This window comes from Lynx rufus, unplaced genomic scaffold (genome assembly GCF_022079265.1).
Source record: "Lynx rufus isolate CCGP_SWC_20201006 ecotype Redwood Valley unplaced genomic scaffold, mLynRuf1.p SCAF_28, whole genome shotgun sequence".
NCBI lineage: Eukaryota > Metazoa > Chordata > Mammalia > Carnivora > Felidae > Lynx > Lynx rufus.
Window position 1 is genome coordinate 3687710 of NW_025814843.1, and position 101729 is coordinate 3789438.

Sequence of the window (101729 nt, forward strand, 5' to 3'; positions counted from 1 at the left end):
ATCTCGCGGTCCGTGAGTTCGAGCCCCGCGTCGGGCTCTGGGCTGATGGCTCAGAGCCTGGAGCCTGTTTCCGATTCTGTGTCTCCCTCTCTCTCTGCCCCTCCCCCGTTCATGCTCTGTCTCTCTCTGTCCCAAAAATAAATAAACGTTGAAAAAAAAAATTAAAAAAAAAAATAGTTGAGATGGTAAATTTTATGTTGTGTGCATTTCACAATTTTTTTAATTAAAAAAAAATCAATCCATATAACTCAAGCACATTAACAGAATGAGAAAACCATATATCATCTCAATAGATGCAAAATATGTATTTAGTGAAATTTAACCCCTCCCCATGATAACAAATCTCAGTAAACTAAGATTGGAGGAAAGTTTTCTTAATCTGATAGAAATTATCTACAAATTTACACCTCATGTCACACCTAATGGTAAAACGTCTAGGGTTTTCTTTTAGATTCTGGGAAAAACGCAGAGATGCCCACAATCACTACTTCTGGAGGCCTTGGCCAGTGCAAAAAAGCAAGAAAAAAAAATGGTATAAAAATTGGAGGGATGAAGTAAAAAATTTTACTTTATTGCAGATGACATTTTGTATACAAAGTCCAATAAAATAAACTTAATTATAATTAACAAGTGAATTTATCAAGGTCACTGGATAGAAGGTCAGTTTGTAATATAATGTTATAATAATTATAATTATTACGTAGCTTTGTTCATTCCTTTGGGTATAATATGAATCTATTACATGTTATATATAATATTATAATACATATAATATACTATAACATGTAATATACAAAATATTTATATCATTTATACAGTTGAACTGTGAACAATGTGGATGTTAAGGGTATTGCCCCCCCAATCAAAAATCCACATATAACTTTTGACCTCCCAAGAACTTAACTAGTAATAGCCTACTGTTGACCAGAAGCCTTACTGATAACATTAACAGTTGATGAACACATATTTTGTATATTATACTATATACTATATCCTTAAAATAAAGTAAGCTAGAGAAAATTAAGTGTTAAGAAAATCAGAAGAGAAAATACCTTTACGGAACTAAAATTACTGATACTGTAAGTTTACATGGTCTGTTTACAAGATAAATCATTTGTCAGTACCTGTCAATATTGTCTTATAGGATACAAAACACTGTGATGCTATATGCTTTACTAACATATCTCAAAAACGAAATGTGAAAAAAAATGTACATTTATTTACAGGTATTACAAATCCTGCACTGAAAACAAAAAAGCAGCAATATGATCGCTTTATTGGTAGCCCAGCATGATGTTTCATGGTAGCTTAGCCTGTATATTACTGAACAAATTGTTATAAAATTCTTATGACATAGAGTATTACAGTCATATCCATGATACAGTATTGGAAACATTGTTACATTTTTTGGAAAATTACTTCCCTGTGATGATAGGCTGATACACAGGTTCTCCAGCAGGAATGTATTGTTTCCGGATTGATGGTTTTCACAGCTTTTTCTATAACAGCAATGGTATCTTCAGGGGTGTATTCCTTCCAGACTTTTATTCTGTTCTTGGGGGACTCTCCCATAGCTGACAATCCTTTCCATAGAGTACCATGTGCAATGAGCCTTAAAGGCCCTTGTGACCCCCTGATCTAGATGTTGTTGTGTTTGGGGGAAAAAGACCACTTAGACACCTTCAGTGTTGAACTCATGGGGTTCTGGATGGCCAGGGACATTGTCCAGTATCAAAAGAACTTAAGGGGTGCCTGGGTGGCTCAGTCGGTTAAGCGCTGACTTTGATTCACGTCATGATCTCATGGTTCGTGAGCCCTGCGTTGGGCTCTGTGCTGATAGCTAGGAGCCTGGAGCCTGCTTTGGATTCTGTGTCTCCCTCTCTCTGCTCCTTCCCCATTTGTGCTCTGTCTCTCAAAAATAAATAAACATTAAAAAAATTAAAAAAAAAAAGAACTTAAAAAATTTTTTAAATGTTTTTATTTTTGAGAGAGATAGAGACAGAGCATGAGCTGGGGAGGGGCAGAGAGAGAGGGAGACACAGAATCTTGGGACACCTGGGTGGCTCAGTCAGTTGAGCGTCAGGCTTCGGCTCAGGTCAGGATCTCGCATTTCGTGAGTTCAAGCCCCTCCGTCGGGCTCTGTGCTGACTGATTGGAGCCTGGAGCCTGCTTTGGATTCTTGTGTCTCCCTCTCTCTCTCTCTGCGCCTCCCAAGCTTGCACTCTCTCTCTCTCTCTCAAAAATAAACAAACATTAAAAAAAAAAAAAAAAGAATCTGAAAAAGGCTCCAGGGTCCAGCTGTCCGCACAGAGCCCAATGCAGGGCTGGAACTCAGGAGGTGTGAGATCATGACCTGAGCTGAAGTTGGACGCTTCACTGACTGAGCCAGCCAGGTGTCCCTCTAAAGAACTTTAAAAGGAAGTTTCCTTAGTTGCAAGGTGTTTCCTGACTTCAGGGACAAAGTACTGTTGGAACCAATAAAATAAGTTTTTTTTAAAAAAGGGGGAATCCAGACCTTCTTGCTGTACAACCAAAAGAATGGCAGCTGCTAAATAGCTTTTCAAAGGCGAGCAGCTTTGGGGTGTCTGGGTGGCTCAGTTGCTTAAGTATCCGACTTCGGCTCAGGTCATGATCTCGGGTTCGTGAGTTCGAGCCCCCTTTCGGGCTCTGTGCTGACAGCTCAGAGCCTGGAGCCTGCTTTGGATTCTGTGTCTCCTTCTCCCTTTGCCCCTTGCCTGCTCACACTTTCTCTCTCAAAAATAAACAAACATTCAAAAAAAAACAATAAAGGTTAGCAGTCTATAGGTAAGGGCAGTCCTGATCATGAACCCAACTACATTTGCCCATAACATAGTTAGCCTATCCTTTCATGCCTTAAATCCTGGTGCTCGATTCTCTTCCTAATAATGTGGATTCCTGCCCCCGCAGAATGGGGCACTTCTGTATTTATTAAAAAGTTTCACTGACATTCTTTCTTCTCAATGATTTCATTAATGGTGTCTAGGAACTCATCTACTGCCTCTTGGTAGGCAGAAGCCACTTCTGTTGACATTTTAAAAGCCAAACCTCTGGAATGATCAAACCATCCACTGTTGGCATTAAATTCTCCAGCTTTAGATCCTTCACCTTCCTTTTTCTTTGAAAGTTGCCATATGGACTTCGCTTTTTCTCAAATCATAGTACAGTCTATAGGTATGCCTTTCTTTTAACAATTCTACACCCACATAAAAGCTGCATTTTTGGGGTGCCTGGGTGGCTCAGTCGGTTAAGCATCTGACTCTTGATTTTGGCTCAGGTCATGATGTCATGAGTTTAAGCCCTGTATCGGGGTCTGTGCTGATGGCACGGAACTTGCTTGGGATTCTCTCTCTCCCTCTCTCTGCCCCTCCCCTGTGCTCTCTCAAAATATTTTTTGAAAAAAGCTTTATTTTCAGTAGGATAAAAATGTATTTCACAAAAAGTGCAAAGTTCTCACACCGGCTGGCTTAGGGGCAGTGATGGCTTCATGAAAGTTTTTCTTTTCTTTCTTTCTTCCTTCCTCTCCCTCCCTCCCCGCCTTTCTTTTTCTTTTCTCCTTCCTTCCTCCCTCTCTCCCTCCCTCCCTTCCTCCCTTCCTTCCTTCCTCCTGAGGATTATACTGGATTCATTTGTCCTGGAATGGCAGGCAACTGCAACTGTGGACCTTAATCACTGGTACATATCAAGAAATTCAACTTTTTCTTATAATTTCATAATCTTTCTTTGCTTTTGGGGAGCACTGCCACATCATTAGTGGTGCTCCCTATGGCTCCCCTGGTATTACTCCAGGTTTACAGTATTTCACTTAGACATGATGAAAAATATGTGAGAAGTAGGACAGATGACTTTTTACGGTGATATACAACTTATTGGAGATGAACTGCTCAGTGACGATTAGTGTCACAGGCATTTTAAGTGGATACTCACTACACTGGGCTCAATTCAACAGCAACAGGAAGTGACTACGAAATTATTACAGTAGTAAAATATGTACTACAGTTAATTTTACACAGTTCTCATTTGCTGCTGCGTCTTTTTGTTGACATTTGTCTTGAATGCAAATGGTGCTATATATGGTCTGCTTGTGTGCATAAGTTTTGATAAATTTTAACTTTTTACAATAGATTTGTGTATATTTTATGGTAGTGATACAATAGACTATTATCTACATATATTTTGTACACTTGTACCCTTTTCTTAAATTTTCAATTATTTCTAGGCTACATGGTTCATCTGTGAGTTTTTTAAATTGTTGCAAGTCTCTTAAAAATTTTTCCAATACATTTATTGGGAAAAAAAAAAACCCATCTATTACACGGACCTGGACAGTTCAAACCCATATTGTTCAAGGACCAACTGTATGTATTTAGTAAATATTAGCAAAAATCAGAAAACTAAAATAATAGCATTTATAACATCAAAACCCCAAATACATAGGACTAACTTAATAAAAATGTTCAAAACGTCTGCACTGAAAAAATACAAAAATTGCTGAGATTAAAAGACGTATATAAATGAAAAGCATGCTCACAGACTGGATGTCTCAATATTGTTGAAGTATGCATTCTTCCACAATTACGTATTTGATGTAATGCTCATTAAAACCTCAACTTTTTGGTGTGGAACAATTGAAAAAAAATCATTAAAAAATGCATGAAAATGCCAAGGATCTAGAATTGCAACTTTGAACAAGAACAAAATTAGAAGACACACACCACCAGACACCAAGACTTGCTATAAATCTGCTTACACTAAAAACATCTGGTGTTCCTTAGAATGTAACAGAATAATTTAGAAATAGACCCCCATATAATATAATCATTTGATTTATCGTAAGAATACCACTACAACCCAAGGAGGAGGAGAGAATGTCTTTTCAATAAATGATGTTGCATACGTTGTACATTTGTATGGAAAATATTAATTTGACCTCTACCCCAGACCACACATAAAAATTAACTTCAAATGGATTGTAGACCTAAAAATTAAAAGTAAAATAGTAGAAATGTAGAAGAAAATGTAGGAAAATATCTTTTGTGACCTTGGATTACGAAAAGATTTCTTAAACTAGGCACAAAAAGCACGAATAGATTATTTTTTATTAAAATTAAAAACATCTGTTCATTGAAGGACATCATTTGGAGAGTGAAAAGGCAAGCTGGAGATGATGTTTGTGATCTAAGTATCTAAAAAGTACCTTGTGGGGCACCTGCGTGGCTCAGTTGGTTGAGTGTCTGTCTTCGGCTCAGGTCATGACCTTGTGGTTTGCAAGTTTGAAGCCCACATTGGGCTCACTGCTGTCAGTCTGTCAGCGCAGAGCCTGCTTCAGATCCTCTGTCCCCCTCGCTCTACTCCTCCCCCACTTGCACTCCCCCCAAAAAATTATTAAAAAAAAGGTACCTTGCACCCAGAATATAGAAAGAATCCTACAAATGAACAGGGTTCCCAATTTAAAACATGGGCAAAAGTCTTAAAAAAAGTTTTTTTTAACGTTTATTTTTGAGAGACACAGCATACGAACGGGGGTGGGGTAGAAAGAGGGAGACACAGAATCCAAAGCAGGCTCCAGGCTGCACTCCATTGAACTGAGTTGAACTCAGATGCTTAACCAACTGAGCCACCCAGGTGCCTCCCAAAATGGGCAAAAGTCTTGAACAGGCACTTCTCAAAGGAGGATATTCAAAAAGCACCTAAAAGGAGACTCAACATCATTAGCCATAAAGGAAATGCAAATTCAACCTATAATGAGATACTGCCATACATTAGAACCAGGCTTACCTCTCCATTGAAACTGCTCTTGTATTAATTTTTTTTTAACGTTTATTTATTTTTGAGACAGACAGAGACAGAGCATGAACGGGGGAGGTTCAGAGAGAGGGAGACACAGAATCTGAAACAGGCTCCAGGCTCTGAGCTGTCAGCACAGAGCCCGACGCGGGGCTCAAACTCACGGACCGCGAGATCATGACCCCAGCCGAAGTTGGCCGCTTAACCGACTGAGCCACCCAGGCGCCCTGAAACTGCTCTTGTAAAGGTAGCCTGTGCCATCTCCGTCCCCTAACCCTGTGGACACTTTTCAGTTATGTCATTTGAACCTGCTGACGATGCTCCTCTTCTTGAAATGTTTGGCTCTAAAGCAGGGCAGAGGGTTTTATGTGTGGTGAGGGTTAGGAGGTAGAAAGAAGCAGCTGACAGAGTAGGCATCAAGTCATGTCAACTGTTTAACAGCAAGGTTTCTTAAGGATAGTATGTCAGGGTGTAACTCTAAACTTTCCAATCAGAAACCCATATATTACATCCAAAGGAGGTATGTCTCTTGGTAACAATTCATAAATTCCATTATTAAAATTCAATCAGAAATGGTCATTTTAACCAGTTGCAAATTATTTACTTGTAATGGGAGGTAGCTCCTATCATTTATCCAATATCTCCTCCCCAATATTGGATATATACATATTCCAACATTGTGGGAGGAGTACTGGGATTCTTTTTTCTTCAGCCTTCACTGAAGTATAGCTCATCATGTCTTGTCCTTTTTGGGTATCAGGTCCATTGTTTGTTATGGCCTTCTGATATCAGGGCCATAGCCTTTTGGTTCTCATCTTTGTTCCAGGACTCTTAGTATTTCCAGAACTCCCAAGACTTCCTTTTTTATGGACTTGGGTGTCCGGCTGTTTCCCCTCTATTCCATCATGTAATGTTCTATGAGGCTGTACATGGAACTTTTCATCACTGTGGCCTTTTCTTTGGTGCCATGTTGAAGGTGGAGCTTCTCTTGAGGCTTGCAGTTTTCTGGTTTATAGCCTGAACACAAGTTCCAGATATTCTTGGGTATGTTTCTCATTTGTCTGAAATTACTACCTCTTCTAAATGAAACCGAGAGGGTGGGTGTAATGAGGTGCTGGGTAAGTTGTTTGGAATCTATGCAGCATCAGAACAAATTCCCATGCTCTTAGATTCCTGACTGTCCCTACCCTGCCAATATATTAGGGTAATTCTTGGTACATAACAGGTGTCCAGTAAATTACCTTCACAAGTAAAATAGGTGTTTCCTGTTTATGTTAAATATCACATGCTTGTTGGGAAGGAAAGCTTATAAAATACATAGAAGTGCAGTAATCGGACAAAAAGTACTGCATACTCCCCCAACTCTAAAACAATCTAACTTTTTGGAGGCCATCCTTCATTCGTAGTTCTCAAAAGTTCATACAAATACAGTTTTACATAGAATTTTATACCATACATGCTGCACTTACATTAAAAAAAATTTTTTTTTTCTAGTCCTTTCCCCTACTTCTCTTCTCCCTTCTTTCAAGGTAACCAATATTAACAGCCTGGTATATATTCAGCCAAGTATATATACTTGTTTCCATGCTCATCACATACACATATATACATAAATGGGTATGATCATTTAACAAAAAATGAAATCCTGTACACATAAAGCTCTGCAATAAAGCAATTAGTTATTAAAAATTGTGGAAATACCTTGAGATCAACTAGTGTAGATATAACTAACTTTAAAAATTACTCTCATGCTGTTCCATAGAATGGCTATATCACACTTTATTCAACCATTCCCCAATTAATGGGCATTCACTTAGTCTCCACTTGGTTTTCTACTTTGCCTCTACAAACAGTACTTCAACAAAAATCCTGACTTATGTGTATTCTTATGCACTGATGCTGTTATTTCTGTGGGGAAGATCCCCAAAGTGAGAGTGCTAGGTCAAAGTATTTTTATTTTAAAATCTTATTAAAATATTTGAATACATATTGCTTAATTGCTGGTGGAAATAGAAGTTGATATAACCGTTTGTGTTAAGAGTACATGGTTTCCCAAATCCCACTACCAAAAGATCTCTTAATTTTTGCCAACTCCATTTAGTGGAGGTGACATCTCATTGGTTGTTTTAATTTGCATTTCCCTGAGTACTACCTTAGGTTCATAATATTTTCAGAGATTAATGGCAATTTGCTCTTCTATGACTAGCCATCTAGTTCAGACAGATTAAAGACTTTAATATAAAATATAAAATTATCAAAATCTTAGAAACAAATTTAGAACACTATGTATAACCTAGGGATTAAGGAGACTCTTTTAACTAAAAGAGTAAATTAATCTGAAAAGGAAAATAAATATCTATGAAAAATTAAAATGTGGCAACTTCTTTTACCATATAAAAAAGCATAAAAACAAATGCTAGATTAAAAAATTTTCAAACACACATGACAAAGGATTAATATTTCAAGTATATAAAGAGCACCTCCAGATTTGTAAGAAAGACAAACCAATAGAAAAATAGGTAAAAAATTATAGGCAATTCATTGAAGATAATTTAAGTGAACAAAGTATGAAATCTGGGTGAAGGCTTTCATTTGTCCACTATTTTTCTCTACTGTGAATTTGCTTGTAACTTCTAAGATTTAATATGAGTTTTCCACATTTTTATGTTTATAAAGTATCCCTTAAGTGTGTGTTTTCTGGTGAATTGCTCCTGAAAGTTTTCCCACATTCATAAAAGACACAGTTTATAAGATTCTCCTTGTAGAGCTGACATCTGGATGAATGGTTTGTTACTTTTTATATTAACTGAGTTTCTCTCTGATGGGTTCTTTGATGTACAGTAAGGCTTGAGCTACTCCTAAAGGCTTTTCCACATTCGTGACATTTATAGGGTTTTTCTCCAGTATGCATCCTCAAATGTACAGTAAAATCTGAGTTGGTTCTGAAGGCTTTTCCACATTCTTCACATTTGTAGGGCCTTTCCCCAGTATGAATTCTCTGATGAAGAGTTAGCTGTGATAGAGTGATACAACCTTTTCCACATTCCTTACACGTATAGGGTTTTTCTCCAGTATGTGTTCTCCAATGCACTGTAAGGTAGGAACCCCTCCTGAAGGCTTTTCCACAGACATCACATTTATAGGGTTTTTCTCCACTATGGATTTTCTGATGTTCTGTGACGTGTACCATCTGGCTAAATGCTTTCCCACAGTCATTACATTTAAATGGTTTCTCTCCAGTATGTGTTCTCTGATGGGTATTAAAGCCTGAGTTACTTGTGAAAACCTTCCCACACTCATTACATTTATAGGGTTTTTCTCCAGTATGCCTTCTTTGATGTACGGTAAGTTGCGATGTGTTAGTGAAAGCCTTTTCACATTCATTACATTTATATGGTTTTTCCCCAGTATGGGTCCTTTGATGTACGATAAGGTAGGACTTAGTCCTGAAAGATTTCTCACAATCATAGCATTTATAAGGTTTCACTCCAGTATGGATTTTCTGATGCTCCTTGAGATTTACCATTTTGGTAAATGCCCTCTCACAGTCAGTACATTTATACGGTTTCTCTCCAGTATGAATCCTCTGATGCACAGTTAAGTGTGATTTTATTCTGAAAGACTCCCCACATTCATTACATAGATAAGGTTTTTCTTCAGTATGAATCCGCTGATGTATAATTAGGGATGAAGAACGCATGAAGGCCTTTCCACATTCATTACATTTATAAGGTTTCTCTCCTGTATGCATTCTGTGGTGTACGGTAAGGCATGAATAATTAATGAATGCTTTTCCACATTCGTTGCATTTATAGGGTTTTTCTCCTGTATGAATTCTTTGATGTTCTGTGAAATTTGCTATACGATTGAATGCTTTCCCACATTCATTACATTCATAAGGTTTTTCCCCAGTATGAGTTCTTATATGTACAATAAGGCTTGAATTACTTCTATAGGCTTTCCCACATTCATTACATCTAAAGGGTTTCTCTCCAGTATGAATTCTCTGATGAACATTAAAAATTGTGGTATTCTTGAAAGATTTCCCACATTCATTGCATTTATATGGTTTCTCTTCAGTATGGGTCTTCTGATGTACACTAAGATAGGACTTATTCCTAAAGGCTTTCCCACAATCATTGCATTTGTAGGGCTTTTCTCCATTGTGAGTCTCCTGATGTCTTGCGAGTTTTGATTTATCACTGAAAGCTTTCCCACATTCACTACATTTATAGGGCTTCTCTCCGGTTTGAATTCTCTGGTGTTGATTAAGGCGAGCACATTGGCTAAAAGATTTTCCACAGACATTGCACTGATAAGGTTTCTCCTTAGTATGAATTCTCTGATGTACCATAAGTGATGAAGAAGCAATGAAGGCCTTTCCACATTCGTTACACTTATAGGGTTTTTCTCCAGTGTGAATTTTTTTATGTTGACTGAGATATGAAGGCTGGCTGAACATTTTCCCACATTCGTTACATTCATAAGGTTTTTCTTTAGTGTGCGTTCTCTGATGTTGAATGAGTAATGACCTGTAACGAAAGGACTTTTCACAGGTACTACATTTATAGGGTTTTTCTTTATTATTGTATTTTTTTCCTAAAGTAAGTTCTGAAGTAGGCCTTACAGCTTTGCTGCCTTCTGTATCCTTGCAGATTTTCTTTCCTAGATGGGTATCTGTAATCAAATCTAAATTCTCAGTGAAATTTTCACGTGTTTGGCATTTGCTGTGGGGCCCTTCTGTGATAACTCCTGCTTCTGGAAAAAGAATAGATCCAAATCTAAATCCTCTTTGACCAGTGGAAATTTTGTGAGTAACTATTCTTTGACTCAAATGATTTTCCTGACTATTTTGCAATCTCAATATCCTTTCATTCCATTTCCATAATCCTCCCATGCTGGGGTTCCACAGACTGTTCTCTGTGAGTTTATCTATTATGGTCTCTTGTGATACATCTTCAGAAGTATTTTCTGTTGATACAACATTCTTGGCTGCAGGTTTGGTCTCCAGCTCTGGGGGGAAAAAAGATAAAAATCAAATCAAATAACTCCTATTTTCTACATTAGGAAGAACTCAGTAAACAGGATAATAAAAGGGAAACCTGAGCTGATAATGAATACAAAGTTTTAACTGCTTCCAAACTGGCCTTATTTTCTAAGGAGCAGATAGGTTTGAGGGAGACTGGTTGAGCCAAGAACCAAAGTAACAAATTCAGAGTTTTTCCCCTACTAAACAAATTAATTTACGGTAACCCCCTAGAATCTAAGCCTCTCAAATACTTCTTTTCTCATTTCCTTTATAGTCAGCATTTATAGAACATTCTTCATAGTCACGACTACTTCCTTTCTTTCCATTTACTCTACAAACCAGGCAATTGTTTCCAACCATACTTTCTATTTGTTTTCATTCTTTGTTTGCTAGCTTTTTTGTATGACAGCTTTCTCAAATTTTCATGTGAGATCAGCTTATTCAAGTCTTTGTATGTACTTATTAATCAAATGTTTATGGAAAAAGACACTTTGATTCTTCAAAAAGTAGTCTGAACAGTAAGTTAGTAAAAATTAGTATTTATAGCTATTAATATTCCAAATAGTGATAATAATTATCACCGAGGGTAGTTTTGCAACCTTTTTATATCTTAACAACATTCCTGTATGTCTGTCAAAAATTGGATCAAAACTACTTATACCTTGAGTTTTAAAGTAAAAAACTATCCACAAAAGGTTTTGATCCAGTTTGTTTTTTTAAACATTGAGAAAAAATTGCCTGTAAATGAGTTTGCAAATTTATAGAATTTGCAAATTTATAGTTTGCAAATTTATAGAGTTTGCAAATTTATAAATTTTTCTTAAGTTTATTTTGAGAGAGAGCATGAGTGGGGGAGGGGCAGAGAGAAAGAGAGAGAGAGAGCATCCCAAGCAGGTTCTGCACTGTCAGCACAGAGCCCAACGTGGGGCTCAAACTCATGAACTGCAAGTTTATGACCTGAGCTGAAACCAAGAGTATGACGCTTAACTCACTGAGCCATGCAGGCACCCACGTTTAGAAATTGAAAAGAAATATAATAGTAAAATTTTACATTGTATATACAAACAAGTTGTAAAACCACCACCCTGCAGTGTAATCTTTTTCAAAATAGGCCAAGTTTTAAGTTTAGGGCCACCAAAGAGGACAACTCTAGAACCCAGCTCTTTTAAATGTCTAATTGAATTAAGGTAACTGAGGACTGTTAGAACCTTTATCCTGGCAGCCTGCCAAAAGCAAACAGTCCTCTATGAAAAAAGATTACACAATCCAGAACCTCAAATTATTGTTATAGGTTTTCATATCAATGCTTGACAGTGGAAAATAATAGGCATACAAAGAGACAAAAGTCTAATTAGAAAAAAGTCAAGAGAAGAAACAGATCTAGAAGGAATCCAGACAGTTGAGGTCTCAGACATAAACTTACAAAATACTCATGATTAGTATATTCAAGAAAATAAGACCAGTAATTTCACCAAATAATTGGAAAGTATAAAATAAGAACCAAATGGTGATTCTAGAACTGGAAAATAACTCAAAGGATAGGCTGAAAAACACAGATTTGAAACATGAGTGTTAGCAAAATGGGAAACAGGTCAGTAGAAAATATGCATATTGAAGTACAGAATGATGAAAAACTTGAAAACTTAATTTCAAAAGACATTAGAGACACATGGGATAGAGTGATAAGGTCTATCACAGATGTGAAAGAGTCCCAGAAAGCTCGAAAGAGAAGTGAGAGAGAATGGGATGAAATCAAATTCAAAGAAATAATGCTGAAGCATTTTCCAAAACAGAATAAAAAATATCAAGCCATAGATTTTAGAAGCCAAATGAAGTATGGAAACCAATTTGACAATAAACTTCATATATTGAAAAAAAATAAAGAAAAGAAAAGAAAAGAAAAAAAAAAAGAAGCCAAATGAACTCCAAGTGGGAGAAATACAAGGAAAAAATAATGGAAACTAAGAGATTTGGGGGGCACTTGGGTGGCTCAGCCGGTTGAGTGTCTGACTTAGGCTCAGGTCAAGATCTCGCAGTTCCCCGTGTCAGGCTCTGTGCTGACAGCTCAGAGCCTGGAGCCTGCTTTGTATTCTGTGTCTCCCTCTCTCTCTGCCCCTCCCCTGCTCACGCTCTCACGCTCTCTCTCTCTCTCTCTCAAAAATGAATAAACATTAAAAAAAAAAACAACTTTAAGAGTTCTATCAAGGAGCGCCAACAGATCAGAGGTTGCAAACTACAGCAAATCTGTCCCACTACACTTCCGTGTGGCCAGTGAGATAAGAATATACATTCTTAAATGGTTGAAAAATATATTAAAAGGAAAATATATTTTGACACATTAAACTATGAATTTCAAATTTCAGGGTCCCTAAATAAAGTTTTAGTGGAATATAACCACATTCTTTGGTTAACATTTTGTCTCTGGAGGCTTTTGCACTTCCAATGGCTGAATGGAGTAGTTGCAACAGAGGTGTTATGTCTCTACAAAGCCTAAAATATCTACTGTCTTGTCTTTTACAGAAAAAAGTTTACTGACTCCTGAATTAGACAGATGACTGACTTGTCAAGGGAGTCGATGTAAGACAGGAAACAATGGAATGATACCTTCCAAAATGCTGAAAGAATGTAAATGCCAACCTAGAAGTCTATTATCTAAAAATGAAGACTGAAGATATTTTTAGACAAAAAAGAAAATGGAGGGAGTAGGACACTAGAAGATGTGGGTAAAATAAAATATTAAAGGGTACTCTTTAAACAGAAGAAAAATAATCCTAGATACAAGCTCAGAAACGAAGAGAAATAGGAGGAGAAAATATAGGCAAAAACAGGCAAATCTAAATGAACACTGACGGAACAGAACATTAATAATGCTCTTATGAGATCTGACATATAGACACAGTTAAAATACATAATTTCAACAACATATAAATCAGGTTAAATGAAATAAGTGGTTGTAAGATTCTTGTGTTGTTTAGGAAGAAGGACAATTTACATTAGACTGCTGAATGAAGGATGCATGCTTTAATCTCAGAGTTAACCACTACACAACTAATTTTGGAAATTTATAATTACCAAGTAAATAGAAAAATAAGATAATAAATCTAAATGCATGAATGGGGGAAAAAAGAATACAGAACGTGCAAGACACTTGCACAGTTAGATGATAGATTTAAACATTACGTAACTGAATTATATGTATAGGAACTAAACACTCCCAAGAGATACAGACTGTCAGATTGGTTAAAAGAAAAATCTAACAATATGCTACTTATCAGAGAAACAAAATACAAGGATATATAAAAGATGACCGTGAACAGAATTAAAATGATATACGATAAAACAATAACCAGAAGAAAGATGCTATAATAATATTAGGATGAGGCAAAACCAGTACAGAGATAAAGACACTTCATGAGGATAAAAGGTCCATTTTAACAGAAGGATGTAGCAGTTATAACTTTGTATTTACCTAATAGGACAGCTTCAAAATACATAAAGCAAAAATTAAAGCAACTAAAATAAGAAACAGACAAGTTTACAGTCTTACTGGGAGACTTTGAAAAACCTTAATAACTGACAGAATAAGCTGACAATCAGTAAGCACATAGATTTTAGCAACATAATATATTTGGTATAACTAAAACTGCACTTAGTACCAACAGGCTACACATTTTCTCCAAGTGCACATACAACGTTTTCAAAAATTGGCCGTGTGGTAATGCAAATTTTAAGAAACTTATAAAGACTGAAATCATCTATAGCATGTTTTCTGACCACAGGAAAAATTAAGGTAACAAGAATACTCCCTGAACTCCAGAGTTCAGATATCTCAGTGTGTATTCTTTCTTTCATAGCAATTATAGTTCTTTGCATAAGTTCATAACAATCTGTTTTCCTGGGGCACCTGGGTGGTTTCAGTTGGTTGAGTGCCTGATTCTTGATTTTGCCTCCGGTCATGATCTCACGGGTTTGTGGGCTCGAGCCCCGCATTGGGTTCCTCGCTGACAGTGTGGAGCCTGCGCGGGATTCTGTCTCTCTCCCTTCCTCTCTGCCCCTCCCCCACTCATTCTTTCTCTCTCAAAATTATATAAATAAACCTAAAAAAAAAAGAATACTAGAAAATCCCAGATGGTACAAGATTAAGAAAAATGCTTCTAAAGAGCACAAGGGACAAAGACATCACAATGGAAATTATCAAATGTTTTGAACTCAATAGTTATGAAGTTGCTACATTAAAAAAAAAAGTTGTGATGTAGTCTACTTTTCTTTTTTTGGTGTTGTCAAGAAGAATTTTCTCTTGTCTTTTAATGGGGTGTGATGCAGTCTAGATTGCCTTAAATAAGCTATAAAAAAAGAGTGGCTGAGGGGCGCCTGGGTGGCGCAGTCGGTTAAGCGTCCGACTTCAGCCAGGTCACGATCTCGCGGTCCGTGAGTTCGAGCCCCGTGTCAGGCTCTGGGCTGATGGCTCGGAGCCTGGAGCCTGTTTCCGATTCTGTGTCTCCCTCTCTCTCTGCCCCTCCCCCGTTCATGCTCTGTATCTCTCTGTCCCAAAAATAAACGTTGAAAAAAAAAATTAAAAAAAAAAAAAGAGTGGCTGAAAATCAACTATATAAGTACCCAACTCAGGAAGTTTAAAAAAGATCAGCAAATTAAATGCTAAAAAGGTTAAAAGTAATAAAATAAAGAGAAGAAAGTAATAATAGAGAAATCAAACACACAAAAAAGTTATTTTAAAAGCCAAATAAGATTGGGGCACTTTGGCTTAGGTCATGATCTCCTGGTTTGTGGGTTTGAGCCCCACATCAGGCTCCACACAGACTGAATAAGAAAACAGAGAGAAGATTAAAAAAAAAATCAGTATCAGGAATGAAAAGGGAAACATTACTTCAGATCCACATAGACATTTAAAGGAGAGGACAGTATGCCAATAAATTTAAATTTTAGAGTAAATGGATCAATTCCCAGATACATATAATTTACTAAAACAGAAAGAAATAGGAAATGTTAATAGTCCTATAGCTACAGAAGGAATGGAAACTATAATTAAACTCCTTCCCTAATAAAAGCATGAGGTCAATGTGGCTTCCCTAGTGAAATCTATATATCTTTTTGTTTTTAATTTTAAGCTTTTTTATATGTATCTTTCCCTCTCTTACAACTCTTTCTTATCCTCACTATAAGCTGGTGGCCTTGCTTCATATTTTACTGAAAATTCAGAGCCTATTAAAATCGAATGCCTTGATCTTCTCACCACCATTTGACCTTTTATCTACGCCTGCCTTCTCCATCTTTCCTAGTGTTATAACAGAAAAGGTGGCCTCTCTGCCTATCAGTGGTGAAGCCCTCCTTCCTTTTCCTTTCTTGAGTTTATCCTCTTTAACCTCCTCAGACATGTGAACTCTTCAGTGATCCCACTGGTCTTCCAAAGTCAATTTCTCCCTCTCCATCAGGGTATCTTTCTTATTACTCAGTCATGCCATAAATACTCCCATCTTAAATACAAAACAAGAGTTTTTTTCCCTCATTCCACACTTTCCTGTAGCCACTGCCCCATCTCTCTTTCCCTCTTGATGGGGGGAGGGGGAAATCCTTCTCTAAAGAGTCACCTAAAACTGTCTCCAATCTCTACTTTTCATTCACTCTTTTAAAAATATATAGTATTTTCAACAGTCAACGTTAATGAAAGGAACTGAAGATGATACACGGGTTGGAAGAGCCAATATTGTTAAAATGTCTATACTACCCAAAGCAATCTACAGATTCAATGTAATCCCTGTCAAAATACCAACAACGTATTTCACAGAACTAGAATAATCCTAAAATTTGTATGGAACCACAGAAGAACAGAAATAGCCAAAGCAATCCTGAAAAAGAACAGAGCTGGGGGTATCTCAATCTCAGATTTCAAAATATATTACGATACAGCAGTAATCAAAACAGTATGTCACTGGCACATAAACAGACCTAGATCAATGGAACAGGATAGAGTCCAGAAATAAACCCATGGTTGTATGGTCAATGAATCTATAACAACGGAGGCAAGAATATACAATGGGGAAAAGACAGTCTCTTCAACAAACAGTGCTGGGAAAACTGGACAGCTACATGCAAAAGAATGAAATGGGACCACTTTCTTACACCATGCACAAAAAATAAATTCAAAATGGATTAAAGACCTAAATGTGAGGCCTGAAACTGAAACATCCCTAGAAGAAAATACAGGCAGTGATTTCTCTGACATCAGGCATAGAAACATTTTTCTAGATCTGTCTCCTCAGGCAAGGGTATCTAAGCAAAATTAAACTACTGGGAGGGAATACACCAAACTAAAAAGCTTCTGCATAGCAAAGGAAACCACCAACAAAACAGAAAGGCAACTTACTGAATGGAAGAAGATTATTCGCAAATGACATTATCTGATAAGGGGCTACTATCCAAAATACATAAAGAACTTATACAACTCAACACCCAAAAGACAAATAATGTAATTTAAAATGGGCAGAAAACATGAAGAGATATTTTTCTAAAGACATCCAGATGGCCAACAGACACATGAAAAAATGCTCAACACCACTACTCATCAGGGAAATGCAAATTAAAACCACAATGAGATACCACTTTACACCTGTCAGAATAGCTAAAATAAAAAACACAATAAATAGCAAATGTTGGTGAGGATGTAAAGAAAAAGGAACCCTCACATACTGTAGGTGAGAATGCAAACCGGTACAGCTAATATGGAAAACAGTGTGGAGGTTCCTCAAAAAAATTAAAAACAAATACCATATGATCCAGTAATTCAACTACTAGGTATTTACTCACATAAAACAAAAAAACTAATTTGAAAAGATACACGCACCCCTATGTTTATTGCACTACTATTTACAGTAACCAAGATATGGAAGTAGCCCAAGGGTCCATCAATAGATGAATGGATAAAGAAGATGTGGTGTATATATAGAATGCAATATTACTCAGTGATCAAAAAAGTGAAATCTTGCCATTTTCAACAATGCGGATGGACCCAGAGGGTATAATACTAAGTGAAATAAGTCAGAGAAAGACATATACCATATGATTTCACTCATTGTGTGATGTAAGAAACAAATGAATAAAGAAAAAAAGAGGCAAAAGACTCCCAGACTCCCAGAGAACACACTGGTGGTTGCTAGAGGGTAGGTGAGTGGGATGATGGAGGAAATAGATAAAAGGGGTTAAGAGTACACTTATCTTCACGAGCACTAAGAGATGTACAGAATTGCTGAATCATAATACTGTGCACCTGAAATTCATATAAAACTATATGTTGGGGTGCCTAGGTGACTCAGTCGGTTGAGTGTCCGACTTCGGCTCGGGTCATGATCTCGGTTCATGGGTTTGAGCCCCACGTCAGGTTCTGGGCTGACAGCTCAGAGCCTGGAGCCTGCTTCCAATTCTGTGTCTCCCTCTCTCTCTGCCCCTTCCCCATTCATGCTGGCTCTCTCTTCCTCTCAAAAATAAAGAAACGTAATAAAAAAATTAAAAAAAAACTATATATTATAGTTGAACAAAAAATACATAATATTGACATATGAAAAGAATATATGTAACACATATGTGAGTTACGCACGGCATCATGATAAAATGAATGTTCAAGTGAACTAGAATCCATTTCTTTTGTTCCATCTCCACTATTACTTTAATCAAAGTTATCATCTCTGCTCATACCATTGTAACAACCTCTTAACTGATTACCTGATTTAATGCCCTCAAGTTCAGTCTCCGCAGAGTTACTTCCTAAAATCCTTGATTAAAGTCTGTCAATGCCTTCACACTCACTGATTAAAATCCAAACTCATCATCGTCACCTACAAAGCCCTGGATGGGCAAGCTGCTGCCTAGCTCTGATACCAGCCTCCCTCTCACAGCAGCCTCCTTTCGAGTTCTAGAACACATTTCATTCTTTTCTGTGTCAGGTCCTTTGTCTGGAATGCTTCTCCTTTCCTCTTCCTTTGGCCGGTTGTTTCTGAATCTTCAAGGCTCATCTTAAAAGCCCCTCTTCAGAAGCCTTCTGACCACACTCTCTGAGGGAGGTACCCTCATCCCCATCCCAGTCACTCTTTCATATCTCATATCTCACCCAGTTTATCTCATAACTGAAGGTTGTTATATCTGCTATTTAGCTTGTTTTTATTTATATACTTGTCAACTTCTTAAAATATAATCTTCATGACGGCAGGGACCTGGTCCATCTTACTCATTGTTGTAGACCTAGTACCTAACCCAGTACGCAGGAAAGAGATGTCTGGTAAATATCAATTAAATATATGAATAAATACTGTATTTAATTCTCAACTGATACCTAGTTTGTACTTTCAATTAGTTAAGAAACTGGAGGAGAACAGGAGGGTTCCCCCAAAGTTTCGGCAGGCTTGCAGGTTCACCTGCAAGTTAAATAATGAATAAATAGGTTTAGCTTAAAAGAAATCAGCGGTGGGGCATCTGGTTGGCTCCGTCAGTTAAGCATGAGACTCTTGGTTTCAGCTCAGGTCATGATCTCACGGTCTGTGGGATCTAGTCCTTGTGTCAGGCTCTGTGCTGACAGTGCCTGCTTGGGATTCTCTCTCCCTCATTCTCTGCCCCTCCCCGACTCGTTTCTCTCTCTCTCTCTCTCTCTCTCTCTCTCTCTCTCTCTCAAAATAAATAAACTTTTAAAAAATCAGCAGAGGGGTGTCTGAGTGGCTTAGTAGGTTAAATGTCTGAATTTGGCTCAGGCCATGATCTTGCGGTTCGTGGGTTTGAGCCCCACATGGGGCTCTCTGCTATCAGCTCAGAGCTTGAAGCCTGCTTTGGATTCTGTGTCTCCTTCTCTCTCTGCCCTTCCCCCACTTGTGCTTTCTCGCTCTCAAAAATAAATAAATAAACATTAAAATCAGGGGTGACCCTTAACAAAGCATTTTTAGGAAGGAAGATTAATGAAGGAAGAAAGGTCAGATAATAGTTAAACAAATGAGAAAAATGTAAAGTTAACTGAGAGGATAGAACTGAAAGGGAGGTTTCATGCATGTTTGAGTGAAGGAATAATTATGAAAATCATGTCCTCAAGACAGCAACATAGGATGGGACAGGAACCAAAAGTAGAGAACAGAGAGAGAGGCAAAAAGAGAGAGCAGGCAAGGTGGGAGAGATGATACTCCTCCAAGTATTTCAGATGTTCTGCTCCAGCCATAACCTACTAACTTGCAATAAATCCTGGTTCTTTTGAACTCACCTGGATAGGGGGTTCTTGCAATTTCCCTCACTACCACCCACGGTCCTTTGCCATCCTCCAGGTGAGATATCATGTCTGGTTTGGAAACTGCAAGCCCTTGTTAGAGAAGAATGAATAGGATTTGACTGTGTTTAGGAGTAAGAACTATTGCCAAACTCAGTCTCAGCTCTTAATCCTCTGTGCAGAGTGGCTATTATGGTAAGTTCTAGAGACGGACTGTCCAATACACTTTTCAGTACTCTCAGGTGGCTATTTAAATTTGAATTAGTTAAAACTATGTAAAATTTAAAATTCAGTTCTTCAGTTGTACTAGCCAGATTTCAAGCTGTTAGTAGCTTCAAGTGGCTAGTGTGTCCATATTGGAGAGCACAGATACAGAACATTGCCATCACAGCAGAACATTCTATTGTACACTGGAGTTATAGAGAATTACAAACATTATCTCAAAGGAGTTCAACACGATGATCCCAGGTTTTCTGGGATAATAGAACATGGGAGTAATCTGAGTTTAGGAAGAAAATGAATGCATTTGTGTCTTTCTTTCTGGAGGTACTGATAACTATAGCCCTCATTTATAAACGTGATCAGAAAAAACTTTAGTCCTAAATCTGGGGACTGTCAACAATCTCCAAGACTCCAACGAAATGTGTATTTCTTACTTTACCATGGGCAGACCCCTTAGTTAAGCACAAGGGATGGCATGGCTCCCAGCAACATCCCCACAATAGAAGAGTTTAATGCCTAAGCTCTAACCCCAAATTCATTTAAGTACTTTGAAGGTTCTCTATCTTCAGCAAACCCGGTCAAATGGTCAGTAAACGAACAAAGAAGTTATTCTTACCCAGGGAGACAAGATTCCTGTAATTCTCTAGCATCACGTCCTTGTGCAGGTTCCTCTGGGAAAGGTCCATCAACCTCCACTCTTCTAATGAGAAGTCTATAGCCACATCTTTAAATGTCACAGAATCCTAAAATAAATATACTACGATCACCTGGGGACTATATAATAAGACCTGTTGGGCAGAATAACACATACAAAACTGGAGGAAACTTCCGGAACTCATGGCCACTAAATGACCACTGAAGTCAACCAGTGCAGCCCTTAAAGGATGAATCTCTCCAGTGACAAGAACTTAAAACCACAAGAGGAGTTTTACTCCTCCTGTGAAAATGTTCTTTTCACACTAATTCAAATCTGGCTTTCTTTAACTCTGAAATATTGGTCTTACTACATTATCTGGAATCAAACAGCATGGTTTCCTCCTTCTCTAGAAAGTCTTAATATTGGTAACAGCTAGTAGTTTCCACCCAAATAATCTTTTCTCCCTCAAAACCCTGGCTTATCTACAGGTATCTACAATATCAGCTCTTTTTCAGTTCCAAATCTATAGAATATGGCTTCATAAAAGATGCAGTTTATCAATCAGATTGCAGATACAGAATATTGTAAGCTCTCACTTTGAGCATGAAAATGGAGAGGACTGGAATAGAGGCTAGACTCTTTTGAATATTTCTTGTTTTTTACATTTTACTTTTGAACCATGTAAATGTATTATTATAAAAGAAAAATCTTCAATTTAAAAAGTCATTCCTAAAAATTAAAAGTAAAATGCAACCAGTTTGAAGTATATGCATTCATCAAAGAGAAATTATTTTAAGTAACTTTAAAACATAGCAATTTTTCTGTTCATCCTTTGTGAGATATACCCCAAGAAAAAGAACTGCAAAAACTGTATGTTTTCAATAAATAGCCTGATTGTTGGTGGTAATGATGAAAATGGTATTTTGTAACTGCTATGTGTGTAGTGTTTGATAAAACAAATTATTACGTTGCTGTCATTGAGAAGAGAGAAATTTGGCAGGGGAGAAAGAAGATATAAATGTAATACTGATGAGATTATACAGTAATTCCATAGATCCAAATTTGAATTGGAAGTATCAGTATAAACTCATGAATTATTTTATTTTTTAGGAAAGAAAAATATTTTTCCTAGCTTCATCCACTGAAAAGTCCTAAAAATAAAAACAATAGCTAATAAAGTAACATTATGCAAGCTAGACTTTACCTCCCACTAAAAGGAATCAGGGCCTGGAACTTTCTGTGATACCAAAATGCAAACAAGCTATCAAACACTACTTGAAGAGTCTCCCCCTAGCTAATAATGGGACAATTTGTACATCAGTAAGAATAATAAATTACAATGGGTTTCAAAAATATACCTTTAAGCTCATGATTTCATAATAATACTATAAAAATACTCATTGATCATTTTTGGAGGATGCCTTGAAACTGGCAAATAAAGAGAAAGAATTAACCTTTTGCCCTTTTCCCATGTAAAATATAATTTTTATGGTTATCAAGTGTGATCACATTGTTGATGAGGAGAGATTCCTCTTTATGGAAGGATTCCAGCTAATACATGAAAAGAAATAAAAGAATTAGAATATCATCATTTTGTAACCTTTAACGAATTAAAGGGTCATCAATGGCTGCTAATATATCAAAGAGGCCTCTCGACCAGGCATAGGTGCCTTCTGGTAGTATACACCAGATACATGAAATACTATTGTCAAAAACATTTTTAAAACAGTCAAACTGGAATCTGATAAAGCCTCTAGATCTAACTAACAATACAGGGAACAGATGAACATGTTAAATATCCCCATGGAGACACAATAAATAAAATCCAAATTGTGTGGAATTCTAAATCAATGCTGTCCAAAGAAGTATATTGCAAGTCACATATGTAATGTAAGGTTTTCTAGTAGCCCCGTTAAGAAGAAAACAAGTGAGGGGCGCCTGGGTGGCTCAGCTGGTTAAGTGTCTGACTTTTGGTTTCAGCTCAGGTCACGATCTCACAGTTTGTGAGTTCAAGCCATGCACTGGGGACTCTCTCTCTCTCTCCCTCTCTCTGCCCCTCCCCTGCTCACGCTCTCTCTCTCTCTCTCTCTCTCTCTCTCTCAGAATAAAGTAAATAAATAAATAAATAACATAAAAGAAAACAAGTGAAATTATTTTAAATAATATATTCAGACTAGTGCACATATAATTTCAATGTGCAATGTAAAAATTATTAATGAGATTCTATCTTTTGTATTAAGTCTTTGAAGTGATGTGCATCTTAAATTGACAGCATATCTCAGTTTGGGTTAGTTACATTTCATGTGCTCAAAAGCCACATGTGGCTAGTGGCTACTGTATTGGACAACACAGTTCTAAAGTAGAAATAACGTGGTTTTTCAAGGAATTATTACAAGGGGGAAAAGGAGGGGGGGGGACCTCTAGCCTAAAAGTGACCTAAGAGACAACATTAAGTAATCATAACATGTGAATCAATTGGGGAAACAAATACCAACTCCACATTTGATATTAAGGCTTTCTGCTGATTTTTTAGCTGTAACCATGATAGTATATATAACATTAAAACACATCTTTTATAGATATATAATGAGATATTTATAGGTAAATTATATAATGTCTTGTATATGCTTCAAAATAATTAGTGAGAGAGGGTAAGATTACAAATGAAACATGATTATTATCCATGGTCCAATAATTGTTGGGAGGCAGGCAACAGGCGCAAATGGATTCATGTATATGTATAGTGCATAATATTTGTCAGGTACTGATCTAATAAGGGCTTGTTACATAATGACTGAATCCTCACAATAAGGAAGGTGCTAATAAGAAAAGTGAGGCATGAACTAATATAACACTGTATGTTAACTCTACTGGAATTTAAATTAAGAACTTAATAAAAAATTAAATATATACCTTAGGGAACTAAGAAAAGGAAGAGTGAACTAATTTTTTTTTTTAAAGGGACACTTTACCAAGGTAATGACCCTCCTGTTCATTTTTTTAATGTTTCTTCATTTTTGAGAGAGAGAGAGAGAGAGAGAGAAGCAGAGCGTGAGCAGGGGAAGGACAGAGAGAGGAGACACAGAATCCAAAGCAGGCTCCAGGCTCCGAGCTGTAAGCACAGAGCCCGATGTGGGGCTCAAACCCACAAACCGTGAGATCATGACCCACGTTGGCACTCAACCGACTGAGCCACCCAGGTGCCCCAAACTAAATTTTTTTTTTAAAGCAGAAGGAAATAATAAATATTAGAATCGAGATAAACCAAACAGAGAATAGAAAAACAATAGAGAAAATCAACTAATGCAAAAGTCAGTTCTTTGAAAAGTAACAATTACAAAGTCCTTAGGTAGACTGACTAAGAAAAAAGAAGACTCAAATTACTAAAATCAGGAATGAAAAAGGAGACATTACTACTGACCTTACAGAAATAAAAGGATTATAAAAGAATATACTATGAACAACTGTATGCCAACAAATTAGAAAAATCTAGATAAAATGGGCAGATTCCTAGGAAGACACAAACTACCAAAAGTGACCCAAGAAGACATAGAAAATATGAAAATTATAATTAAACTTCCCACGAATAAACACCCAGGTTCAAGTGGCTTCACTGAATTCCACCAGACATTTCAAGAAGAATTAACACCAATCTTTCACTAACTCTTCCAAAAAACACAAGGAAACATTCTCAACTCATTCTGTAAGGCCAGTATTACCAAAATAAGACAAATGTAGAATTTAAGGAAGAGCGAGACAGAATTAATTCAGTCTGATTCAGTTTGAAAACAGCAACAAAGAAAACATAATATATGCCATAGCCAAATGGGATTTATCCCATGTGTACAAAGTTCATTTAATATCTGAAAGTCAATCAAGGTAATACACCATATTAATAGAATAAAGAAAACCCACACAATGATGTTAATAGACCCAACAAAGTATGTGACAAAACCCAACAAACTAGAAATAGAAGCAAACTTCGTCAACATGATAGAGACCATCTATGAAAACCCAAATCAAACATCATACTTAATAGTGAATGGCCATATGCATTCCTTCTGTGATCATAAACCTCACAAAGATGTCCCCTCCCCTCACTTCTATTCAACATTATACTATAAGTTTTAGCAAGAAAAACTAGAGAAGAAAAAGAAATATCAGACTGGAAAGGAAGAAGTAAATTTCTATTTGGAAATGACATAATCTCCACTTACAGATGATATTATGTTGCATATAGAAAACCCAACAAAAATCCACACACATGCCCATGCAAAAACAAAAACAAAAACAAAAACAAAAACCCTTCTAGAACTAAATAAACTTGTTCAGCAAGGTTCAGGACACAAGATCAATATACGTAAGTCAACCATTTCTATACACTAGCAATGAACATTCCAAAAAAGAAATTAAGAAAAAAATCCATTTAAAATAGCAAAAAGAATAAAACACTTAGGAATGAATTTAACAAAAGATATGCAAGACACGTACACTGAAAATGACAAAACATCACTGAAAGAAACTGAAGAATACCTAAATAAATGGGAAAACATTCCATATTCTTATTATAAAACTTAATATTAAGACTTTAATATTGATCAACAGATTCAATACACGTGCTATGAAAATTCTTTTTTTTTTTAATTAAAAAAATTTTTTTTAATGCTTATTTATTTTTGAGACACAGAGAGCAAGTAGGGAGGGGCAGAGAGAGAGGGAGACACAGAATCTGAAGGAGGTTCCAGGCTCTGAGCTGTCAGCACAGAGCCTGATGCGGGGCTCGAACCCACGGACCATCAGTTCATGACCTAAGCTCAGGTCGGACGCCCAACCAATGAAGCCACCCAGGCGCCCCTGAAAATTCTATTTGCACCTTTTGCAGATACGGAAATGTTAAAAATTATCACTGAAAAACTGGTTTTACTAGAATTAAAGTTAAATAAAACTAAGTTAAATAAAACTAAGTTCAGTACTTATCAACAGGATATAGAATTTAAGAAAGAGCCACACAGAATTACTCTTCTGTCAGGGATTTCCTGTCAGAAGAACAAAAATAAACCATATGAATTATTCACCAGGTCAAAAATAATGGCACTTTCCTACAGTTCATGACTCAAAGTCTGAAACTATTAATATTTTTACCTTAAAAATTTTAAGTCTAAACTATCATATGTTAAAGGACAATTTTAAGGATGATTGGCCCAGTACTAAATTAAAAAAAAAACAAAACCTATATAAAAATTATGTGAACAACTGAGTGTCAGAATGTATTTTCTCCTAAAAGCAAAAAGAAAAGCCCAGTTTTACACAAAACATTCTTAGAATAAAACCAACTTTCAAAGTATAATTTAAAAAAACTTCAAAACGTAATTCTAAAAAAAAGGAGCTGAACTTCTACATAATTAAAAAAAAAAACCACAATTATCTATAAGAGAGGAGGCAAGAATGGGAAAAAGACTGTCTCTTCAAAAAAAATGGTGTTGGGAAAACTGGACAGCTACATATAAAATAATGAAACTGGACCACTTTCTTATAGCATACACAAAAATAAAGAAAAACTGAATTAAAGACCTAAATGTAAGACCTGAAACCATAAAACATAGGGCTTAGCAACAGTTTTCTGGATCTGTCTCCGGAGGCAAGAGAAACCAAAGCAAAAATAAACAACTGGGACTACACGAAACTAAAAGTGCTTGCATAGCCAAAGAAACCATCAACACAAAAAGGCAACCTGCTGAGGGGCCCTGGCTGGTTCAGTCAGTGGAGCTTGTAACTCTTGACTTCAGATCGTGAGTTCAAGCCCCAGATTGGGCATAGAGTTTACCTGAAAAAATTAAAAAAAGAAAAAAGGCAACCAAATGAATGGGAGAAGGTATCTGCAAATGATTTATCTGATAAGGGGTTAATATCCAAAATCTAAAAAGAATTCACACAACTCAATAACAAAAAAACAAATAATCTAATTAAAAAGGGCAGGTGACCTGAATGAACATTTTCCCAAAGAGAACATGGGAATGGTCAACAAAAAAAATGCAAATCAAAATCACAATGAGATACAGCTGTCAAAGTGGCTTTAAAATAAAAAAGACAAGAAATAATAAGAATTGGCAAGGGTGTGGAGAAAAGGAGTCACTTGTGTATACTGTTGGTGGGAATGCAAGCTAGTGTAGCTGCTATGGAAAACAGTGTGGAGGTTCCTCAAAAAATTCAAACTAGAATTACTATATGATCCAGTAATTCCACCACTGGGTTGTTGCCCAAAGAAAATAAAAACACTCATTCAAAAAGATAAACGCACCCCTATAATTATTGTAGCGTTAGTTACAATAGCTAAGATATAGAAGCAACACAAGTGTCTACTGATAGATAAATGGATAAAGAAGATGTGGTATGTACACACGTACACACACACACACACACACACACTGAACTACTACTCAGCCATAAGAAAGAAAAAAACAAAAACAAAACCTTGTCATTCCTGACAACATTGATGGACCTAGAGGTTATTATGCTAAGTGAAATAAATCAAAGATAAATATATGATTTCACTTATAAGTGGAATCTAAAAAAGAAAACAAAAGAACAAAAACCAGAAACAGACTCCTAAATACAGAGAACAAAATGGTGGTTGTTGGGGGGTGGTGTGAGAGGATGGGTGAAATAGGTGAAGGGGATTAAGAGGTACAAACTTCCAGTTATAAAATAAACGACAGAGATGAAAAGTATAGCACAGAAAGTATACTCAGTAACATTGTAATAACTTTGTATGGTAACAGACAGTAACTACGCTTATTGCCATGAGCACGGTGTGATGTACAGAGTTATCCAATCACTATGCTGTACAACTGAAACTAATATAATACTGTATGTCAACTATACTTCAAAAAAAATTTTTTTTTTAAAGTTAACCCCTGTAATTCTAAAAGTATTGTCAACATATGCCAAAGATTTACTTAAGTCATTAATGAGAGATCAGCTGCCTGACAAACCTGGTTCAAAGGAGACACAAAAACAGCTGTCTACTGATTGCAGAAAAAAGAATGCTGGAGTAAGACCACAAAATTAGTTAGAAACCTGGTGAATGTTCTACAAGGACAATAAAACCATAAATTTGGGGGTTATTTTTTCTCCAAGGTAAAATAACTTGCAAATTTTCAATGTTCTGGATATTAACCAACAGTAACTAGTACATCAAACAACGTAACTCTCCGGGCTATGTCAGGTGACCCTTACACAGGCTGGTTAGACAATGGTTTAATGCGACACTGAAAGGGCATACATTTACCTTTTGCCTTATTTCTAAGTTTTAGATAACTTTTCTTAACATATTTCATACATTTCTGACTTTGGTATTTTCTGGAAAAATCAGCTGAATTCTATACTTATGAATAAGAACGTCAGCTTAACAATATAATGAAATAAAAAACCTAAACCAATTTAAACACACCTTAAATATCTCCACTGATGTTCATGTATTCTTGATATTTTTAATGGTGTTGAGTCTCACGATGAAAGCAAGAATCAGAGCATGTGATATAGGATACTTTATCATCAGTAGTTACAATGTGACCTGCCACATTAGGGCTGCCACCAAGGGAAATGAAATCCGTCAAACTGATGCGGCCAGCCCTGGGGTTACTACAGCTATCAAGCAAGATGATACTCACTGCAAACTTGCAAGGCACTAGGAACATTAAGAACCAGGCACAGTAAAAGAGGCACTTTATTCCCCTCATGTAACATGTTAGGCATTACCTTTTCCAATTCTGGTTCTTCAGCCTGAAGGTGAAGGTCTTCATCTGGCTTGGAAACTTCAGGATTCTGAAGGGATACAGGATACGATCACTCAGTGATAGGCTGCTGATGACTCACAGCAGAGCCTCAAGTACCAACGGTCCACTGTGGATGTGGCATACATGGGATGATCCCTTTTATTGTTTGATTTAGGGCTGAAATTAACAGGGTGGCCCCTTTTATTGGTTAATTTAGCGCTGAAATTACCGTCCCATAGTAACATCCAATCATCTTCTTCAACTTTGTTTGAGACAATGACAAACACAAGACTGAGAAAGATACAACCGCATAGTTTTTAAAGGAGGCTTCCAACAAAGAACCTATTGTAACAAAAAAATAGATTTATAGTAAGAGACCTTCAGATCCTACATAATTTTCCCTTTTCATATAGAGTTGAAATGTATTTCTCAGAAAGTATCTATCTTAAGAATAGTATTCAAAACCTACTAACACTATGTACTTTGTACAGTTGAAAATCATTTCAGTGTTGTGGGGGGTCAGGGGGGACGTCTTGTAGTTACTCAGGTAGCATTTCAGGGACTTCTCACTACATTATTTTCTTAACCTTATAAGCTGTATCCCTACGAGGGCCTGATTTTATAAATGAGATGGTATTTTACTACCTCTTTCGATTAGTACTTATGATTTTAGGTTTTGTGTGTGCCATTTAAAAAAACTATGGGTAATAAAACTACTGAAAGTCCATTGAGAAAAACTGTTATCTTATTTCTCCCCTTCCAAGTTCTTATCTAAAAAGTAAAAACATTCAGCTTCCAGAAAATTAATAATGTGAACATCAACCTCTGGTAATTAGGGATGGGTCTGATCATGTCAATACTAGACAAATACTTCAGATATGCTGATCAAGTGTAACATTTTGGTTTTTATTTATCTTTTCAAGAGTATGTTTTAAGGACTGTTTACATGTTATACATCCTGGCTATAAAGAGTGAAAGGTCACTACTATAGGTTACCGCAGATCACAACTAGACAAATTGTATTTGTTGGTATTACCTTTCTTTGGAATCTATTTCAAAAAGTCACTGCTAAGACACGGCTTGTACCTCACTGACACCCAGCTCAAACATACACACATACATATATATACTTAAATGTCTTCAGGGAAACATTAAAAGATTCAGCTTACATATCTGATTTCCAGTACTATCTTCCATACTTTCCAGCTGGAATCACTAGCTCACCCCACTGTTCTCTTGCCCTTAAACTCCCTTCTCACCTGAAGTACCCTTATAAATACCTTACGACAACTTAAATCCCACTTGTGAGTACTACTTAAGTCTAACTGTCCTCATGAGCTTTCTGTGACCAGTTTTGCCCATACTAATGCCCATTTCTTTTCTTACATAGCACTCATCATGTTTATCATACAGCTAAGCATCATTAGCAAAATTCCTAGCAACAGATGCAGGAACTATCATTCACCTAAACAAATTATGTAACTATTTCTTTTGTAGGCCTTACCTCAATGAGACTGTAAGCACCCTACAGCCAAGCTCTGTGTCTTAAACATCTTCTTTCTCTCCATGTCATCTATTAAGCTTGGTCACTTCTTAATGGGTAGAAAAGAGGAGATCACTGAGAGTGGGCACAAGGGGAACGGTCCCTCTTAATTAAGAGGGTGTGGGTGTGTCTGTGTGTACATACTTTCCCCAAAATTTCCTAAGCAATATTTCCAATTTAAAATATTCGATTCTTTTACCCCACAAATAACTGAAATTTCCTGGGAACAATACAAATTTAACATCAAAAGTAAATTTCCTAGACTGTTTATAAAAAAATAGCAAAAGTATTTTTTGAAAGATCATGTGTCTTGATATTTGGTTCCATATGTAGAGTGAAACTTCTTACAGATTACAAGCTTCACTATGATAAACCCAATTTTCATGGGTGAAACCATCTGATTCAGTTACCGGAAGGGGTCTGGGTGAGATACAGAAGTCACAGAATTCAGGAAAAATAGACATGCTCTTAAACCAAGATGCAGGTCAGGACTAGAGGAAACCCCAACTTACCAGAGGTCCAACAGAAAAAACCACAGCAGCCATAATCTCTTCCTCTGTGTTCCCCTCTCTGCCGAGAGTGGGGTCCTGCAAAGACATGGCTGAGAAAGAGAAATAAGCAATGAAAATCAATCCTGCCTTGGAAATCTCAGAATTACCTCACTGGAATCCTGACATTACAAGGAAGCATGACTAAAGGACACAAGATTAACCCCCAAGATCAGTGAGAAAAAAAAAGATCCTTGCTCCAGGATATTGTGACATTTTAATACCATTAAATGTAGTCACAACTAGTAGGTCAGACACTGTACAAGGATCTTTTAAAATACAAGCGGGATTCATTTCTGGGCTGCAGGGCTGGTTCAATATTCGCAAATCAATCAATGTGATACAGCACATTAACAGAAGAAAGGATAAAAACCATATGATCCTGTCAATAGATTCAGGAAAAGCATTTGACAAAATACAGCATCCTTTCTTAATAAAAACCCTCAAGAAAGTCAGGAAAGAAGGAAGATACCTTAACATCGTAAAAGCTGTATATGAAAGACCCACAGCTAATATCATCCTTAATGGGGAAAAACTAAGAGCTTTCCCCCTGAGATCACGAACACGAGAGGAATGTCCGCTTTCGCCACTTTTGTTTAACATAGTGTTGGAAGTCCCAGCCTCAGCAATCAGACAACAAAATGAAATAAAAGGCATCCAGATTGGTAAAGGAGTTAAACTTTCACTTTTTGCAGATGACATGATATTCTTCATGCAAAACCCGAAAGACTCCACCCCAAAACTGCTAGAACTAATACATGAATTCAGCAAAGTCACAAGATATAAAATCGATGTACAGAAATCAAGTTGCATTTCTATTTGCCAATAATGAAGCAACAGAAAGAGATATCAAGGAACTGATCTCATTTACAATTGCACCGAGAACCATAAAATACTTAGGAATAAACCTAACCAAAGAGGTAAAAGATCTGTACACTGAAAACTATAGAAAGCTTATGCAAGAAACTGAAGACACAAAGAAATGGGAAAACATTCCATGGTCATGGATTGGAAGAACAAATATTGTTAAAATGTTGACACTACCCAAAGCAATCTACACTTTCAATGCAATCCCAATCAAAATAGCACCAACATTCTTCTCAGAGCTAGAACAAACAATCCTAAAATATGTATGAAACCACAGAAGACCCCAAATAGCCAAAGTAATGTTGAAAAAGAAAACTAAAGCTGGAGGCATCACAATCCTGGCTGGACCTTAGCCTGTACTACAAAGGTGAAATCATCAAGACAGTATGGTATTTAGCACAAAAACAGACACATGGAAAAGAACAGACCAATGGAATAGAACAGAGAACCCAGAATTGGACCCACAAATGTATGGCCAACTAATCTTCGACAAAGCATGAAAGAGTATCCAATAGAAAAAAAGTGTCTCTTTAGCAAATGGTGCTGGGAGAACTGGACAGCAACATGCAGAAGAATGAAACTGGACCACTTTCTTAAAATTCAAAATGGATGAAAGACCTAAATGCGAGACAAGAAACCATCAAAATCCTAGAAAACAGGCAACAATCTCTTTGCCCTCAGCCGCAGCAACTTCTTACTTGACACATCTCCAAAGGTAAGGGAAATAAAAGCAAAATTGAACTACTGGGACCTCATCAAGATAAAAAGCTTCTGCAGAGCAAAGGAAACAATCAATAAAATTAAAGGCAACCAACGGAATGGGAGAAGATACCTGTAAATGACATATCAGATAAAGGGTTAGTATCCAAAATCTATGAAGACTTACCAAACTCAACACCCAAAAAACAAATAATCCAGTGAAGAAATGGGCAAAAGACATGAATAGACACTTCTAAAAAGAAGACATCCAAATGGCCAAGTGACACGTGAAAAAATGCTCAACATCACTCGTCATCAGGGAAATGCAAATCAAAATCACATTGAGATACCACCTCATGCTAATGAGAGTGGCTAAAATTAAAACCTTAGGAAACAACAGACATTGATGAGGATGTGGAGATAGGGGAACCCTCTTGCATTATTGGTGGGAATGCAAACTAGTGCAGCCATTCTGGGAAACAGCATGCAGGTTCCTCAAAAAATTAAAAATAGAATTACCCTACAACCCAGCAATGCACTACTAGGAATTTATCCAAAGGATACAGGAGTGATGATTCATAGGGCCACATGTATCCCAGTGTTTATAGCAGCACTATCAACAATAACCAAATTATGGAAAGAGACCACATGTCCATCAATTGATGAATGGATGAAGATGTGGTATATATATATATATATATATATATATATATATACACACACACACACACACACACACACACACACACACACACATACATACAATAGAATACTACTTGGCAACAAAAAAGAATGAAATCTTGCCATTTGAAACAATGTGGATGAAACTGGAGGGTATTATGCTAAATGAAATAAGTCAGAGAAAGACAGATTTCATATGTTTTCACTCATAGGAGGAGGTTGAGAAACTTAACAGAAGATCATGGGAGAAGGGAAGGAAAAAATAGCTACAAACAGAGAGGGACGTAAACCATTAGAGACTCTTAAATACAGAGAACAACCTGAGGGTTGATGGGGGTTGGGGACCCAGGAGGTGGGGAAAATGGGTGATTGAGGAGGGCATTTTTTGGGATGAGCACTGGGTATTGTAGGTAAATGATGAATCATGGAAATCTACTCCCAAAGCCAAGAGCATGCTGTATACACTGTATGTTAGCTAATTTGACAATAAAAAAAATAATAATAAAATATCTTTTCTTTAAAAAAAATATTTGTTTACTTTTTGAGTAAACTCTACCCCCAACATTGGGCTTGAACTCATGACCCCGAGATCAAGAGTTGCATGCTGTACTGAGCCAGCCAGGTTCCCCTAAAAATACCTTTTTATTCGAACTTCACATCAACCCAATGGTAATTATATTCCCATTCCACTGTGAAGAAAATGAGGCTTAGAAAAACTACACTATTTACCTGAGGCCATATATGACCTCAAATCAGTCTAATTCCAATGCTCACACCTTTTCCACTAAATCAATTTGCTGTGTGATGTGAAAAAAAAAATAATTCAATCTTCCTTTGCCACAATCATCGACTCATCTAAAAATGAACCACTTTGGGGCACCTGGGTGGCTCAATCAGCCTAAGTGTCCAACACTTGATTTCAGCTCAGGTCATAATCTTGTGGCTCATGAGTTTGAGCCCTGTATCAAGCTCTGCACTGATGGCACAGAGCCTGCTTGGGACTCTCTCTCTTCCTCTCTCTCTGCCCCTCTGCCGTTTGCTCTCTTTGTCTCTCTTGAAATGAATAGATACACTTAAAAATTTTTTTAAAAAGAATACGCATCCAAGAGCTTTGTATTCACAAGCGTAGTCTGAAGAACAGCAGCATGAACATTACTGGGGAGGTTGTGAAAGATACAAAATCTGAGGTTCAACTACAGAACCTACTGAATCAGAATGAGCTTTTTCATAAGATCCCTAGTTGATTCATATGCCACACATGAAAGCTGAAGGCAATATGGATCTAAAAAAGATCACGCCAACAAATTAGACAAGCTAGAAGAAACAAGTAATTTCCTGGGGCGCCTGGGTGGCGCAGTCGGTTAAGCGTCCGACTTCAGCCAGGTCACGGTCTCACGGTCCGTGAGTTCGAGCCCCGCATCGGGCTCTGGGCTGATGGCTCAGAGCCTGGAGCCTGTTTCCGATTCTGTGTCTCCCTCTCTCTCTGCCCCTCCCCCGTTCATGCTCTGTCTCTCTCTGTCCCAAAAATAAATAAATGTTGAAAAAAAAAAATTAAAAAAAAAAAAAAAAGAAGAAACAAGTAATTTCCTAAAACATGTGATCTACTAAGACAGAATCGTGAAGACTGAGAAAATCTGACGGCCGATTACTAGTAAGGAGATGGAATCAATAATAAAAAATCTCCCCCAAAAAACAAAGTCCAGGACTAGGTAGGTTCATTGCTGAATTCTATCAAACATTTAAGAAGAATTAATACCAACTGTTCTCAAACTCTTTGAAAAAACAGAGGAAAGAATACTTCCAAACTGATTTTACAAGGCTAGCATTACCTGGATTCCAAATCCAGGCAAGGACACAAGAAAAGAAAATTAGAGGTCAATAACCCTGTTGAACACAGATGCAAAATTCCTCAACAAAATAGTAGCAAACTCAATTCAACAATATAGCAAAAGGATCATACACAATGACCAACTGGGATTTATTCCAGTGATGCAAGGATGGTTCAATATCTGCAAGGCAATCAATGTGATACACCACATTAACAAAATGAAGAATAAAAATCGTATGATCATCTCAACAGACACAGAAAAAGCATTTGGCAAAATTCAACACCATTATGATAAAAACTGTCAACAAAGGGGGTATAGAGAGGACATAATGCAACATAATAAAGGCAATATATGACAAGCCCACAGCTAACACACTTAATGGTGAAATGATAAAACTTTTTCTAAGATCAGGAACAGAGCAAGACAAGGATGTCCATTGTCATCGTTTATACTCAGCATGATATTGGAAGTCTTGGCTAGAGAAATTAGGCAAGAAAAAGATATAAAAAGCATCCAAATTGGAAAAGAACTGTCACTATTTGCAGATGGCATAATATTATATATAGAAAGTCCTAAAGACTCTCCCAAAAAACTGTTGAATAAACAAATCCAGTTAATTTTCAGGACACAAAATCAACTTATAAAAATCAGCTGTGTTTCTACACACTAACAATGAACTGTAAGAAAGAGAAATTAAGTAAATAATCCCATTTACAATTGTATCAAAAAAGAATAAAATACCTAGGAATAAATTTAACCAAGGAGGTGAAAGATCTATACATAAGATTTAACCATAAGACACTAAATGGAAAAATACTCTGTGCTCGTGCATTGGAAGAACCAATATTGTTAAAATGTTCATACTACCCAAAGCAATTTACAGATTTAATGCAATCCCTATAAAAATACCAACATTTTTCACAAAACTAGAATAATACCTAAAATTGCCTTAAATGTTTCTCAAAAATAGTACTGCATTTTCCCAACACACACACACACACACACACACACACACACACACACACACTCACAATAGTACTACATTTCCCAGCAACTTCACTTCTGGGCATTTACATACAGGAAGCAAAAACACTAATTGAAAAAGATATCCACACCCATGGGTTCACTGTAGCATTAATTACAAAAGCCAAGGAATGGAAGTGTTTGTTGACAGATGAATGGGTAATGTGAGACACAGATACACGACTATTATTCATCCATAAAAAAAGAAGGAAATCTTGCCATTTGTGAAAACATGGATGCACCAAGAGAGCATTATGCTAGGTGAAACAAGTCAGACAGATGTAAACAAGTATGACCTCACTCTTATGTGGAATATAACAAAACAAAACCAAACCTAAACTTGAACTCATAGGTTCAGAAAACAGATTGGTGGTTGCCAGAGGCAGGGATCAACAGTGGCAAGAAGGTGGTCAAAAGCTATAAACTTCCACTTATAAAATAAGCAAGTCCTGGAAATGTAATATATATAATGGTGACTAAAGTTCATAATGATACTGTATTGTATATCTTAAGTTGATAAGAGTAAATCTTAAAAGTTCTCATCACAAGAAAAGAATTTGTAACTAGGTGCGGTGATGGACGTTAACTAGATTTGTGGTGATCACTTTGCAATATATACACATATTGAACCACGCTGTATGGATGTTGTATGCCTGAAACTAATATAATGTTATATGTCAATTATATCTCAATTAAAAAATGAATAAGTATATTTGTGGATTAAAAAAAGAACGAAAGAAAGCTCTCACTACAAATACACACACACACTAAAACAGATCATTATGTCAGGATACATTCCAAAATACTCAAGCCACAATTCACAACAACAACAAAAAGAAAATGAAGACACCTAAATTTGGGACTGGCCCTGCAATTTAAACACACTGTTTGGTATGACAACATATAATAGCATTCATCAAAGCTGGTGGAAAGAAGAAAAATAGCACACATATTAGAATATAATAAAAAGAAAAAGAAACAATGAATATGGTTAGCAGAGAAAGGCCACAGGTTTATGATGAGACAGAAAGGTACAAATAATAAAAAGTAAGAGAATACTTATCTACAAATATGACTTAGCTGACCTGTAGCCAGTCAAAAAAACAAATATATGCAACCTGATGGCTAGATATATGACCATCCACTAAGCCAGCAGAGACACCTAGGCACCGTTTCCCTTCCCGGCCCCCTTCTTAAATGAGGATGTGACCTTGCTGATGCTGCGTCTGGTTCAAGAACCAGGTGTGCCTGATAAATGAGATTTCCTTACACCCAATGGTACAGATTGTTAATATAAATTCATCCAACATGGTAATAGCAGTTTCATGTATAAAAAAGGGCAGTGACATACCAAGTTCTGAAACCCTACTTTGTGCAAAATGTGTTACCAGCAGTTGCATGGACCCTCAGTTAGGGACTCTGTTATGATTAATAAGCATGCTCAGTGCCCTCCTGTCCTGAATGAACACCTTACTTCACATAAGATTGAGGAGCTTTGGCTTAATAAACAGCAGGATGTTATTAACCTAATCTTAAAGTTTGTGCCAATCAGCTCATCCGAAATGATACTTGTTATAATTAACCAGTATCTTCTGAAAAACAAGAACTGTATAAAGCATGGCTGTTATAAATTCTAGAGATGAAATTAAAATAAATATGGAGTATACTGGAACATATTCAAAAGTTATTTTCAAGTATTCAAGGAGCATTTGCTAATATTAATCATATACTGCAAAGACTACTGACAATAAAGAAAATCTCAATCAAAAACAAGAAACTGAATACATGACATTCTCTAACCATGATGTAGTAGAATTACAAACATAAGTCTGAAGGGAGGAAGGGAAAAACTCAATCACCAGGGTATGAAAATAAAATAAATCCTCCTGGAATACCTATTAAGTCTAAGAGAGAACTTTAATTGCCAGTGAATTAGAAAGTGAGAGAATAGATTAAAAACTCGTTGATTCCTGCCAAAACTTTAAAAAGATAAAATTTATATCCCTAAAGACATTCAACTAACATTAAAAAATGTTTTTAATGTTTATTTATATTTTGACAGGGAGAGAGACAGAGACAGCACGAGCGGGGGAGGGGCAGAGAGATGGAGACAGAATCTGAAGGAGGCTCCAGGCTCCACATTGTCAGCACAGAACCCAACGTGGGGCTCGAACTCACGAACCTTGAGATCATGACCTGAGCTGAAGCTGGATGCTTAACTGACTGAGTGACCCAGGTGCCCCACAACTAACATGTTTTTAAAGAATAAAAATATTAAACATCTAACTAAATAAGAAAAATAATTTACAAGCAAACCATAAGGAAGAAATAATAAAGAAACTAATAAATTAGAAAACAAAACAGCTGAGAACGGAAGGAGGTGATTCTCTAAATAATGAACATATAAGCCACTGGCTAAAGAAGAAAAAATACCAATAAACCAAAAATAGAAACAAGAAAGGGGCTATAACATATAAATCATCTTAAAATTGTATGTCAATAAAAATAAAATTTTCCAAAGAACAATTTTTGTTAAAAAATATTCTAAGACTGACTCAAGCAGCAGAAAACTTAGGCAGGCCAATGCAGTAGCGACTGCTAATTGCCTTTCAACATCCAGTCTCCCCTTCTCCTTGACAAAGGTTTGAAATCTCAGCTGGCCACAAGGCCACCCAACTACAGACATTTCCCAGCCACCTTGCAGGCAGGTGTGCCCAGGTCAGTAAATTATAACAAATGGGATTTGAATAAAAGGGTTGATATCACATCTTTTTTTTTTTTAAAGGAGTTTTAGTTTATTTTTTTAAAGTTTACTTATCTTGAGAGAGAGAGAGCATACGTGTGTCAGCAGGGGAGGGGCAGAGGGAGAAGGAGAGCGAGAATCCCAAGCAGGCTCTGCACTACCAGCATGGAGCCCAGCAAGGAGCCCAACATGAACCCCAACGCGGAACACAATGAAGGGCTTGAACACCCGAACTGTGAGATCATGACTTGAGCCGAAATCAAGAGTCTGACGCTTAACCAAATGAGCCACCCAAGTGCCCCCGGGTGACATCACATCTTTACCAGGGAGCTGTCTGTCCTCCAGTTCTTTGTTCCCTACCCCCCCACCCCCTGTAAAAGGCTTGCAATGCAACAGTATGAAAGTGAGCCAGCTTCTACCATAGGAAAGACAACAGCCCCTAGGAGGTGCTGAAGCAAAAAGAGGAATGGAACCTGGGTTTCTAGATGACCTAATGCCATAGAGCTGCCTACCCCTACCCACCCTTATCACTGCCAGTCACCTGAAAACTCAGACTTTTATGAGAAAGAAATAGTCTTTCTTGGGGTGCCTGGGTGGCTCAGTCAGTTGAACATCTTACTCTTGATGTAACAAAAAAAAAATTTTTTTTAACATTTATTATTAAGAGACAGAGAGACACAGAGCGTGAGCAGGGGAGGGGTAGAGAGAGGAGGAGACATAGAATCCGAAGCAGGCTCTAGGCTATGAGCTGTCAGCACAGAGCCCGACGTGGGGTTCGAACTCACAAACTGTGAGATCATGACCTGAGCCGACATCGGTCACCTGACCAACTGAGCCACCCAGGCGCCCCTGACTCTTGATTTTTATAGTTAAGTCTCAGAGTTAATAAAAGTGCTTTTCCCATACTTCAGTGTTTCTCTACCTTATTTTAGGTCATGGGTTCCTTTGCAAATCTAATGAAAATGATTTTTTCCCCAGAAAACTCCTACATATCATTAGAAAACTCCCACATCTTAAATCTGAGGATGCAAAAAGCTCATTAAAAAGGAAATTCTGGGGGCACCTGGGTGGCTCAGTTGGTTGAGCATCTGACTCTTGATTTCAGTTCAGGTCATGATCTCAAGATTTGCAGGACTGAGCCCCGAATAAGGCTCTGTGCTCCCAGTGCCTGGGATTCTTGCTCTTCCTCTCTGCCCCTCCCCTGCTCATGCTCTCTCTCAAAGTAAGAAAAGAAAAACAAGGACATTCTGGGATGCCTGGCTGGTTCAGTCGGTAGAGTGTGTGACTCTTGATCACAGGGTCGAGAGTTCAAGCCCCACCTTGGGTGTAGAGATCACTGAAAAAAAATCTTAAAAAAAAAAAAAAAAAAAAAAAAGGAAATTCCTCAGCTCCATCCAAGATCTGATCACCATCTCTAGGTATGAGACACAGAAATCTACATTGTCAACAAGCACCTCAAACATTTACCTTGATAAATATTGTTCTAAAGCAAACTAATTCCTCACCCCAAATTAAATACTCTTCTTTTTAAAAATTTTTTTCAACGTTTGTTTGTTTTTTATTTAGAGACAGAGCATGAGTGGGGAGGCGCAGAGCGAGAGAGAGGGAGACACAGAATTCCAAGCAGGCTCCAGGCTTTGAGTTGTCAGCACAGAGCCCGATGCAGGCCTCTGCGGGGCTCAAATTCACGAATAGTGAGATCATGACCCGAGCCTGAAGTGGGATGCAAAACCGACTGAGCCACCCAGGCATCCTATAAATTTTTAAAGATTAATGAACTCCTCCTTGGCAATATGCCATATAGATAATGCTAGTCAAATACGTTTAATACCAAACTGGGCAATAAGCATCTGTTTAAATTTTATAATCAGAATAGCCAACGCTATTTAATCGAGATCAGCTTGATCTCTATTGTGTAAAAAAGAACGCATAGAGAAAAAGACAGCAAGTCCACAAACGGAAGTCCACTGTGACCTCGGAGACCTGGGCCTGTGATGTTTACACTCCTACTTTTCTACACTTTCCAAGTAGACAATAAGAAGTATTTACATATACATAGGAGTTTGGTGTAGTAATAAAGTTCCAGAGTGTCCACCTCCCCCCGGTTCTAACCTTGGTTTAGCTACTGTAGAAATGTGTCCATTGGCAAAATCATTTGAGCACATGTTATTAGCAAATGAGGCTTACCGCACTGTTTCTCCTTTCACCTCTGCCGTTATGCAGAAGATATCTAATCCAGGCCAACATTTCTCCATAGTCGTAATTGCCTAGATATTTTTTTCTGGATAGTGTCCCTGTCTGTCTTCCCAAGCACTGCGGAAGTATCAAAGACTTGAAAAATGTCCCTTGCTGTGGGTCCTCAGCTAGCTTTGTTATTTTAAAATAACGAAGGGGTCCATGTTCTTGTTGAGAACTTCAGCGCCACGGGCCAATCCAGCACTTCCCAGCCAAAGCAATAATGCCATTATCAGGTCTGGGAGAGACAGGTGATTTGAAAGTGATTCCGTGAAATGCCATAAAATGAGACGGGGCGGGGGGAGGGGGGGAAGCTGCCTCGGTTACCGAAAGGACAGGAGTTCATCCACCTGTCAGGCCATCAGGTGTGAAATCGTTCCATCCCTGCGGGTTCAGAAGCCAGGACGGTGACTGTCCTTCCTCCAGCCTCGCCCTTTTTCCCTAAGTGCCCATCCGGGGTCCCCCCACTTCCTCCATCAAAGGCGCGGGACTGGGAAGAGGCGGAAAGTCAGGTCAGAGGCCAGCAGGCCCTAGTCGAACCCTACTAAGCCTACGGCCGCGCCCCGTGCTCCCCAACCCCAGCGCCGCGCCCGCCGCCGAGGGCACCGCCAGCCCCGGAGCCAAGCCTGGGGGAGACCGCGCCGACAGCCAGGCAGGAGGCCCAGCCCCAGTCGCCTCTCGGGTGGGCGTGTCGGCTCAGGGACAGGGGCTCTGGAGGGAACGGCCCCGCCCCGGACGCCGCCAGGAGCCCAGCGCCGAGGGAGGGGCGGCGGGGAACCGGGGCCCGGCGCCCGGGGCAACGAGTACCTGGCTGCCGAACTGAGGACAACTGAGGGCACTCGCAGAGCAGGGCGGGAACGCTTCCAGCAATGGCGCCGGCTTGGCGGGGCCGGCCGCCAGGCAAGACAATGCGCCTGCGCGGCCGGGGCGCCAGAACTCCAGCGCCCAGAATCCTCAGCGCCAGAGCCTTTTTTTTTTTTTTTTTTTTTTCCTTTTCCCCGCTCTCCCCTTTTCTCTCTTGTCTGCGTTTAAGCGGGAATGGGCTGTGTTTGTCGACAATTTGGGTGACCTAAAAAAAAATCCAATCAAATTGAACAAACTTGTATTGAGAGGCCGCGACTACCTGTCAAGCGCTACCATCAGGTACGAGCGACGCAAAAAAGAATGACGCCAGCTCTTGCCACTGACCATTTCAGTGTGGCTGAAGGCCCAGTCATTGATAGAAGATACGGGCCTTTTGCAAATTAGCGAAAACCTCGGATGCCGGTGGAGTTGGTGAGCGCGTGTGCACTCTTGTGCTTGTCTTTCAAGTTCTTGACTGAAGAAGCGATGATGCCTTCCTTATAATCTCTGGCTCTGTGAACTAGAGCTTCCTTCCTCAGCGCATCCAAATCGTAATAGTAAAATAATAAAAACAAAAGTTTAACTAATATTGAGATTGATATTAATCTAAATAGACATTTATTTTTCTAAGTTTTTATATTGAGGTTATTATATCTTAGATTATAATATATATTATAAGGTGTGTTTTCCTTTGCCTCAATTCCGTGGTGTTAATACTCGGAGGCCATATTTTCTATAGTGAGACAGACTCCGTTGGGGCTGTAGAGCATTTTCCCTCAATGACACCGTTTCCTTCCTAACCCGCCCCTACGCTCTGTGACTTGGATTCTCTGCTGCTTTGTGTGTGAGGCCCACCAGGGTGAGCCCCTGCCTATGGGGATCTGCAGGGAAATATACATCTCCGTGAAGCAACCCTGTAAAGGGGGGCTCTTGGGATCGCAAAGAGCCAATGGATACCTTTGGAGGAAATATGACATAACCCAGGGACTCTTGAACTGTGAAAGGAAAAAAATATAAGCGGGAAATCAAACTACTAGAGATAATAAATATGATAGCTGAAATGGAAAAAAAATTGGATGAAGAGCAGATTCGACACTGCAAAAGAGAAGAATCACGCATTCAAAGGCATAAAAATAGAAACTGCCCAGAATGAAACACAGAGAGAAAATAGAGAATGAATGGAGCACCGGAGAGTTATAGTGTAATTAGAATCCTAGAAGGAAAGGAGAGAGTGAGGGATGACTGAATATGTTTGTTTCCCCCCTTTTTAAAATTTATTTATTTATTTATTTATTTTTCAACGTTTTATTTATTTTTGGGACAGAGAGAGACAGAGCATGAATGGGGGAGGGGCAGAGAGAGAGGGAGACACAGAATCGGAAACAGGCTCCAGGCTCTGAGCCATCAGCCCAGAGCCCGACGCGGGGCTCGAACTCCCGGACCGCGAGATCGTGACCTGGCTGAAGTCAGATGCTTAACCGACTGCACCACCCAGGCGCCCCCCCCTTTTTTAAATTTAAATTTTAGTTAGAATAATGACTAGAAACTTTCAAAGTTTGATGAAAATTATAACCCCACACATCCAAGAAGCTCAGTGAAATTCAAAGATGTGAAAAAATCACACCAAGGCACATCATAATCAAATTGTTACAAACCACTAATAAAGGAAAATCTTAAAAACAGAGGAGAAAAGGTCTGTATTTTACTGGGTTCTAAGATAATTACTTTTCACCAGGAAAAAAAGAAAAGGAAGAAAGAAAAAAAGCAAGCAAGCCAGAGGACAATGGAGCACTTTTAAAGTACTGAAAGAAAGAAGAGGGGTACCTGGGTGGCTCAGTCCGTTAAGCTTCTGACTTCGTGGTTCATGAGTTTGAGCCCTGGGTCAGGCTTGGTGCTGATAGCCTAGAGCCTGGAGCCTCCTTCAGATTCTCTGTCTCTCCCTCTCTCTGCCTCTCCCCAACTCGTTCTCTCTCTCTCTCAAAAATAAATAAAAAAATTAAAAAAAAAGGAAAAAGGAAAAAAAAAAACCCTGTCAGCCCAGAAATTTATACCCATTAAAATAGTGTCATATATGAAGGTGAATAGATAATGGGCTGAGATGGAATAGGCATGCTTCTCCCTGTATCCCCCATTAATTATAGCTAAAAACCCTTGATATTGTATAGATAAAACAAATATAAGAAGACTCTAAAATTTGGACCAAAGGCAGGCCAGCTAGGGATCGTGCAACGTGAAGAAAGACACAGTGATAACTTTTCCACATTTTTGTTTTGCCTCATATACTCTGGCCTGGGTGCTTGGAGAAGCTGGCAACACAATATGCCAGTGGGTGCAGATTAAAAAAAGGCTCCAAGAAGAGCCTGTCTCTCTCCAGCCAAAGGACCAAGAAAAGGATAGTCTAGAATGACAGAAAACCTTTAAGAAAATAACCTCTACTCCAGCCAAACACCACAGAAAAAACTGTAGACCCATCTCATCCCCAACAGCAAAGATTGCTATGAGGGACTCTTCTGTCCCTGCAAGGATAACGTCAGAGAAGACAGTATGGGGAGCTGGGACTTTCATTTGCACGCGGCTGGTAGTATTGAGCCTCCCCACACACAGTGTCAGTGACAGCTATGTGGTAGGTAAGAGAATGCCTCTTCCATCCTCAACGAGGTGGTTTTAGTGGTGGTGGTCTAATAGGGAGCCTGAAATTCGACCTCTGCCCAGCAGTAACAAATTCCCCTCCCCAGAGCTGTCAAAAGAAGCTGAGTATCTTGGACTTCCATTCCCACCTAATGCTAACAGCTCAGTGGTGAACTTCCTTCTCCCACCAGAGTGATGTCAGGAGAAGCCTGCTAAATCACAAGATTCACATAAAAATCCAGAGTATCATAGTACTCAAAAGTGTCTCCAAATTTGACTAAAGACCTACATCTTCAGATTCAAGAATCTAGGAAAATGCCAGCAGGATAAACACAAAGATATGCAGTCTAATAAGACAGCTAATAATCAAACTTCTGAGAACTAAAAAAGATGAAGAAAAATCCTGGGAGCGGCAAGAGAAAAAGGATACCATATCAGCAACAGAAAAATAATTCAAATGATAGTGGACTTCTTATCAGGAAACATGGAGGCCAGAAGTAGGTGAAACAACGTTTCTCAAGTGCTGAAAGAAAATAACTGTAAATCCAGAATCTGAGTTTAATCAGTGAAAATGCAGCAAAAATTCTTCCCATCATGTTTCTCCCCTCGTACTGCAATTTAAAGGTACATTGGAACAAGAAAATATATTGTTAGATATAAAATGTGATAGCATTCTTCCTGAAGATGAACCAAAAACTATTTGATGACGACACGCAATAATTTAAAGCAGAGAAACTGGAAGAGAAGCTAAAAGTGAAAGAATGAGAAACATCATGGGTTAAAATAGATGATCTAGAAAAAAAAAAAAATTCCCAGTATATAGTAGATAGTCAAGCAAGTGCCTTCTGGTCGCAATGGCGACAGACGGTCTTTATTTGAAGATGTGCAGACACTAAGTGCATGAAGAGGTTTGCCAGGCACAGAAGGACCAGAAGGACTGTCCTCTCTTGCACCTTGGCAGTGGCAGAGTTGCTCAGAATATGCATAGCTGAGAAAACCTTGGATGCTCGTTTCAGAGACGACGAGCTGGGTTCCCAGGAGGGGCATTAGTTTTTCATGGTGGAACCCATCAGGGCATGGGGATGCATTTTTTTTCCTGGATTCTGTAGAAAATACATACGTTTCTTGTGCCATACAAATCCATTCCACTTGAAAGTCAAAGCTTTCTCCATCCCAGTTCCAGAAGTACAAATGTCTGCAGTAGCTCAAGATTGGGCATTCAAACGATAGTGAATTATCAGATTCCATTTTCATAAATATTTCATCACATTTTTTGGGTGGTGGTGTCATCATAACCCCAGCGTATTCGTAACTAAAAATATTTCACATAATTAGAGCTATAGAAAAGCAACCTGGTCATCATCTACACGTTCCACCAAAATGGAATTTTTGGCCACTTAAAATAGGTGGTTCTATGATATCAATATTTTTCAAAGGTACATTTTAAAAAGTACTACACATATAAGACTTTACAACCTTAAAGTTCTTTCCAGGTGATTGTTACCAGCATTAAAAAAAAAATCATAGAAATCGTTCTTTGCTTTTGCATTCTAACATGACTCATTGGAAAAAGTGACATGGCAATCGTCAGTCACTGTTCTTTTCTAGGGCATTTCCTTACTTTTGTTAGTGATTTACATATATACATGTTCACCTTCTTTTATGTATATCCAAAGTCTTGTTTCCAAGTCTTTTGTATAGCACCAGGATTTCAAAAATAGAGTGGGAGAAATTTATTCTAAAAATATTGTTCTGTGCTTTGACTGGAATTGGGATTAAAAATTGTGTGTGCTTTTTTAATGTTTTTTTATTATTTATTTATTTTTAAGACAGAGAGAGACAGAGTGTGAGCAGGGGAGGGGCAGAGAGAGGGAGGCACAGAATCTGAGGCAGGCTCCAGGATCCGAGCTGTCAGCACAGAGGCCCATGTGGGGCTTGAACCCACAGACTGTGAGATCATGACCTGAGCCAAAGTCAGATGCTTAACCAACTGAGCCACCCAGGCACCCCTAAAAATTGTGTTTTTAGGAGCGCCTGGGTGGCTCAGATGGCTAAGTGTCAGACTTTTGACTCCAGCTCAGGTCATGATCTCAGGATTGTGAGATTGAGCCCCACGTCAAGCCCCACATTGGGCTCAACACAGAACCTGCTTGAGATTCTCTCTCTCTCTCTCTCCCTCTGCCTCTCTCCCCCACTCTCTCTAAATAAATATATGTTTAAAAATTATATTTATATATATATTTTAAAGTTTATTTTGAGAGAGAGACAGAGCAGGGGAGGGGCAGAGGGAGAGGGAGAGAGAGAATCCCAAGAAGACTCCATGCTGCCAGCATGGAGCCCGACATGGGGCTTGAACCTACAAACTGTGAGACCATGACCTGAGCTAAAGTCAAGAGTCAGACACTTAACTGACTGAGCCACCCAGTCAACCAACCATGTTTTTATATTTTTATTTGAAGATTTTTTTTCTTACTCAGCTTTGTTATTGTCAAACTTAATGAACAAGACTCTTGAACATAATAAAAAATAGTGTCTAACCATTCCACATTTTTGTAGAGGGTTGGAACGAGATCATTTTAAGTTAAATTCTTGGCCAGGGCGCCTGGGTGGCTCAGTCGGTTAAGCGTCCGACTTCAGCTCAGGTCACAATCTCACAGTCCGTGAGTTCGAGCCCCGCGTTGGGCTCTGGGCTGATGGCTCAGAGCCTGGAGCCTGCTTCCGATTCTGTGTCTCCCTCTCTCTCTGCCCCTCCCCCGTTAATGCTCTGTCTCTCTCTGTCTCAAAAATAAACGTTAAAAAAAAATAAATTAGTTCTTGGCCTAATGCAAACTACAGCTGCCTTTAGGCATAATGTAACAAAAAAAATCTTGTATGTGCTGGGCATTACCACGATGTTCAGTTATTGACTTAATATGGTTCCTAAGAGCTTAGAGAAAGCAATACTGAAGATGATTTTATTTATTTATTTTTTTAATGTTTATTTTTGAGAGAGAGAGAAACAGCATGAATGGGGGAGTGGCAGAGAGAGAGGGAAACACAGAATCCGAAGCAGGCTGCAGGCTCTGAGCTGTCAGCACAGAGCCCGATGTGGGGCTCAAACTCACAAACTGCGAGATCACGACCTGAGCTAAAGTCAGATACCTAACCAACTGAGCCACCCAGGTGCCCCAAGATTCACTTATTCTTAACATCTTATTCTTTTTGTGTTATCATGTACGCTCTCTATATATACATATTTTTTTTTCTGAATCATTTGAGAGCAAATTGCATGCATTATGCTTTTTTACCTCTACGTACTTCAATGTGCATTTCCCAATAATAAGGATATTATTTTACATAACCATGGTATAGTTATCAACTTCAATAAATTTAACATGGATGTAATACTTTTATCCACTCTACTGCTTGTATTGCACTTTTGAAAAACGGAACCAATATGTCCTTCGTAGTATTTTTTCTCCTGCGTAGGATCCAGTTAAGGATAATATATTGTATATAGTCATCACGTCTTTAGTTCTTAATCTGGAACAGGGATTCAACCTTTCTTTGTCTTTTATGTCAGTAACATTTTTAAAGAATGCAATCTTTAAAAAATTTTTTTTAACCTTTATTTATTTTTGAGATACAGACAGAGCATGAGTGGGAGAGGGGCAGAGTGGGAGGGAGACAGAATCTGAAGCAGGCTCCAGGCTCTGAGCTGTCACCACAGAGCCCAACATGGGGCTTGAACGCACAAACCATGAGATCATGACCTGAGCTGAAGTCGGGCACTCAACTGGCTAAGCCACCCAGGTGCCCCAATCTTTTGTTCCCAATAGTCCTCATTTTGAGGTTTGTTGAATGTTTCCTCATGATTGGATTCCAGTTATGCATTCTCTAATATTACATAAATTATGTTGTGTCCCCATGGTATCACATCTGAGGCACACAATTGCCATCTGCCACTTGTTCAATATATTAATTTTGATCATGTAATCAGGGTGCTTCCCATATAGTAGTATAAAATTATTAGCATATAATTTTTTTGCTTGCAATTGCCAATTGTAACAAGCAATTTATGGAGAAGATACTTTAATACTATGCAAATATCCTGTTCCTCATCACACTTTCCCCTTTTGGATTTACCATCCATTGATGATTCTTGTCTGACCAATCTTGATTGTCATGGCTGCAAAATGATGATTTTCCAGTTTCACATTTACCAGTTTGCATTGGGCATTCTACTGCAAGCAAGGGCCTCTGCTCTCCCTTGTTTATTTACCTCTTTCTTCCTTCCTCCCTCCCTTCTTTCCTTTCTTCCTTTCTTCCTATCTGAGAGAGAGAGAGAGAGAGAGAGAGAGAGCAAGTGGAGGAGGAGCAGAGACAGAGGGAAAGAGAGAGAATCCCAAGCAGGCTCTACACAGTCAGTCCAGAGCCTGATGCAGGCTCACCAACTGTGAGATCATGACCTGAACCAAAATCAAGAGTCAGATGCTTAACCTATTGAGCCACCCAAGCGCCCCTGTTTACTTACTTCTTATCAATGTGAACGCAAGCACTATTTTTTCCGACGGTTCAATATTTCATTACTGTCTTGTTTTGGTACTCAATTTGTCCCAGACTTGGTTAGTGAGGGCCACGCCAAGCTGGCTCCTTTGCCTTTCTGACCTACTCTCACCATTTTTTGAGTCCTACTTTATTTTCTGGAATAAGATGTTCCAGAATCTTCTTGTAACTACCTTCCTTCAGACTTGGAATCAGCCATTTCTCTGAGGAACCCTGGTTCTTTTTTTTTTTTTTTTCTTTTTTCGTGGAGAATGGTATCAAATCAAGCTCTGAGCTTACTGCAACTTGGGTGTCATTGTTTCTAGCCCCTTTCAGTGGACAGAGCTAAGATATATATGTATGTATACATCCATATATAACGATATATTTTCCCATGTTAAGAAGGTATAAAAGGGATGTGTAGCTAAGGAGGCCAAATATGGATGTTTGTGAATTTTGCTTATCTGATAAGTTGCTTGTGTATAACAGAGAGTTCTCAATCATCTATTTCCTAGGTAATTTGGTTAGCAAAGTTGTGATTAATGTAAGTGGTTAAAAGACTATATTGGAATAATAATGGCAACAAAACTGTGCAGAAAAATAGTTAACATGGCAAGTGCAAGACTGCTGTTTTTAGAAAGTCCTGCTGACAAGGTAGACCCTTGGCTGGCGTCTGGGGCTTCTGACTTGGGGATGGTTCCCACCGTTCCCAGAGCTGATAAGAGTGGTCGCTGTGCCTAAACTATGTGTATAAACACTGTGGTTTATGCTGAACACCTGTTTTCCTTCTAGGAGTCTGTAGTTTTGGTACGTGCTAGACAGAGGGTGCCAATAAAAACGAAGGGTACTGGGGCACCTGGGTCGCTCAGTTGGTTAAGCATCTGACTCCTGATTTCGACTCGGGTCATGATCTCTTGGTTTGTGGGATCAAGCCCCCGTTGGGCTCCATGCTGACAGCACAGAGCCTGCTTGGGACTCTCTTTCTCCCTCTGTTCCTCCCCCACGCACACTCTCACTCTCAAAATATAAATAAACTTTAAAAATATTTTAAAAAACCACCTTGGGTACTGAGATTCTAGTGAACTCTCTTGGTAAACGATATTTCACATGTTATCACGACTCACTGCAGGGGGTATTGGGCATGTCCTGTGTGACTCTAGTGCCAAGAGAACTCTTGGAAGCTTATACCTTGTTTTCTCCAGACTTTGTCCCACGCACCTTTTCCCTTTACCAATTTTGCTTTGTATCCTTTTACTGTAATAAATCACAGCCACGAGTATGGCAATATGCTGAACCCTGTTAATCCTTCTAGCCAATCATTGAGGCTGGGGGTCATGTTGGGGACCCCCCCCCAGACATATATAAAAGAGAATGGGATGTTGCTTCTGTTTTTCAAGAGAAAAAGTTAATTTTTCCTTTTAAAAAATGTTTAATGCTTATTTATTTTTGAGAGAGAGAGAGAGGGAGAGAGAGTGAGTGGGAGAGGGGCAGAGAGGGAGACAGAATCCAAAGCAGGATCCGGGCTCTGACCTGTCAGTACAGAGCCTGACTCGAACCCATGAACCGCAAGAACATGACCTGAGCTGAAGTCAGAAGCTTAAATGACTGAGCCACCCAGCTGCCCCACAAATACTTTTTTCTTAGAGTCTGGTTGTTCTAGGATGTGAAAAGATAGGAAGAGACAAAATTAGAGTGGACACAGTAAGTTTTAGAAGGTCTGAGGAAAAGTGAACTTTGTTGTACTTTATAATGGCTGCAAATACTGAAAAGAAGCAATAAAATGTGTTAAAATTTTGACAAAAACTGGCTTGATTTTGATGGGTTTATTCATTATATGTTTGCAAAATCTTCGATTCTATTTTTTTAAGTAAACTCTACCCTCAATGTGGGACTCAAAGTTATGACCCCGAGATCAAGAGTCACATGCTCCATTGACCGAACCAGCCAGGTGCCCCCAAAATCTTTAACTCTAAATATTATATTTATATAACATCAGAGTTTGGTTATATCCTTGTGTCAGTGATAGTCCGCTCTTAACAAGAGGAGGTGAAAAATCATTCTTAACTTTCTGCATAATCTGTCCACGTACTACAGATTCAGTCTCTCACCAGAATTATGTTTTGTGCTTTGTGCTAACTTTGTCATACTCTTGATTTAAAAAAAATAAACAGGCCCCAAATAGTCCCTTACCTAGGAGCCTGTGATATGGCACCCACAAAAGGAGAAATGCGAGAAATATTTAGGTTTGTTTGGTATGTTTCATAGTTATTAATTAGCTGAGAATTTTTGTTGACAGCTGCTCAGCTTATGGGAAGAGATACCAAATAAAAGAGAATATAAGCCTTCTTGAGACTACCTTGATACAAATATTATTAAGATAAGTATGTTTCAGGGGCGCCTGGGTGGCGCAGTCGGTTGGGCGTCCGACTTCAGCCAGGTCACGATCTCGCGGTCCGTGAGTTCGAGCCCCGCGTCGGGCTCTGGGCTGATGGCTCGGAGCCTGGAGCCTGTTTCCGATTCTGTGTCTCCCTCTCTCTCTGCCCCTCCCCCGTTCATGCTCTGTCTCTCTCTGTCCCAAAAATAAATAAACGTTGAAAAAAAAAAATTTAAAAAAAAAAATAAAAAAAAAAAGATAAGTATGTTTCAGAGGTTGTACACTTTATTTATGGTTGAAATCCCTGGAGATGGTCCTCATGGCCCTTAATATGTTCTTAACCTCTGGGGAAACACTGATCAACTCCTTCTTGAAAGACTCATGTATTATACACCAAGAAAGGATTTTATTCTCCTCTATTGAGATATTGTTGGTTACTGTAATAAATTAAGCAGGGCTAGCCAGTCTGATTCTGAATAAGTGGTTTATGTTTTCCTTTCTTCCTTGTCTGAAGGTTCTTCTATAAGCTACAAGCCAGAAACGGAGTCTTTAAAAAAAGAAGGAAGATGTAAACATTCGGTGGAAATAACCTCACCGGATATCAGCTATTGCTGCTTCAAAGAACAGACTCATGGGTGCACACTTCCAAGCCAAAGCTGACGTTGCTTAGAGAACTGTCAGATTTCCGGGATTCTGTTTTTTTGTTTTTTGTTTTTGTTTTTTTTTTTTTGTCTGGAAGCAGATTACTTCATGAGATCAGACTGTTAACCGACGATTCAGTGGAGGACAAAGAGTTAATTGAGGAGGAATGAACGACCTGTTAGATGAAATATACTTGTGATTATCTGTTTAGAGCATTTTGGTAATTTAAAAAATATTCTATCTGATAGACATATGAGGAAGCCCTTTCTCTTCTTGATCTGTTTCTAACGCTCAATTTAGTAGACTGTGCCTTTGCAAATGGAAATAAAATATCCCTTAAAGTGTGAAAATTTAAAGCTTAAATGGGATTTTGTTCTCATTATCACTCAGAATTAAGGAGCATATACTTTTATGGAGTCTATTTTCTTTTCATAACAATGCAGTTATTTGTATAGAGTTACTACAAAAAGCATTTGTCCTCCTTTTTACCAAGATAAAACTGAACAAATCAATTATGCAAATACAGCATTGGAATTATATTTAAGAATCTATCCTGCTCAGCCATGAGCAGTCCACCATTAAGGAAGAATGTTTTATTTCATATATAGAATCAATACCTAGAGAAGCCGTCTAGGAAATGTCTATGGTACCTATGCTATCGCTTTCAAGATCCCAGCCCTACAAGTCGAAAAGAAGGTCACTCTCCGGTAGAACAGGAGCTGTAACAGATCTGGGGAACCGCAAAAGGAGAGGAATTCATCCATATTTATAGGTATTACAGGTGGAACTTGATAGAGATGAATCCATTGGGTTTAGTTTTCTAGCCCTGGAACAGAAGAACAAATAAAAGCAATCTTAAAAAACATCTCCAGGGGCACCTGGGTGGCTCAGATCTCATGGTTTGCGGGTTCAAGCCCCGCGTTGGGCTCTGTGCTGACAGCTCAGAGCCTGGACCCTGCTTACAATTCTGTCTCCCTCTCTCTCTGCCTCTCCCTTACTCACTCTGTCTCTCTTTCTCTCTCAAAAATAAACAAACATTTAAAAACATTAGAAAAATCTCTAGAGTGATGGAAACCATTGAGGATGGAACCCCAAATTCCTTATAAAGTCTCCAATGAGAAATGTGTTTTCTGGCCTTAGTAGTTGCTCAGAACCAGACGGCCTGAGACTTGCTGGCATCATAACAAAGTGCCCTATATCTGTACCATGTAAATGAAGCCAAGTAACAAAACCACAATGAATCTGTTTTTTTTTTTAATTTTTTTTTTCAACGTTTATTTATTTTTGGGACAGAGAGAGACAGAGCATGAACGGGGGAGGGGCAGAGAGAGAGGGAGACACAGAATCGGAAACAGGCTCCAGGCTCTGAGCCATCAGCCCAGAGCCCGACGCGGGGCTCGAACTCACGGACCGCGAGATCGTGACCTGGCTGAAGTCGGACGCTTAACCGACTGCGCCACCCAGGCGCCCCTGTTTTTTTTTTTAATAAAAAAAAAATCTGTAGAGAACATCTATGAACACAGGGCAGACTGTTAAGAAAATTTTATCCAAAACTTGGAAACAAGGCAAAAGTCTGGTTACATGTGAACATCAAAATGCAACTTTATCTGGGGCGCCTGGATGGCGCAGTCGGTTAAGCGTCCGACTTCAGCCAGGTCACGATCTCGCGGTCCGTGAGTTCGAGCCCCATGTCGGGCTCTGGGCTGATGGCTCAGAGCCTGGAGCCTGTTTCCGATTCTGTGTCTCCCTCTGTCTCTGCCCCTCCCCCGTTCATGCTCTGTCTCTCTCTGTCCCAAAAATAAATAAACGTTGAAAAAAAAAATGCAACTTTATCTGAAAAGCCCATTGAAAGGTGATTTGGCTCTTCAGGGGGCGCCTGGATGGCTCAGTCGGTTGAATGTCTGACTTTGGCTCAGGTCATGATCTTGAGGTTGGTGAGATCAAGCCGCACATTGGGCTCACTGCTGTCAGTGCAGAGCCCGCTTCAGATCCTCTGTCCCCCTTTCTCTCTGTCCCTCACCTGCTCATGCTCTCTCTCTCTCAAAAATATATAAACATTTAAAAAAAGAAAAGGCTATCTGACTCCTTGGGGTAGTATAGCTTTGTTTGACTTACTATTTACTATTGATTAGGGCCTAACTCTGTGAAGCCATTTGCTGCCCTGTTAAAAACAAAAGCAAAACCCTTGATAAGTTGCAAAGGATTTCTACTTGGTAGAAAAGATGACCTCAGAGTTTGTGGTTTTATTGCCCTGTACGACACTGGCCAGTTTTGTATCTCATTTAGCAAGCTTATCCCAACATGCTTTCCTTCACTGACCGTTTATACACCGTCTCTGGTATCCATCTTTGAACCAGCATTATTAGCCAGGTAGTTCCCTCATTAATGAGTCCAATAAATCTTCGTCACAGGCTTACTATAGAACAGTCATACTTTTAACTTAAAAACAAAAATTTAACATATCCTGTCTCCCAGGTGGAAGAAAAGAGCAAAATGTAATGCTTCTGTTTCTGTACTGGATAGCGTACACCAGTTTTGTTCCAAGAGTGGGATAATAAAAATACAAATAATGTCTAAAGGAGTGTGTGTGTATCTGTACCTTTAAGAGCCCTTAATCATAGCTTTGAAACCTAGACGAGCAATGGAAGAACATGAGTAACCCTACTCAGAAGGGTGGGACAGGGAGAAAGGTTAATCTAGAGTCACTGTCTCTTTCCCACATTACCGCTGCACAACCTCTGAACTTGCTCCTGGCCGTCAATTTCACCCCTCTCCAGTGCATTCGCCACACCACAGTCATGGGAACCTCTCACATATGAACTCTCACTTGCTAAACATAGCAACTGAAAGCCTCTTCCCTCCCTTCCATATCCATACTCCAGAATCAACTCCAGATGAACTTACAAGACCCTTCAAGATCTGCCTGTTGATGGTCATTACGTCCTCAATTACCACCAGTGCTACTCTTCATCTCTAAGCTCTAGGCACAACGTGCTAAACCACACATAGTTCCTGAAATACGCCATTCTCTACCTCACACACGGCTCCCTCTGCCTGCAATGTCATGCCTTCCCACTTAACTTCTTCAGCATGTGATTCCCTTTCCTCGAGATTCAGCTACGGTGACATCTTCCTGGCTTTTTGGATGCCAACTTCTCTGACCAAGAAAGGCTGGGTCTCTTACACACGTCTGTATGACAGCTCTTATCACACCACATTGTGATCGCTTGTTGACTTGGCCAAGTCTCTTAGCTAAAAGCAGAGTCTGTGTCTGACTCCTCATTTTATCCCTGACACCTAGCACATACTAGGCCTAGCATATAGTACCTGGCACCTAGAACAGTTGCTCCAAAGTCCTTGCTGAACAATCCTGGGTGTAGATATTGGGAGCAATGGTAAAAGATAGGAGACCAAAGGCTCAATGAACATGGGGAAGTGAGCAGGGAGTCAGAGATGGCAGCAAAAGGTAAGAAATGCTACATAGTCAGAGGCTCAGAGAAGGTGTTTACATATGAGGGGTGATGAGGAAGGCTTAAAACACACAAGGATGCCATGCCACCTTCTACTAATCCTACAACGAGTGGAGAGTAGGAGAGTGGGCTTCCTTTCCAGGAAAGTGTTGCAAAGGAGATAGTTTTTCCTGGTCCTCACTTGAGGTTGGATTGGGGTACATGACCTGTTCAGGGAAATAAAACGTGAGTGGAAATGAAATGTGTCAGTGCAAGACCCTTTAGATCCTTCCTCTCCTTCTAGCATGGCAAAAGCAGTGTTTGAGATGATGGCTGCTTCATCAGCTTGGCTTTCTGAATGATTATAATGAGGAGAACCTTCCTGCCAGCCCACACTGAATAGGTCACACAAGCAAGCATCGAGAATGGGTGTTCTAGTGAGTAGGCGAAAACAATGATACTGCTGTGGTTTGCTAACCTCACAATCCAGTTATGCGATGGGGAGGGGGGGAAATCTGGGAGAGCTTTCTCTGATCTCAATGCAGGGGGACAATATCACATTCCACATCCTCTCTCTCCCTTCTTAGCATTCCTACTGCTTGAGAGTATCTGGAAGTAGATGTAGTCAGTCTCCACCCCCACCAGGTAAACCTTAGATTTCCCTCTCCCTCAGTTGTGCCTGTCACATACGATAGAATGGGACTTAAGCTGAGTTGTTACGTATACATGGCTCTAAATATAAAAGGAGATGTAATTAAGGACTTACAAGCTAAAAGGCTAAAATCCACTTAAATCTGTCCTTTTCTGTGGGGGCATGAAAGATTTTTGTTTCAATATTTATGTCCACGTGTACATGAGGTCCTTTGAAATAAGATCCCTGGAGGTAAAAAGCCAAGTTCTTCCACCCTTCTGAGATGCCATAAATTTGAGGGAAACTACAGATCCCGAAGAGGACAAATCCATGTTCACACTACTTGTTTTCTCGCTCTACCTCCTTCCAGGTCTATAGTAGGCATAATGCCCTCATCCTGTACTTAGTAAGTTAAGCCCATGTCCCTGGATTGGGTGGGCCTAGATCCTGAGATAGTGGATTTTATTTTCTGCTCAGCACACATTCCCTTCTCCCCTTCTGGTAACAGAGACCTTGTGGGAAACCCATGCTACCATTTTGGATAAGGCTAAATTCCACCCTACCTCGCCCCATGTCAGAATACCCAATTCTTTTGGCCATAGTGATTGGTTCAATGGGTTCGTGATCCAAGCCATTCAATCATAATCTACCTTGCAACTTTGAATGGCCCCATAGACAATAAAATATTTTCTTTGGCATCAACAGCTGCCAGGGTAACTCAAGCCAAAAGCTGCCAATGGCCATCTCTGCCATTCTGTCTGCCTGAGAATAAAACGAATCTGGAGCACGATCTGATGACATATTTGAACCCCTGGATGCAGTCATATCTTAAGTTATATCTAGCCCTTAAACTCATTAATCATGGTAGCCCTTTTGTTTATGCTTGCTTGAAATGGGTTTTCACTGATTAGAGTCCTGGATAGTTCAGTAGGTTTAAGTCACTATAACATGAGTTGCATGGGTCAATAAAATTGGGAATTGAGTTCAACTCCACATAAAATAACCACATTTTTGCTTTGGCAAAAGTAACATATCACCTCGGGAACATAACTATTGATGAGCAAAGACTCTTTGCCAACCCACAATAGACAGAACAAGTTAGCATTAAAAATTGGCACTCTGGGGGTGCCTGGGTGGCTCAGGTCCATGCAGACAGCTCGGAGCCTGGAGCCTACTTTGGATTCTCTGTCTTCCTCTGTCTGTCCCTCCCCTGCTTGTGCTCTCTCTCAAAAATAAATAAACATTAAAAAAAAAAAAAAAGAAAGAAAAGAACTGGCACTCTGGGGGCACCTGGGCGGCTCAGTCGGTTAAGCATCTGACTCTTGATTTCAGCTAAGGTCATGATCTCATAGTTCATGGGATCAAGCCCCAAGTAGGTCTCTGTACTGACACCATGGAGCTTGCTTGGGATTCTATCTCAAAATAATAAACTTTTTTTTTTTTTTTTTTTTAAACAGAATTGGCAGGGCACTTGGGTGCCTCAGTTGGTTGGGCATCTGACTTCGGTTCAGGTCACAATCTCACAGTTTGTGGGTTCGAGCCCCGCTTTGGGCTGGGTGCTGACAGCTCAGAGCCTGGAGCCTGCTTCGGATTCTGTGTCTCCCTCTCTCTCTGCTCCTCCTCCACTCATGCTCTGTCTCTGTCTCTCAAAAATAAACAAACATTAAACAAAACAAAACAAAAAACCAGAATTGGCACTCTGGTGAGAAGTCCATGCTTACTGTATATATACCAGAGCCTGACATCAAAGAATAGACCATTTTCATAACAATGTAACTCTGCAACACGTTTATAGCTTACAAAGCATTTTCACATATTCAACACTCACAGAAATCCTATGAAGTCAATGTTGTAAATATTTTTAGGTTTTGGCCTTTTTTTTATCAGTCTGTCACTGATCTTTGAAGAAGAGCTCTTTTGGGGACACAGCTGGAGACTTGTTCATACTGAAGGTTGCTACCAATTGCAGTGGACCTGTTTGTTTTACCATCCTTGGATTTCTCTTAGGGAAGCAGCCCTTTCCCACTGCAGTGCAAGTTGAGTGGGATGGGCCTCACCCTCCCCTGCTCCACGGTTTTACAGGGACTCAGCCTGCTCAATGATAAGATTGCAATTCAAAGCAGCAAATGGCTCGGTGATCAATCAGCGTGATCTCAAGCAAAGCTGAGAAGTAGCCTTGTGGATTTTGCCGGAGCTATTTAGAAAGAAGTATTCCTCTTGGGATTGCAAATGTTTCGAACCATATTAACTTGGGATTTCCACTAGATGTATTTGTCATCACTGGAGAAGATAGAATATAGCCCACACAGAAAAAAAAAAAAAAAAACAGAGCAGAGATGGAAGTCTTTGACCAAGCAATGCCTGAGTCTCTGGTTTCAACCCTTCAATTCCCCAGACACGTGAACTTTTCTGACATGGTAGTAACGTTTATGAGTGAATTGGCAGGAGTGGGGGAGAGTAAAGTATGCACATTTTATGTACAGTCTACTCAATCTAAGGGCAGACTATCTGCTTTATGGACTAACAGAGGCTACCACTGTGAAAAATGTAAAGAACAATTCAATGAAAACATCTGATTTTTTGAGGGCGTTAATTGGAACTAGAAGGTAATCCACAGATGTCATTTTATATGTATTACCAGAGGGGCACACACTTTCCCCCTGCCAATAAAGCCTATGGTGAGAGATAGCTCATGTGGTTCTGGATTCCAAGACTGCCCTGTTGGGGCCTAAAAAGGTAAAGGAAAGGACAAAGCAGGGACAAAGAGCTTCCTGTTGAGTCCTGTTGCAATATTAAAAAGTAAAAACTCACCTAGGAAAACAAAGTTATTAGAAACTTTCAATAGACAATTGAACTGGTTAATTGCCAACGAATTTGAGTACTGTTTGGTGTTCTTATACAGTACTATTGTTTTTATTCTTTGGGTGGTTACACTCTCCTCCCAAAAGCCAGACATAGTTTAAGATTTATGCTAAATCGGTCTACCTGATCTTGTCTAATTGTAACTGTACTTTCTATAGGTACTCTTGCTAAATGAGTGGTCCCTTTTTTCTCCATTACCCCCTGCTAAGGGAGTGGAGCCTGCACTTGGCTTGAGGACTCAACACCAGTTGGTAGAAATGACCTTTCTCTACTCTTTAACCTTCTTGCAGATCCATGGGGCGTGGAGGGAATTTCCCCATCCCCTGTCTGACAAGTGGTGGAGCCCAGATGAACAATTAGAAGCATGATCGGTTTCCTGAAGGATTTTACGGTAGGTCTTTCTTTGCCTCTTAAAATATGCTTAAATTAGGAAAACTTCGAAGCAATTTACAAAAGTTTCTGACAATATATATATATATATAAACAACATCTTTATTGACAGTGGACTGGTAAGAGCAGTCAATTTGGTTTTATACGTAACCAAAAACACTTGAAAAATGGAACATTAAAACATCCAACGATCACACTGGAGTACAAACAACACAGGTCGAACATCGAGCATAAACAGAATACTGAAATGTAAAGGATCAGAGTTCTCAGCAAAACGAACTTAGAGCACGTCTCTCAATGCTGTTGAAACTGTAAATAGATTACAAACTTGAGTCTTTGGAACTGTCAGATAGTTCCCAGTAGAGTGGTATGCAGAAGGGAAAAAAGCAGATTCCCCAAGGTCTCAAGGAGGCTCTGTAGGGAGCAGCACCAGACGGAAGGAAGAATAGAGAAGCCCCTTCTCTATGATGAGCTAGACAGTAGGATGGTCACAGTTCTTGACCGGTAAACAAGAGGTGTCAGATACATTCATTCTTAAGTAATTTCTGCTTGATTGATGCTTAGCCACTTATTATATAGACTGAGTTTTTATCTCCCCAAATTTATCTTGAAACCTAATCCTCAGAGTGATAGTATTAGGAGGTGGGGTCTTTAGAAGGTCATGAGGGCAGAATTCTTCTGAATAGGGTTAGTGCCCGTAGAAAAGAGGCCCCAGAGAGCCCTCTTGCCCTTTTACCAGAAAACACAGCAAAAAGATGGTTGTCCCAGAACCAGGAAGGAGGCCCTCGCTGGACACTGAATGTGCTGAGGCCTTGATCTTGGACTTCCCAGTCTCCAGGACTGTGAGAATGTTGTTTATAAGCCACTCAGTCTACGGCGAGTTATTTGGTTAGCAGCCCAAATGGACTGACATTTCATTAAAAAAAAAAAAAAGTAAATATATATATACACACATATATATACATACGTGTGTATATATATATTTACAAACATACATATACATATAGAGGTTTTGCACATAACTTATCTTGTGCCAGGTCTTTTACATGCATTCTTATCTAATCCTCACAATCTTATGAGAGAAGGATGACTTATTCCCATTTTACAGATAAAGACACTGAGACTCAGTAAGGTCACATAAATGCTAAGTGAAGGTGGCAGAATTCAATCCCAACTTTGAAAATCCCACGTGGGTCTTATTTTGTTAGTCAAATTTGGGCCCCCAAATTATGACCTTATTTTCACTCAAGTGTTGGGCACGCTGAGAAATATTAGGCATTTTAGGCTTGTGGGGGACATACAATCTCTACGGCAACTCCTTGACTCTGCCGTTGTAGCACCAACAAACATACACAAATGAGTGTGGTCAAGATCCAACTAAGCCTTGTGTTTGGAGAAACAGGCAGAAGGCTGGACTTGGTCCATGGGTCCAGGCCACAGTCTGTCAGTTCCTACTTTAGACCATGAATATGGAGCACTGAGGTGGTGAAAGGATTAAGCGCCTTTCCCTTGTTCCTGTGCCAGCCCCCTATTCTGACCTCTCAGACCTTGAGCCTTCCCACCAGCCTCCACCCTTTCAACGTATTTTCGGTTCTTTCCAAAACCTCTTTCCAGCCCTTTTGGCCCCATATCCTATTGTTTTGATTTTCATTGCTGCTGGATTTAACTCCTTCATCCTTAACCATCTTGTTTGCTCTCCACTATCACTTCTTTAAACTCTATTCCTCTACTTTTTTTCAATAATACAACAAAGGTTTACAGAGAAGGAATTACAGTAACAAGGACAGCGTGGAGAAGGCAAGAGCACGGACTGGTTGCTGAAATGTTCATAAAGGATAGACGTCAGAAGAGAAAAGAAATCTGTCACTACTTTCCTTCTACCTTTCCTATAATTTTCTTGTCATACAATAGAGTAACAATAAAAACTGACATTTGCATAGCGTTTGGCTAAATATTTATTTCAACTTTTGCTTTTCCAATCCCACTGCTGGTTTTTGGTCACCCAGGTAACTTATGTTATCACTGTGGTTTCATGTCTTTTCTACCTTCCTTAAAAAAAATTTTTTTTTAAATGTATGTTTATTTTTGAGACAATGCGAGAGACAGAGTGCAAGCAGCAGAGGGGCAGACAGAGGGAGACACAGAATCCGAAGCGGGTTCCAGGCTCTGAGCTGTCAGCCCAGAGCCCGACGCGGGGCTCGAACTCACGAACCGTGAGATCGTGACCTGAGCTGAAGTCGGACGCTTAACCGACTGAGCCACTCAGGCACCCCGCTACCTTCTTTAGGGCTCTGGGATGTAGCAAAGACCAACACACATATAGGGAGAACAGTAATAACAACAAAAAGTGTGGACAGACTTTTAAGAGCCAGAGAAATGGCAACCTCTTCTTCATGGAGGGAGGCTGCTTATCCTCCAATGAGTCACTGCCTTGTGAACTAATTTCCATATCTGACAGGAAGGTGTGTCCTTGTGTCTCACAGTTGCTTCAATTATTCCTCTTGACTGGGACCCTAAATATAATAACACATCGAACTCATCAACTTTTCAGACCCTCAACATCCCAGGGGCCTTTTCTCAATGCGACATAGTTTACAGAAAGCAGAATAATGTAAAGAAATGAAATCTTCACGTGAGTATAAAAACAAACAAACAAACAAACAAACAAACAAACCAGGATTCCTTCAATGCCAAAGATGAGAAAAGAGGCATTTGACTGAAAACTACAGTTAAGAGGTTGACCCATTCTCAACTTCAGGGTAATTCCAAGGAAGTAGAAAAAGAAGATCTACACAGTAGAGGGTAACAATTATCTAAACTGATGACCAGCATAATCTTAAATGAATGTGACTTGGAACCTGCTGTAAATACATTCTATTTATGTGCATCAAATGAGACAGTAGCCTTTGGGGCAAGGAGAGGATCCAAAGCATATTTCAACTTTTAACCTTTAAGTTTTATAGCTAATATAAAAGAAATGACCCTCTCTGGAGAAATGACACTACCTGTATTATCTGGAGATCTACTTTGGATCCAAAGAGGAACAACTCTGTGCCTTCCTGATGATAAAGATATGGGTCCTCTGCCTAAGTTAACAAACAAGAATTTCCGTACAGAATGAGAAGCTATAAACAGGGCTTTGATGTGACAAAGAGAGGGAGGACCCAGATCTCACCACAATGATATTGCTATCCACTCCCAAGGATTTCTTGAATTTCCACGAAAGGGTATTTGGTGGGGGTCGGGGGGAAGGGGATCAAAATTTGAGATCCCTAGCTAGAAGCTTTCATACTGATTCAATCAGTAGATAGAAGGAACATTCTGTTTATGGCTCAAAACTATGTATTATGCAAGTAAAATCAAATGCATACACGATTGGTCCTCCAGCAGCATTTTATGGGTATTCCACCTAAATGCTCAGGTATTTAACACAGTGATAAAACTAACTTACATTTCTTCACATTCAGTAATTTTTCAGAGTTGCTCTTCAGTATGAATTCTTTGATGTCTGATGAGGGATGAACTGCACTTAAAGCTTTTCCCACATTCGTCACATCTGTAAGGCTTCTCTCCAGTATGAGTTCTCTGGTGTTGAATAAGAGCTGATGAATGAATGAAGGCTTTCCCACATTCATTACATTTGTACGGTTTCTTTCCAATATGAATTCTTTGATGTTTAGCAAAATTTGAGCTCCGGCTGAAGGTTTTCCCACATTCGTTACACTCATAGGGTTTCTCTCCAGTATGGATTCTCTGATGCTGAACAAGATGTGTGCTCTGACTAAAGGTTTTTCCACATTCGCTGCATTCATATGGCTTTTCTCCAGTATGAACTCTCTGATGTTTAGTAAGGGATGAGCAGTGGCTAAAGGCTTTCCCACATTCCTGACATTTGTAGGGTTTCTCTCCAGTATGAGTTCTTTGATGTTTAATAAGAGCTGAGGAATGAATGAAAGCTTTATCACATTCATTACATTCATACGGCTTCACTCCAGTATGAATCAACTGATGCTGTACCAGATGTGTACTTCGATTAAAACCTTTTCCGCATTCATTGCATTCATACGGTCTCTCCCCAATGTGAATTCTCTGATGTATCGCGAGGGATGAGCTTTCTGTGAAGGCCTTCTTGCATTCACTGCATTCAAAGAGAATTCTGGTATGAGTTCTCTGATGTTTAGTTAAATTAGCTCTGTGGCTAAAAGATTTCCCACATTCATTACAGCTATAGGGTTTCTCTCCAGTATGGACTCTCTGGTGTCGAATAAGCACTGAATGGTAAGTGAAGAGCTCCCCGCAATCGTTACATTTATGAGGTTTTTTCTCTTTACAGGTTCTTTGCTTTTTCATTAAGTTTGATTTCGGTTTCAACCTTTTTCCAAGTGTATGGAAGGCATAGGATCCTTTGGGAACTCTGTCTTGAGTGAGAAGAACAGACTTCTGACCAAAGTTTTTCCAATATACGTCATGCTCATGAGCTCCTTCTTCGGGGAGTGAATTCACATGGGTGAACATTTCTCTCAAGGGTCTCTCCTGATTTCCTTGCTGATTCTCTAACCAATTTTCACATTCAAGAGTTGTTTCCAAGCTGGAGTCATAGACACCGTTTCCTGTCAGTCTGTCTATTACTGAGGCTTGGCATGATTCTTCTTTGGAAATATCTTGCGCTGAAGTTGAATCTTTGCCCTCGGGTTTAGCCTCCAGGTCTGAAAGAAATTGGAAATGCAAATTTCCTTCGTTTTCAGTGCTCAACAAAAAGCAGTTCTGTAACAGCTAATGAAGATGAAACGCATGCTTTCGAGGAGTAGGTGGATTTGACTTTCATAAGATGATTTGCAAAGAGAAGCAAATGAAAGGAAACAAATGCACAGACGCGGAGAGAATGAGGAGACCTTATCCAGGACAGTCAAAAGGGGATAAAGATGACCAGAAATACAGGAGAAGGAGAGATTCAGATGGAGCAATACATCACTGGATGAGCAGGTACTGAGCACACTAGATCAGCAGAGGGGAGAAACAAATTCTTACTGAACATCGACTTCTGTAATAAATACACGGTTATCACTTTAGTGTAGAGGACGGTCATGACGTCTAGGTTTCCAGACATCCAGTCCCACTCGAGTCCAAATATGCGTCCCATTTCCAGTCTAATCTTCCCTAACAGTGCTTTTATAATACACCTCTGATCAAAAATCTATGATCGCCCAAAGATATAATGGCAAATATATGAAATCATACTTACACAAGACTCCTCATTATAACACTAGTTGACACAGCCAAAGACTGGTAAATCTTAATATCCTACCTATACAACAGAGAACTCATTAAACACATGATGATGTAGACATACAACTGGAAAATCTTAATATTCTACTGTAGAGAACTCATTAAATACGCTATGATGTAGACATAAAATGGGAGTACTAGGCAACTTTTTAAAAAGTCAGAAAGGTTTTCCATATATAGGTATGAAGTTCTCTCCAGGATAGAGTAAATAATTAAAAAAAAAAAAAACCCAGCAGGCTGCAAGTAAGGGTGTATAGTTTGCTACTTTTTGTGTAGGAAAAAAGGGGGGGGGGTAGGGAGATACAAATATACATACATATTTAGTTATATCTTCAAAAACCAAGGACAGATTAATGAAATACTAGTAAAAATGGTTGCCTATGGGGAAAGTATCAGAATAGAAGAGGGCAGGGATGGAAGCTCGATCTCTCTAAATATATTAGAATTTTTATATCCAATATAAAACTACTTCATAAAGCTAAAATAATTTAAAGAGTGTGCGTCAAAGGAATAGATTGGTCAATCAAACAGGAGAGCAACTTCCGAAAGAGTCAAGGATGTGCGGCTAAAAACAATACAAAGGTGATATTTCAGTCAGTCAGTAAAAGGTAATTTGTTTTCCAACAAATGGAGCTATGACAACTGATTAAACATTTAGAAGAAAATTAAGTTAAGGGCGCCTGGGTGGATCAGGTGGTTAATTAAGTGTCCGACTTTGGCTCAGGTCATGATCTCACGACTCGTGGGTTTGAGCCCGGCATCAGGTTCTGTGCTGACAGCTCAGAGCCTGAAGCCTGCTTCAGATTCTGTCTCCCTCTCTCTCTGCCCCTCTTCCCCTGCTTACGCTTTCTCTCTCAAAAAGAAACATTAAAAAAAATTTTTCTAAGTTATGATTTAAAAAATAATTGTATAATGTAATGTCTCAATACTCAGAAGATCTGCATGACTCGATGAACCACTATTTTCGAAAAGATCAGTAGATTTTAACAAGAGTACGAAAAATTCATGGATCTGATTTCAGATACCACATTGTATCTCGTCTTTAAGAAACTACCGCTTGTCCAGTTTCAGTGTGGATCAGAACAGCCACACTTATCTGAAAACACCTATAAAATACTCCTCTCTTTTCCAACTATATATTGGAGTGAGGCTGGATTTCTTTCACACAAATCAACCAGAACAACATATCACAACAAACTGCATTCAGAAGCAGAATACAGATTTACAAAAATGTAAAACAGTGTGTTTTCAGTACTTTTTTTTTTTTGCAGCAAATAGTTGTTTTCATAAAAATTATATCATTTGCATTAACATGTAATGGGTTTATAATTGCTTTTTTACATAAAATTTTTTTTAGTATTTATTTTGGAGAGAGACAGAGCGCAAGTGGGGGAGGGACAGAAAGAGAGGGAGACACAGAATCTGAAGCAGGCTCCAGGCTCCGAGCTGTCAGCACAGAGCCCGACGCGGGGCTCGAACTCACGAACTGTGAGATCATGACCTGAGCTGAGTCGGATTCTTAACCAACAGACCCACCCAGGCGTCCCTTTTTTTTGATTTTAGAGACAGAGACAGAGACAGAGAGAGAGAGAGAGAGAGAAAGAGAGAGTGCACATGAGTGGGGGAGAGGGGCAGAGGGAGAGAGAGAATCTTTAACAGGCTCCACACTCGGCACGGAGCCCGACATGGGGCTCAATCCCATGACCCTGGAAAATCAAGAGCTAGTCAACTGACCGAGCCTCCCAGGTGCCCGTGTAATTGTTATTTTTTTCTATTATTATTTTTTTAATGTTTATTTACTTTTGATAGAGATAGAGTGTGGGGGGGGAGGGGTTGCAGACAGAGAAGGAGATACAGAATCTTAAGCAGGCTCCAGGCTCCAAGCTATCAGCACAGAGCCTGATGTGGGGCTCAAACCCAAAAACCGTGAGATCGTGACCTGAGCCGAAGTCAGACGCTTAACCCACTGAGCCACCGAAGTGCCCCTATTTTTTTTCCCTAAAGTTTATTTATTTTGAGAGAGACAGAGACAGTGTGAGTGGGGGAGGGGCAGAGAGAGAGCGAGCGAAAGAGAGAGAGAATCCCAAGCAGGCTCTGCCCTGCCTGCTGCGCACGGCCTGATGCGGGGCTTGAACTCACGGAACAGTGAGATCATGACCTAAGCCAAAACCAAGAGTCGAACGCTTAACTGACTAAGCCACCCAGGCATCCCCTATTTTTATTTTTAAATGAATAACTTAATAGTTTAAATTGCTTTCAGTTTCATTTCTAATACAGGAAGTATCGGTAAATATAAACCACATAAACAAAAGCTCGTGAGGGTCCTCAATAATCTTAAACTGGATCCTTTCACGCCAGAGTACCCAAGAACTGCTAAGAGTACAGAAATAGGGAGAGTACGTGTGAGATAAGGTTGGAATGATGACGAAAAGCCAGACTTTACAAGACTTTGTCGACCTCAAGGATTTTGATTGTTTTCTAAGAGCAACAGGAAGACACTTCAATGTTCCAAGCAAAAAGATGACACCATCAGATTTGTATTTTGAAAACATCACTCTCACTGTAATATAAAGAATGGTGGAAATCTATGGGGGCAAAGGTAGAACTGAGATTATCTGGGTAGTCCAGGCAAACAAAAGGGAGACGGAGGGAGGCTAAGAATGAAGAAATATTTACAATAAAATTAGATCAATGCAGTGACAAATTGGAAAAGGAGAGAGAGGGAAAGGTAGAAACCGTTCACAGATTTCTGGCTTGTGCAATTTGATAAGACAGCGGGTGTCGTTAAGACAATGATTGGAAAAGGATTCTCCTGGGTGGATGGAGAATTTGGGCATATATCAGGCAACCAGTTTCAAACATGCTGTATTGAGGCGTCTTTAACATAAGCAAATAAAGACATCAAATAGTTACACAAATGTTTAGAACAGTTGGCCCAAGGAGAGGTCTAGGCTGGAAATACAAATTTGGGATTCATCTAGATAGTGATGATCATTTGGTTGTGGGAGAAAATAGAGGTTGCAAACAGGCGACCAGTGGGACAAATCTGACCCTCAGACTTACTGTATTTGGCCCACCCAATTTATACAGATTTTTTTAAGTTTTATGTATTTATTTTTAGAGAGAGAGAAAGAGAGAGTGGGAGGGAGGGGCAGAGAGAAAGACAGAGAGAGAGAATCCCAAGCAAGCTCCAGACTGTCAGCACAGACCCTAACAAGCGGGGATTGAACTCACAAACTGCAAGATCATGACTTGAGTCAAAATCAAGAGTTGGATTGACTTTAAATTCTTTTTAAATGTTTTTATTTATTTTTGAGAGAGAGAGAGCGCACAAGCATGGGAAGGACAGAGAGAGAAAGAGAGGGAGTCACAGAATCTGAAGCAAGCTCCAGGCTCCGAGCTGTCAGCACGGAGCCCAAAATGGGGCTCATACGTGTAAACCACAAGATCATGACCTGAGCTAAAGTCGAACACCTAACCGACTGAGCCACCTAGGCGCCCCAAGAGTTCGATAGACTTTTTTTTTTTAATGTTTTATTTACTTTTGAGAGAGAGACAGTGAGCACAAGTGAGCAGGGGAGGGGCAGAGACAGAGGTAAACACAGAATTCCAAACAGGCTCCAGGCTCTGACCTGTCAGCACAGAGCCCAACATGGGGCTCAAACTCACAAACCCTGAGATCATGACCTGAGCTGAAGTCAGATGTTTAACCAACTGAGCCACCTAGTGCCCCAAGAGTTGGATTGATCTTTTTTTTAAATGTTTTATTTACTTTTGAGAGAGAGAGCAGGGGAGGGGCAGAGAGAGAGAGGGAGACACAGAATCTGAAGAAGGGTCTAGGCTCTGAGCTGTCAGCACAGAGCTTGACTCAGGGCTCGAACTCCCAAATCGCGAGATCATGACCCGAACTGAAGTCGGACGCTTAACCAACTGAGCCACCCAGGTTCCCCAAGAGTTGGATTGATTTTAACCGACTGAGCCACCCAAGCACGCCAGAGAGAGATCTTTCCAAGCACAAATCAAAAATTGGAAAATTTAAGAGCACCTGGGTGGCTCAGTCAGTTAAACATCTGACTTCAGCTCGGGTCGTGATCTCAAGGCTCGTGGGTTCGAGCCCCTCATCAGGCTCTGCGCTGACAGCTCAGAGCCTGGAGCCTGCTTTACATTCTGTGTCTCCCCCCCCTCACTCTGCCCCTCCCCTGCTTATTCCATCTCAAAGATAAATAAACTTAAAAAAACTGGAATATTTAGAAGATTGTAATACATTAAATTTGTACATTAAAAAGCACCCAAAACTGAAGAACAAAACCTAGAAAAAATGTCTGACAAGGATTAAATGCCTCATGTATGAAGAGTTCTTGTAGCTCATTTAGAAAATGGCAAGATCTCCTATAAAAAAAGGGAGAAGGGTTACAAACAAGCAAGGCTCAAAAAGTGATATGCCTACATGGGGAAAAGATGAATCTATAATCACAGGGGAAGATTTTAGAACTCTCAGTATTCCAAAGAATAAGAGGATTTAAAAAAGGATATTAAGACAAGATTTCCTTTTGCAGATATACTATCAAGTATAATTAAAATAATTATTGTGATAATTAAAACATATTATTGCAGCATGGACAGATAAGTAAGACCAGAGAGCCTAGAAACAGACCCAAGTATATATGGGACCAGAGTTTACCAGAGTTAGGGTTACAAATCTGTGACAAAATACAGATTTTTCAATAAAAAGATGCTAAATTATCAGTTTTAAACATGGGAAAAGATAAAAGTGGTTCCTTATTCACACAGTATGCAAACCCCGAGTATCTACCTGCAAGATAAAACTTGAACATTTTAGAATAAAGTATAGATTATCTTCCTGGCGCTGGAATAAGAAGACAATTCAGAAAAAGCATAAAGTATATTAAAAAAAAATAAAAGACAGGGCACCTGGGTGGCTCAGTTGGTTAAGTGCCTGAGGCTTGATTCGGCTTAGGTTATGATCTCGTGGTTTCTGAGTTCGAGCTCCACGGCTGGCTCCGTGCTGACAGCGTGGAGCCTGCTTGGGATTCCCTTTCTCTCCCTCACTCTCTGCACCCCTCCCTCAAAATAAATAAATAAACCTAAAAAAAAGATAAATCTACTAACATTAAAATTTTAAAATTCTGCACGCGTAAGACACCATAAAATAGAATAAGCCGCAGAGAAAAAGAAACAATATTTTTTTTCTCACTGATTCGTAAGGGTACCTGTCATATATTGGTATTTAAAATATGTAAAGAACTCCAACAAATCAAGAAAAAGGTGTGAATGGCCCAATTTCAAAAAAAAAAAAATAAGGCAAAGAATGTAAGTAGGTAATTTACAAAAGAGGAAACCTGAGTAGCTAATGAAATATATGAATAACTAAAACTCATAACCAGAGAACCATAAATTAAAAAACATGAAATTTCATTTCACACCCATCAGACTGACACAAATTACTACATCTGATAGCATCACCTGTTGGCCCGGATGAAGGTAGGACCTTGGCAGTTCCTAACGAAGCCAAACATGTGATACTTGAAGATTCAGTCCATCTTATCCTGGTTACGTACCTAAACCAAATCTCAAGACGAATATAAAGACTCAATAAAAGGATGATCATTGCAACTCTCTTAGTAACAGCAGAGAAATTAAACTGTTCAGTTCACTTACACAATGGACTTACTCCACAGCAGTTAAAATGAACACAATTCACATGTATTAACATAGGTACTATCAAAATACAGTGTGAAGCTGTAAAATAATTGATTACAAAATAAAAAGTACAACATAATACTATGCACACATAATTATTACTATTTTTTTTTTTATCTTAGAGAGAGAGAAAGAGTGTGAGTGGGGGAGAGGGACAGAGTAGGAGAGAGGAAACACTCAACAGAGCCTGACACGGGGCTGGATCCCATGACCCTGGGATCGTGACCTAAACCAAAGTCAAGACTGAGACGCTTAACTGACTGAGCCACCCAGGCACCCCTACAATTGTTCTTTGACGTGTGTATATGTATATGTGTGAGTAACTACACACACACACACACACACACACACACACACACACACACACACTAGAATGATTCACCCCAACTAGTTACTTCTAGGGACAGAGCAAATAAAAGGACTTTAAATCTGTCCCATTTTTTACTTCTTAAAAAGATATCACACACCTGTAAGAATGGCTAAAATGAAGCAGACAGACAATATTAAGTGCTGGTGAGGATGTGGGGCAACTCACATACTCTGCTAGTGGGAGGGTAACTATAATTAAGACAATGACTTTGGAAGCCTATTTGGTGCCATCTACCAAAATACCGGCCCCAGGATCCAACAATTCTACCTGTGTGTTTGTCCAACAGAAATGCATATACCAACATACCTTGTTTCATTCCACTTAATTGTGCTTCGCAGATACTGCCTTGTGTTTTGCTTTTTACAGATGGAAGGTTTGTAGCAACCCTGCATCAAACAAGTACATCAACGCCATTTTTCCAGCAGCATTTGCCCACTTGGTGCCTCTGGGTCACATTTTGGTAATTCTTGCGGTATTTCAAACTTTTTCATTAGTACTGTATTTGTTATGGCGATCTGTGATCAGTGATTATGGTTTGCTGAAGGCTCATATGACAGGAGTTTTAGACAACATTTTTTAATTAAGGTATGCGTGTTGTTTGGTTTTTAGACATAATGCTATTGTACCCTGTAGCATAATATAAACATAGCTTTTACATGCAACGGGAAACCCAAAAATTCATTTCACTTCCTCTACTGCAACACTTGCTTTACTCTGGTGGTCTGGAACCAAACCCACAGTATCTCCAAGGCATGCCTGCATGGGTTCACCAGAAGACATGTAAAAGAATATACAGGGCAGTCTTCTTCATTTAGCCCCAACCTGGAAACTACCCACAAGCCCATCTCAAGAGAACGGATAAACTGGTATATTGACATAATGAAAGATGGCACAACAAAGACAATGAACTATAAGTACATGCGAGAACATGGATGTATCTCACGGTCATGTTCAGTGAAGAAAGCCGGACGCTGGAATATACAATAGGATTCTGTCTAAATGAAGTTCAAGAACAAGTTCTATGGTGTTAGAAGTTGGGATAAGGTCACCCTTGGAAGGAATGAAGGGACAAGGGTGCTTCCGGGCTGGTGAGGTTGCTTCTTGATCTGGGCAGTAGATACATGAACGTGTTCATTTGCGAAAATTCGAAGAACTGTACAGTTATGATATTTTTATTTTGCATTGCAAAATAAAGAAACAAAGGCAAAAGAAGCAAAGTACTGGCATATTATGTTTGGTTTTGACAGTGAACACGTGTTATTTTATTTTCTCAACTTTTATATTATTTAAAAAGCTGTATAATTTAAAATAAGATATTAAAAAATAAAAGCGTGTAGGTATTGCCAGTATTCTTTTTTAATTTTTTTTTTTCAACGTTTATTTATTTTTGGGACAGAGAGAGACAGAGCATGAACGGGGGAGGGGCAGAGAGAGAGGGAGACACAGAATCGGAAACAGGCTCCAGGCTCCGAGCCATCAGCCCAGAGCCGGACGCGGGGCTCGAACTCACGGACCGCGAGATCGTGACCTGGCTGAAGTCGGACGCTTAACCGACTGCGCCACCCAGGCGCCCCGCCAGTATTCTTTTTTAAGCACGGAAAAGTGTCACTTTTTCGCTGTCCTGTGGTGTTACTGTTTCTGAAGACTCCCATACATCTGACTCACCTGAATAGCTGCTTTTGGGGGCTTTTCTCTCAAGCATCAGTGGTTCTTTTCCGCTCTCCAAACTGTAGTTCTCAGATTTGGAAACTGGAAGCCCTGCTCACAGAAAGAAAGAGAGAAAGAGAGAACGAGAGGAAGGAAGGAGGGAAAGGGAAAGGGAAAGGGAAAGAAAGAACAACAACAAAAAGAAACAGGACTTAACTATTTGTGATGGGCACAAAGGTCTATTCTAGAGCACAGTCCCAACCCCTTAATCTACAAAGATAGGATATTAGAAGAAGATCAGAAATAAGGGAGGATGGACCTTGAATGGAACTCAAAATATCTGCAGCAAAAGTCTGGGTCTGGTAAGTTTACATGCACTGGAAAAGGCAACTGTATCTGCCGGTCAAAAAGAAGAGAATTTCTCAGGGCACCTGGCTGGCTGGCTCAGTGGGAGAGCACATGACTCTTGATCTGAGGGTCATGAGTTCAAGCCCCACGTTGGGTGTAGCGCTTACTTAAAAAGGAAGAAGACAATTTCTCTTTATTTTTCTATTGAGGAAGTTCCAGAGAGACACCGCAGGTGAGTCCTTAGCTTAGGGAAGAGGTAGAGAAAGTGGGACCTCAGTGGCAGCACCAAAAAGTTGTGCCCCGTGGCGACTAGAGTTTTTATCTCCTTTTTAATAGTTTTCCCCTTTCTTCCTTCTTCACTTATCAGAACCCACTTTCTTAGGGAATTTATTACACAAGCACAAAATTAATTCAAGGCAAAAAGTATTAAATTAGAAAATGATGGCAGCAAATTACTGATACAAATAGAACTTCTGAATGTTCATGTGTAAATATCACTGGGAGAAGATAACATAGTTCCTTCTACCCCCCAAAGAACACATACATGTGGGAGTACCCATTCGCACATTCCCACACCCACACACCCTTCACGGAAGTGAGCGTAAGATCCACACTGGCCAGAGAGTAATTTCTCTCTCTGAGAGACTTATGCCACCTTAGAGCTGCCGATGGCCACCTTTGCCACATGGGGAGAGCCTAAGAATAAAGCTAATATAGGGCAAAGCAAGCCACATGATTAAAACAAAATAAAGGAGATATCTGACAATATTTATAATTTCCTGAACCAAGATTCTTATGCCCTTTAAGTTGGTGTGAAATAGGTTTCTGTCATTTGAATCCAAAGAATTTTGATATAAAACAAGCACAGACATTTCACCAAGAACCAAGGGCAGAAATAGATTTTCTCTGGGCCCAAAGGGATCAATACTTCATGGTTTCTGAATGCAAAAGTGAATGCTTTGTTAAGCTATTTCACTTTCAATAAAGTAATGACGTCCCCAAAGCAGATTCGAGTCACAATGAGAACCCATCCTTACAAAGCGACACCAGGTTCCTATAGTTCTCCAGCATCACCTCCCTTTGGGCAGGATCCAGCTTCCCCCACTCCTCTGGGGTAAAGTCCATGGCCACATCCTTGAATGTCACTGATGCCTAAGACACAAACATACTTTTGTTCACATCTTTCACTCAACAGACTCAATTTCACCCCCCAATTTCTGATGGCCCTAGAGTAGATGTGTAAAATACATGCATGAGGGGAATGGTTGTGATAAATGACAAGCCTTGTCATGTATTCAAATTCAGAATACTCCAAAGTCACTGGGTATCACCTATGTCCTGGATTCAATATGAGAACCGAAAGAAGACAGACTGTGGTTTTTCCATTGAGACCACAGTTCTTCTGGGAAATGAAGACCTGAAACATGAACCAGTGAGTCAACAATGCAATTTGGCAAAGTAAACAAAAAAAAGAGCAGAGGAAAAATGATGCATGTCTGCATAATTCTCCTGGTGAGTCCTCAATAAAAACTCAAAGAATTAACCTAGCCAATCAGAAGATGAATTGAAATGCAAAACTTGCAAAGGAAGAAGTTATGGAATGAAAAGATTGGCAAAAGGCACCAAATCCAGGTAGGCATGGAATTCAAGGCAAAAAGCATTAAATTGGAAACTACCAGCAACAAACCGAAGGCACAGATAGAACTTATAAACGTTGTAAATATCATAGGATTAAGTTTATATAACACAAAATATATAAAAGCTGTAATGAATTATCATAAGTGAGATAAATGTTAACTTTCAGAGAATCTGAATGGAGAGTATTTGAAAACTCTTTTTACAACATTTCTTTAAGTCTAAAATTACTTCAAAATAACGTTTCCAAAGTGGAAATGATCTGAGATTTAAATAACAAGAATAAAAAAAAAAACAATCGTCCTTGAAAAATAAAATGAAATATAAAAAAATCATTGAGTAGCCACTAAACAGACAAGATATAATGAGTAAAAAATGAACTTGGTCCTATAATCTGCATATCTATAGCTGAAATGACACTCAACGGGAATTAATTTCCAGATTAAAAGAAAAAAAAACCCAGAAAAATGCCAACTATTACACAAAAGGCAAGAAACAATACAAAAGAACAAAGCATAGCAAACAGAATTATAAAAATCATGTGGTAAAAATCTGAAACAAGTAATTAATATGAATAAGTTAATTTACCTTATAAAAAGGTGGGGTTTTTTGTTTTTGTTTTTTTTAAATGCTGCATCCTCTTTACAGAAAGGGCTCTCAAAAAAAAAAAAATCCAAAGTTGGGATGAGAGGGAAATGAAATATACATCACACTGTTATCCTCAGTAGGGAGAAGTGGGGGACTGAATGGGAGGAAGTAATATTACCTTTATCTTTATAAATGTCTGTGCTGTTCACCTGGTTACAGTGAGCAAGAATTAAAACTTTAATGTTTTAAGAAATCTAGTAAGTTAAAGACAAAAAATAGCCCAGGAAAATTCTAGTAAGAAAGTTGCAAAGTTGGCATCAAGCAAAATCTAATGCATTGCAAAAGACAGTTTTTAAAAAAAAAAAATTCCATAAAAGGTTTAATCCACCCGGAAGCGATAACAGTCCTGAATCCATTATCAAAGTGTTGAAATATAGAAAGCGCTCACCTTTCCCTTGGTACCTATACCCCGATTTTCCTCTGGCTGCTATGCTTGGCTACTTTTAGTATAGTTCAGGTGGTATTAATTCCATCCTGACTCATGGGTGGGACATGTATTTATAAGGGTGTGTGCAAGGTATATCCCCTAGGTCTAACCAATTGGAAAATTACCACCAGATCTGGCCAATAATGGTGCCAGAATGTGCCTAGTGCCCATTAAAGAGTTAATTCCAGGACTTGTTGGAATGAGTAGGAGAGAAAATGCCTTTTTTTCCTCTGGTCTTCAACACGGGAAGATGTAAGCCTAAATATGTTAGGAACCAGCATTAGGAAAAAAAAGTCTGCTTGACAGCAAAACCCAATGAGAGAGGGAAAAAAAGGTCACTGAAATGGATAGAGTAAGTTCTAATAATACTGTTTGAACTCCATACCACGCTTGGATGTTTCACTTATGTTAGTCAGTAACTCTTTTTGCTTAAGCCAGCTTTGAGTTTTCATGAGCTGCATCTTAAAACTTCTTGACTAATACACGCTTTGAGATTCATGTAAGGCAGTGGAGAAACCAAGGGAGACAAGCAAGTATATAGAAGGATCGTGAAAAGGGGTGCTCAGCCCAAAGAGCGTGTGACTCTTGATCTCGGGGTAGTGAGTTCGAGACCCATGTTTGGTGTAGAGATTGCTTAAATAAAAAACTAAAAAACTTTAAGAAAAAAAAAAAAAAGGATCCTGAGAAGTCACTTTTCAAACAGTACGAATGTGCCAGTGTCTACTTTTTCGCTTCGGATTACAGTAGCAAAAAGAAAGGCTAATTGAGGTACGCCACGCACATCATGGGGAGCTCTGTCTTCTCCCCAACTTTTCAAAATACAAATAGTTAAGAGACTAATACACTGTTTGCCCACACAGTCCAACCACCACTCGAATTCAACAATTCTTAGTATTTTCCCTCGGGAAGGGGGAGCGGATCGGGAAGTAAGCTGCAGACGTAACACTTCACCTCTAAAATACTTCAACATTCATCAATTTGGAGGGCTGGATTCTAATTCTTTAAATTAAGCCTTCAGGGGCGCTTGGGTGACTCAGTCGGTTAAGCGTCCGACTTCGGCTCAGGTCATGATCTCACGGTCCGTGAGTTCAAGTCCTGCGTCGGGCTCTGTGCTGATGGCTCAGAGCCTGGAGCCTGTTTCAGATTCTGTGTCTCCCTCTCTCTCTGACCCTCCCCCGTTCATGCTCTGTCTCTCTCTGTCTCAAAAATAAATAAACGTTAAAAAAATAAAAAAATTAAATTAAGTCTTCAGGGGGTGCCTGGGTGGCTCAGTCCATTGAGCAACCGACCTTGACTCAGGTCATGATCTCACGGTGGGGCTCTGTGCTGTCAGCTTGGAGCCTGGAGCCTGTTTCGGATTCTCTGTCTCCCTCTCTCTCTCTCTGCCCCTACCCCGCTCACACTTTGTCTCTCTCTCTCTGACATAAATAAACGTTTAAAAATAAAATAAGTTCCCGGGGCGCCTGGGTGGCTCAGTCGGTTAAGTTTCGACTTCAGCTCAGGTAACGATCTCGCAGTCCGTGAGTTCGAGCCCCGTGTCGGGCTCTGGGCTGATGGCTCAGAGCCTGGAGCCTGCTTCCGATTCTGTGTCTCCCTCTCTCTCTGCCCCTCCCCCATTCATGCTCTGTCTCTCTCTGTCTCAAAAATAAATAAAACCTTAAAAAAAAAAAAAAAATAAGTTCCCTAAGTTACCAAGCACAGAAAGAGCATAAACAGTCCAAGAAGGACAATGCTCCTCCTATGCCTGTTGAATGACAATAAATACTAGATGGAGAGGGTACTGGGGGTAAGTAGAAGACATTTTCTACGGAGTGCATTAGATACCCAAGCAGTCTCTTAGAACTGGAACCCAGCTCTCTACTCCAGCTCTAGCGGACAACGAAAGCCCACCCTAAAAACAAGGGGGTACGTGTGTACTCTGAGAAATCAGGCGGCGTTTTCAATAATCGTAGGGACTCCCACTCACCTGGGATCTAGCTGTGAGTCGCAGAGCTGCCACTTCCCCCTCTTCTGTGCTCTGCTCTTGGGAAAGGGGAGCATCCTGGGAAGACAGAGCTAAGGGCAAGAAAGCAGTGATGATGGGACCTGGATCCATCTTGTGACTCGGATCAGCCAACCCCCCCCCCCACCACCATACGAATGAAGCTCCCTACCAGCACCGTAACAGAAGGGAGCCCCAAACAACCCAGGATCCCAGCGTCACGGCCAATGTCCAGAAGCATTGCTACAATTATAACACATTCTGCAAGATGGCACTCTATGATCTCGAAAAGCAAAATAAGTCCGTTTGATCCCTGAGCCGAACGTCCCTATCAGAAAAACAGACTCAACCGGTTTTCAAAAAACATCCTGCAAGCTTACTGAAAACCGGAGACTGCTGTATCCCATCTCCAAATAAGTATCGTTAGTTGAGTCTGCGGTGCGATCTAGAAATCTAACAAGCACCCGGGCATGTAATTCTGATGTAGGAAGCCAAACTTCAACAAAGACTGTTCTAGTAGCACTGGAAGTCAGTCACGGACTTCTAGGCCTGTTTTCTCCTGTATAACACAAAAATCACTTGCTTTTTGAAATCATAGGGCTGTTGTCCAGACAAAAAGGCATAAAAGGTATGGGAAATACTTTTGCCAAGCAAAAAGCTAAGTTCTCAGACCGATGATTGAGGCTAGGATGGCATAATCATCTGGGAACAAGAAGGTGGGAGAAAAAGTAATCGAGGCTATGTTCACGCCTTAGAAGCTAACATTCCGCTCGGACTTTGGGGGTGGCTTTGAAGGGTCCATTGTGCGCCCAGCTGGAGAGGAAAGGGGGATGGATCCCACACCAAGCCCTCCCTGCTCACTCAAAGAGGCCATCCGTCCCCCAGACAAAGGAGACGGACAGCACTCTCAACCAAGAGCCACCTCCTGTGAGGCCAACTGATTTCCCTTCAGGAGGAAGGAATTTGGCCCTTCCACAACACAAGTTCAATACTTATGCAATTCTCACCTCTCTTCTCGTGCACATCGGTCTCCATGATCACCACCTGCTCCCGGTTCCGATCTCCCCCGCCAGTTCAGACTTCTCTGGGCCGAACAGTGAGAAGCCTCCGTGGCCTCGTCGTCCTCCCTCCTGCCTTCCCTCGGGGGGCTCCGCTGAAAGGTTTCGATCTGGTCGGGTCGGGTTTCTTCCTCACTCTCGAGCCTGGCTCGGTGCCGCGAGGCTGGAACCTGGAAACCCGGGGAGAGCATCCCTGAGGCTGGGTGCCAGGTGCCTGTCCCTGCAGCTCGCAGCTGTCCCTGGGGGCACCGAGCGGCTGCACGGGTCCAGCCAAGGTAGCAGGCGCGCAGACAAACCCCGCCGCGCTCCGGCCTCTCCCCGAAGCCCCGCGCCAGCCCCGCGCCCCGCCCGTCGCGCCCCCGCCCGCACCGCGCTCGCACCCGCGTCCCGGGGAGGCGGCACCGCGGGAGGGATTCGGGCCGGAGCGCGAAGGGATGGGGCTCATGATCCTCCCTCGAGGCCCCTTCCAGAAACGCGCACTCCAGCCCCGACTCGGCACGAAAGGATGCCCCAGGGGCCACCATCTAGGCTGGGCGGAGAAGAGCGGCAGGCGAGCGTCCAACTCACCTCCCATCCCGGGCCTGACAAAGGCTACGAACTTCTTGGGCCAGCTCGGAGTCGCGCATGCGTAAGAAGGAGCGGGGCAAGGCTGGCAGGCCTCAGCCAGCCCCGGAACTACGAATCCCAGAAGCCTCTGGGCGCTGCCAGACTCCTTTTCTCAGCAGGTGGGAGCACACGTGGCGCGGCTGGGAGACTCGAAGGAGCTGTGGTCTCCTTTCCTCTCGCGAGAGTATCGGGCCGCAACGCTCGTGTCGGATTCACCCCGGGGAGAGCGCGGACCGCGAGAGACTGAGCCGCGTCGGCGGGTGCCCGCGCTTTGTCTCCTCGTGGGACCGCCGCGCAGTGCTTAGGGCCGCTGAGGACTTCAACCCTGACGACTCAGCTGTCAGATTATATGAGGGCATGTGGCTTTCCCCGTATTTTTGTCCTCCCAAACTCCTCCTTTGCCTTCAAACAATGTGAAAGGTGTATTTTGGGGAACAGCGGGTTGTATCCCCAAACCGCTGTTCGTGCATCCATAGACGGCTTGTGATGCAGAACACTGACTTCTGTGAGATAGATGAGTTGAAAAGACTCAACAACTGGGAGCAGCAGATTCTTTGCAGCCATAACAATTAATTGAAATTTATCAAAAGAGGTTGTTTGCCCAAGGGAGCGTGGTTAGTCTTTGATTGTATTCTTTCACTAACCTCTAACTAACCAAACTCTAAAACCTCTAAACTGCCTTTCCTCATCTCGACGAATGACTTTCATTCGTCGTTTGCCCACAAACCCCTCTGCAAAAGCCAGAACCAGAATATGCTCAACTCTTCTTTTTCACGGTCTATCTCCAAGTCCCTAACTCAAGTTTTCTTTCCCACCAGTGTATTCTGCTCACTTTCTGGTCAGGGATCATTCTAAAGCAAGAATATAACGTTACTTTACTGCCAAAATCTTTTGAAATGGTTTTCAAAAACTTTGGGGAAAAATGATTTTTAGTCCCCACAAGAAGGCACCCCTTCTCTGGCCCCCGTTATCCGGCGTAGCTCCCATCATTCACACCCTTGTGTAATCCGTCTTGAGTGTGGGTAGGACCGGTGACTCACTGTTAAACAATTGCACACGACAAAGGTCACGTGATTCTAATGCTTCTTGCTAGGAGACTCCTTGCTGGCTTTGATATAAAAAGGGTTGGTGTTGGGGGGGGGAACCCACATGACAAGGAACTGTGGGTGGCCAGCAAGAACCCAAACGCTGCCAACAACCCCCTGGTGCTTGGAAGTGGATCATTTCTAGGATAGTCTTCACACGAGAACCTAGCCCTGGCTGACAGCTTAATAGCTGGCTGCTGAGGACCCAGTTAAGCTGTCCTCAGACCTCACCTGAAGACCGTAAGAGATGATAAATGCATGCTGTTTTGAGCCACTAAATGTATAGCAATGTTGTCATGCAAAGAAAAGCTAACTAATATAGCATCCTAACTTAAATGTCTAGCTCCTTTCCCCAAACCCAACCTGGATATCCTGTGGTCGGAGGGAGGTTGTTGGATTGAGGGACTACTGAAAAATTGATTGGAAACCCTCTGGAACACTAATGGCTACGGCTGGTCCTAGGGGTGTGTGTGTGTGTGTGTGTGTGTGTGTGTGTGTGTGTGTGTGTGTGTGTAGGTGGGGACAGAATGGCAGCAGCAGTGGAAGACAGATGCCAAAAGGAGACTGCAGGTAGGTGCTATAGGGAGTGGGGCTGCTTTTTAGTTTTTTTTGTTTTTGTTTTTGTTTTTTTTTTCTGGTCCTTTCCATCTACTCTCACACTGAGCTGGGTAATTCCTTGCCTACTCCTTCACCATTTCACAGGGTAGCCTTAGAGCTGGGCTGGGAGAAGAGTGGATACTGATAGATGCAAGTATATTCATCTCAAAGGATTTTATTCAGCTTTCTCCCACCCCGACACACACACACACACACACACACACACACAGTGAGCCAGCTGATTATTGTAAAAAAAGAGGTAGAGATAGGTCCTCTGAGGGATAAGGTAATCTGTTAGGGAGAGGGTGGTATATGGGGAGTGACCTTGCCCAAATGTTACCGCAATAGATTCTCTGCTTTAAAAATAACTCAAATCCCCCTAAGTGCCCCTTGCCATCTCCACAGACAAACATATGATCTACAGCTTGTGCCCTTCCTGGTAAGTTGAAGAGGATAAAGGAAACACTCCAGGGCTTGGTTCTCTTCCCTCCCTATTATTATCGGCTTATAACCTGTTGGGCCCATAGGGGGAGGGGGGGAGATATCTTAAGAATTTTATTGCTATAAAAAGAAAATAAACTGAACAATTTATAACATATAAAGCAGAAATCAAGAGTTGGATGCTTAACCGACAACCACCCAGGTGCCCCAATAAGCAGCAATTTTAATAAGCAAAGGAAATTATATACCAGCTTGTCTTGAGTGCTGCAAGACAAGTTTATCTCTGCACCCACCCACCAGAATCTTTAAAGTTTATAAAGAGGCTTTAACTGGGTTCAGTCACATATTCAGTCCACATGGTCTCAATAACACATTACTCTCTAAAGGCTGCATCCCCAAAATGACCCTTACTGTGGCAACGGTGGGCAGAATATATATTTCCAAGGACAAGGGATGGGGCAAGGAGCTTCCCATTGTTTGGGTCTAACTCACAGCTCAACTGGCAGTCACTCTTGATTATCTCTTCCACAATAAATAACAAGAAACTCTAAAAACTCCCAAAAACAAAACAGATCACCTACAAAACAAAGTTCAATGCTAAATCCCCACTGTCAAAAACAGCACCTGGAATTGTGTGGCCCTTCAGTAAATAATAATCGCAAAAATAAATCTGATTGTTCAATCGTAGTACTGACTGCAGAAGAAAGTGTAATGGTGTTTTCAAATTGGAAAAGATAAAACTTAGAATTTTAGTTAAGTACCATGTAATTGAGGCAAAATAAAGACGCTCTTATGCATACAAGACCTTGGAAATATTCTTGGACGAAGTATTTCTGCAAGAAGAAAAAATTCAAGAAGATGCTTCAAGATATAAATAAAGAGAAATAATTAGCCAAGAGTTTATCATCATCTTGGAAAGAATTTAGTAAAGAGTTTATCATCATCTTAACGAAGGAACAGAGGTAGTAAGACAGGGTGACACCAACTACGTGTACTCAACGATCCAGTACTAAAATTTTAATACCATTGGGGATGAGGGTGGGAAGTAGAAATGCAAAAGTGAGGTAATTAAGTTACTTGTCTTGATTACAGGGAGAATACACATATTCACAAGCTTAATAAATGGATGGAATTGGGGGAAAAACATAGGTGTGAGTTTTAATAAGTTAGGTACAAGTACCATGAGAGTAAAAGTAGATGTAACATTCAAACCAGAAGAAAATAATTGATTATTTAATGGAAACCCAGACAAGAGGAAAACAAGAAACAACAATAAAGTATGATCAAGGGAAAACATTGAATAAGACTTATTATAGAATTTATCACAATAAATGTAAATGAGTCACACCCATCCGTCAAAAGGCAGAGAATCTCTGAATTAAAAACGAACAAAAAACTAACATGAACCCCAAGATGCAGCAATATATTTTTTACAAAAGATACACTGGAAACTAAACAACAGAGAAGTATTAAAAACAAAGTGATGGCAAAGGATATACCAGGCAAAGAACTAAAAGAATACCCAGATAAAATGTTATTATTAATAAAATTAGACTCAAGATAAAAACAACATAATGGACAAAAGAGGGACCTTATATACTTATAAAGCTCATGAGAAGTATAATCTATTGTATTGGCCTATATTTCTATTCTTTCCATTGTTCTTTCTTCTTTTCTGATGCTCCATGAGTCCTTCCTTTATCATGTCTTTTTTTGTTGTTGTTTTTGTTGTTGTTGTTGTTAGAAATTCTCTTAGCCATTCTTTAAGGGTAGGTCTGCTAAGTGACAAATTCTCATTGTTACCATTCATCTGAGAATGTCTGGAATGCCTCTTCATTCCTGAAGGATAGTTTCTTTGGGTATTCAATTCATGGTCGGCAATTCTTTCCCTTCAAATTGACACACTTGAAAATGTACCATTTCCTTCTGGCTTTTATGGTTTCAAATATGAGAAACCTGCTGTCATTCAGTGGTGTGCCCCTATAGGTAATGTGACATTTCTCTGCTGCTTTCAAGATTTCTTCTGTGCATTTAGTTTGCAGAATTCTAATTATGATGTGTCTTGTTCAAGATTTATTTATGTTTATTTATTTGGGATTTGTTCAGCTCCTTGAATCTGTAAATTTATGTCTTTTACCAAGTTTTGGAACTTATCTGCCATTATTTCCTTAAATACTCTTTCAGCTTCACTCTGTCTTTCCTCTTCTTTTGGGACTCATGTTAACATTGCTTAATCTTTTGTCATTGTCCCAACAGGTCCCTGAGGCTCTGTTCATTTTTTTTTTCAGTGTATTTTTCTGTTTTTCAGATTGAGTTCATTCTATTGATCTGTACCTAAGTTCATAGATCCTATTATCTGTCATCTCCACTCTACTATTGAGCCTATCCAGTGAGGTTTTTATTTCAGTATTTGTATTTTTTAGTTTTATAATGTTCATTTGTTTCTGTATAACTTCTTTTCTTTGCTACGATTTAAAATTTTTAAATTTGTTTTGAGAGAATTTGTAAATTCTTACTGAAATATTTTTTTCAAATGATGGCTCCTTTAAATCCCTGTTGGATGGATCAAACATCTGATTCTTCTCAGTGCTGACATTGTCAACTGTCTCTTCTCCTTCAGGTTGTGATTGTCCTGGTTCTTGGTATGATGAGTGATTTTGTATTGATTCCTGGATATTCTGTCGATTACGTTAGGAGACTCTGGGTCCTATTTAAATCTTCTGTTTTAGACCACTGTCACCCTGTTTAGGTTTAGCATACAAGTCTTGGCCTACTTTTGTGGGCTGTGATTTCAATAAGCATTTAACATTCAGAGCCTTTGTGATACTATTTTGGTCTGCTTGGTTTATCGGATCTGGCTGGGGCTCCCACTGGTCCTTGCTGGTGCTGCCCGAGTGGGTAGAAAGAGCTTCCGCAGGCTGGGCTAAGGTGGGGAAAGGGGTCTCCAGCTCACGAGGAAAAAGAGTGCTCCTAGTTTGGGCCCTTCATGTGGTGGCATTCCCCTGCTGGTCCAACCACCTGGTGTCTCCAGATGTGAGTGTGGATGTGTGTTGGGTGTGGAGGTGGAGATTCCCAGGGGTGGCTGGGACAGAGAGAGCTTTCTGGGCCAGCTGATTGTCTTGGTCAGATCCCCCAGTATGTGCAGATTAAAGCCTGTTTTCTCTCTGTGCATGAGAGGGGTCTCAGGCTTGGGGGAACATGGAAGCTTCTCAATCAGTTGTAGTGGTGGGATCCCCCTTGTCAGTGCCATTTCTTCTAAGTGACACTGCCCTCCTACTTCAGCTCTAGGCGGGGGAGGGGAGTTTCAGGTCCAAGGGACAAAGAGGCTTCCTGGCTGTGTGATCGTGACAGGCCTCCCCCCTCCCCACTTGCAGGTGCTCCCCATACAGCTGGTGTTCTGGATGGGTGAGGAGAGTCAGGCTTATAGGGAAAGAGAATGCTTTCCCTGGTTCTTATGGTCAGTGGGCCTTCCAGTAAGTTCCCCCTCCAGTGCTATCAGGCTCCTCTGGTATTGTAGGTAGGGCCTCTATTTGATTTGGGAGAAGAATGAGCCTACCTGGGCCACCTTCTCATGCTAGGTTTGGGTTGTGAGTTGCTCTGCCACCATGGGGTTCCTCTGAGGTCTGTCTCTCTACCCAGTCCACCCTCCTCTTTCTACCTATCAGAGCTCTCGTTTGTTATTTCTAGCACTTATAATGAACTCAGCAGGAAGGATCAGGGAGAAATCAGTCTACGTATCCTCTCGTCTGAACCCATTATATACTTATAAAAAATGAATGAGAGATCAAGTAGATAGAATGACTGACAGAAAAGTCAGTAATGGTAGTAGGAAAGTTTTACATAACCCCTGAGAAATTATACACCAAGCAGACAAGAGGAAGGAGAGCTATAGAAGTTTTAATAACAGGATTAAGAAGCCCAAGATAGGGGCGCCTGGGTGGCGCAGTCGGTTAAGCGTCCGACTTCAGCCAGGTCACGATCTCGCGGTCCGTGAGTTCGAGCCCCGCGTCAGGCTCTGGGCTGATGGCTCGGAGCCTGGAGCCTGTTTCTGATTCTGTGTCTCCCTCTCTCTCTGCCCCTCCCCCGTTCATGCTGTGTCTCTCTCTGTCCCAAAAATAAATAAACGTTGAAAAAAAAAATTTAAAAAAAGAAGCCCAAGATAATAGATCTACAGCAACTTGTCATGCAACAAACAGATACACATTCTATTCTAGCATACATGCATTATTCAGAAAAACTGACTATATGCTCAAATACAGAAGATGCCTCAATTAAATTAGGTATCAGGGATGCCTGGGTGGCTCAGTCAGTTAAGCATCTGGCTCTTTTTTTTTTTAATATATGTATATATATTTTTTTTTAATTTTTTTTTCAACGTTTATTTATTTTGGGACAGAGAGAGACAGAGCATGAACGGGGGAGGGGCAGAGAGAGAGGGAGACACAGAATCGGAAACAGGCTCCAGGCTCCGAGCCATCAGCCCAGAGCCCGACGCGGGGCTCGAACTCACGGACCGCGAGATCGTGACCTGGCTGAAGTCGGACGCTTAACCGACTGCGCCACCCAGGCGCCCCATATATTTTTAAGTTTATTTGTTTTGAGAGAGACAGAGATAGCGTGAGTGGGGGAGGGGCAGAGAGAGAGCGAGCGAAAGAGAGAGAGAATCCCAAGCAGGCTCTGCACCATCAGCATGGAGCCGGATGCGGGGTTCAAACTCATGAAACCGTGAGATCATGACCTGAGCCAAAACCAAGAGTCAGATGCTTAACCAACTGAGCCACCCAGCTGCCCCAAGCACCTGACTCTTGATCTCAACTCAGGTTTTGATCTCAGACTCGTGAGTTCAAGCCCTGATTTGGGCTCCATGCTGGGTGTGGAGTCTCCTTAAAAAAAAAAAAAAATTCAAAATAAATAAATAAACAAAATGAGTATCAGATATCTACGTCACTACATATATTATAGATAATTGAAATAGAATGCAAGACACATATGTAATTGAAAATTTTCTAATAGTCATATTTTGAAGGTTTTTTTTAAGAGGCAAAATGCATTAAATAAATATGCTTATTTAATTCAATATATCCAGGGGCACCTGGGTGGCTCAGTGGGTTGAGCATCCGACTTCAACTCAGGTCATGGTCTCGCGGTTCATGAATTCATGCCCCACATTGGGCTCGCTACTGTCGGCCTGTCCGCGCAGAGCCTGCTTTGGATCATCTGTCCCCCTCTCTCTCTGCCCTTTCCCCACTTACGCTCTCTCTCTCAAAACATAAATAAAAAAATTTTTTTTTAAATAATTCAACATATCCAATATATTTAACTTTAAAAAAAAATTTTTTTTTTAACGTTTATTTATTCTTGAGACAGAGAGAGACAGAGCATGAACGGGGGAGGGGCAGAGAGAGAGGGAGACACAGAATTGGAAGCAGGCTCCAGGCTCTGAGCCATCAGCCCAGAGCCTGACGCGGGGCTCGAACTCACTGACCGCGAGATCGTGACCCAGGCTGAAGTCGGACGCTCAACCGACTGAGTCACCCAGGCGACCCCAATATATTTAACTTTTAATCAGTATCAAACTTATTAATAAGACACTTCACATTTTTGTCCTAAGGCTTCTAAATCTGTTGTGTATTGTATGCTGAGAGCACGCCTCAATTTAGATTAAGCACATTTTAAGTTCTCTGTACCCACATGTGGCTGTTGGCTATCATATTGGATAGCACAGCTCTATCTTCTTTGTATGTGATAAAATAGAAATAAAAATTGAAAAGGGAGCTAAAAATTCTCTACTTCTGAATATTAAGAGCAAAATAAAATATACTACTAATAAATTTTGGGTTAAAGAGAAAATAATGAAAAAAAACAAAGAAATACACAGAACTGAATCATACTGAAAATTTTCATTCAAATATTGGAGGGCATAACTAGAAGGATACTTGAAAGGATACACATATAACTTTTTTAGAGATTTTTTAAAAGTAATCTCTACACCCAATGTGGGGTTTGAACTCACAAACCCGAGACCAAGAGTTGCAAGCTCTACCAACTGAGTCAGTCAGGAACCCCCAGAGATACACATATAATTTTAAACACATTTTAGAAAAATTAGAAACAAGTGGGCTATGGAGTGTGTTCAAGGAGCTAAAAAGAAGGATGGATTAAGCCAAAGAAATAAGAAATATAGAAATAATAAAGAGTTAAAATAAATGAACTACTAGACCCCAAAACCAGTAGTGAAAATTATCAAAACCTAAAGCCGGTAGGGTGCCTACCTGACTCAGTTCAAAGAGTGTGCAACTCTTGATCTCAGGGTTGTGAATTATGGCCCCATGTTGGCTGTAGCGATTACTTAAAAACAATTAATTAATAAAAAAAAAAACCCTAAAACTGGTTTGGTGAATACATTAATAAGTTACACAAATCTCCAGAGAGAACGATGAATCTAAAAAAAGAAAGCGGGGTGCCTGGGTGGTTCAATCTGTTAAACGTCCAGCTCTATTTCAGCTGAGTCATGATCTCATTGTGAGATTGAGCCCTGTGTAGGGGCTCAGAGCTGACAATGTGGAGCCTGCTTGGGATTCTCTCTCTGCCCCTCCCCCGGTTTTGTGCACATGCTCTGTCTCTCTAAATAAACAAACAAACAAACAAACTTTAAAAAAAGGAATAAAAAAGAAAGCAGACAGATGAAATAAGCAGCAGAAATAGAGACACAACAGAAATTATTAAACGATACATTTGAAAACATAAAGTAGATAAATTTAGGAAAATATAAAATGAAAAAATATCGGTACACAATTAAATTGGAAACTTTAGGAAATCAATTACCATAAAAGAAATTGAAATAAGAGACCATACTGCAAATTCTACCCAACTTTCAAGGAACAAATCTCTACCTTGTACAAGATGTTCTAAAAACAGGAAAACAAAGAGACAAAGCTGCTGCATTTGTTTTAGTGACTCAGGATCATCTTTGTTCTTAAAATGGATAAGGACACTATGTGGAACACAAATATAAACTAATTCAACTTTTCGATATAGATGCAAAAATCCTATATCTATAGTATCTCAAGGCAAGTGAATTTGGCTGGTACCATGGTCAAATAGAGTTTAACATCAGGAAATCTAGCTATGCAATTTGCTACATTAATGGACTCTAAAGGATAAAAATAAAATGATTACATGATTAAATAAAATGATGAAATCAACAGAAGCCGAAACTTCATTTGGCGAAGTTCATTATCTATAAATGATTAGGTTAAAAACTCAGATAAGCTTCCTTAACTTGGTAAAATCTATTTACCAAAAGCCCAGAGCAAATGTGAATTTAACACAGATGCTTAGGAGTAGTCCCTTCAGCCTGGGAGGGAATGAGACGAGAATGTTAGCACTGTTGATGTTAAATACAGAAGAGGGAGTACAGTACTCTCCAGTATAGGAAGGGGGAGGGCCGGGGGGAGGGGCTGGTTAGGATGCTGGAAGAGACAAAATTTGAATGGCAATTACTTATATACATAGAAGTTAAAATACAGACCCTAGAGCCAGACTGCCAGGTTTTAAATTTAAAATCTTGACTCTGCTGCAAACTGTCTGACCTCAGGCACGTTACTTAACCTCTCTATACCTCATTTCTCTTTTTGTAAAGTGAGGACAATAAATAATACGTACTTCCCTGATGGTTGTGAAGATAAATGAGTTATACAGGTGAGGGTTAAATGGGTTCATATGTATTTTATTTAGTTCTTTGCGGATGATGTAGTAGGATACGAATATCTACAGAGAAAACCTGAAAGAAGCAACAAATCCTTAAAACCGTAAAAAATCGGTTAGCCAAGTTTCTAGATTCAGTTGGTTTACTGATACCAGTAACATTCCTCTACACCACCTGTCACAGAAAGTAACATACCGGTCACAGAATGTCAAGCTGGGTAGTAGGTACACGGGCATGTTTTACTATTATTTGAAGCAGTATGCATTCGTGTGCATGTGTCATATTTATATCATAAGCTTTTAAAAGGGAGTTCTTGGGGCGCCTGGGTGGCTCAGTCGGTTAAGCATCCGACTTCAGCTCAGGTCATGATCTCACAGTCTGTGGGTTCGAGCCCCGCCTCGGGCTCTGTGCTGACAGCTCAGAGCCTGGAGCCTGCTTCCGATTCTGTGTCTCCCTCTCTCTCTGTCCCTCCCCTGCTCATGCTCTGTCTCTCTCTGTCGCAAAAATAAATAAAAACATTAAAAAAATTTTTTTTAAAGGGAGTTCTTTTTTCTCCTATTTTCTAACAACCTAAAAATAATTTGTGGAAGTCAGGGGTTCTGTCATTTAGATAAATCTTTGCTCTACAAAATTCGCTTTCCCAACGCATTATACATTTATATTACATTTATTTGGCGAGGGGGGCTAATTAATGAATTTGCAGAAGAAAGAGATCATGATGCCAATATATCCATCTACATAAACCTATGTGTGTATATAATATAAATATTAAAATCTACCAAAGTGTCAGATCTTACACCATGAAGATATGCTATTATACCATGTTACAATTGATAATCCCGAATTGCTGCTCTTGCCTTCTGTTCTTATATTCCCTCCTTCAAGGTCACCCCAGGCATTTCTGGGAGTGCACAGTGAGGTTCTAGAAGCTACACGGGCATAAACCAGACTTGGGGGTTCACCTCATTCTCCTGTTCATGCTCTGGCTCCCCTGGAGAACATTCACGGCCTGCTCAAATGTTGAAGGAGACTCATTATTGCCAGTAGTAAAGAAAACCACGGACTATTCTACTGTTCTACCTCTTGGTACTCCCAAGTTGCCAATCTTCACAGTGTTTAGAAGGTACTAAGTTCATGAAGAGGTGGGGAAGGATGGCTTTTTCTTTGCCAGTCAGCTGGATGTGGAGGGGTTCTCCTACTGATTGATTTTATATAAAGCCTTTCAACAAGACAGGTTTTCTTTTTTTTTTAAGATAGACAAATCTTTTTTTTCCCCCATATATATTTATTTTGAGAGAGAAAGAGAGTGCATGAACATAAGTTGGGAAGGGGCAGAGAGAGAGAGAGAGAGAGAGAGAGAGAGAGAATCCCAAGCAGGCTCCCTGCTCAGCACAGAGCCTGATGCAGGGCTTGATCTCACGCCTGTGAAATCTTCACCTGCCCTGAAATTAAGAGTCAGATGCCTAACTGATTAAGCCACCCAGGTGCCCCATAACAGCATTTTGACTGCTGGCCTTTACCATCTAATCACTAAATCCCAGGGACCATTCTATCCCACTGCATTTTATTCAGGTTCCTCTCTTCCCAAAGCTTTTTCCTTCCCTTTACTGTTGGAAAATAAAATTTCCTACACAAATCAATTAGCTAATATTTACTGGACATTTTTTACACGCCAGGAATCATGCTAAGAGCTCTGTATTATTGCATTCATTCCTAATAACAAACTGCTAAGTTGGATGCTATTATCTCCGTCTTACAGATGAGAAAACCCAGACGTAGAAAGATTTATTAATGGTAGCGGCCCACATTCAAATGCAAGCTTTCAGATTCTACAACCCCGGCTCTTAAACACTCAGTAGTGCCTCTATTCCCAAAAATAGTCTCTGGGAGGCAGCTGAAGGGGACTCTACATGAGCTATCGCTCAACCAGACCGAGTGCTTTGATATTTTAATAGTCTATATAATTATATCTTCATCAGAAAGTGATAATCTCTTCTCAATTAGGCAGAACATAGTGAACATATCACAGGATTTGTGGATTAAATGGTACCTGGTTCTTGGCTTGAATGTCTTTTTCCACTGGCGTGACTTTGGACTACTTACTGTAACTCCCTGAGCCTCCACTTTTTTGTCTTTAAAAGGAGATGATGAGGGGCCCCTGGGTGGCTCAGTCAGTTAAGTGTCTGACTCTTGATTTCATGATCTCATGGTTCTGGAGTCCGAGCCCCATAACGGGCTGTCTTGTAGCATGGAGACAGCTTCAGACCTCCTGTCCCCCTGTTCCTCTGCCCCTCCCTTGCTTGTGCTCTCTCTCTCAAAAATAAACATTAAAAAAAAAAAGGAAATATTTTCTATCTTTATTTTTTAAAATTTTGTAATGTTTATTTATTTTTGAGAGAAAGAGAGACAGAGTACTAGTGGAGAAGGGGCAGAGAGAGAGGGAGACACAGAATCCGAAGCAGGCTCCAGGCTCTGAGCTGTCAGCACGGAGCCCGATACCGGCTCGAATCCACAAACTGTGAGATCTTGACCTGAGCCAAATCAGGCACTTAACTGACTAAGCCACCCAGGCACCTCAGCCCCATCTTTAAAATGGGAACATTCTGGGGCACCCAGCTGGCTTGGTTGGAAGAGCATGTGACTCTTGATCTCAGGGTTGTGAGTTTGAGCCCCATATAGGGTGTAGAGATTATTCAAATAAATAAAACTTAAAAAAAAAAGGAACATTCTTCTTAGAGTAAATAAGATTTTATATATATATATATATATATATATATATAAAGCAATAAGATAATATACATATAAAGCATGGTGAACTGAGCACTTGGAAAGCAGCCATTAAGTATTAATTTGTTTCTTCTTTTCCTATCTGGGAAATAAGTAAACCATAAGCTACTATACGTCACTATATTTCTTCCAGATTGATTTCTTTTGTAAAATAGAACTCAGGATGATGAAGACGGTCTTACTCAAGACTCTGTATGTTGTTCCTAATAAAACAATTTTTGGCTGTAAACTACCAGTGAAAATTAAAAAAAAAAAAAAACAATTCCATGCTATGCTAGTTGCAACTTGCAATACGGATTGTTTTTCCTCCTGGAGTGTGTATGCACAGGTGCTCTGTAGAACACAAAAATAATCTACAATGAAATACAATACTTCCCTTTGGGAAAATACTAAAAGCTGCTGCCGAGGGCTCTATAATTTATGTAATGATTTTTGTGTAGCTGTATTAAAATATATTATATTTTCTTAATAATATTCGTACCATGACCATATTTGAAATATTTTTCTTTTTGAGAAGGGAGAGAACAGAACAGATTCTTACTACACGTAATGCACTCTAGTGTTTTTCTCCTTTTGTGTTCTATATCACTCTCTAAAAAGGCTGGCGGGGTGGCACTAAACTGATTACAAGAACCCTTAGTGGTATGAACTCTGGATTTTATTCTGCAATGGGAAGCCAACTAAAAATACTCCGAGTATCGGAGAGAGATGATCAAACCTGCTTTATTTTTTAACTTAATTTATACTTCATTTATACTTTTTTTTTTATATATGAAATTTATTGACAAATTGGTTTCCATACAACACCCAGTGCTCATCCCAAAAGGTGCCCTCCTCAATACCCATCACCCATCCGCCCCTCCCTCCCACCCCCCATCAACCCTCAGTTTGTTCTCAGTTTTTAACAGTCTCTTATGCTTTGGCTCTCTCCCACTCTAACCTCTTTTTTTTTTTCCCTTCCCCTCCCCCATGGGTTCCTGTTAAGTTTCTCAGGATCCACATAAGAGTGAAACCATATGGTATCTGTCTTTCTCTGTATGGCTTATTTCACTTAGCATTACACTCTCCAGTTCCATCCACATTGCTACAAAAGGCCATATTTCATTTTTTCTCATTGCCACATAGTATTCCATTGTGTATATATACCACAATTTCTTTATCCATTCATCAGTTGATGGACATTTAGGCTCTTTCCATAATTTGGCTATTGTTGACAGTGCTGCTATGAACATTGGGGTACAAGTGCCCCTATGCATCAGTACTCCTGTATCCCTTGGGTAGATTCCTAGCAGTGCTATTGCTGGGTCATAGGGTAGGTCTATTTTTAATTTTCTGAGGAACCTCCACACTGCTTTCCAGAGCGGCTGCACCAATTTGCATTCCCACCAACAGTGCAAGAGGGTTCCCGTTTCTCCACATCCTCTCCAGCATCTATAGTCTCCTGATTTGTTCATTTTGGCCACTCTGACTGGCGTGAGGTGATACCTGAGTGTGGTTTTGATTTGTATTTCCCTGATAAGGAGCGACGCTGAACATCTTTTCATGTGCCTGTTGGCCATCCGGATGTCTTCTTTAGAGAAGTGTCTATTCATGTTTTCTGCCCATTTCTTCACTGGGTTATTTGTTTTTCGTGTGTGGAGTTTGGTGAGCTCTTTATAGATTTTAGATACTAGCCCTTTGTCCGATATGTCATTTGCAAATATCTTTTCCCATTCCGTTGGTTGCCTTTTAGTTTTGTTGGTTGTTTCCTTTGCTGTGCAGAAGCTTTTTATCTTCATAAGGTCCCAGTAATTCACTTTTGCTTTTAATTCCCTTGCCTTTGGGGATGTGTCGAGTAAGAGATTGCTACGGCTGAGGTCAGAGAGGTCTTTTCCTGCTTTCTCCTCTAAGGTTCTGATGGTTTCCTGTCTCACATTTAGGTCCTTTATCCATTTTGAGTTTATTTTTGTAAATGGTGTGAGAAAGTGGTCTAGTTTCAACCTTCTGCATGTTGCTGTCCAGTTCTCCCAGCACCATTTGTTAAAGAGGCTGTCTTTTTTCCATTGGATGTTCTTTCCTGCTTTGTCAAAGATGAGTTGGCTCATTTATACTTTTGAGAGGGAGAGGAAGAGAGAGAATCTTCAGCAGTCTCCATGCCCAGCGTGGAGCCCAACGTGGGGCTCGATCTCATGACCATGACATCACGACCTGAGCTGAAACCAAGAGTCAGATGCTTAACCGACTGAACCACCCAGGCACTCCCAAATATCATTTAAAAGAATTTTTTTAACATTTATTTATTTTTGAAAGAGAGAGAGAGAGAGAGAGAGAGCGAGCACACTGGTGGGTGAGAGGGAGACACAGAATTTGAAGCAGGCTCCAGGCTCTGAGCTGTCAGCACAGAGCCCAACATGGGGCTCGAACCCACAAACTGTGAGATCATGACCTGAGCCAAAGTCAGACGCTTAACCGAATGAACCACCCAGGTGCACTGCGCACCACCCCCCCCTCCGGCACCAAGTATCATTTTTAAATGTTTGATATAATGCCTACTTCTCAAATTCTAAGAATAAAAAAAAAACATGTCTTAGCCTGTTTTGCTGTAACAGGATACAACAGGTCACTTACGGACAATAGAAATTGATTTCGCACGGTTCTGGAGGCTGGAAGTTCATGATCAGGGTGTGGTGTGGTTGAGTTCTGGTGACAGTCCTCTTCCAGGCTGCAGACTGTGGACTTCTTGCTGTGTCCTCACATGGTGGAAGGGGCCAATGTTGTACGACGCCGGTCACAAGCTCAACAAAAATACCTAGGTGTCAACCTAATAAAGAATGCCCAGGACAATACAGATATTTCTTAAGTGTCTACTTCAGATACAACATTGGTCAAAACAGAGGAGCTTCCCTTTGGAGAGGAGAGAGGAAGGTAGTAAACAGATAACCATAAATGTATGTCAAGTAGAAATAAGTATCATTAAGAAAGTATAACGGCGGGGGCGGGGGCACCTGGGTGGCTCAGTTGGTTGAGCGACCGACTTGATTTCAGCTCAGGTCATGAGCTCAAAGTTTGTGAGTTCCAGCCCTGAGTCGGGCTCTGTGCTGGTGGCAGGGAGCCTACTTGGGATTCTCTCTCTCTGCCCCTCCCCCACGCAGGCTTTTTCTCTCTCTCTCTCTCAAAATAAATAAACTTAAAAAAAAAAAAGGAATTATAAAGGTAGATCAGGGAGATAGTGAATGACATTCTAGGGCTCCCTTTTAACTGTTGTTAAAGGGGACATTCAAACAGGATTTGCAAAAGGTGAGGGAGTGGGAGCTATGGGGGTATCTGGGGCTAAGTGTGGCATGTTAATGAATAGCCAGGAGGCTGGCGTGCATTGAGGACGGGGGTGGAGGGTAAAGTAGTGGTAAGAGACACGGGAGAGAGATGTGAGGTTGGAGATTGGATCACTACAGCAATAATTTGAAACTTTATTGATATGACCCACAGAACACACACACACACACACACACACACACACACACACACACACACCATCATAATCAAATACGCACATACACAGAACACTGCATCGAACAAGACATATTCTTACTACATGTAATGCACTCTAGTGTTTTCCTTCTTTTGTGTTCTATATCACTCTCTAAAAATGCTGGTGGTGTGGCACTAAACTGATTACAAGAACCCTTAGTAGTATGAACTTTGGATTTGATTCTGCAATGGGAAGCCAACTAAAAATTCTCTGAGTATAGGAGAGATATGATCAAACCTGCTTTATTTTAAAAAAAAATTTTTTTTTCAACGTTTATTTATTTTTGGGACAGAGAGAGACAGGGCATGAACGGGGGAGGGGCAGAGAGAGAGGGAGACACAGAATCGGAAGCAGGCTCCAGGCTCTGAGCCATCAGCCCAGAGCCCAACGCGGGGCTTGAACTCACGGACCGCGAGATCGTGACCTGGCTGAAGTTGGACGCTTAACCGACTGCGCCACCCAGGCGCCCCAAACCTGCTTTATTTTTTAACTTAATTTATACTGTTAAAATTTATGGAAATTTCAAACACACGAAAGTTGAGGCAATAGCTTAATAAGCCCTCATTTATCTGTCATCCACTGTCAACAATTTTCAACAATTTTCCATTCTTGTTGCATCCATCAGCTCACACATTTAAAACGGACCATTAGACAACAGGGGGCTCTGGGATTTGGGGGTGGAGATAGTGTGGGGATGGGAGAGTCCAGCTGGTAGAATGTTCTGTGGGATCTCCCTACTGAATCCCCAATTGTAGGGGTGCCTGGGTCGCTCAGTTGGTAAAGCATCTGACTCTTGGTTTTGGCACAGGTCATGATCTCACGGTTCATGGGTTTGAGCCCCACATCCGGCTCTGTGCTGACAGTGCTGAGCCTGCTTGGGATTCTCTCGTTCTCTCTCTCTCTCTCTCTGCCCCTCCCCTGCTCTCTCCCTGTCTTTCTTTCAAAGTAAACCAACATTAAAAAAACACCCCTCCCCCAAAATAACAGAGGCCTCAGCATTTCTTCTGAAATCCCAGCACAAGTATGTCATGGTTTGCTTTTTTTACAGTAGGATTTTTGTGGATTCCCACTGTATTCTGGGTAAAAAAGAGCTTAGAAAGACAGGATCCAGGGCATAGATATGAAGACCGAATAGGCTGTATTTGCATAGAGATTCTCCTCCTCTATGGAAGCAGGGTGGGTGGTAAAGGCCGTGGTAAGCCTGCGGGTTTGTTTTAGAAGTTGGAGTATTCACCTTCTCAGCACCTTCTGCTTCTGGAAGTGACAACGAAGACACCAACAGCTCAACCAGCTTCAGTCTTGTCCCAGTAGAACCGAGTAGAAGCACATTCTGATGGGCCTATCATGGAGAGGTTGGCTGTAGAATTTACCCCCAAGAAATTAAATTAACTGCATCTGTATACATATCAAATCAATCAACCAAGGGATCCAGAGGACTGTCATGCCTATGAAAGTGGCTAGCAAACAGGAACTAACGGGGACAATGCTGCACATCTCTGGACAGGGACATGTAAACGTCATGGTGCTAAGAACAGCCTTGCACGTTAGATTTGTTCCTCGCCCGGGGAGGGTCCCACTTCTCCACGTATCAGAATACTACACTTGGGTGACAGGAACCCTAAAGGCCGTCAAACGACCGCGTGCTCTGGGCTGAGGATGTGGGAGCGTCGGAACCACCGAAGATCTGGCCACAGAATGCGAGAGCACAGGGTATCCGCCCGGATTCCGGTAATGACGCGGAACCGCACGCGTGGGACTCCTGTGTCGGGTTTTCTGAAGCAGGGCTGCAGCTCCAATCATTCTATGACAAGTGACCAAAGGGACCACCCCACCGGACGAGACCTCTGCTCTTTGGATGCACCCCGCCCCGCCCCCAAATACTCTCGACAGTCATAGATGGCTTAGTAGACGCCCCCAATGGTTCCTGTCCACTTTTCCCGGGGCCGCCAACGTTAACCTCCCTTCTTAGGGCCGTGCGACGGCTTGTCTCTGAGCGCAGAACACGCGGGAGCCGGGGAGGCCACGGCCGAGGCAGGGCGTCCCCGCGCGGGGCAGGGAGGGACTACATTTCCCAGAAGCCTCCGCGCACACTTCCGCTTCCGGCTCCTTTGTCTGCACGGGCTTTGCTCGCGGCGACTCTGTCCTAGCGGTGCTCCCTTAAAGTGACCTGCTCGGTATCTGAACCGGGGAGGAGCAGACCCTGGGCAAGGGTGGGGGGGTGTCCAGCAGTGGATTGTCAGGCGTGGGGGGGGGGTCTCACCGCGTCCCACTGGGGTTCTCCCAGGGCCTGCTGACCTGACCATAATCCCTTCTTCTGGAGTCGGGGTGCCGTCTGTCTGGGCTCGGCCACCTCGACCCTGCCCCTCTGCTCTGGCATTTGTGTGTACGTGTCGGTGGTGTGTACGTGTGCTTGACGTCTGGGATACCTTAGGTCCTTTGTTGGGAAACGGGCTGCGCGCCCGCATAGCCTGAAGCGCTTGGCTGGAAGGCGAGGCAGGTAGGGCCCAAGGCTCTCCGTGCTCCCAGGTCGGAGACCAACGCGCGCCTGCCCTTGTGCCTTTGCAACCCACGGCGTGGTGGAACCATTGCGTAGACTCAGTGTTGACGTGAGACGCTGTGGACGTAAGGGATCTGTGTGTCTACAGCTCGAGAAAGCGGTTATTGCATACTGATGGAACCGTAAGCATACCGAACGTTGCATCCCCCGTGTCGTATCCGTCAAGTGAAGTTTACTGTTCCTACCTTTTAAGTGGTGATTGTGAAGGTTAGATGGAAATGTGGTATGGGACAGTTGAGACAGCGCCAGGCACTAAGTAAGGGCTGGATCAGTAGTAGCCATTATTAATAGTAGGTATTCCCCTTCCCACTTGCACATAAAAAGAAACTGAAACCCAGGGAGGAAAAGTTACTTGCTCTGGGTCACCGAGCCAGCTGGTACATAGTAGAAATGAGAACCCGGGTGCCTTCACTCCCGGTGGGCCGCTTGCCATCATGGCCTGCACTTGTGTGTCCTAAAGGCATGTTGGTAACGGTATCTTCACTTGTCTGTGATGATCTATGTTCCTGGGTGTCTGTCTCTGCAGGGCCCTGGGGTAAAGGTTACGCTGAGACTCCCCTGTGAATAGGGCTTCCTGAAGCCTGAGTGACGGCTGAATTCTTGGCTTTAGTCTTCGCTCAAAGTAGACTGCTTCAGACTCCCTGATTACTGTGACGAGGGGGGTCTCAGAGCATGAAAAAGAAGAATTCAGTCCAGAATCTCTTGCCGGAGTTTCTGGGAGAATGTTGGTAAATCCCCAGGAGGACGCATGGAGGATTTGGGTGAGGTTGCTCTACGGAGATGGTGGTGTGGAAGCTGTGGTTCTGGAGCAGCAGATCCGCAAACCCCAGAACAGAGGTAAGATCTACAAGGGGGACAGGCCTCTGCTGTTAGCTGGGCACCTTCAGTGTGCGCACATAACCTCATTTTGGTTTGTCTTTACAGCAGCCTTGTAAAATGTGTGTGGGCAGGTCTGACACGCGTCATCAACTTCCCCATTTGTAACAAGTGATTTATGGAAAGCGTTGGGTCCGTGGTGAGTGCCGTGAGTAGTAGTAATTTTACTAACATCATTCCCTTTTTACCTGAAGCTCCAGAGGGTAAGACCTCTCACCCTCCATCCTCTTTCTGTTATACCAGATGTCTCTCCGAAGGAGGACAAGGGGGCGTGCCAGACTCCTTGGATGGAGAGAAGGAAATGGGCAGGGAGAGGCTGATGAATTGATTTGGCATTCTAGCACTTGGGGGAGCTCAGGTGCTTGTGTCTGCAGGGCCCATTGCCCGCTCTGGTAGGACTCCTTTCAGACTCTCTGAAGTATTCTCTCTTAAGGAGGGAGATACAAAGGGATGGCCCAGGTTAGAAGGGGATTCCATGGTCTATCTGTGGTCTGGTTTTCTCAGACATCCTGCCTGCAACCCCTCTGGTTTCTCAAGGCCCTGAAACTTTTTTTTTTTTAATGTTTATTTATTTTTGAGAAATAGAGAGAGAGAAGAGTGCAAGCGAGCGCTGTCAGCACAGAACCCGACGTGGGGCTTGACCCACGAACTGTGGGATCACGACCTGAGCCGAAGTCGGACGCCTAACCCCCTGGAGCCACCCAGGTGCCCCTCAAGGCCCTGAAACTTACCGGTTCCTGTCTCTACCCTATCTTTCAGCGTTCAGCACAGGGAGGGGACAGGCATCTTGTGGGGAAGTCGGGGTTTGGGGTATGACCAAATACATTGATTATGCCTTCTGTTTTCATAAAACAAAGGCTAGAAAGAAAATCCCATAACATTTTGGTTAGTGGTGATATGCAGAAAATAGCAATAAGAATTAACTGACAAATGACCTTTACTGAATGCTTACTGATTTGAACCCTTTATATACGTTAATGCACAATGCTTCGCAGCGGATACTATTATTATTCCCATTTTTCACATGAGGAAACTGAAGCACAGAAGAAACCTGCCTGTAGCCGTGCAGAGCCCAGGATTTAAAGCTGGCAGGCGGCCTCCAGAGGCAGTGTTCTAGTGAGAAAACATTTAGGGGCGGGCATACTTTTTTTTTTTTAAATCATGAAACTCTAAACTGTTTTTTTTTTTTTTTCAACGTTTATTTTATTTTTGGGACAGAGAGAGACCGAGCATGAACGGAGAAGGGGCAGAGAGAGAGGGAGACACAGAATCGGAAACAGGCTCCAGGCTCTGAGCCGTCAGCCCAGAGCCTGACGCGGGGCTCGAACTCATGGACCGCGAGATCGTGACCTGGCTGAAGTTGGCTGCTTAACCGACTGCGCCACCCAGGCGCCCCTAAACTGTTTTTGATAAGGGCTTGAAATTCCTATTTCTTCCCCAAACAAATCCACAAGGGGCTTTACGTATTCCTTTTTGGTGGTGGTGGAGGGTGAGAGTTGAATAATAAACTGTAGAGTATTAGGACAACCGAATTATATATGGAGTAAAATAAATGGTGTGTAACCGTCCCATCCAGAGACAAGCTCAAAGAAGTGCTCAAAGTTAGTATTATTGGTTTTCTCCCAGTAGGCAAAAAATCAAAATGGGGAAGGCAATCGCAAACAGGAGGGTGCTTGATGGGCATGGGGTCCGACAAAGAAGTTAGGGGATCATTAATTCGTTCCCAACACTTTGGGCCTGTTGCCGTCTGGTATACTATGTTGGGTGCTTGGGATGCAGGGGAGCTGAGATGATGGACGACGATTTAGTGGATCACCTGTGCGATGGAACGAACCTAGGATGGCTGTAGACTTGGTGGGGGCCTGGAACACTCACGATCTGGTAGCTGATGCTTCGGGTGCCCTTGACCGCCAGGTTGGGTACCGTTGCCCTTTTCCTCTGTGGCCCCTTTTTCTTGTTCTGTGAAGTTGGAAAGTTTCTCTGTTTATGAATAAAGGAGGCAGGAGATCTGTAAGCTAGCTTCCTGCCAAGCCTAACAGTGTGTGCTTTTTGTGGTGTGCGTCACAGGGATCCTCATTCTCAGGGAACAGGCTCAGGTATGTCCTGAACCCAGTTAATGATCATACCGTTCCCTAAGTTCACATTCAGTCTACTCTCTAAGGTTATCTGGGAAGCCTCATAATGTGGATGTCTGCGGGAATCCTTCAAACCATGTGACAGGCCAAGGTCAGAGGTACTTTTTGTCAGAAGAGGCTATTTCCAAAATAACAGGTCTGAGATACATATTAATAAATGGGATCCTGGGGCACCTGGGTGGCTCAGTCCATTAAGCGTCTGACTCTTGGTTTCGGCCCAGGTCATGATCTCCTGGTCCGTGGGTTCGAGTCCCTTGTCCGGCTCTTCACTGTCAGTGCGGAGCCTGCTTGGGATTGGGATTCTCTCTCTCTCTCCCCCCTCCGCCCTCAAAATAAATGAGTAAAGTTAAAAAAATAAACTGTATTACTTTTTCATACTTTCCTTCCAGTTCTGCCATCTTGGGACTCTGCCCTTTTCTAAAAGAGGTCTCTTGAGGAGAATATGGCTGCTGTTGGGGCAGCAACGTCTCAGGTGAGTCGGGGCTTTTCCTGTCCTCCCTGAAACTTCATTTTAATTCCTGAAGCAAATAAGTTTCTCTCTCTTCACATGAAGCTCGTCAGCCCTGTCCGCATCAGTAGTTTTAAAAGATAGAATCGGGAGGGTGGGATGGACCGCCAACAACGTGGTCTCTCCCATCAGTTGGCAATAGAGGGCATGGGGAGGGAGAGGTCTGGGAGCACGGTTGGGTGAGAGTCAGGCCTCCTTTTGTCCCCTTGAGGCATTTGGCTTAGATCAGCAAAGACCCATGAAATATCTATGGTATCCACCTGCTTAGAATGTTCTCTGTGGGGTAAAAAGACATGAACACAAATCTGTGTGGCCCAGATCAGTAAATTTATGGAGAGCCTCCTCCAAGTGCTTTAGGGAAAATGTATGATTTCAGAGGAGAGTGAGCAAGTGTGTCTGGCTAAGAGAGATTGGGGAAGGCTTTATTCATTCAGTCGGCACTTTTAAGCCCTTTTAAGGAGCCCCCGGCTAATAGAAGGAGTGAGATTTGAAATGGGGCCTGAAGGATGAGTAGATTTTTGAGAAGAAATATTTGGGAAGTCAGTGACATAAGCAGCTTAGAACTGAG

The 101729-nt window shown here is 40.6% G+C and overlaps 3 protein-coding genes across 8 annotated transcripts in view; 1 reads left to right on the forward strand and 2 right to left on the reverse strand.

Annotated features, from left to right (window-relative positions):
• Positions 1 to 8321: 8321 nt before the first annotated feature.
• Positions 8322 to 41772, reverse strand: ZNF624 (zinc finger protein 624). Of its 4 annotated transcripts, none has more exons than XM_047089851.1 (6): positions 41697 to 41772; positions 30777 to 30865; positions 28705 to 28770; positions 20926 to 21052; positions 20085 to 20180; positions 8322 to 10818 (listed from the first exon to the last, which is right to left on the reverse strand). In XM_047089851.1, the coding sequence occupies exons 2-6, from the start codon at positions 30861 to 30863 to the stop codon at positions 8603 to 8605; spliced, it is 2592 nt and encodes an 863-aa protein (XP_046945807.1). In that variant the 5' UTR covers positions 30864 to 30865; positions 41697 to 41772; the 3' UTR covers positions 8322 to 8602. The 4 variants fall into 4 exon arrangements, with proteins under 4 accessions (XP_046945807.1, XP_046945808.1, XP_046945809.1 ...); XM_047089852.1 differs by lacking the exon at positions 41697 to 41772 and adding an exon at positions 40842 to 41446; XM_047089853.1 differs by lacking the exon at positions 41697 to 41772 and adding an exon at positions 30226 to 30313 and having other exon boundaries at positions 30777 to 30866.
• A 10609-nt stretch (positions 41773 to 52381) lies between these two features.
• ZNF286A (zinc finger protein 286A) lies at positions 52382 to 78412 on the reverse strand. Of its 3 annotated transcripts, XM_047089973.1 has the most exons (6): positions 78303 to 78412; positions 77281 to 77369; positions 73642 to 73756; positions 72275 to 72367; positions 62684 to 63938; positions 52382 to 52726 (listed from the first exon to the last, which is right to left on the reverse strand). In XM_047089973.1, exons 1-5 carry the CDS (start codon positions 78328 to 78330, stop codon positions 62707 to 62709), a joined length of 1557 nt encoding a protein of 518 aa, XP_046945929.1. In that variant the 5' UTR covers positions 78331 to 78412; the 3' UTR covers positions 52382 to 52726; positions 62684 to 62706. The 3 variants fall into 3 exon arrangements, with proteins under 3 accessions (XP_046945929.1, XP_046945928.1, XP_046945930.1); XM_047089972.1 differs by lacking the exon at positions 52382 to 52726 and having other exon boundaries at positions 61507 to 63938; XM_047089974.1 differs by lacking the exons at positions 52382 to 52726; positions 72275 to 72367; positions 73642 to 73756; positions 77281 to 77369; positions 78303 to 78412 and adding an exon at positions 70003 to 70259 and having other exon boundaries at positions 61507 to 63938.
• Positions 78413 to 101041: 22629 nt separating this feature from the next.
• The window catches only part of LOC124519637 (zinc finger protein 300-like), a 9948-nt gene continuing 9260 nt past the window's right edge, over positions 101042 to 101729 (forward strand). Inside the window, exon 1 of the mRNA XM_047090022.1 lies at positions 101042 to 101125. Coding sequence (XP_046945978.1) covers positions 101096 to 101125 — 30 coding nt within the window. The 5' untranslated portion in view covers positions 101042 to 101095. The remainder of the gene's footprint in view (positions 101126 to 101729) is intronic.

What these genes read in the sequence shown, in the direction of transcription:
- ZNF624 (XM_047089851.1), bottom strand. Translation starts at nt 30,863, where the DNA reads ATGTCTTTGCAGGACCCCACTCTCGGCAGAGAGGGGAACACAGAGGAA. An exon ending in TTTTTTCTGTTGGACCTCTG is followed by an intron (nt 28,771 to 30,776) that starts GTAAGTTGGGGT and finishes GTATCCCTTCAG; the next exon opens with AATCCTGAAGTTTCCAAGCC. An exon ending in CAGGAATCTTGTCTCCCTGG is followed by an intron (nt 20,181 to 20,925) that starts GTAAGAATAACT and finishes TTCTCTAACAAG; the next exon opens with GGCTTGCAGTTTCCAAACCA.
- ZNF286A (XM_047089973.1), bottom strand. Translation starts at nt 78,330, where the DNA reads ATGGAGACCGATGTGCACGAGAAGAGAG. An exon ending in CGATGTGCACGAGAAGAGAG is followed by an intron (nt 77,370 to 78,302) that starts GTGAGAATTGCA and finishes TCTTGCCCTTAG; the next exon opens with CTCTGTCTTCCCAGGATGCT. An exon ending in TAGGAACCTGGTGTCGCTTT is followed by an intron (nt 72,368 to 73,641) that starts GTAAGGATGGGT and finishes TTCTGTGAGCAG; the next exon opens with GGCTTCCAGTTTCCAAATCT.